Source organism: Anabrus simplex, chromosome 11 (genome assembly GCF_040414725.1).
Source record: "Anabrus simplex isolate iqAnaSimp1 chromosome 11, ASM4041472v1, whole genome shotgun sequence".
Lineage (NCBI taxonomy): Eukaryota > Metazoa > Arthropoda > Insecta > Orthoptera > Tettigoniidae > Anabrus > Anabrus simplex.
Window position 1 is genome coordinate 113,494,354 of NC_090275.1, and position 144,179 is coordinate 113,638,532.

A 144,179-nucleotide genomic window follows, 5' to 3' on the forward strand; every position below is an offset into this window, starting at 1 on the left:
TGTGTTTTCCATCTAAACAACAGAGAAGCTTCCCGAACTCTGAAGGTCACTTGGCAAGGCATAGCATTACAACACAATCCTACCCCGAAGTACCTCGGAGTCACTCTGGATCGTGCCTTAACCTACAGAAAACATTGTTTGAACATCAAGCAGAAAGTGGCTACTAGAAACAATATTGTGCGGAAGCTAACTGGAACATCTTGGGGAGCACAACCAGACACAGTGAGGACATCTGCCCTATCGCTCTGCTATTCCGCAGCTGAAAACGCATGCCCGGTGTGGTACAAATCTTGCCATACCAAAGCAGTTGATGTAGCACTCACCGAAACCTGCCGCATTATTACTGGATATTTGAGACCTACACCTTGCAGGCATAGCACCTCCCGATATTCGCCGTGAAGTGGCAGCCAAGAAAGAAAAGAGAAAGGTGTTGACATCGGAAGCCCACCCTTTGTTTGGATATGAGCCACCACGCCAGTGGCTTAAGTCTAGGAAAGGCTTCTTGAGAGTAACCGAAACACTTGCAGGAACAGCGCAGCAAGCAAGAATTCAAGAATGGTGCGTCAGGAGTCAACATACGAGGATCAGTCCATGGATGACCCCAAAAGAGGAACTCCCTCCTGGCCATGTCACAGATTGGGTGAATTGGAGAGCACTGAAAAGACTGCGCTCTGGTGTTACGCGGTTCAGGGTAAACCAGAAGAAATGGGGTTTCCAAGTGGACAGTACCTTGTACCACAGTCCATTTTCTGCAATGCAGTTCATACCCATTCAGCTGCACAACAGAAGACCTGGTTAAAGCGAAGCCAAATGCACTTGATGTTGCAAGGTTTTGGGCTCACATAGTGTAATGTGGCTCTTCGCCATTGGAGTATTTATATTATGTTTTATGTTTTTCCTTATCTTTAATTTTAAACTTATGTATGCTTCTGACACGATATAAATAATGGCATCCAGTTACTGATCATTTTCTCATTTGTAGCAATCTGTATTCAGACAGTCCCTATCATGCTGACTCTCATGTAACTAAACGAAAGGTCTTGTCTGTTATTGCATCAATATTTGATCCACTTGGGTTGGTCAGCCCTTTGGTAATTTCTTACAAGGTTTTTATGCAGAAACTTTGGCTGAACTGGGATGACAGACTACCATCTCAACTAGTCAGAGAGTGGGAGTAAGATAATTTTATATTGAGCGGTTAGTCACATGTAAGGGACCCCCTGTTGATATACAAATTCATGGTTTTTCTGATGCTTCAGAAAAAGCTTATGGAGCTTGTCTTTATGTACGGTCTGTCGACAAAGGGGGACAGACCTGTGTCAGACTATTATGTTCTAAATTCAGAGTAGCAGCAGTGAAGAAACTGACACTACCAAGACTTGAACTGTATGGAGCGCTACTACTTGCCCGACTACTCCACAAGACCCTTCCAGCTTCGTCTCTGACAGTCAGCAAGCTGTACCTGTGGACGGACTCCACCTTTGTCTTAGCCTGGATTGCATCTCCTGTTACTCGCTGGAAAACGTTTGTGGCCAACCGAGTCTCTTCAATTCAAGAATACACTCACAAGGCAGAATGGAGACATGTTCCTACCAGTTGTAATCCAGCAGATATAATATCCAGAGGTGTTGCTCCAGGACAACTACGAGGTATGAACCTGTGGTGGCACGGACCATCCTGGTTAACTGAGCCCACTGAATCATGGCCAGACAAAATCTCGGCCCATGCAGAAGAGGAACTACCTGAGCCACGAAGCACACTTCCTGTAGTTATGTTGATAGGTACAAACTGGGATGAACTTATGCGGTCGAAAACGATGTTTACTAATGCAAGGGGTGCATTCGACCGGCAACGCTGAGTAACATGCTGCGAGTGTGACTCTGTTTCTTATCTCTTCATATTCTGACGTAACCTGCCCGCTGGTAGCAGTTTCACTGTTGAAATCAGTTGGTAGACGCCTCACACATCACTTATGCATGCGGGACACTTATAAGTAGAAAGTACGGCGTCCGTGAGCCACTTGGTATATTTGACAAGACATGATCAATTATTTTCCGTACTTACTTCTTCACATAAATGTGATGGTGGATAACGGCGACGGAGTCGGCAATGATGCCCTCCATAATCAGCATTGGATCTTAATGTTAAATGCCCAATATTGTGAGATCTTGAACCACGGATTGTTTCATAGGTATTATTTGAGGATTACTTTTTATTTTTATTTTTTGCTAGTTGCTTTACGTAACACCGACACAGATAGGTCTTATGGCGACGATGGGATAGGAAAGGGCTAAGAGTAGGAAGGAAGCGGCCGTGGCCTTAATTAAGCTACAGCCCCAGCATTCGCTTGGTGTGAAAATGGAAAAGCATCTTCAGGACTGTCGACAGTGGGTACGAACCGGATTACATGTTAGGCCTTCCTCTAAACTACCTTGTTACCCGGCGTGAATGATTTATAGCCTAGACTGTCTTGCCTTATTCCCCGAATTTACATACCGATTTTCATTGAATTCTTACGATGCGTGTACATAGGTACATACTGCATTGCAGTCCACATGATTCACATAGTACGTACAAAACATGGTGAGACCAAACGGTTCTGCACCTACTTCCGCCTACCATGCGCAGTCTTCGAAACACAGTTTCCTGCGCACGTGTCACGTAGTTAGTTAAGAAATGGTGGAGAAATTTACCACAGCCGTTCGGTCTCACCATGTTTTGTAGGCACTATGTGAATCATGTGGACTGCAATGCAGTATGTGCGAATGTATGTACACGCATCGTGAGAAAATGGCTGAACAGAATTTAATGAAAATCGGTATGTAAATTCGGGGAATAAGGCAAGACAGTCTAGGCCAGGGCCATCCAAACAGCGCTCCCAGAGCGCTAGCGCTCTGGCCGCGTTCCAAGCCAGTGCTCCGAGCGCTTTGGGGAAGGTAGTGGTGGGAGAAGCTTGGCTGGTTGAGAGAGCGGTCTGCCCGCCGCGCCGAAGAGAGCAGTCGATCCATCACTCGTAGGCTAGTCTACAGTGACTCTATACATATAGTGTCGCTGTATTCTAGTCCAATGTGCTTTGTTGACACCGTGTAACTAAATAACTAAATCAGTTTCGCAGTTGTCATGACTGAACATCATACAAAAAAGGAGTGGTGACGCAGCACTTTAAAGCAGGATGAAAAATTTCATTTTTCTGTACAGCTTATAAGGGCATGCCAAATTTTTAGTGTGCCACCGAGATTTAATGTGTTAAAAAAGCACAATTTGGAACGGCACTACAGTGCCAACCACGGGGATGATTATGGTGATTTGACAGACGCCAGTCGCCAATCGAAGTTGGAAGAATTGAAAGAAAATTTCAAGCAGCATTGTTTTGTAAATATTATTGTTTTAATTTTTAAATTCTTGTTTATAAACGGGAAAGAAGAAATGATTGAATTATCTGAAGAATACTAAAATTGTGACTTGCCGTAGTTTTGTCTGACAGATGATTGAGGAGAGTGAGGTTGGTGGACCCATTTTACGAACAAGCTACAAATGTTCGCCGCGAATTGCCAAAGCTGGGAAGCCCTTCGCGGAAGGGAATGTAATCAAGGAGTGCCTAATAGATGCGGCGGCATGTACACTGACTGACAGAGCAAATGCAACACCAAGAAGGAGTGGTTCGAAAGGGATGAAAGTTGGGGAAAAAACAGAGACGGCACGGACGAATAATTGATGTTTATTTCAAACCGATATGCAGGTTACACAATGCGCACGGCATCGACTCAGTAGGATGTAGGACCACCGCGAGCGGCGATGCACGCAGAAACACGTCGAGGTACAGAGTCAATAAGAGTGCGGATGGTGTCCTGAGGGATGGTTCTCCATTCTCTGTCAACCATTTGCCACAGTTGGTCGTCCGTACGAGGCTGGGGCAGAGTTTGCAAACGGCGTCCAATGAGATCCCACACGTGTTCGATTGGTGAGAGATCCGGAGAGTACGCTGGCCACGGAAGCATCTGTACACCTCGTAGAGCCTGTTGGGAGATGCGAGCAGTGTGTGGGTGGGCATTATCCTGCTGAAACAGAGCATTGGGCAGCCCCTGAAGGTACGGGAGTGCCACCGGCCGCAGCACATGCTGCACGTAGCGGTGGGCATTTAACGTGCCTTGAATACGCACTAGAGGTGACGTGGAATCATACGCAATAGCGCCCCAAACCATGATGCCGCGTTGTCTAGCGGTAGGGCGCTCCACAGTTACTGCCGGATTTGACCTTTCTCCACGCCGACGCCACACTCGTCTGCGGTGACAATCACTGACAGAACAGAAGCGTGACTCATCGGAGAACACGACGTTCCGCCATTCCCTCATCCAAGTCGCTCTAGCCCGGCACCATGCCAGGCGTGCACGTCTATGCTGTGGAGTCAATGGTAGTCTTCTGAGCGGACGCCGGGAGTGCAGGCCTCCTTCAACCAATCGACGGGAAATTGTTCTGGTCGATATTGGAACAGCCAGGGGGTCTTGCACATGCTGAAGAATGGCGGTTGACGTAGCGTGCGGGGCTGCCACCGCTTGGCGGCGGATGCGCCGATCCTCGCGTGCTGACGTCACTCGGGCTGCGCCTGGACCCCTCGCACGTGCCACATGTCCCTGCGCCAGCCATCATCGCCACAGGCGCTGCACCGTGGACACATCCCTATGGGTATCGGCTGCGATTTGACGAAGCGACCAACCTGCCCTTCTCAGCCCGATCACCATACCCCTCGTAAAGTCGTCTGTCTGCTGAAAATGCCTCCGTTGACGGCGGCCTGGCATTCTTAGCTATACACGTGTCCTGTGGCACACGACAACACGTTCTACAATGACTGTCGGCTGAGAAATCACGGTACGAAGTGGGCCATTCGCCAACGCCGTGTCCCATTTATCGTTCGCTACGTGCGCAGCACAGCGGCGCATTTCACATCATGAGCATACCTCAGTGACGTCAGTCTACCCTGCAATTGGCATAAAGTCTTGGTGTTGCATTTGCTCTGTCAGTCAGTGTATTTGTCCTATGGAGCTAGTTGAGAAACTTGATAAAATCTCTCGTCTCCTCAAACTGTGGCTCGCAGAATAGACGATATGGCCGTTGATATGGAACAGCAATTAATGGCGAAGGCAGCAAATTTTGTATCCTTTTCCATCGCCCTCGACGAATCAACCGACATTGCGGACAAAGCTCAGCTCGTTATTTTCATTCGAGGGGTAGATGACGATCTTCGGGTCACCGAGGATTTCCTAGACTTGGTATCTCTCGAGGACACCACTACCGGTTTCGATATTTTCCAAGCAGTTGAGGGTGTTTTTGAGTCAATGGAATTAAAATGGGATAGGTTGACGAGTGTAACGACGGATGGAGCTCCTGCTTTACGTGGTCTACGCACGGGGTTCCTCGGCTATGTAAAATTAAACATGGCTGAGAGCGGTAGTACCCTAATGGTGGCGATCCAGTGCTTTATACACCAGGAGGCAATCTGTGCAAAAGTCGCCAAGCTTAAAGACATAATGGGAACAGTTGTGCGATTGGTAAATTTTCTTCGCTCCCATGAACTCACGCACCGTCAGTTCAAAGAGCACCGGGCGAGTTGTCCGTGCGGTTAGGGGCGCGCAGCTGTGAGCTCGCAATCGCGAGACAATGGGTTCGTACCCCACTGTCGGCAGCCCTGAAGATGGTTTTTGTGGTTTCCCCATTTTCACACCAGGCAAATGCTGGGGTTGTACCTTAATTAAGGCCACGACCGCTTCCTTCCCATTCCCGGGCCTTTCTTGTCCCATGTCGCCATAAGACCTACCTGTGTCGGCGCGACGTAAAGCAAGTAGCAAGAGAAAAAAAATCAGAGTTCTTGGATGACATCGAACCGGAGTATCCGGATATCCCGCACCATGCAGAAGTAAGATGGCTGAGCAACGCGAAGTGCCTCATCGAGTTTTTTGCTTGCGGAATGCAATAGATACCTGTTATGACATGAAAGGGTGGCTCGAAGTTCTTTTGCGCGATCTTAAGTGGGTGGCGGACTTGGCCCCTTGAAGTGACTTTACTGCCCATCTGAATACTTTGAACATTTCGCTTCAGGGCGAAAAGCACATTGTCTCCGATTCGGTGGAAAAAATTTAAGCGTTCGAAAGAAAATTGATTTTGTGGGAAAACCAGTTGCGTGCAAGGAACACAGGACATTTTTCATTGCTTGAAACAGTGAAATACGGTGTCGACTTGGATGAGTATTTGCAGGTAATTCGCCAACTACAAGAAGAGTTTAAAAAGAGATTTTCAGAATACAGAACTCCAAGCGGTGTTAGATGTATTTCTTCGACCATTTTCTCTTATTGCAGACAGTGCTCCACAGCTATTTCAATTAGAGTTGCTTAATCTGCAGTGCAACGTTCGTCTTAAAGACAGCTTTGTAATGTCACGAAGTTTAGAAGAATTTTGCAGCGGCTTTCCGCAAGAAGAATAGCCCCTTTTGTATAAACATGCATGTAAAGTTCTGTCAATGTTCGGCTCAACGTGCATTTGTGAGTGTTTCTTTTCGGTTCTTAAGTTTACCAAAAGTAAACATCGTGCAACGATAAGCGGTAGAAACTTGCGCAATTGTTTAAGAATAGCTGTGTCCAGAAATATTGTAGGCCTACTCAATTTGGAGATGATTGTTTGCTCCAAAAGTAAAAGCTCGTAAAAACGACTGACCAAAAGTCACGTTGTTGAATTTTCCTTTCAGATATGTTCAAATTTCAGTTTTGAATAAATCACATTACTGTATTCTTTACTTAGCACTTGATTTCGTTTCCTGCATATTCCATACATCGGAGTACCTTTCGATTTGTAGATGCTGTATATTTTTACGGCAAAACAGCCCTATCAATATAATGTCAACAACCCCACAAAAGCCGTCGGACGCACGGCTGTACGTACGCATCTGTTCAGCGCGGTCCGAACATCGTATGTCTCAGGTCTCCTCGCTGCCACACTGTAGTGGTGGTAGGGGAAGGAGCGCTAGCCTGACTGCCCAGTGCTCCGCGAGCGCGGGCGCGCTCTCGGAGCGCAATGGCTGGATGGCCCTGGTCTAGGCTATAAATCATTTTATTCACGCCGGGTAACAAGGTAGTTTAGGGGAAGCCCTAAAATGTCATCAACCGAGCAAGTGGCCGTGCGGTTAGGGTCGCGCAGCTGTGAGCTTGCATTCGGGAGATAGTGGGTTGAACCTCACGGTCGGCAGCCCTGATGATGGTTTTCCGTGGTTTCCCATTTTCACACTAGGCAAATGCTGGGGCTGTACCTTAATGAAGGCCACGGCCGCTACCTTCCCAATCTCCCACTCTTCCGTCGCCGAAAACCTTCGATGTGTTAGTGCGACGTTAAACAAACAGAAAAAAATGGAATCCTCAAACATCTATGAAACAATCTGTGACCCAAGTTCTCGCAACATAGGGTATTTAAGACAAAGATCTAATGCTGATTATGGAGAGCATCATCGCCGACTCCGTCGCCGTCATCCATCATCACATTTATGTGAAGAGATAAATACGGAAAATAATTTATCATGTCTTGTCAAATATAAATACAAACGCATTCACAACAGATTGTCAATGTTGATTGATTTTAGTATCTTGTGTCAAGTAGATGAAAATCTATCAGTACCTTTGTAAATACATATTTTCTCCCTCTCCCCCACTCTGATCCTATTAATGAATTTACCATGCAAGTTGGTCGTGCGGTTAGGATCGCCTTGCTATGAGCTTGCATTCGGGAGATTGTGGGTTCGAACCCCACTGTCGGCAAGCCTGAAGATGGTTTTCCGTGGTTTCCCATTTTCACACCAGGAAAATGCTGGGGGTGGGGCTGTACCTTAATTAAGGCCACGGTCGCTTCCTTCCCATTCCTAGCCCTTTGCTATTCCATCGTTGCCATAAGACCTATCCGTGTCGGTGCGACGTAAAAAAATATAAAAATAATCATGAATTTAGACTTTTTTGCTTAGTCCGTATGAACGCCCAATATAGCTAACTTAGAAATATTGTTCAGTCTTGTAAACTGGCGAAGGTGGTTGTTTTTATTGCGATTGTCTTAAGGTGAATAACCGCGTTGCCATCAGCACAAGGGAAATTGTGAAGATGACGTTCAAAATAAGAAAAATCGCGAATGCTTGAAGAAAAAGGAACCTCTTTATACTGGATGCCCCAATACTACAGAATCTAACGAAAAACATGTTCTTTCTGAAAACCGACGAGACCCTGCGTGGCAATATGCGCTCACATCCTCTACGCAGTTTCGTAAGCTTCGCGCTGTCCTGCTCTGCTCTTCCCTGCTCTGCGGCCAACTGCTTCTCAATGTGCGCCCGGCCTAAACGTCTTAAGAGGCATGTCGGTGACAACCTCTACGACACGGGGGCTTTCATCTTAACATTTGATCTTGAGAAACTGCCCGAACGTATTAAGGTATCCATGTACACACTCACTGTTCGGCAATATTTTCCTTCTCCTATGAGGTGCTACAACTGCCAGCGTTTTGGCCACACCTCACCACGCTGCCAGGGATCAGCAATATGCGGGGCGCGTGCCGGTGCGGAGTGCACACCACCATCAGTGTGTGTTAACTGCACTGCAGAGCACGCCCCTCGATACAAGAAAGATCCAGGAGATTCAGACTCTGGGTAAACTTTCTTATCCAGAGGCCCGGAAGAAGTACAATTCAATGCCTCCTCCGGAATTCTCCGTCTCCTTTGCAGAGAAGGCTGCTAGTGTACGCATATTTCCCGTAAGTTTTGTACCCTCTGTCCCGCCATCAACTCCGCAAACACCAAGTACCCAGCAAGTAAACGTCAAACCACAGGTTCAACAGTCAGCGAGCACGTCATTGCCGAAGACGTCCGGGAAAATTTATTCCCAGACACACTCAGCTGGGAAGTCCTCCCTCACAAGGGCAGGGGAAAAGACTTCCCCAACATAGGCTGGAAAATCACCTGCCAGCAATCCTTCAACTAGCCCAAAAAGGAGGAGAAAGGGAAGTCTAAATGCTCCCCTACACGTTTGGAGAAGAAACCTTCTCCAACGAGACCGGGGATCCCAGGATCCCCAAAAAAGCCTATCAAGTCATCTGCCAGCCCTCCTCCAAAGTGTTCGAAAACGGTGGGCAAGAGAGAGGGAACACGATGTTCTCCCAGGAAAAATGTCCACCGCTCGCGATCAAAGAGATCACCGTCTGCGAAGTGCACGGACACCGCGTCTCCCTCTTCTAAGGAGACGATGGAGACTGAACCACTCATTATCGTGGACGATGACGATAATACCGACAAGAGTGGCGGAAAGTGGCAGGTGGCTGACCGAAGGAAGGGCAAGAAATTGTCCTAATTTCGCAACACTACCAATCCACCTAGCTGAGTTACGTCAATTGATATCCGTCTACGCGGCCTCCATAGTCTGTCTACAGGAATCTCGTTTGAGACCTGGACACGACAGGACTATGAGAGGATATCGTATTTATTCTAAAGACAGAGTAGCTGTGGATGGCTCGGCTACTGGGGGCGTTTGTAGCCTAGTTGGCTCCGACATCTTCAGCGAGGAAATAACGCTCCGTACTCAGCTAGATGCAATTGCAGTTAGCACTCCGTTGCCAGTAATGACAACGGTGTGCAACGTGTATATTCCACCGGACTACGATCTATAAACCCATGCACTACAAGATTTAATCGCTCAGTTACCTCCTCCTTTCCTCATGCTGGGAGACGTGAACGTTCGTAACACACTCTGGGGTTCTCCGTCTTCGTGTGCTAGGGGGAGGATGCTCGAGCGATTGATAAACCTGTTCGTTTGCGTGCTTAATACAGGGGAACCGACACATTTCAGCAGCGCACATGGCACATTCTCACACCTGGATGTCACTTTGTGCAGCCGTGCGCTAGTTTCCCTGATACGGTGGCGAGTACACGACGACCTCTGTGATAGTGACCCCTTCCCGATAATTCTACCTCTCATGAATCAAAGACAGCCCGAAATACCCAAGCGCTGGTTACTTCAGCGGGCAAATTGGCCAGAATTTTCGAAACGCGCAGTGATGGCCGATGATGTGCTGGAGTGTGTTGACGGCCACGTTTTTTCCATTAATACTGGAATTTTGGCTGCTGCAGAGGAAACAATTCCATCTTCGTCCGGTATTCGTCGCCGGAAACAGGTCCCATGCTGGACGGACAAAATTGCAGCAGCCATACATGATCGCCGACGGGCTTTTAAGCATTATCGGCGGAATCCTACGATCGCCAATCATGTCACATTTAAAAGTCTGCGCGCGAAGGCCCGTTTTTCTGATTCGAGAAAGTAAGAAAGATACGTGGGAAAAGTATGTGTCTTCCATGACGGCACATACTCCGTCATCACAAGTGTAGACAAAACTCCGCCGTATTGTCGGAGTACATCAGTACCCGGAATCTCCAATAATGGAGACATTGTTACGATTCTTTCAGTCATTGCCGACCACACCGCGGCACATTTTGCAGATACGTCCAGTTCTGGGAGATACGATCCTGCATTTCTACCAATTAAGCGCGAAGCAGAGGCAAACCATCTCTCTTTCGCCTCTAGTGCTTCGCATCCCTACAACGTGCCTTTCACGGAATGGGAGTTGCGGAGTGCACTCGCGCAATGCAAAGATACGGCTCCTGGACCGGATAAAATCCATAATCAAATGCTTAAGCATTTGAGTGACAGATGTCACAAGGATATCCTCACCCTATCCAATAGAATGCGGAGTGAGGGAGTGTTTCCATGTCAGTGGCATGAGGGAATTGTGATACAAATTTCCAAGCCAGGTAAAGATCCAAAACTCCTGGATAGTTATGGGCCAATATGCCTTAAAAATGACCTTTGTAAGCTATTTGAAAGGTTGGTTAAACGGCGTCTTGTGTGGGCCATGGAAAAGGAAGGTCTCTTGTCTATCTACCAGTGTGGGTTTCGGTCTCGTCGGTCTGCCAATGAACATCTGGTCGGACTGGAGAGCGCCATTCAGGAGGCCTTTATCCGGAAGGAGCACCTAGTCGCCGTGTTTTTTGACCTGGGGAAAGCTTACGATACTACCTGGCAATATGGAATTCATTCCACTCTACACCAGTGGGGATTTCGGGTAAATTTGCCAACGTTTATTGAGAACTTCATGTCCGTCCGGCTCTTTCGAGTCCGAGTAGGGAATACTTTTCCTCAATATTACGTACAGGAAAAAAGAGTACCTCAGGGATCGGTAATGAGTGTCCGGCTGTTCGCAATCGCCATCAACGGCATAGTTGCTGGGCCCGCAGTCGTTCCATCGCTGTGTGTAGACGACTTAGCTCTACGTTACAGCTCCGGAAGGGTGGCGTTTTCTGAGAGACAGCTACAGCAAGCCATCAACCGAGTCGACGGATTGGCCCTGCAACATGGTTTTCGATTTTCAGCGGCCAAAAACTCAGTTGTACACTTCTGTCGACGTCGGTTTCTACATCCTGAACCAGAGCTGAACTTGACAAACAGTGTCTTACCAGTGGTAGACACCTGCAGATTCCTGGGTCTCCATTTTGATAAGAGACTAACGTAGCAGCACCACATCTGTCAGTTGAAGGTTGCCTGCAGGAAGAGACTTAACATGCTGTGGCGGCATCAGGAAGAATGAACCCGCCCCACATACAGAACGCACCCTTGTGCACGATGCAACATTGCATCAGGGTATAGCTTGCAAAACTAGCGTCATTCGGCTGCGTGGAGTGAGCATGAGCATCACGCCTGTTTGTGTCTTGTTGGTGTAATCAGTGTAACCTATGTCACATGCAAAGGTGTACTAAAACTGTGTGTGGTGTAAATAAATCTTATTATCCATGAGGGCTGGTTTATTTATGAACGATGTGGAGCTGCCTACAACCAAGACTCCATAAATGGTGACCCCGACGTGATGGAGAACACGCTCATACCATAACCTATCTTGGACCACGTGCTTCACCACAGATCACGGTATGTTACCACACTTTATTTCAAAGAGGCATTATACTGTTTACTTCATTGGAACTACTACGTCTTCCGAGTATGAAACCAATTCGACAAACCACAAAAACAGTCGCCACAATCCTAACGGTCGTCGGTGATACTCATCGCTTCAGTCCGCACGCGGCAACTTTACGCCACTTCTCTTTGTTACGCCGCATCTGCTACTCTTCAAGAACGCAACATATCATCTAAAAACTTGTATGTATATAACCTACGTTTTACTTGTTCCGGAATATTGCAAATTGTTCATAACATAAATTCGTTGTGAAGTTGTATGAACATCACAAAGAAATGTATAGGCCTACGATGGACAGTACCTAGTTTTCTAACCATAGTTACAATCTTGGTGTTAAATTGATGTACGTAATCCAGCAATCTTCTGTGCAATTTTCTTGTTCTCTTTTGGCGAGTTGAGGCCTAAGATACAGACTACTCCACAATATAGGCCTACCTTATTTGCTGTTCAAACAAGTAAAATTACTTAAAAATAACCTACTTCTCATGCATTACAACTGCTTGAATTGTTGTACTATATATATATAAATCGTAATCGTTCCTTTTAGTGGTTTCTAAGTTGTTACATTACAGGTATAACATACAGTTGCATTATATGGACATTCCTCAAGACTTAAAATGGACATTGGAACCCATGGTTTAGGCTTAATATTTTCATATATAACCAAAATCAGTGTGTAACATCTGCAAGATTATTTTGTTGACTTATAGTTTATATGTTTGTGAATCTCTTATCATATGCTAGGCCTACCTGCATAACATTTAGTTTCCAACTAACCTATAAGATTGTTTCAAACTATTTGTAAATTTGTGCTTGTGTTGCTCATCCTCACATCTTCATTACACTTACACAACTACACATCGTACCTCTGACTACTTCTTTGTCATCTTGCCCGGTATTTTCAGAATTCTTTTTCTCTTTACCCCTGTGTTGTGTACCCATCTTGATTATGGCGGAGGATCGATTAAAAGCTTTAGAGGAACAAAATAACAACTTGCAGAACCAACTCCAACAACTTATTGCTTTGACGAAGCCTTTGCAAGAGCAGAACGAAGCATTACTAGCCCGGCTCCAGGAGCATGAGTCTACTGGTACCGATGCTACATCTAGCAATGTTGGCCAAGTTGCCAAAATCTCTGCAAAGCTACCACCGTTTTGGTATGACAGACCAACTGTTTGGTTCGCCCAGGTTGAGACTCAATTTAGGCTCGCAGGCATCACGGCCGACCACACTAAATTTGATAATGTAATTTCACAGCTTGACACCAAGGTCATAGCCGAGGTAGAAGACATTGTCTTTAACCCCCCTACCACAGGACGTTACGAAAAACTAAAATCTGAACTAGTCCGTCGTCTTTCCGTATCCGAAGAGCAACGAGTTCGCCAACTTCTTGGTGACGAAGAACTCGGTGATAGGAAACCATCACAATTTTTACGTCACTTAAAGTCATTAGCCGGTAGCTCACTTCATGACGAAAGTATATTAAAAGAACTTTTCATGCGTCGACTACCCCAGCACTTGTAGGCTATATTAGCGGCCCAGTTAATGCCTCTAGCTGATATAGCAGAGCTTGCAGACAAGATCTTGGAACTTTCACCTACTGTCACACCACCATATAGCCACTTGGCCGTACATGCTACAGCTGCGCCAAACACTTTAGCTGCCCAGATGGAGAATTGACACGTAAAGTTGATGCCCTGGCCCGTAACCAGCCCCGAGGCAGGAGTCACAGTAAAAGGAGATCTAAAAGCCGTGACCGTTCCCTTACACCACAGAGCCGGCTTTGTTGGTACCACAAAAAGTTCCAAGATAAAGCTGTAAAATGTACTAATCCCTGTTCCTGGCAGGCGGAAAACGGAACGAACAGCCAGTGAAGACGGCAACTGTCTGTTCTACATCGGGCCGCCGTCTATTTATTTTTGATCAGAATACCAAAGCAAAATTTCTGATCGACACCGGATCTGACCTTTGCTGTTTCCCGCGTAAGCTTCTGGAAAGCACTTGCAAAGCTTCTGGGTATGAGCTGAGCGCTGCAAACGGTAGTACAATCAGGACATATGGTAGCCTTTCCATGAACCTCAACCTTGGTTTACGTCGTGACTTTCGCTGGCAATTTGTCATTGCTGATGTTAGCACAGCCATCATTGGTTCCGATTTTCTGGCTTACTATAACTTACTCCCTGACTGCCGTAACAGATGCCTCCTCGACGGCACCACCGGCCTACACGTTAAGGCATCTGTAGCCTCTATCGCACAGGCCAGCGTAAAGACTGCTGCAGTATCCACCGACTCACCTTTCAGCATGTTGCTCGCTGAGTTTCAGTCCATTACTCGCCCACCTGGGATCCAGCGTGATATTAAACACAATACTGTACATCACATCAGGACAACCGAAGGCCCACCAGTCTCTTGTCGACCTCGTCGTCTAGGACCCCAAAAATTGCAGATAGTGAAGAAAGAATTCGAGTACATGGTAAGGTGTGGTACAGCGAGGCCTTCTAATAGTCCCTGGTCCTCACCCTTGCACCTTGCACCTAAGCGGGACAACTCATGGCGTCCATGTGGCGATTACCGGGCATTGAATGCAAGAACAATACCCGACCGCTACCCGGTACGACAAATAGGAGATTTTTGCCATAACATTGCTGGGTCAACCATTTTCAGTACATTTGACCTTATCAAGGCCTACCACCAGATTCCAATTCACCCCCCGTGACATTTGCAAAACAGCCATAACAACCTCTTTTGGGCTGTTTGAATTTCCCTATATGTCGTTTGGGTTACGAAATGCTGGACAAACCTTCCAGCGTTTTATGGATGAGGTCACTAGAGATTTAAACTTCTGTTTCCCGTATATCGACGATATCCTGGTGTTCTCACGGGATGCTGAAGAGCATACGCACCATCTCCGCATACTTTTCCAGAGATTAGCTGATTACGGTGTAGTCATAAATCCATCCAAGTGCGTATTAGGTGCAAGTGAGGTAACCTTCTTGGGCTATCGGCTCTCAAAGGACGGTACAAAACCTCCACCAGAGAGAATCCAGTCTCTCTTGGAATACCCTCTACCGAAGACTGTCCAGGGCCGCCGCCGGTTCTTGGGCATGGTGAACTTCTACAGACGTTTCCTACCACATGCGGCTGAATTGCAGGCGCCGTTGGTGAACGTCCTAGCCAATTCTAAGCTTAAGGGTTCTAAACCTGTCCCCTGGACTCCAGAATTGCAACGTGCTTTCTACGAATGCAAAGAAAGCCTAGCGCAAACCACTCAACTCGCTCATCCATTGCCAGATGCGCCTCTAGGTCTCTTTACCGATGCATCAAATACTCAAGTTGGAGCGTGTTTGCAACAGAAAGTTGGACACAATTGGCAGCCCCTAGCATTTTTCAGTAAGAAGCTTTCAGCGCGTCAAACAACGTGGCCGGCCTATTACAGGGAACTGTTAGCTGTGTACGAGGCTGTCCAGCATTTCCGCTATATACTGGAAGCACAACACTGCACCATATATACGGACCACAAGCCTCTGCTTTATGCATTTTCTCAACGCAGAGAAAAACTACCCCCAGCCCAACTAAATCAGCTGTCCTTCATATCCCAGTTCACAACTGATATTCAGCATACAAAGGGAGCAGATATCGTTGTCGCCGATACAATGTCTCGTGTTGAAGCCATCTCACTAGAAGATGACTACGCTGCGCTGGCTCGATCCCAAGCGGACGATGATGAACTCAAAGCCTTATTGCATGGTGGTACTTCGCTGACATTAGAAAAAGTAACCCTTCCGGGCACCACGACTACCATTGTATGCGATACATCAACAGGAAAACCTCGTCCGTTCCTGACACTTCCTTTTCGACGCAAGTTCTTTGACAAGCTCCATAACTTAAGCCACCCAGGTATTCGAGCCACCTCTCGTCTAGTCTCAGATAGATTTGTTTGGCCATCTATTCAGAAAGACACTCGTGCCTGGACTCGTGCTTGTTTGTCGTGTCAACGCAATAAAGTGACGAGGCATAATATATCTCCTTTGGGGAATTTCGGAGCACCCACAGGCCGTTCCAGCCACATTCACTTGGATATTGTTGGTCCACTGCCTGTCTGCGAAGGCTATAATTATATCCTCACTGCTGTTGACAGATTTACTCGCTGGCCAGAGACATGGCCCATGCGCAGCATCACTGCCGAAGAAACAGCCGATACGCTAATAAGTGGTTGGATCTCCCGATTTGGTCTCCCCACTTGTATAACTACTGACCAAGCAAGACAATTGGAGTCTACACTGTTTCGCAGACTTATGACACAATTTGGTAGAACGAAAATCCGTACAACCAGTTACCACCCATCCGCTAACCGTATGGTGGAGCGTCTTCATAGACAGCTAAAAGCTTCTCTGATGTGTCATAGTGCAACGTGGATAAAAGCCTTACCCCTAGTGTTACTTGGCATGCGTGCGGTTCTAAAGGAAGATCTGAAAGCTTCCCCTGCCGAACTAGTTTTTGGGGAGCCTCTACGCCTCCCTGGAGAAATGGTTACTTCTTCGCCCAGTTCTCCTACTCCACTTGACCCTTCTGATTTTGTAAATCATCTAAGGAAGGTAATGGCCGAACTAAGACCTGTTCCTGCCTCCCGCCATAGTCAAGAGAAAATATTCGTCTTCAAAGACTTGGCAACTGCCCATGTTTTCCTGAAAGTTGATCATGTGAAGCCTCCCTTGCAACCCCAATACTCTGGTCCTTACCCTGTAGTCAGCCGTAATGAGAAGACTTTGACGCTAATGATTGGAAACAAGGAAGTAGTAGTGAGTACAAACCGTGTGAAACCTGCATACATAGAAACAAACCTTGCTGCTCCTACCCGCACCAACACACCTGACACATCTGCTACCCCCATTTCATCCAGTGAACCTAGCACTTCTTTTACACCTGACTTACCTGATGCATCATCACCACCCAGAAAGTACACAACACGATCAGGACGCAGAGTTCGCTTTGCCCGTCCATTCGATTTGTGAACTTTCCTCCTCCGTGGGGGGGGGGGGGGGTGATGTGGCGGTATCAGGAAGAATGAACTCGCCCCACATACAGAACGCACCCTTGTGCACGATGCAACATTGCATCAGGGTATAGCTTGCTAAACTAGCGTCATTCGGCTGCGTGGAGTGAGCATGAGCATCACGCCTGTTTGTGTCTTGTTGGTGTAATCAGTGTAACCTATCTCACATGCAAAGGTGTACTAAAACTGTGTGTGGTGTAAATAAATCTTATTATCCATGAGGGCTGGTTTATTTATGAACGATGTGGAGCTGCCTACAACCAAGACTCCATAATGCTTACGTTTCTCAGCGGCACTTCGTGGGGGGCTGACCGTGCGGTGCTGCTACGATTTTACACGGCGACGGTCCTCTCCCTAATTTACTATGGAAGTGCGGCTTATGGCTCAGCGTCAAAATCTATCCTGAGCCTTTTAGACAGTTTTCACCATAGTGGAGTAAGGCTGGCAACGGGAGCTTTCCATACTAGCCCCATTTCCAGCCTACTCGCTGAAGCGGGAGGTCCACCTTTACGGATAAGGAGGCAGCAATTACTCCTCACGTACGCTACCAAAGTTCGTGAAATGCCGCTACATCCAGTCTATCAATGCATATTTAGTACCGAATACCACCAGAGGTACCAAAACCGGCCGAATGCCACACGGCCGGTTGGGTTTCGAATTGATGGCCTGTGTCGTGATTTGAATACCGATATCGGTGGTTGTCTTGAACTAACTATTAGCAAGGTACCTCCGTAATTGGTTCCGCGACCGGATATACGTCTAGATGTACTCCGTGGACCCAAGTTGAACACGGATTGCTCCGTTTATCGGAGGTATTTCCAGGACTTCGTCCACCAATATCTGGCCGCGAGACATATCTTCAGGGATGGTTCTAAAATAGGAGCTAATGTTAGTTGCTCTTTCGTTACCGATGATATGACCACGAAGATCTCGCTTCCTAGTGTATGTAGCGTGTATACTGCAGAGCTTTATGCCATCTTAGAGGCTCTGCAGTTTGCACTGGGTGACGAAATGAGGCACTTTCTTATATGTATCGATTCGTTAAGCTCTCTGCAGTCTATTGGAATCTGTTTCTCGCAACACCCACTGGTGTAGCAGATACATGACCTTCTAGCCAGGTTAGGGGATGCTGGCACCAGAATCACTTTCGCGTGGCTTCCAAGCCACGTTGGGATTGCGGGAAACGAACTTGCGGATGAAGCTGCAAAGGAAGCTGTACTTTTACCTCCAAGACCAGTCAATGTACCTGCTAAGGATATTTGTTCTCAGCTACGTCGAACCGTCTTGGCGTCCTGGGAATCGGAGTGGCTAGATATCCGAACTCCCAACAAGCTTAGAGCAATTAAGAAGACAACTACTGTGTGGCGGTCCTCTTTCCGACCTTCACGGAGAGAGGCCACAGTATTGTGCAGGCTGAGGATAGGTCATTTACGGTCCACGCACTCTTATCTCCTAAAGACGGAAGACCCCCCGGTGTGTTCTTGTGGCGCCGATTTCACCGTGGCCCACATCCTCACAGAGTGCGCCGATCTCTCTGGCCTAAGACGGAGCCTCGGCCTGCAGGAAACACTCGAACGCATACTAGCGGATGACGCGACTACTGCTGATCTCGTCATCCGCTTTATGTGCGACAGTGTATTAGTCAAGGGTATATAAATTACAAGGGAACACACTCAGGGAACACACGTTCCCTTTTGATTCGTTAATAATTTTTCGGCCTGATACAATATTTCTTTTAGTTTTATTTGGTACTGCGTTTCAAAATTCCTCTGTTGAATAAATAATTTAGTTTTTATTTTAAAATGTATTTTCCACTAATTTGTTCAGAGAGGATGGTTACCTCGTTTTACTTCCTCTTAAAACAAAAATCACCACCACCACAACCTTCCTGACGTCAACCACATCCGAGGAGTTAATGCGAGGAAATGAATGACGTGATATGTGACAGTAGGAAGGAAGAGGATGAAGCTCGGTGCCGGCACATAGCCTACTCCTGTCGAGAAACACAAAGAGGTCTGCGAAAGACTTTACGTTGCCGACGGACGAACCACCATTAACAGCGCCATGTGCTCTCACTCCATATGAGCACTGCGGAGAGGTTTGAATTTAGTCCAGGCTTTTGGCACGCATTCTAGTGTTTAGACATTGTATACCTCCAGCCCCCTTACCCTGCAGCATAGCATTGTGATGATAATAAGTGTTCAATCAACTGAACTCGAACCGGCTACACAAGTCTGGATGTACGTAGTTCGAACTCATTCCGATAGATGTAGCTGTGTGGCCATGTCATCATGGCGATGAGACTACTTCGCTGACAGAAACGAATTTTTCCTTAACAAAGCACAAAAGTCGTCATCGTGAGAGTCTCGTTGTACTTTTCTTGTAAAGAAGACAAATCAGTCTACAACTGGTAGCAACTTCGGCCATTGAAACATTCTCGCATATCACTGTGAATGGTAGACAGAGAGGAATTATACATTACTAAAAAAGCAAAGCATACTGTGTACAGACTTTAAGTGACGCTAGTATGATCAACTTTTCTTTCTTTTTCTTTCATAATCCGTTACCTTCCAGGGTTGGTTTTTCCCTTGTACGCAGCAAGGAATTCCATCTCTACTGCCTCAAGGGCAGTATCCTGGAGCTTCAGATTTTGTTTCGGAGGATACAACTGTGGAGGGGGACCAGTATCTCACACAGATGGCCTCATCTGCTATGCTGAACAGTGGCCTTATCGGGAGATGGGATTATTGGAAAGGATAGATGAAGAAGAGGGAAGGAAGCGGGCGTGGACTTAAGTTAGGTACCATCCCGTCATTTGCCTGGAGGAGAAGTGTGAAACCACGGACAACCACTTCGGAGATGGCTGAGGAGGGAGTCGAACCCCCCTATACTCAATTGACCTTCCGAGACTGAGTGGCCAACTTTCCAGCAGTCGTACCACTTTTCAAATTTCGTCGCAGAGCCGGGAATCGAACCCAGGCCTCCAGCAGTGGCAGCTAATCACACTAACGACTACGCCACAGACGGGGACTGTGTTATAGACAAGTGCCGAATTTAACCCCTTGATTGGTCCTGACTCCCAAAACTCTTTCTGAAATTCAAAAACACATTCCTAAGTTCGCATAGCCGCTTCTACGTGTCGAGTAATTTTAATGGCTTCTGCCATCATTTGGCGTATTCTATGAACTGTTTATTGTTTGAGTTTTGCTCGTCTTCTCGTTGATGAAAGTAGGGGCCAATCAAATATCCTGTTTTATAACAGTGGCTGTTGAGAAATTGTCGAGGCTTGGACTGGAAATTCACTCAAATATATCTCTGAAAATGAAATGGCGAAACATAGTAAGTAAGGATTCTGCCTGCCAAAGACACAGAATAGCTCGCAGTTGCCATGTGATGAGTCTGTTACTGCACCTCATGTATTGTCACAGAATCGTTGTGGTAGGTTAGAGAATCTGAAAAGGGAGATGGATAGGCTAAAGATAGATGTAGTTGGTATAAGTGAAGTGCGTTGGCAGGAAGAACAGGATTTTTGGTCAGGCGACTACCGAATTATCAACACGAAATCAAACAGCGGAAATGCAGGGGTTGGTTTAATAATGAATAAGAAAATAGGGCAGCGGGTAAGCTACTACGACCAGCATAGTGAAAGAATTATTGTCGTCAAGATAGACACCAAACCAATGCCCACCACAATAGTGTAGGTCTATATGCCTACTAGTTCAGCGGATGAGAAGAAATTGAAAGAATATATGAGGAGATAGAAGATTTAATACAATATGTAAAAGGTGATGAGAATCTAATTGTGATGGGAGACTGGAATGCAGTGGTAGGCCAAGGAAGAGAAGATAGTACAGTAGGAGAATTTGGATTGGGACAAAGGAACGAAAGAGGAAGTCGGCTGGTTGAATTCTGCACTGATCATAATTTAGTCCTTGCCAATACTTAGTTCAAACACCACAAACGACGGCTGTATACGTGGACGAGACCTGGAGACACTGGAAGGTATCAAATAGACTTCATTATGATTAGGCAGAGATTCAGAAACCAGTTGTTGGATTGCAAAACTTTCCCAGGAGCAGACGTGGACTCTGACCACAACTTGTTGGTCATGAAATGCCATCTGAAGTTGAAGAAATTGAAGAAAGGAAAGAATATAAAAAGATGGGATCTAGACAAGTTGAAAGAAAAGAGTGTGAGGGATTGTTTCAAGGAACATGTTGCACAAGGACTAAATGAAAAGGCTGAAGGAAACACTATAGAGGAAGAGTGGAGAGTCATGAAAAATAAAGTCAGTAAGGCTGCTGAGGAAATGTTAGGAAGGAAGAAAAGATCAACTAAAAATCAGTGGATAACTCATTGATAACTGATTGATGAACGACGAAAATACAAGAATGCTAGAAATGAAGAGGGCAGAAAGAATACAGGCGATTAAAGAATGAAGTGGATAGAAAGTGCAAGGTAGCTAAGGAAGAATGGCTGAAGGAGAAGTGCAAGGATGTCGAAGGCTGTATGGTCCTGGGAAAGGTAGATGCTGCATACAGGAAAATCAAGGAAACCTTTGGAGAAAGGAAATCTAGGTGCATGAATATTAAGAGCTCAGATGGAAAGCCACTTCTAGGGAAAGAAGACAAAGCAGAAAGATGGCAGGAGCATATCCAACAGTTGTATCAAGGTAAAGGTGTAGATCATTTGGTTCTGGAACATGAAGAGGCTGTTGATGCTGATGAAATGGGAGACCCAATTTTGAGGTCAGAGTTTGACAGAGCTGTGAGTGACCTAAATAGGAACAAGGCACCTGGAATTTATGATATTCCCTCTGAATTACTGACTGCCTTAGGAGAAACCAGCATGGCAAGGTTATTTCATTTAGTGTGCAAGATGTATTATGAGACAGGAGAAGTCCCAACCGATTTTCGGCAGAATGTTGTTATACCTATTCCCAAGAAAGCCGGTGCTGACAGGTGTGAAAACTACCGCACCATTAGTTTAGTATCTCATGCCTGCAAAATTTTAACACGTATTATTTACAGAAGGATGGAAAAACAAGTTGAAGCTGAGTTGGGAGAAGATCAGTTTGGCTTCAGAAGAAATGTAGGAACACGTGAAGCAATCCTGACTTTACGTCTGATATTAGAGGATCGAATCAAGAAGGACAAGCCCACGTACATTCGTAGATCTAGAAAAGGCATTCGATAATGTTGATTGGACCAAGCTATTTATGATTCTGAAGATGATAGGGATCAGATACCGAGAACGAAGAATTATCTACAATCTGTATAAAAATCAGTCTGCAGTGATAAGAATCGAGGGCTTTGAAAAAGAAGCAGCAATCCAGAAAGGAGTGAGGCAAGGCTGCAGTTTGTCCCCTCTCCTTTTCAATGTTTACATAGAACAGGCAGTAAAGGAAATCAAAGAGAAATTTGGAAAGGGAATCACAGTCCAAGGAGAGGAAATCAAAACCTTGAGATTTGCCGATGATATTGTTATTTTATCTGAGACTGCAGAAGATCTCGAGAAGTTGCTGAATGGTATGGATGAAGTCTTGGGTAAGGAGTACAAGATGAAAATAAATAAGTCCAAAACAAAAGTAATGGAGTGCAGTCGAACGAAGGCAGGTGATGTAGGAAATATTAGATTAGGAAATGAAGTCTTAAAGTAAGTAGATGAGTATTGTTACTTGGGTAGTAAAATAACTAACGATGGCAGAAGTAAGGAGGACATAAAATGCGACTAGCACAAGCAAGGAAGAGCTTTCTTAAGAAAATAAATTTGCTCACTTCAAACATTGATATCGGAATTAGAAAAATGTTTTTGAAGACTTTTGTGTGGAGCGTGGCATTGTATGGAAGTGAAACATGAACGATAACTAGCTCAGAAAGAAAGAGAATAGAAGCTTTTGAAATGTGGTGTTACAGAAGAATGCTGAAGGTGAGATGGATAGATCGAATCACGAATGAAGAGATACTGAATCGAATTGGTGAGAGGAGATCGATTTGGCTAAATTTGATGAGAAGAAGAGATAGAATGATAGGACACATCTTAAGACACCCAGGACTTGTTCAGTATGTTTTTGAAGGAAGTGTAGGTGATAAGAACGGTAGGGGTAGACCAAGGTATGAATATGACAAGCAGATTAGTGCAGATGTAGGATGCAATAGTTACGTAGAAATGAAAAGGTTAGCACAGGATAGGGTGGCATGGAGAGCTGCATCAAACCAGTCTATGGACTGATGACTCAAACAACAACAACATTGAAAAAATGCAAATGAAGTGGCCGTAGCCTTCAGAAAGGGACCATCCCAGCATTTTTCTGCAGATGGAATAGCAAACAACGGCAAGTATTTCGAGGATGGTCGGTGAGGTATTGAACCCCACAGAGATAATATCTGGGAAAGTTATTGTGAAATTATCGCAATAATACTTTTAATTTAAATATTTATTAATAAATAAATTTGATTAGAAAAATTAATTCATTGAGAGTAATTCAATCAAATTACATTCTGTGTCGGTTGGTTACGTTGTAGCACAAATACCATTTGCATTAGAAGACCACAATATTCGTCGTGTTGAGATTCGAATTTTTAAACTTTACAAATTCCATCTGGGAGTTTGTGAAGGACGTTTTTAATTACTCTGAACATCTTATATAAACTTTAATGGCACAGTAAGAAATCCTGCATAGTGTGAAATTAACTAATAATAATAAATGCTAACAATGGGTGATTCTCCTGTTAAATTACACCTCCATGTCTTCAGATGCAGCAAACGCTGTGCGACGTTTAACCAGACGAGTTCTACCTTTTCAACATGCTGCGGCTGATTTTGGTGTTTCTAGCGGCCGTGCCAGTCTTCACAGGTAAGTTCTGATACTAATAACCCAGGGTTGGGCCTAACCCCTTGTACAACAATCACGCGATGGAGGAACATTTAAATCATGATACCTGCGCTCCTAAACTCAATTTCAGCATGAGTCCCAACCCCATACAAACAGAACAATACTCAATCATAGAATTTTTCACCCTAACTGAGAGAGAAACAATACAGGAGTTACGATTTAAGAAGCAACACTTCGTTCATTACAAGACTTTGCAAGAAAAAATACTGAAGTTAGCATCTTTAAAATCTTTCTTTCTTTCTTTCTTTCTTTCTTTCTTCATCCGTTCGCCTACCAGTATTGGTTTTTCCCTCGGACTCACCGAGGGATCCCACCTCTGCCGCTTCAAAGGCAGTGTCCTGGAGCTTCACATTTTGTGAAGGTGGATGGCACTGGGGAGGAGGTCGAGTACCACGCCCCAGGCGGCCTCACCTGCTACGCTGAACAGGGGCCTTATGGCGGGATGGGAAGGTTGGCAGGGATAGATTATGAATACGTAAGGGAGCGGCCGTGGCCTTAAGTTAGGTACCAACCGGCATTTACCTGGAGGAGAATTGGGAAACCATGCAAAACCACTTGAAGGAAGCCTGAGGAGAGAATCGAACCCATCTTTACCCAGTTGACATCTCAAGGCTGAATTGACTCTTTGCTAGCCCTCGCACCAATTTTAAAATTTCGTGGCAGAACCGGAAAACGAACTCGGGCCTCCGGCGGTGGCAGCTATCTTTTAAATGATAACTAAAAATAGTACTTTAAGAAGTTGGATAATTAGTGCTGCTATTCACATTCTAAGGTAGATTCTATGAAAGTCATCCAATCTCTCCGAACAAGAATATGAAGTTAATATTTTAGTCGAAATGTGCCGCAAATAAGCGATAAGAAACAGTTGTGCAGGCGAAGGAAATTTGATGCAATGAAGTTAGAACACACGGGACAAATCATGGCTCTTACTTCAGATGGAAGCAGGTTCGAAAGTTTTCAGTCTCTCATTGCTGTCACCTGCTCACGGAATACGAATAAGAAAGGGTTGAACAGAAATAGCAAGTCTTCTCTTGAGACTTAGCCACAACGTGCTAATTAGGAAATTCAGTGACCATAAGGACCCCGTACGACTTAATGAAACGGGAGCAGTGTGAGAATACACGACATATTAGACCTCAAAGAGACCTCATCTAGTTATTGGACTAGAGCACCTTCAGCTGAGAATAAGTAAACATACAGAATCCTTCCTCTCCATTCTGACAAAATGACAGCGATGAGCAACGTCATTTTATTACATGAACTAGCAAGATACCCGTGCTTCGCTACGGTATTATACTGAAATTTATAATTGAATGCTTATTGTTTTATATATAATCAGCCGAAATTCTCGATCTGACAGGTTTTCTGAGAGAATCCGCCAAATTTCGCTATCTGACTCGTTTTCTAATAGATTACGGCAAGTTTCCTCCCATTTTTCAATCTTTCTTTCCAGGAATCGATTTCGTACTTCCCGAGCTAGGTCCAGGTATTCCACCCGGTCAGTTGGGTCCCTAAATCTTTGCGATCTTTTCCTATAAGCATTTTTAGTATGGATCAAATCTTTGAGGAGATCCGGCGTGGTTTCGTCTTGGGTGCCTTGGCGGTACTGAACCCGCGGCCGGACTGCATTCTTAGTCATTACCCGTCCAGGACCCGTTTCCAGCGCGGTCCGCATATTTGGCGAACATTATTATTATTATTATTATTATTATTATTATTATTATTATTATTATAGATGTTCTGGACCCCGTAGCAAGATGCAAGACCGCTACTTGGTGGTAAAATACATCTGCTGCCACTGTCATTGTTGACATTGTGACCAGCACCATTGTCGCGCGTAGGCAAGTGTACGGGATTTCTCGCGATACGAATGACATACTTCCGTGTATTATTGACCTTATTATAGAGGTGAACAATTGGACGGTCCATCTCATTCCTATCGTTTATTTCAAAGGTGTTTAAATTTTTATTTATATGCCAGGAGAATCTACTGTAATCTAAGAACGTTCTCCGAAGAAAAAGATGGCTCTTGAAAACGAACCCAGGAAATATTAAAAATGATCGGTTTATGATCAGAATAATTACATCGAAAATCTACAGCCTGTTTCCAGTCATTCGACAGGGTCAGGAATGGAATGAATAAAGCCCCCAACTAGCGGCGACAATTGGAATTGTGCCGGCTGCCGAAGCCTGTCGCACTCCTCTGGGGCAATGGATAATGAATGAAAAATGAAATTAAATGATATTGCACAGTGTGCTGGAATGAATGATGACAGGAAAAACCGAAGTATCCGGAGAAAATCTGCCTCGCCTCCGTTTTGTCCAGCACGAATGTCACGTGGAGTAACCGGGATTTGAACCACGGAACCGAGCTGTGAGAGGCCGGCGCGCTGCCACCTGAGCAACAGGATCCTTATAAGTACATTATGAACAGTAAATTCAACTGGACTCACCTCCTTTTACACCCCACCGCCGTCAAGTTTATTTACCCCCCCCCCCCCCACAAAAAATAAATGAAGGCATGTTTCTTTATGTTTAAAGGAGATTCCAAACACCAATGTTCACGTCTATTACCTTCAGCTTTGGGATATAAGTATCCCCATAAAAATAATGCACTTTATTTCACTCCTTTTTACACCCCCCAAGTGAATTTTCCGGAAAAAAACGTTGTTTCTTTAATAGTAAAGGATCCTCTAAATACCAGTTATCACGACTCTAACTTCTTCAGTTTTTTGATTGCTGTGTCCTCATGAAAGGAATTCAACTCCATTTTACTCCCGCCCCCCAAGATGATTTCTCCCGCAAAACGCGTTTTTCTTTGTTTTTAAAGGAGATACAAATACCAATTTTCACGTCTGTAACAACTTTAGTTTTTATTGGGTGAAAGTATTCTCATACAATTAAGTCAAATAATTTTTCATTTCTTTCACCCCCCCCCCTCTTCATTGGCTTTTCCGAAAATACGTGTTCCCTTACTTTTAAAGCAGATTCCAAATAATAAATTTCACGTCTGTAACATCTTCATTCTTCAGATATCAGCAGCCTAATTAAAATGATTCAACACCATTTTCACACACTTTTACCCCCCCTCTTCCACCCAAGTGGTATTTCGGAAAACTAAAAATACACGTTTTTTGATTTTTAATAGAGATAAAAAATACAATTTTTCACTTCTGTAACATGTTAAGTTTTTTGAGATATACTGTACAAATCCTCATTTTAAAATTTCACCCCCTTTTTAGTTCCCCTTAAGTGGAGTTTTCAAAAACAAATCACCTATGTTTCTTTACATTTACAGGAGATTCCAAATACCACTTTTTACGTCTGTAACATTTTACGTTTCTCAGGTATTCTGTAGATATAATCTTTCAAAAAATTCACCCCAACTTGTCACTCCTGATTAACCGCCATTAATTGGATTTTCCAAAAACAAAAAAAAAAAAAAAAAAAAAAACACGTGTTCCTTAATTTTTAAATAAGATCCCATATACAAATTTTCAGTTCTGTAATATCTTCAGTTTCTGAGATATATGTATCCTCATTAAAGGCATTCAACCCATTATTCACCCTTTTACACCCCTCCTATTGGGATTTACAGAACACAAAAAAAAAAGGGTTCATTTATTTTTAAAGGAGATTCTAAATATCAATTTGTACATGTGCAGACTTTTAAAGTTTTGAGATATAGATACACTCATTTTAAAAATTCACCCCCCTCCCATTAATTGGATTTTCCGAAAACAAAAAAATACGTGTTTATTTTTAAAAGAGATCAAATTTTCAGGTCTGTAATATCTTCAGTTTCTGAGATATGATACCGGTATCCTGATTAAAAGCATTCAACCAATTTTTCACCCTTTTTCACCCCTCCTATTGGGATTTTATGAAAACAAAAAATACGTATTACCTTATATTAAAAGAAGATTCTAAATGCCAATTTTTACATCTGTTAACTTTTAAAGTTTTGAGATATAGATACACTCATTTTCAAATTTCTTACCCCCCCCCCCTTTTCCACCCCCTTAGCAATGGAATATCCAAAAATCCTCTCTTAGCGAGCACCTACATGTTAATATGGATGTATCCCAAAAATGTCCAGTAGTTTTTGCTCGGCGATGATGAATCAGTCAGGACTATATAGATGATGGCCTCGTAGTTCTTAAATTAGTAAGTGTCTTGTTCAGATGCTATCTCATGCGGTGAATTACCACGATGTCTCATAGCCCCTGTGTACAGAGGTGGTAGAGTGCCGGCAGTGGGATTTCTAAAGGGCGGACACTCGTACGATGTCCACGTCTAGAAGGTCTCTGGTGATACATTTGGTGTTTCTTCCTTTCTTAATCCGTTTATCTTCCAGGGTTGGTTTTTCCCTCGGACTCAGCGAGGGATCCCACCTCTATCACCTCAAGGGCAGTGTCCTTGAGAGTGAGACTTTTAGTTCGGTGGATACAACTGGTGAGGAGAGTCAGTACCTCGCCCAGTCGGCCTCACCTGCTGTAATGAACAGGAGCCTTGTGTGAGGGAGGGATAGACAAGGAACAGGGAAGGAAGTGGCGGAGGCCTTAAGTTAGGTACCATCCCGTCATTTGCCTGGAGAAGAAGTCGAAAACCACTGCTGAGGGGACCCCGTTCCAGCTCTCGTACCACTTTTCAAATTTCATGGCAGTGCCGAGAATAGAACCCGTGCCTCCGGGTTAGCAGGTAATCACACTAACCACTCACCACGGAAGCGGGAACATCTAGTGTTTACCGGACAAAATGGATTAAAACTCAGCCCTAGACGCCCAAGAGAGATTCCCTTTACTCCGCCATCTAGTACAAACGTCGACATTGACGAGCAAGCAGACACATGGCGTCAAGTTAATGTGAGGACATACGGTTATTTTCTTCTTCTTCTTCTTCTCCTCCTTCTTGCGTTCCGGCCTTCTAAGGACCACGTTACAATTTCAATTGTTCTTCCTTAGTTGTTCTTTCCTTTTCTTCCAGTATTCTTTCATTGTTTCACTGTGTTTCTTTTTCCTGTCTTCAGTCCACTTTGCGCCTGTTTTCTTTTCCTTCCTCCCTTGGAATCCTTCCATTTGTAAGACTTCATCCGGTTATTTTATTATTATTATTATTATTATTATTATTATTATTATTATTATTATTATTATTATTATTATTGATGCGGCCACCTGTGGGTCACGTTTACACAATTCTTCTGCCACGCAGACCGATACGCTTCTCTTTACACTATCGCCAAAGATTCTTGAGTCTTTGACTTCTGCTTACTCGCTCTTCCACCGAGATGTTCCGTGGCTTCGCATGTTGCTCTTCAGACGCATCCCTCATTCCCGAAAACTTCTTCATAAATGATGTCCTTTCTTTTATATCCTCCTCCTTGATACCTATTTCTGCCAAGTCATTGTGCACCTGTGTAAGCCATCCGGGTTGTTTTTCCACTTTTCCTGCGGAGGAAGTATCCTGTTGGCCAATATCTCAGGGTTCATTCGTTTGATATGCCCATGAAACGTCAATCTCCTTTTCCTCATCACAGTCGTGATTCTTTCTACTGTCTTGTAGAGCTCCAAATTCGATCTTAACCGGAATGTGTTTGGGTCACTCGTCGACTTTCTTTGGCCTAAGATTTTTCGTAGGAATCTTCTTTCTCTTTATTCAATGACAGGGTCAGCCATCCTCGTCAAGGTTTCTGCTCCATAAAGGCACTCCGTTCTAACCACTGTGCAGTAATATTTTAACTTGGCCTGATGTGAGAGTGATTGGACTTATAGGTGTCATGACATAGTCTGAATGTCAACTCCATTCTTCTCACCCTCTCCTATAATCCCTCCTTTTCATCTCCATTGGGGGGTGAGTATTTCTCCCAGACATTTAAATTTTTCACACGCTAGATATCCGCATACAGTGTAACAAGTCTGTCCGTGTCGCCTTTTCTTACAGAATCCATGAATGCTGCTTTCTTCGAAGGAGATTCTTATCCCTATTTTGACTGCTACATTTTGTAGTTCTTCAACTTGTTTCTTGGCTATTTGACGGTTGCCTGTAATAATAACGACGTCGTCTGCGAAGGCAAGGCAGTCCAATATCATCGCATTTTTTCCACAACCTATCTTTACCCCATTCTTCATTCCATTTTCAGTCATTCTCAACCTCCATTCCCTAACAACATTTTCTAAAATGCAAATTAAAGAGTAGTGGAGAAGGACTGTCTCCTTGCCTCAAACCCGTTTTTATCTCGAACGGATTATTATTATTATTATTATTATTATTATTACCATGTTTTTGTGGATTACAGTGGTGAAAGAAGGTGCGGGCATGAATGGGTCTATCTACTACAATCAAAAGATTAATTAAAAGCTTTAAGTGGATCATTATCTGGGTTACTGTAGTCACGTCCTAGTTCGTGAACCATGGGCAACGGCTGAGTGGCCTAGTAAGTGGTCCTGAGAGTCGGAATACCAGTTGCTATGGAATGGGAGTGGGCATCTCGGACATATTCTGAGTCGTGACCATCCTTGTGCTCAGGCGGCTAGACTATACAATCCACCGGTGGTCCATAACCCGTTAGAGGAGAGGTCCTCACTTGTACTATGTGTAAGTAGGGTAGCATCTTGCTTCATGAATTTACCGAGCTCAGAACATTTTAAGCAAGCCTCGGACCTATGGGAGTAACGGAGTCCCACTCCCATTTGACAGGCGAGGGACTCCTAGGAAACGACTTGGCAAACGAAATGGAATTCGATGGGGAGATATCGATATTAAGAAGAATATTATGGAAGAAAGTAGAACTGGCTGAGTCAGCAAAGAGGATGAATCTGGATGTGCTAGGAGTAAGTGATATGAGGGTAAGGGGAGATAATGAGGAAGAGATAGGAGATCATAAAGTGTACTTGACGTGTGTTAGAAAGGCTGTGGAAATAAGGAGAAATTGCAGGAACTTACTAGAAAATTGAATCTAGCAAAGAAGGCAGCTAAGGATAACATGATGGCAAGCATAATTGGCAGTCATACAAATTTTAGTGAAAAATGGAAGGGTATGTATAGGTATTTTAAGGCAGTAGTAGGTTCCAAGTAGGACATTCCAGGAATAATTAATGAACAAGGGGAGTGTGTATGTGAGGATCTTCAAAAGGCAGAAGTATTCATTCAGCAGTATGTAAAGATTGTTGGTTATGAGGATAATGTCCAGATAGAGGAGGAGACTAAGGCCAAAGAAGTATTAACATTTACATATGATAACAATGACATTTACAATAAGATATAAACGTTGAAAACTAGAAAAGCGGGTGAAATTGATCAGATTTCTGGTGATATACTAAAGACAATGGGTTGGGATATAGTACCATATCTGAAGTACTTATTTGATTATTGTTTGGTCAGAGGAGCTATACCAGATGAATGGAGAGTTGCTATAGTAAGCCCTGTGTATAAAGGAAAGGGTGATAGACATAAAGCTGAAAATTACAGGCCAGTAAGTTTGACGTGCATTGTATGTAAGCTTTGGGAAATATTAGACATGCTTGTGAAATTAAAACTGGTTCGATAGAAGGCAGTTCGGCTTCAGGAAAGGTTATTCCACTGAAGCTCAACTTGTAGGATTCAAGCAAGATATAGCAGATATTTTGGATTCTAGAGGTCAAATGGACTGTATCGCGATTGACCTGTCTAAAGCATTTCATAGGGTGGATCAAGGGAGACTACTGGCAAAATTGGGTGTGATTGGAGTAGACAAAAGAGTGACTGAATGGGTTGCTATATTTCTAGAAAATAGATCTCAGAGAATTAGAGTAGGTGAAGCTTTATCTGGCCCTGTAATAATTAAGAGGGGAATTCCTCAAGGCAGTATTATCGGACCTTTATGTTTCCTTATATATATAAATGATATGAGTAAAGGAGTGGAATCGGAGGTAAGGCTTTTTGCGGATGACGTTATTCTCTATAGAGTGATAAATAAGTTACAAAATTGTGAGCAACTGCAGTGTGACCTCGAAAATGTTGTGAGATGAACAGCAGGCAATGGTATGTTGATAAACGGGGTTAAAAGTCAGGTTGTGAGCTTCACAAATATGAAAAGTCCTCTCAGTTTTAATTACTGCTTTGATGGGGTGAAAGTTCCTTTTGGGGATCATTGTTAGTATCTAGGTGTTAATATAAGGAAAGATCTTCATTGGGGTAATCACATAAATATGATTGTAAATAAAGGGTACAGATCTCTGCACATGGTTATGAGGGTGTTTAGGGGTTGTAGTAAGGATGTAAAGGAGAGGGCATATAAGTCTCTGGTAAGACCCCAACTAGAGTATGGCTCCAGTGTATGGGACCCTCACCAGGATTACCTGATTCAAGAACTGGAAAAAATCCAAAGAAAAGCAGCTCGATTTGTTCAGGGTGATTTCCGACAAAAGAGTAGGGTTACAAAATGTTGCAAAGTTTGGGTTGGGTGGAATTCAGAGAAAGAAGAAGAGCTGCTCGACTAAGTGGTATGTTCCGAGCTGTCAGCGGAGAGATGGCGTGGAATGACATTTGTAGACGAATAAGTTCGAGTGGCGTTTATAAAAGTAGGGAAGATCACAATATGAAGATCAAGTTGGAATTCAAGAGGACAAATTGGGGCAAATATTCATTTATAGGAAAGGGAGTTAGGGGTTGGAATAACTTACCAAGGGAGACGTTCAATAAATTTCCAATTTCTTTGAAATCATTTAGGAAAAGGCTAGGAAAACAACAGATAGGGAATCTGCCACCTGGGCGACTGCCCTAAATGCAGATCAGTATTTATTGATTGATTGATTGATTGACTGATTGATTGATTGATTGATTGATTGATTGATTGATTGATTGAGTTATTGAGTGATTGAGTGTTTCATTGATTGATTGATTGATTGATTGATTGATTGATTGATTGATTGATTGATTGATTGATTGATTGATTGATTGATTGATTGATTGATTGATTGATTGATTGATTGATTGATTGATTGATTGATTGATTGATTGATTGATTGATTGATTGATTGATTGATTGATTGATTGATTGATTGATTGATTGATTGAAAGGGAAGGGCAGAATATGGGCTAGGGCTATTTATCAGGAATACCATTGCACGCAATACTGTATACTTTCTGTTAGTCACGTAAATGAGCGAATGATGTGGGTAGATTTGGCGGTTGGAGGAATTAGGACGAGAATTGTCTCAGTGTATTCACCATGTGAGGGTGCAGATGAGGATGAAGTTGACAAGTTTTATGAAGCATTGAGTGACATCGTGGTCAGGGTCAACAGCAAGGATAGAACAGTGGTAATGGGCGATTTCAATGCAAGAGTAGGAAATAGAACTGAAGGATATGAAAGGGTGATTGTTAATGTGGGGAAGATATGGAAGCTAACACGAGTGGGAAGCGTTTGCTGGACTTCTGTGCTAGTATGGGTTTAGCAGTTACGAATACATTCTTCAAGCATAAGTCTATTCACCGCTACACATGGGAGGCTAGGGGTACCAGATCCATAATAGACTATATCTTAACAGAATTCGAATTCAGGAAATCTGTCAGGAACTTACGAGTTTTCCGGGGATTTTTCGATGATACAGGCCACTATCTGATCTGTAGTGAACTAAGTATCTCTAGGCCTAGGGTAAAGAAAGTGAAATCTGTCTGCAAACGAATAAGGGGAGAAAATCTTCAGAACGAGGAAATTAGACAGAAGTACATGGATATGATTAGTGAGAAGATTCGAACAGTGGACAGTAAGCAGGTTCAGGATATAGAAAGAGAATGGGTGGCATACTGGGATGCTGTAGTAGGAACTACCTTTCTGGACAGTAGTAAAGAATCTTAGGAAGGGAGGGAAAAAGGAAATGAACAGTGTTTTGAATAATTCAGGTGAACTCATAATAGATCACAGGGAATTACTGGAGAGGTGGAGGGAATATTTTGAATACCTTCTCAGCGTAAAATCTCATGGGGAGGAGGAAAATGATGAAAAAGTTGATGGCGAAATTGCGCTTGAGGAAGTGGAAAGGATGGTAAATAAACTCCATTGTCATAAAGCAGCAGGAATAGATGAAATTAGACCTGAAATGGGGAAGTATAGTGGAAAGGCAGGGATGAAATGACTTCATAGATTAGTAAGATTAGCATGGAAGGTACCTTCAGATTGGACAAAAGCAGTAATTGAACCTATCTATAAGCAAGGGAACAGGAGGGATAGCAACAGCTATCGAGGTATCTTATTCATTAGAATACCAGGCAAAGTATTCACTGGCATCTTGGAAGGGAGGGTGCGATCAGTATTTGAGAAGAAGTTGGATGAAAACTAGTGTGGTTTCAGACCACAGAGGGGCTCTCAGGATCAGATTTTCAGTATGCGCCAGGTAATTGAAAAAAGCTACGAGAGGAATAGACAGTTGTGTTTATGTTTTCTAGATCTAGAGAAAGCATATGACAGGGTACCGAGGGAAAAGATGTTCGCCATACTGGGGGACTATGGAATTAAATGTAGATTATTAACTTCAAACAAAGGCTTTTATGTTGACAATTGGGCTTCAGTGAGAATTGGTGGTAGAATGAGTTCTCGGTTCAGAGTAGGCCTACTTACAGGGGTTAGATAAGGCTGTAATCTTTCACCTTTGCTGTTCGTAGTTTACATGGATCATCTGCTGAAAGTTATAAAATGGCAGGGAGGGATTCAGTTAGGTGGAAATGTAGTAAGCAGTCTGGCCTATGCTGACGACTTGGTCTTAATGGCAGATTGTGCCCAAAGCCTGCAGTCTAATATCTTGGAACTTGAAACTAGGTGCAATGAGTATGGTATGAAAGTTAGCCTTTCAGAGACTAAATTGATGTCAGTAGGTAAGAAATTCAATAGAATTGAATGTCAGATTGGTGATACAAAGCTAGAACAGGTCGATAATTTCAAGTATTTAGGTTGTGTGTTCTCCCAGGATGGTAAAGTAGCAAGTGAGATTAAATCAAGGTGTAGTAAAGCTAATGCATTGAGCTCGCAGTTGCGATCAACAGTATTCTGTAAGAAGGAAGTCAGCTCCCAGACGAAACTATCATTACATCGGTCTGTTTTCAGACCAATTTGCTTTATGGGAGCGAAAGCTGGGTGGACTCAGGATATCTTATTCACGAGTTAGAAGTAACAGACATGAAAGTAGCAAGAATGATTGCTGGTACAAACAGGTGGAAACAATGGCCAGGAGGGTACTCGGAATGAGGAGATAAGGGCTAATGTAGGAATGAACTCGATGGATGAAGCTGTGCGCATAAACCGGCTTCGGTAGTGTAGTCATGTGAGGCGAATGGAGGAGGATAGGTTTAGGAGAATAATGGACTCTATTATGGAGGGTAAGAGAAGTACAGGGAGACTAATACGTCGATGGTTAGACTCGGTTTCTAACGATTTAAAGATAAGAGGTACAGAACTAAATGGGGCCACAGCACTAGTTGCAAATAGAGGACGGTGGCGACGTTTAGTAAATTCACAGAGGCTTGCAGACTGGACGCTGAAAGGCATAACAGTCTCTAATGGTAATGTACGTATGTATGTATGTATGTACGTTTAAAATTGAAGTAATATTTCTTTTTGCTATTTTTTTCCTTTTTTCTTCATAAAATGTGTTAATCGTTTATGCAGTTCTTGATGAAACTGCTGTGCTGGTGATGAAGAAATATTCACGTCAGTAATGCCCTCACAGCATGGTAGCTAACTTCCTGATCACTCATATTATAAGCATATCGAGAAGAATTAATTTCCAAAATTAAATTTTCACTATGGAGTTTTTCTTCATATCAACAACTTCACTGAAGAACACAGCTGCAATATCTCATTGGTGAGTAACTATGAAAGAGGCATTTTCTCAGCGAAGGTTGAATCAGCAGGGGAAAAGCAACCCTAAGATTCCTAGGTAAACAGTGGGTTCACTTTTTCACCAATACAGCACCAACAGCAAGCAAGGCATCTCCAGCCAGAAGAGATAAGGTCTGGCATGACTTTTAGTGTCATTACGAACAGGTGAAGCTGTATATAACAGTTTGTTGCTGCCGGATATATCATCACTTTCATCCTCCACCTCTTCTCTATCCTCTTCACCTTCAGAGTCCAACATAAATAGAGAAGGCTGGGATGCTTTACCTTCGTCTTCCTAGTCTGAGTCATTAACAGGAGGCTGATACAGATAAGCTTTCTCCCCAACATTCTCCATTTCAATTTCTCTTGCCCATTAAATTTGTCCTTAATTACAACTGGGCTAGTTACAACTCAAGTTGCTTTCATTGGTTTGTTTCGTCCCAACACCTCTCCTGAAGCCAGAATACAGCCAACACTTAGCTTTGAGTCTGATTTAGTTACTGCACCGTGAGCAACCGCACACAAGTCAATACAACAATTATCTTCAACCACTACATTATCCCATAAATAACAGTTGGATACAGTCACATTCTTGACAATTTTACACCCCTTTCCCATAACTGATCGGGTGATGCAAGTATTCTCACCAACAGTTGTACCGTCCTCCATCACAACATCTTCCTCGAGTACACAGCCCTGGAAAGAGTAGTTGCCTTTTGCCGGTACACGTTGTGACGCAGATACATATATGGTTCACTGAATGTAGATAGCGATGAATCTAGGACTAAATGGTATGCCCATCGATGTATAACATCTTGACTGATTGCTTGGTACATGTGCCAATTGGTGAAACAAGCAGCATATTCTGCAGCCTCTAGACCAGGGATGGCGAACCTTTTCCAACTAGTGTGCCATTTCAAGCCTGGGTTATTATTCTCAATTATCTACTGTGCCACCTGCTATTTTCCTTTAAGGAATGGCTACATTATATAGATTATGTTTCATAATATGGTATTAATGAAATTATTTTATTTATTCATTTATTATATACAAGTAATACAATTGATTGCATGTTCTGTGGTCGTATTTGGAAAATACTGCAAAAATACATATTTGTAAGTTTTAAGAATACCTAACATTATTTGTAAAAAAAAATATGTGTACAGTAATAAGCGCCCATTGTAACACGCTTCCACATCTATATATTAAAAAAAATATGAAAACTAAAGTCAGCCAGTCCGGCCATTCTATCCGGTCGATTTCCTTTATTCTTTTTTAACTGGAAGGTATTCATGCACAGATTTGTCATCAGGTACTATAAATCACTTAACGTCCGCCTTCCTCCAATTATTTGATTTTTCATTTTTTGTATCTTTGAAGCGATCATATCTTTGGTTATAATTCAGGTACGGAGTTCGTTTTGACCTAAGAACACTTCGTAGATCAAGCTCTTTCATTTCAGCTCTTAACTATTCAAATTGGTTGATTCTGAGGAAAGTAATGAGTGCACATTCAATTTGACGTCTCATTTCTTCAACATCTTTTTCTCATTGAAGCAATCATATCTTTCATTCTAATTGAGGTACGCAGTTCGTTTTGGTCTAAAACCACTCATTGGATCAAGCGCTTTCTTTTGAGGTGATAACTACTTAAATTGGTAGATCCTGAGAAAACTTATGAGTACATTTGTCTCCATGACTAAGATCTTTGAAGGACTTTTTAACAGTTCGGCGCGTAGTGTTGTTCCAAGGAACGTTAAATTCAATTTCTTATGTGATGTATTTTCAAGTGTTTTGTTGATATAATATTACCTTCTATTACCACAGCAGATCATGTGCTTTATTTCATTAACTCGAAACTTTGCAAAATACATCCGTGAGGATAGTAACGAACAACACCATACTTTGTACATTGCGGGCGAAGCCAGCGGAAAACTGCTAGTTAAGTATTATTAAATGCAAAAATACATTTTTGTAAGTACACCATACTCGATTTTTACCAGTGCTTCACCAAGTTGTAAGAATTTTTCACCCATGTACTGCTTTCTTGAAATTCAAGCTTCTACATTTCTAAATGGTCAATATCTAACCAGTAAAAAAAAAATGGCTTTAATATTACCAATGGACTTCAAGTGAAATATCGTTCTCATATTTAGTGTCAAATTTGTTGCTGAATTTTAGTAGGCATGTCGTATATATTAGGTTCATAACTTGTTGTCTTCAATAACACATACGATGCACTTAGGTTTGAACCAAGACGGTTTCTAACTATTGACTTCACAAAGTTCATTGTAGAAAATAGCTGCTCGCAGGCGTATGACGGCCCAAACAAAGTAAGTAGCGCTGTAGCAAGTTTCTTCATGGCCGACAACTTTTGTGGCAAGCTGTTCCACTTTTCAAGTATTAAGTTCTCTGGCTTCTGGAGAGAGTATTCGCCATCCACACAACACTCGATTTTTACCAGTGCTTCACCAAGTTGTAAGATTCTTTTCACCCATGTACTGCTTTCTTGAAATTCAAGCTTCTGCATTTCTAAATGGTCAATATCTAACCAGTAAAGAAATGGCTTTAATATCACTCATTTGAACAATATGAGGTTTTGAAATAAAGTGCAATGTTTTCTCCAAATCTCGAAATTGGGAAAAGTCTCTTAAAACTATTTGTTTTGAATTTTATAAGACGACCACACACTTCTTACAAATACTTTTGGTGTCTTCAAAAGTTAATTGATCTGCAAAATTTGACATTAATTCGAGTTGCACTTTAAGTGAAGGAAAGTACTTAAATGTATTTGCTTCAACATCCCTGACGAATACTTCAAGTTTCTTTGAAATTATTTCATGATGTGAAACAATCTACCTGCAGTATGTCACTTTCCTTGCAGTTCCTTATTTACATCACTGTATATTACCGTAAAATCACGGAAAAATATTAAATCGCATAGCCAAATAGGGTCCGTGAGTTTTGGAAATTCTTCCTGTTTTTCTGTCATGAAGCAAATTTCGTCCAAGAGCTCAACAAGCTTCTGGAGTACTTGCCCGCGACTCAGCCAGCGAATATTTAGTACATTATAAGTCCGCCATATTGAGATTCCACGTCCTGTAACATCTTCGAGAGCTGGCGATTATTTAGAGCACGTACAGATATGAAGTCACCAAAAACGAGTACCAGGTTAATTCCCGGGGGCAAAGGCGGCGGGGCGTAGAGCTAACCACTCTACCCAATCCCGTGCCGAGGTTAACAATGGTGGACGCCTTTACCTACCACTCCTTCAAGGGCCTCCATGGCCTTACGGAGGTGACTTTGCTTTTACAGATATGAAGTTCACAATTTTAGTTACCACCGAGAGTACACTTTCAAATGACTTCATACATTCTTTCGCACAAAGGGTTTCCTGGCGTAATAAACAGTGGGACTGTAAAATAGGATATTTAACTTCTAATTTAAGAAATTTCACAAACCCATTATGAATACCCACCATACTTGGGGCAGCATCAATTGTCACGGACACAATTTTCTCAAAGTCAAACCCCATTTTTAATACAAGTTCCTGCTTCACTTCGTTCATTATATCTTTCCGTGTTGTAGTTCACAAGCTCAGCAATTTAAGCAATTCCTCCCTCATCACATTTCCATAAGGAAATCGTACAAAAACAGCTAACCTTGCTTGTAAGGTCACATCCGTGTTTTCATCAAGACATATTGAATACATGTGGGAGTTATCCAAATCAGCTTTCAATTGCTTCGAAACATCTTCACTCATTCCTGTTATTCTATCCTTGACAGTATTTCTGTTAGCTGGCATTTCTTCTGTTAATTATTAGTTGTTTGTTAGAAAAGTTTTCAAATAATGTGTCGGACGACAATAAGAAAGCCTCCTTCAAGAACTCACCATCAAAAAGCGGCTTCCCATGCTGTACTATGCAGTGAGACAGGTGGAAACTAGTCGCACTGATATTATTCCTTGGCCTGAAAGATGATAAAAAAGAACTAGTTTGTTTTTTATATTGTTCGACTTTTTGTGAAACGAACTCTCTTCTTTCTTCATTTGGCATGGAACAAACATTTGAATGATTCATCTCTAAATGGCGCTTTAATTAAATGTCCGGGATACAACTGTTTCCGAACACAGGCAACACAAAGCTTTATTGTTCCTTTCTATCACTCCAAATTCCCTTGTCCACTGCTTTTGAAAAATCCGGCCACTACCTTTGATATGTTTCTGATATTTCGGAACCGAAAATATATCACAGGTCCGTATACAAAACTACCAAAGAATTATATTCAATAAACAGTTACCCACTAGGGATAACTACAGTACACACTACTGGCAAACTTCACTGACTGACTGACGTGGGTGAGTGAAGGGCTCGCCAGCCACTCTAACACTTCCGGACCTATCAGTGTTGCAGTTTTGCTATATTGCACGTCGGAATGGAACTAGAATTTGGATTTTCGATATTTATTTCTTACACGTGAACACTACGACTATACGTTGCACGAGATATATATATAGTCTACAATACAAGATGTTTATAAAAACATTCATATGTTCGCGTGGCGTGCCACCAAAATGGTGTTCGCGTGTCACCTAGTGACACGCGTGGCATAGGTTCGCCATCCCTGCTCTAGACGATACCAGTATATGGTACCAGCTAGAACTTCCCTCGTTGAGGAGAAGACCTCGTATAAAGTCGTCACATGTTTCGAAGTCAAAATTGTACGAAAACAAGGGTGGAACTGCAGGAGAGCAGATGGAATGTGAGTATATTGTAGGTTGTAACGAATATTTACTTTTGAATTGTCTATGAATGTCTCCAATGGAAGGGCTACTTTCATATTTCCAGCACACAATTTGTGATGAAACAGCACTATGTCTGTCAATGAATCTACAGGTAAAATTGTCTCATCATCAGGAGAGCGAGGCTTATGGCCCACTCCAGCTTCTTTGTAAATGAGGGTCATTACAGCTCCTTTGTCCGCCTTAGCAAACTTCCTGTGATGCTCCAATACGGGAATGAGTTGTACATTATCCACAACCTTGTGGTCGATATGCTCTCACTCCATTTGCTAGTCTTGATATGCTCCTTGATAAGATTTGCATGAGAACAGCAGAATAATTTGACTTCTTGAACTCCTGACAGACCGAGGAACTCCAGAGTGTAGTCAACAAGAGGTGTGTTCACTAGTGGCAAGGGAGGCGTTGGCTAGCTAAAAGACATGAGTTTAAATTATCAGATATAACAACAGACTGAATAACGGTAGCGGTTCAGTAGATTTTGCTTTGTTCGTTCTCTTTGACATCTTACGTTTAAGAGTAACACTAAGGTTTAGTGACAAGATGTATTTCTGCAGGGAGGGTGAAAGGGAGAGTTGTCCTTAAAAGTACGACATTAACAGAACATATAAGGGTATCATAATCTCAAACCCACGGAATGTTATACTCTGGTTACACTAATGCCAAACAAGTGAGCAACCGATAATTTCGCAGTGTGATGTTGCTAACATACACTTTGGAAAAAAGAGGAGAAAAGAAATATAACCTTGATAATTAAAGCTTTTAATTAATCTTTTGATTGTAGTAGATAGACACATTCATGCCCGCACCCTCTTTTACCTCTGTGATCTCCGTAACAGGTGGTAGCAGACCGTGGTTCCGGTCCACGGACCTCTGGGTTATGGGCCCAGTACGCTTCCTCTTCCTTTCACCTCTTTTTTTTTTTCAACTGGGAAATATTAACAAACAAGTCGCATAGCGATGGACCAAGATTTCAGGTACAGAATTAGTTGGCGAGTTCGATTACAAGTTTGAAGAAATCAGAAAAATTCACAAGTCAACAATCTGAGCTTAAAGCCACACATTCAAGAGTTAAGGATACAGGTTTCCCACGTTCTTTTAGAGTTCTAATAGCACTTCTACAAAATATAAAGCAGGTCTATGCTCTAATAATATCTAGGAGACAGTGCTCCTAACTTAACACCTTCACAACCGGAACATCTTTGCTCACTGAAAATTTACATTTTCCGGGCCTCTAGAGGCACAACCTACATTTAATAGTTCTAACGGATTTCACTGTCTTCAACACTTAACAGCTTAACCAATTAACAGAAATAACAGGAGTATCGAAAAACACAGGTTAAAGTTACTGGCCCAAAAGTAAAAATGATGCGGAGGCAGACATGTGCTCTCCTAGAAAAGTGCACACAAGATTAAAACCCTGTTTGGGCTTCTGGCCCGAAGTTTACATAGGCTAATTCTATTCTTTTGAGGTGACTAGATGGAGAAAATTTAAGTTAGAAGGCTATAGATAGGAAACGGTTACAAGCACATAGTCACATCGAATACAAGTTGATAGGGAAGTCGGGAGGGTGTCGCATTCTCTATTCCCGAATTTCGCCTAAGTTATTAGGCTAGTTTGAGATTTGCATTTGAAGAAGAAGTTTACATTATTGAAGATGGGACATTAAAGTTACATTCTTAAAGACATGAAACCTTCCCCTCAGGTTAGCTTTTAGACGCTATCACCCCGTTGTTAAATGGCTGCCATTACATTATTGCGCTGGACTGCTCGATGAAGGGCGAAACGCTCCCGCCTCCACAACTGACACAACCTCAGTACACTGGGCGATCGTGAAAACAAGGAAGCTCGAAAAATTGCCAGCTTTTATACCCGAGAGGAAGGTTCGAGAGAGATCTGGACTAATGCCCTACACACCCTCAATTTTTATTGATTAATTAAATATGTAGAAGAAAACACTGATTCATTGAAACTGAAACACAGGAATTTTTTGATTGGCCAGCATCACAAGTTGGCGGGAAGAGATAGAAATATTGACAACTTTAACATGCCAAAACAAAAGACAGTCGACTCAGTGTAGTAAACCTAGAAACACAAAATTACTTTATCACTTTAATAGCGACATCTGTTGACCAAAGTCCAAACTTCTTGTTCTAGTTTCTATTTTTAAGTGTAAGATGTCATTTCACATGGCGCTTGATTTTTTTTTGCTAGGGGCTTTACGTCGCTCCGACACAGATAGGTCTTATGGCGACGATGGGACAGGAAAGGGCTAGGCGTGGGAAGGAAGCAGCCGTGGCCTTAATTAAGGTACAGCCCCAGCATTTGCCTGGTGTGAAAATGGGAAACCACGGAAAACCATTTTCAGGGCTGCCGACAGTGGGGTTCGAACCTACTATCTCCCGAATACTGGATACTGGCCGCACTTAAGCGACTGCAGCTATCGAGCTCGGTGCGCTTGATTTAAATGAACGGGGCGGGTGTACCCTCGCGGTGCGAATTCTAAATGGACATAGACGTTCAGAAAAGTCATAATGCCATATGGCGTCACGGGAATGGAAAGGGTTAAAAGTTTGTCGTATGACCACTCATATGTTAATGTGTTCTAAGACAAAATGCGGGTTTAAGCAAATCACATGTAAATGAGATTATTCAGTGTATTCAGAAATATTGTTATAGGCGTTAACAGAAAAAATATTAGTTAAAATGAAACTCTACCCCGCCACTAGGCACGTGACTGGGTGAAGTGAATGTTTACAGACGCCTTGGTGAGAGAATGAGGGTCGATAGTCTGTAATGTTACTGAACGATTTTTACTGTCTTCCGTGACGCTGGTATGCGGGAATTTCTTCCACGAGACGAGGCTGGTGTATTTGAGCACGGGGATGGAACGCACCAACTTAAGCTGCACTGTTCTGAGTAAGGTATAAATGAGCAACTACAGTCCCTGAAGCAAGTCCGATCCTTCTAAAAGGAAGGGCCACTACCTCGGGTCCTCACTTTCAATGCATATGGCTCAAAGCGCGAAACGACCGAGCTCGATAGCTGCAGTCGCTTAAGTGCGGCCAGTATCCAGTAATCGGGAGATAGTGGGTTCGAGCCCCGCTGTCGGCAGCCCTGAAGATGGTTTTCCGTGGTTTCCCATTTTCACACCAGGCAAATGCCGGGGCTGTACCTTAATTAAGGCCACGGCCGCTTCCTTCCACTTCCTAGGCCTTTCCTCTCCCATCGTCGCCATGAGACCTATCTGTGTCGGTGCGACGTAAAGCAAAATAGCAAAGCGCGAAACGAAAGGTTAAAATAATATTTCCCATTGTTTTATTTTTACAGTAAAAATATCTACCAACTGAATACCCTAACATTTTAAGAGAAAAACATCTTCTCGTGACTTCAACTCTCACTTCGTTCCCGAGACAGTTCGGTCATCACCACCTGCTCATTGGCAGTTAAGTTACTCTAGAAAAAGAGTAACTGAACACTGAACACTGTAAACCGGTGTCGTCAGTAGTATAAGTGGATGGTTCGAGCGCCTCCGCCTCCCCAGGCTCCCAGGGGCCTCCTCCTTCGCCATCGCACTAGGGGGCCTGCCAGGGGCCTCCTCCACCGCTTACAGGGCCCTCTTCCAGTGCTGCCAACTTAACCTTACTAGCGCGAGAATTGAATTGGTAAAGAAAGCCACGTGCCTTTTTTGACAGCCACGTGCTTTTTGACAGACAACAACGCATCGCTAACCTCACTGCTGCCATCTTGACGGGCCTAAACCTCAGTGCTGCCCACTTAACCTCACTAGTGCGAGATTTGAATCGGTAAATAAATCCACGTGCTTTTCTGACAGCCACGTGCTTTTTGACAGACAACAACGCATCGCTAACGTCAGTGCTGTTACCTTGACGGGCTTACACCTCAGTGCTACCAACTTTACCTTACTAGCGCGAGATCTGAATCGGTAAACAAAGCCATGTGCTTTTTTGACAGCTGTCATCCGCCATCTTTAATCAACAGAGCACCGTGCTGCCCTGTTTATGGCACGTAGTAGCGGGCAATTTGAATAGTTCCGTTAGCTGTTATCCGCCATGTGGTGGCGGATAATTTGAAAAAAATGCTTTTTGACGCCAGCCATCTTTAATCGACAGAGCACCGTGCTGCACCCTTTAGCCCTTTAGCTACATACCTTTCAAATGTGGTGGCAGGCAATTCCCCGTGACAGCAGCCATCTCTAATCAAGAGAGCATCGTGCTGCCCTATTTACCTACATACCTTAGATATGTGGTGGCGGCAATTTGAAAAATTCCACGTGCTCTTGTTAGGAAACAAAGCCACATGCTTTTTTGCCAGCTGTCATCCGCCATCTTTAATCAAGAGAGCACCGTGCTGCACTCTTTAGCTATATACATTTGAAATGTGGTGGCGGCAATTTGAAAAATTCCACGTGCTCTTGTTTGGAAACAAAGCCGCGTGCTTGTTTGACAGCTACCATCCACCATCTTTAATCAAGAGAGCACCGTGCTGCACTGTTTAGCTACTTACCTTTGAAATGTGGTGGCGGCAATTTGAAAAATTCCACTCGCTCTTGTTTGGAAACAAACCCACGTGCTTTTTTGACAGCTGTCATCCGCCAACTTTAATCAACAGAGCTCCGTGCTGCCCTCTTTAGCTACATACCTTTAACATGTGGTGGCGGACAATTTGAAAAGTTCCTTTTGACAGCAGCCATCTTTAATCAACAGAGCACCGTGCTGCTATCTTTATCGTAGCAGTGGGCAATTTCTACGTCACAGCTCTCATCCGCCATCTTGCATCGCAAACCTCAGTGCTGCACTCTTTAGCTACTACCTTTGAAATATGGTGGCGGATAATTTAAAAAATTCTACAGCAGCCATCTCTTGACGCTATCTGCAGAAGATAGTGGCTATACATGACTCCTTAGGCTGCTTACGCAAGATGGCTGCTATACATAGGTACTTATGAGACTCCCTTGACGTGCTTGCGCAAGATGGCTGCTATACTTCGCTCCTTATGAGACTCCCTAGGGATGCTTGCTCAAGATGGCGACTGCTCTAATGAGATGACTTAAGGGTCCTTGCACAAGATGGCCTGAGACGCCGTAAGGATGCTTGCGCAAGATGGCGGATACAAGGTTGCGGCTGTACACGACTCCTTATGAGACGCCTTAAGGGTGCTTGCGCAAGATGGCTACTGCTCTTATCAAGAAAGCTAGCTTAGAGGCTAACGGGCCGTGCTAGTTCGATTCATTAAATTTGGAGCTTAAATGCATAATGTTAAATATCTCAAAAACGGTGCATCGAGATCAAAACGGACAAAATTTTTCTGCCCAACGACCAGGTTCGCAGTATGAGGAACATGATAGCATAAGAGAAACATAGTTTAATGAGGAGATCAACGGTTCGGTTCCTATTTAGGCCCTTTGGCATTTGCTCTGTTTTAGCTTGTATTGAAGCAAGTTTTTGTAACATGATCAGGTCTAGCTATGGTAGAGAGTATATCGTGCCGTGCTGGTTCGATTCATTAAATTTGGGGCTTAAATGCAAAATGTTAAATATCTCGAAAACGGTACGTCGTAGAGCAAAACGGACGAAATTTTTCCGCCTAATACGTAGGCTCGCAGTATCAGGAGCATTTTAGCATCAGGAAAACATAGTCTAATGATGAGATCAACAGTTCGGTTCCTACTGAGACCCTTTGACATTGACGGCTATCTAATTCTACAACATGGCATCTATACATAGCTCCTTATGAGACAGCTTAAGGGTGCTTGCACAAGATGACTGCTGCTTTTACGAGACGCCCTAGTTGAGCTTGCGCAAGGTAGCAGCTACAAGACGGTGACTATACATAGCTCTTTTTGAGACAGCCTAGGGGTGCTATGTATAGCCGCCATCGTGTATCCGTCATCTTGCGCAAGCATTCGTAGGGCGTCTGAAGCCACCTTGTGCGGGCACCCTTAAGCTGTCTCATAAGAGCAGCCGCCATCTTGTAGAATTAGATAGCCGTTGACGCCAAAGGGCCTAAGTAGGAACCGAACCGTTGATCTCATCATTAAACTATGTTTATCTTTTGCTATCATGTTCCTGATACTGCAAACCTGGGTATTGGGCAGAAAAATTTTGTCCGTTTTGCTCTACGACGTACCGTTTTTGAAGATATTTAACATTTTGTATTTAAGCCCCAAATTTAATGAATCGAACCAGCATAGCACGTTATACTCTCTACCATAGCTAGACCTGATCATGTTAAAAAACTTGCTTCAATACAAGCTAAAACAGAGCAAATGCCAAAGGGCCTAAGTAGGAACCGAACCGTTGATAATACTATGTTTCTCTTATGCTATCATGTTCTTCATACTGCGAACCTGGGTATTGGGTAGAAAAATTTTGTCCGTTTTTCTCTACGATGCACCGTTTTCGAGATATTTAACATTTTGCATTTAAGACCCAAATTCAATGAATCGAACCAGCACGGCACGTTATACTCTCTACCATAGCTAGACCTGATCATGTTACAAAAACTTGCTTCAATACAAGCTAAAACAGTGCAAATGCCAAAGGGCCTAAGTAGGAACTGAACCGTTGATCTCATCATTAGATTATGTTTTTCTTATGCTATCATGTTCCTTATACTGCGAACATCGTTATGAGGCGGAAAAATTTGTCCGTTTTCCTCTACGATGCAGTTTCCGAGATATTTAACATTTTGCATTTAAGCCCCAGATTTAATGAATCGAACTAGCACGGCACGTTAGCCTCGAAGCTAGCTTTCTTGATAAGAGTAGCAGCCATCTTGCGCGAGCACCTTTAAGGCATCTCATAAGGAGTCGTGTATAGCCGCCATCTTGTGTCTGCCATCTTGTGCAAGCATCCTTAGGGTGTCTCAAACCATCTTGTGCAAGGACCCGTAAGCCGTGTCATAAGAGCAGTCGCCATCTTGAGCAAGCATCCCCAGGGAGTCTCACAAGAACCTATGTATAGCAGCCATCATGCGTAAGCACCCTTAAGGAGTCATGTATATCCACCATCTTCTGCAACTGGCGTCGAGACATGCCTGCTGTAGAATTTTTTTAATTATCCGCCACCATGTTTCAAAGGTAGTAGCTAAAGAGTGCAGCACTTAGTTTTGCGATGCAAGATGGTGGATGAGAGCTGTGACAAAGAAATTGCCCACTACTACGATAAAGATAGCAGCACGGTCCTCTGTTCATTAAAGATGGCTGCTGTCAAAGGAAATTTTTCATATTGTCCGCCACCACATGTTAAAGGTATGTAGCTAAAGAGTGCAGCACGGTGCTCTCTTGATTAAAGATGGCGGATGACAGCTGTCATAAAAGCACGTGGGTTTGTTTCCAAACAAGGGCGAGTGGAATTTTTCAAATTGCCGCCACCACATTTCAAAGGTAAGTAGCTAAAGAGTGCAACACTTTGCTCCCTTGATTGAAGATGGTGGATGACAGCTGTCAAGAAAGCACGTGAGTTTGTAAAGCACTTCGAATTTCCCACCACCACATTTCAAATGTAAGTAGCTAAAGAGTGCAGCACGGTGCTCTCTTGATTAAAGATGGCGGATGGTAGCTTTCAATAAAGCACGTGGCCTTGTTTCCAAACAAGAGCACGTGGAATTTTTCAAATTGCCGCCACTACATTTCAAAGGTATGTAGATGAAGAGTGCAGCACGGTGCTCTCTTGATTAAGAATGGCGGATAGTAGCTGTCAAAAAAGCGCGTAGCTTTGTTTCCAAACTAGAGCACGTGGAATTTTTCAAATTGCCGCCACCACATTTCAAAGGTATGTAGCTAAAGAGTGCAGCACGGTGCTCTCTTGATTAAAAATGGCGGATGACAGCTGTCAAAAAAGCACGTGGCTTTATTTCGAAACAGGAGTACGTGGAATTTTTCAAATTGCCGCCACCACATTTCAAATGTATGTAGCTAAAGAGGGTAGCACGGTGCTCTGTCCATTAAAGATGGCTGCTGTCAAAAAGCATTTTTCAAATTATCCGCCACCACATTTCAACTAAAGAGTGCAGCACGGTGCTCTCTTGATTAAAGATGACGGATAAGAGCTAACGGAACTTTTCAAATTGCCATTACTACGTGTCATTGAGAGGGCAGCACTATGCTCTGTAGATTATTATTATTTTTTAGCTAGTTGCTTTACGTCGTACCGACACAGATAGGTCTTATGGCGACGATGGGAGAGGGAAGGGCTAGGAATGGAAGGGAAGCGGCCGTAGCCTTAATTAAGGTACAGCCCCAGCATTTGCCTGGTGTGAAGATGGGAAACCACAGAAAACCATTTTCATGGCTGCCGACTGTGGGGTTCGAATCTACTCTCTCCCGAATACTGGATACCGGCCACACTTAAGCGACTGGAGCTATCGAGCTCGGTCCTCTGTAGATTAAAGATGCCGGATGACAGCTGTCAAAAAAGCACGTGGCTTTGTTTACCGATTCAAATCTCGCGCTAGTAAGGATAAGTTAAGTTGGCAGCACTGAGGTTTAGGCCCGTCAAGATAGCAGCACTGACGTTAGCGATGCGTTGTTGTCTGTCGGAAAGCATGTGGCTGTCAAAAAAGCACGTGGATTTGTTTACCATTTCAAATCTCGCACTAGTAATTTTAAGTTGGCAGCACTGGAAGGGGCCCCTGGAAGCGGTGGAGGAGGCCCCTGGGAGGAACCCCAGTGCGGTGGCGGAGGAGGAGGTCCCTGTGAGCCCGCGGAGGCGTAGGCGGAGGCGGAGGCGCTCGAACCATCCACTCATACTACTGTAGTCATTAAAACACTGCCTGTGTGCCACGCTTTTGCTGACCAACAGACCAAACACCGTCAATGTAGGAAGAGGACAAGGTCGTAAAGGAGACCTGGCATAAGTAAGACGAAGTAATGAGAGACTCAGCTAAAGGACTCAGTTACTACAGGCTGAAGAAATGAAGTGCCGTGAGTTTCCTCCAGATTCAGATTATTACTATTATTAACAAATACATTGCAAATGGGAAATATCCCGGTGGCAATGGTCACTTACATTAGTGTAAGAATAAAGTAAAGTTGACATAATTACCTAACAACAAACAAACAAACAAACAAACAAGTTACAGAAGTACAACAAGCAAATATATGGAAAGAAAATATCACAAGAATTACTACTAGTTTAACATTCTAAATCCATCAGCATCATATACAAATTCACACAAAACTGAAGTATTTCCATTGCTTAACACTACGGTTTACAGCAATATAAGTTGAGCTTGACATTACAGTGTTAATAAAGTAATTTTAAAAACATCGTTTTCCTACAAGAACAACAACAGTACAAGAAGCAAATCTTTTGATTTGAAACCCTTAGGCGGCCTGCGCGTCGTGATGAGGATGAAATTATGATGACACATACACCCAGCTCTAGTGTCAGCGGAATCAACCAATTATGGTTAAAATTCACGACCCTGCCGGGAATCGAACGCGGGACCTCTGTGACCAAAGTCAACACGCTAACCATTTTGTCATGGAGCCGGATAGACATTCAGCTAAAGGACTGATGTTCACAAAGACCTGCACATGAGGATTCTCATTTCAGCAAATTTGAATGATTTCTACGGCCCCACTCACAGATGAAGTTTTGAAGAAACCCAGTGTGACTGTGTGCCCCGTAGGGAGCACAAAACTGGAACAGACGGATCATTTCAAGTACTTAGGACCAATCATCAATCACCACTGATCTGTGACCCGTGTGGCAGAGTCCCTACCAGTTGTTTATCTAGACTTTAAAAAGTTGGAAATTCATAAAACATATCCCTTGGTAAATTATTGCATTCACTAAGTCCTCTTCCTATAAATTAATATTTTCTCACATTTTTCCTCTCGAAATCCAGATTACTCTCTCCTATGTTTTAAAACACGACTCATGCTTATTTGTCTACTAACGTCATTCCGCGCATCTCTGCTATGACAACTCGGAACATACCACTAAGTCGAGCAGCTCGCCTCCTTACTTCCAAGTCTTCCCAAAACAAAGTTTGTAATATTTCTGTCTGAAATCACTCAAAACAATTCGTGTTGCTTTCCTTTGGATCGTTTCCAGTCCTCACGTCAAGTATTCCTGGTGAGAATTCCATACACTATACGCGATCTCTCTACTACAACCACTTAGCCACATGATGCATATACAGTATCTGCAACTTTTATTTTGAATCTCGTATATATGATAACTTTCCCCATCACCCCGCTTACCGTCACGTCATCTCACAATTCTGTAAGTTATTACTAGGGAGCGGATTTTTATGTAATTACATATTTTTTATGCGTAAGTTTTAACGCAAGTTACGAAGTTCATTATTCCTATTCTGCATCCCCAAATGTACAAACTGGAATCTTATTTCACATAAAAACACATATTTTCACATTTTTAAAATGTAAATACATATTTTAAGAAAATCTATAATAAGCACATAAATCGGCAATATTTGTTGATCAATAAAATTGAAAATGCTTCTGTGTTATAAAATAATGCTCGTATTTTCATTTTAAGATTACAATATTGTTTTTAACAGTGTATTTAACATCATGTATCTGAATGTTTCGGCTATTTATGGACTTCCCTCCATAAGTTCTAAAACTTGCTAGTCACTGGCTACGTCGTTACATTTAGACAGCGATTTGATTTGCTGCACAAGATGTTTTCTTGCATGATGTCATTCCAACTCTTTATGAGTCAGCCCTCTCGGGTTTTGTTTATAGAATATCAGCGAAAGGCAATCACGGAGAGATAAGGTGACGTAATTCCGTTACGACATGGGAGACTCGGAAGAATATTGCCCCACCATTAGGTAGTGGAATTTCATCACTCCTAAGAGTAAGGTTAGCTGTTCAGGTCCATATATAATTCCTGTGGTCGTGTAATTTTGCATAGATTTATAAGAAATATTTCCTTCACTGTCCGCTGCTATTCTTTTTATTGAAACAGTGACTCAGCGTAAATGCGTGTGTCGAAACCTGCAAAATAATGCCAAAAGAGAAGTCGAGTACAAGATCGCGTCTTCAACGACAGAGACTGTTAAAGGTCAAATATCAAAATTTGTTCAGGAAAAACAGAGGATTTCAAACAATGTGCCAAATTTCTAATGTATTAGAGGGTGCTCATGTTGGCGAAATTGATGGCGTTATTGTTGGTGACATTCCTCTCTTTAAATATGCTCGTCTGACTTCCTGTGATGTGGAGCGATCGTTTTTGCAGTATAAGGCGTTCTTTAGAGATAATCGGCATGCATTTTTGATGGACAATTTGGAGATGACCTTTGTTGTTCACTGCAATTCTGAGACTACTTCTAGCAACTAATATTCCAGCGTGTGATGGGTGAGTACGAACTGGTACTATTTTTTCAAAGAAGATAGGTTGCTTTTACCGTATTTAAACAAAACATTACCTTTAAAAAATAACCATTCATAATATCTACTCTGGCACATCAAAAATTAATATACCATACAGCACGTTTCCACACACAGAGACCATTTTGCCTTAAGGAGCACGTTTGGTAGCTCCATATTCTAATACAAAACATTATACTTATTTACTTCGTGAGCGCGAGTAGTTATGTGATATTTAAAGGAAAATAATTTCAATTTTTATCACATATTTTAAAGTTTTTCAGCACATTAAAAATATTTTTCACATTTTTAGCAAATAAAAATCCGCTCCCTAGTTATTACACAGCATTATCTCTGATCCCAATTCTTTATTCATATCATTTATTTGAATGTCCACCTTCGTGCTCGGTGGCCCGGGTTCGATTCAGTGTATTGCCGCACCACCCGAGGACGAGGACACGAGTTAACTTGACTTCAAGACCAATAACGGCCCAATGAAAATGCCCTCATCTCCTGATCATTACAGGTTCAGGTAATGCTTCAGCGACTCTAATTCTCTGAGTTCTATTTTCAGTTACACCAGTTAGTAATTTCGCGAGTATATCTAATAAAATCAGAAAGAAAACTTTCCCATAGCTTACATTCATTACATGTACATTTCAGTTCTTCGTTGGCAGTAGTCACCACCTACATCTGGACTTTACCCTTATACCGAACAATCCTTCCGTTCTGCTCAATGAATAATTCTGACTTCTGTAATTCCTCATATTATTCATTAACGTTTCCTGAAATGTCATTTTGTATCCTGTTTCTGCCTCAAAGTATCCTTTCATATCCTTCCGTTTCCTACTAAAATTCATATATCTGCATATGCTTGCTTTCATATTATTATTATCTGACTTCTGCGTTAAAATCAAATTACTACTACGTTGCTTTTAATTTCTCCTTCTGTCAGAAGCATTACCAACTCTATTCCTTTTTAACCTGCCCCTCATTCTTGGTCTCAACAGTATGATGGCTTCAAGGATTCAGAAAATAACATCGAACCAGGGCCTCCGGGGGTGGCAGCTAATTACACTAACCACTACATCACAGAGGCGGTTGTTCATTAAATTAATGCACTTAATTCAGCAAAATAAAGTACATTTTACGTTTCACTATTCAGCAATCAACTTGGAGAATTCAACGTTGACACAATGAAATATACAAAGCTGGAATCACTCACAATGAACTAAAAAATCACACATTTCAAATTTCAGTTAATCACTATTATTATTATTATTATTATTATTATTATTATTATTATTATTATTAATATTATATGGTTGTGGAAATGTAGCTAATTTTATTGAGTTACAATTGCCAAAAATGGGTGTTATTCTTCCATAATTGTACATTACCATTTTTTTTACAATTGGCTTTAGTCGCATTGACACAGATAGGTCTTATGGCGACGATGGGATAGGAAAGGCCTAGGAGTGGGAAGGAAGCGGCCGTGGCCGTAAATAAGGTACAGCACCAGAATTTTCCTCTGTGAAAATGGGAAACCACGGAAAACCATCTTCAGGGCTGCCGACAGTGGGGTTCGAACCCACCATCTCCCTGATGCAAGCTCACAGCTGTGCGGCCCTAACCGCACGGCCAACTCCCCCGGTAATTCTACATTATCAAAAGGTCAGATTACTATTGGGTTGTCACTGACAAATCCTAGGCCACTCTTTAAGAAATACCACAAGATTCTGTCTTTGCATAATTCCATGAAGAATTAATTGATACTTGGCTTCTGTGACCAGAAGATGCACATGATAATCATCCCAAAATATTTAATCCACATCGAACATAACCTCATTAAGAAGATATTATCAAGCCCAATGCATCATCTTCTTCTTTGAGTAATAACAATGTGAAATGCCTGGGTTTTCAACTATCACCGGCGCTTCACATAAGAAATATTCACGAAGTCTTAGTAAATAACTGGGATACCGTTGCGCGAAATCTAAATTATGTGATTCCAACATCGCCTGCGATATTGCACTCACAAAAGACCTCTACTATCACAGCAGGAAGTCAACGTTTAATGTCACACATGATTCAACACATATGTCCCTATAGATGCATTTCAATTAATTTATATTATTATTAGATCATGTTTCCTTTTAAATACACTGCGAATAATTGGACGTATGGCATATCAGACCACAGGGTTTCATAAATCTCGAAGATTAAATTCTAAGTCTTAACCTTGAATAAATGATATTCCAACAAATGAATCAATCACACTAAATTTTTACACGATTATACGATTTTATACGATTTGGACATATAATATAATAATAATAATAATAATAATTATTATTATTACCAGTCTCCACTTATTAGCAATCTAGGATTTCATTTGAAGATTTAATTATTCGTATCTTTATGACTTCCCATTTCTACTTTAGAAAATTGTTGAGGGGAATAACATGCAATATGAAATATAATTTGAAAACAATATTTAGAAGAAATAAACGCTCGATGAAGCTCAATATCACAAAATGTTGCGATAATTCTCAGCCATGTAGTTATGTTATATAACGTTATGAAGGTCGAAGTAATGCTCAAATCTACTAAATATTTAACAAATCTAAAATCAATCATGTGGTATACGCTAATTCTCTAGGTAGATGACTGGTAAGGTGTAATTCATCACATCCTGGCTGATGTCGACGCCGGCTCTGTGTTTAGGCGGCAATCAATCAATCAATCAATCAATCAATCAATCAATCAATCAATCAATCAATCAATCAATCAATCAATCAATCAATCAATCAATCAATCAATCAATCAATCAATCAATCAATCAATCAATCAATCAATCAATCAATCAATCAATCAATCAATCAATCAATCAATCAATCAATCAATCAATCAATCAATCAATCAATCAATCAATCAATCAATCAATCATTCAATCAATCAATCAATCAATCAATCCTGATCTGCATTTAGGGCAGTCGCCTAGGTGGCAGATTCCCTATCTGTTGTTCATCTAGCAGAATATGAAAATATGATGAAGTCATATTCATGGTTGAAAAGAGTTTCATCCCATGAAACTTCCTTAAGACTCCCCGAAGTAAAGGAGTGTGGTCGAATTCTAAGACTAGTCTTTGATTTTATGCCCAAAAATCTGGGCATATGCATAGGGTGCTGTTGGGATTCCAGATAATTGCAAGGGGATTAGTGAATGGTGTGACGCGTTATGCCGTCGATTTCCATTTATTTCATTAATATGCTAGCTTCCTCCAGATATTTTTCAGACACTGGGTACGGTCGCTTTTTATATGGAGAATTGTCCTTAACGTTCAGATGATACTTGAGGTACTTAGTAACCCCTGGTTTATCTTAAATAAGTCTGGGTAACTCTTGAAGATTTCTTGTGAAGTATTCTCGACCTACGTCATAATCTTCGATGATGAGCAGTTCTTGGCCCTCGACAGGTCCCACTTCATCGGGTCTACCCCCTTCATATTAAGTACCTTTGATAGGTGGAGCAATGCTCATCTTGCCTTCGGTTTCCTCTACTGGGATATGATATTCCTGGCACCTCACATTTTCAAAATTAAACTACTGCAACTCTATAGTGTTTACGCCAAATACCTTTTCATATTGGCAGGATAATCAGTATCCATACTTTACAAGAAAATCAGATCCCAATATGACGCTGAATGTCATCTGAGTTAATACAAAAATATGTTTCGAAATTGGATACCTACAAGTTCAAACTGAACAAATGCCTGCAATTTGCATTTGATATTTTTATCTGGTACAATTCCTTCACCTGAGCTACAGGTATTGCAAGTACATCAACTTTCCCCGTTATGTTCTCTATCAATTTGTCTGAAATTAGAGCAGCATTGGCTCCAGAATCTATCAAAGAAGTGACATTGATATTGGTTATATTAATGCCGATGACCGGAAGACAACGCTGTATTTTCGGTTGTGCTGGTATGGAGATTTCATACAATAATTCTGTATCATCTAGATACCAGTAGTTAATGGCTGTAGTACAACGTAGCCCTCCTCCACTTGGGTTTTTGGGCAATCTCCTTATCGTGTCATTGTATTTTTCTTCACCCAATAATTCGGGACTTGATTCAGGCGTATCGTTTCTCCTCCTGATGTTTTCCTGGTATTCCAGAGAAGTAGCGTCTGGATAACCCTTCATCCTTATTTCGATTCTGAACGTATTCGAGTGTCTCTCTGTATCTGATTTCAAGTTCCGCCCTCTTGGAGTCTTTATCATTGTTTGGTATATTTGTAGGATTCCTCCAAGTTTCCTCACGTTGGTATAGTGTCCTTCCTTCACACGGTCGTCTCCTATACCTCGCATAACGATATGGCGTGTCCCCTCGAAATACCAACACTTCTTGTGGTTCGGTCTAATTTGGGTATGGGCAGTATCAAGCTTCCCCAGAACATCAAGCAGCATTTCCAGATTTTGCACGTTGGCCGCTACCAAGATTTCCTGTATATTTTCTGGAAATTGCAATGTCGCCACCTGTATTAATTCTTGGTCCGGTAAGGGAGGGCAAAAGAATTGCATCTTCTTTAATTGCGAATACAGAAAATCAGAATAACGTGAAGAATTTACAGTTGTTTTATATTTCAGAGATTATATTGGAATTTAAATAAATGTTGAGTTTCGGCATTCCAAAACCTTTTGATTATTGCATCCTTAAATTTACTGTAAGTACATATATTAAATTTAAACGCGTTATACCACGTTAACGTCCTTCCCTTTATTAATGTGGACGCTATACTTAACTGACGATTGGGACTTACCTGGAAATATTCTTCTACATAGGTAGAAAAATTCCTTTGCCATATATTCCTCATCCCCGGAAAATTTCGCTGGTTTATCTTCCGATATCCTCATCGATGAAGAAATTTTAGGTGTTTCCCCACTAACTTCTTGAAAATTAGATGATAAGGTGCCCTTTTCTATCTGAGATTCTTTGTTGTTAAGTGTTGCAATTTTTCTTTGCAGTTTACGTTTTATGGTCTTGATTTTCCCTAGTATTGAATTTTCGAGTTCCTTCACTTCTTTTTTGTGGTCCTGTTTCACCTGTGTTACTTCGCGACCTATACGTGTTATTTAGTATGGGCGCTATCTAATTGAGGCTTTAAATGTTATCAGCTTCTTCTTGCTGAGATTTCAACAGTTTAAATTCGTTATTTTACCTATTGAAATTGATTTTGAAGGAATCATGGATATTGTCTCGAATGAAAGATATCTTAGCTTGCGCTAGCGACAACATTCCACGAGCCTCCTTGAAGATTGCCTTTATGCATTATACTTCTTTAATAGCCTGTTGGGAAGTAGGAAAGGCAGATTTCAAGTCCTGTACCTCTTGGGTTTCAATATTCTCCCTCATGGCTTATAAGTCACGTGTAAGTCGTTCATTGATTTCCGTGAATTTAGAATCCATTTTTGTGCTGGACTCGGTAAATAGTTTTCGATTTCGGTACCATCGTGAGCAAGTCTACCTTCTAGATTGACATTAACTTCTGAATACTTATTGTCAATCCTCTTCCGGATTTGTGTAACAGTTTCAATCAATTGAATGCTAGCAGCATTGGTTGCAGCGTTAGTTTCTGATATTCGGCGTCCTAAATTAGTATTGGATTCGGCGATCCTTTCATTCAAACTATACTTTAAGTCTTTTATATCGGCTAATATGCTTTCCATTTTTGTTGGTATAACATCTTAATGACAGAAGATACTAACAGCACGGTAGTTTCCGTAAGGGGGGGGTATTATACGTGGTTAGTGGGACTCGGTGTCTGAGACGAGTGATTTGGGATTTTTACGGAAAAGTAAAAATTACGTTTTTGAAGGATTAACAGCTATATGCCAGGAATTTAGGTAGGATTCAAGGGTATTCAGGTTTTATTGTAAGTGTTTTGTGAGGGAAGTGACTGAGGGGGCTAGGATGGCACGGTCGTCAGCGTATTGATACAATTGGAGGGGGGTTCAGAATGGGGGATGTCATAAGTAAACACGATATGTAGCAATGGAGACATTGGGGAACTCTGTGAGTCCGGAGGTCATTTGGAATGTATAGTAGGGAGTAAAGCAAAAAAGTAAAGCGAAGTCACCTCAGTACAGGCAATGAAGACCCTTGGAGGAGTGGAAGGTAAAGGCTTCCACCATTGTTAACCTCGGCACGTGAGAGGGTAGAGTGTTTAGCTCTACGCCTGGCCACCTTTGCCTCCAGGAATTAATCTGGTACTCATTTTTGGTGTAAGCTGAATGAACCTCAGGGCCATATGCACCTCCGTAAGAGGAAAAGTCGCTTCTTAAAGAGTAGGAAGTGCAGTGAATAATTATTTGTGAAGTTCTGTTTCCGAGATACTAATTAGCAAGAGGACAGTGATGGCTAAGGAGAAGTGACGTGGCTTAAATGAAAGGCCGGAATGCCAGACAAGCAATGAAGGCCCTTGGAGGAGTGGAAGGTAAAGGCTTCCACCATTGTTAACCTCGGCACGTGAGGGGGTAGAGTGTTTAGCTCTACGCCCGGGCACCTTTGCCTCCAGGAATTAATCTGGTACTCATTTTTGGTGTAGGCTGAGTGAACCTCAGGGCCATATGCACCTCCGTAAGTGGAAAAATCGCATCTTAAATATTAGGGAGTACAGTGAATAATTATTTGTGAAGTTCTGTTTCCGAGATAGTTACTAATTAGCCAGATGACAGTGATGGCTAAGGAGAAGTGACGTGGCTTAAATAAAAGGCCGGAATGCTAGACAAAATCAAATGCCCCGTCGGCATTCTGGCACAGTAGGGCGGCTGTTCGTCTAGGGCGGAGATAAATTAAAGGGAGGCTGAGATGTGGAAGAGTTCGTCTGGAGTGGCCTGATGATGGTGGAAATTGATATGAGAGAGAGGAAGGAATCCTACAGAATTGAGGCAGGACGACAATCTCGTACACAAAATTACTGCTAGGATTTTGGAAACGAAACCTATGAGGCTGACTGGTCTATTGGTTCGCAGGCCTCAGGGTACTTTGTTCGGCTTCAGGAATAGTGGAATATTGGCCTTGGTCCAGTGTTCAGGGTAAGCTCCGGTATACAGGGTGGTAGTATGTATGGTGAGTAGGTATAAAAGGACAGAGCAGGGCCAGGGACTAATGCGAAAGATGGCCGCCGCGCGCAATCTACCTCTAGGACTATTGCGCAAGATGGCCGGTACGAGCAATCCACCTCTAGCCACGCGCTACGTCCTCGGGCATCTTCAGATGATAGGATGTCGTAATCTTATGCAATACTGCCGAAAGAGGCTACTAAAAGGGTGGCGCCTGACTTGAGAGAGCATGGATTAGCGAACTCGGGGTCTTTAGCTGAGTCTAGGCGTGATGTATGCTAAACTGTTGTCTATCTAACCTTCCTCGGCCAACTCTTGTAGGAGGACACTTCAGCCCTAGGGCAGCAGTGTAAATGTCACTTCTAAGGATTTGAAAGTGGAATTGAAATAAACTCAAAACTAAAGAGCTTATGTGCAATTCAAATATCCTTACTTTGATGAAATGTGCGCACGATGAAGGTATACTTCCTGCAAAAACTGGAGAGAACTGGGAGTTCTCAGCTACAGGTAAGCTTGTTAGTGCCGACGTCACTACAGCTCTCGCTACAATCGTGATGTTACTCTATTTAGATCTGAATTCCTTTATGAGGTAGGGTGGAGGGGTAGAATTTTATCAATGGTATACTGCTAGTCGTAAGGGTGACTAAAAGCGAGGGCTAACACAGGGAAGAGCTGTGCTAGGACTCTGGAGGAAGGATAGTCGCTCAGAGCTAAAAGCATAATGAGAATGATAAGATGTACAGTAGGGCAATGGAGATTAGCATAAGAGAGCACACCTAACCGCATGGAGGAGTTTAACCTCAGTTTTATGGCCGGATGCCCTTCCCGACGCCAATTGCACAAGGTGGCGGCTATACACAACTCCTTATGAGACAGCTTAAGGGCGCTTTTCAAGATGGCGGCTATCTAATTGCACAAGATGGCTGCGATACATAGGCTCTTATGAGACGCCCTATGGACGGTTGCGCAAGATGACGGCTATCTAATTGCACACGATGGTTGCTATACGTAAGCTCTTATAAGACGTCCATGGGTGATTGCACAAGATAGAGCCTGTAAATGGGCTATTATGAGACGCCCTAGAGACGGTTGCGCAAGATGGCGGCTATCTAATTGCACAATTTGGCTGCTATTCATACGCTCTTATGAGATGGCTATGGGTGATTGCACAAGTTGGCGTCTATACATAGGCTCTTATGAAACGGCCATAGATGGTTGCACAAGATGGCGACTATACATGGGCTCTAATGAAAAAGATGATGGCCATGAACGCTTGCGTTAGATGGCGGCTATACACAGGCTTATTTTGAGAAGGGTAGCTTAGAGGCTACTACACATGATGGCGGCTGCTCTTATAAAACGGCTTAAGGGTGCTTGCGCAAGATTGCGGCTACACGTAGGCTCTTATGTGACGGCTTAAGCCTGCTTGCGCAAGATGGCGGCTATACATAGGCCCTTATGAAACGGCCTTAGGTGATTGAACAAGATGGCGACTATACATGGGCTCGTATGCAGAAAGATGATGGCCATGGACGCTTGCGCTAGATGGCGGCTATCAGAGGCATATATGGAGAAGGCTGGCTTAGGAGCTACGGTGCAAGATGGCGGCTGTACACAGGCTCTTATGAGGCTAGCTCCTAGTCAGAGGTTACTGTGGAAGATGGCGGCTGCTGTTAGGAGACGGCTTAAGGGCGCTTGCGCAAGATGGCGGCTATACACAGACTCTTATGGATAAAGCTAGCCCGGAGGGGTATCTGCAAAAGATGGCAGCTATACATATGCTATTACGGCCTCTTCCTCCTCCGAAGGGATACAGCCGCCCTCCTCCTCCTCATCCGTATAGCAAAAGGGAAAACGGGTACCTCTTCGTAGCATCAGGAAAAATGGGCAAAAAGAACACCTTCGCTTAGCAAAAGGGCAAAAGGGCTTCTCTCCCTAGCAAAAGGTCAAAAAGGGATTCTCCTCCTAGAAAAAAGGCAAAAGGATACCTCTTCCTATTACAAATGCAAATAGGTAAAAAAACACTTCCTCCTCATCTGTAGGGCAAAAAGGCAAAATGGCACCCCCTCCTAGCAAAAAGGCAAAATGGCACCCCCTCCTAGCAAAAGGGCAAAAGCGCTAAAGGGCACCCCCTCCTAGCAAAAAGGCAAAATGGCACCCCCTCCTAGCAAAAAGGCAAAATGGCACCCCCTCCTAGCAAAAGGGCAAATGGGAAAAAGAACACCTCCTAATAGTCTGTAGGGCAAAAGGGAAAAAGTGACCCTCCTCCTAGCAAAATGTCAAAAGCGCTAAAGGGCACCTCCTCTTCTCAAAAAGGGCAATGGGCAAATAGAACAGTTCCTCCTTATCTAAAGAGCAAAAGTGCTCCTTGTCCTAGCAAGGGTGCAAAAGGGCAAAATGGCTCATCCTTACCAGTAGGGCAAAAGAGCAAATGGGCTCCTCCTCCTGGCAAAAGGACTCCTCCTTACGGTTATTGAGGTTAGCTCATTCCCTCGTCTTACAGACAGTTGCTTTCCCAAATTGAGCGTTACATTACAAACAAATATACTTACGTTATGTAGCGTTATCCTCATCGCATAAGTTTTTCGATTGAGGAGAAAGCAGTAGGAGAAGGTGGCGGTAAGGAGAAGGTAATACTTTTTTCAGCATGCAAAAATGTTGTAGGATAAGTAAATGCTGTATCCGACGAGACAATATAGGTTCAAGCCAGTTAAAGAATGCAATTGTAAAAGTATAGACTAGACATTCTGTATGTCTTTATCCGACAAGACGAAACATGTTGACTATTAAAAAATACTTTTATCCCTACTATGCTTCGTAAAGACAACTTACAATTAGCACACACTAGAACTGATTGTAGAACAAGACGAAACATGTTGGCTATCAGTGTTCAGAACAGAAAAACTTATAACGCAAAACATGATAAGATTAATCTCCTTGTTGATACAATCGCACCCTTGTGCAATATAATTGCAAATGTTGTATATCTCCATCCGACATACTTCTTCTTAATCACAGCGGATATAATTACTTTAGTGCTTTTCAGGGGATACGTTTGTCCAAAGGAGATAAATGTTGCGGGATTTGAACACATGCAACAGAAACAATCTGTATACATTTCGAAGACTAATTCAGTTACAATATGAAATGCATAGATGCAAACCCTGTTCTCTTATCGCAAACATGGAAAGTAAAATTAAACAGAACACTAGTGCTATAAGGAATACACTGCTTACATTTAAGCCTCCAGCAGTCGAACAACTTATCGCATAAACATGTAACATGATATATCGGTTAGGAAACTTCTTGTTTCAATCTGTTGGCATGGGTTAAAGCATGTTGCTCGTGCGGAAAGTGAAATTAAACAGAACGCCTTGTGCTATAAGAAACAAATTGGTTACATTTAAGCCCCTAGCAGTCGAATAAATTATCGGATAAACATGTAAATTGAAATTTGGGTTCGAAATCATATTATTTCAATCTGTTGGCATGGGTTACAAGCATGTAGCTTGTGCAGGAGAGGGCTACTATGCAAGATGATTGCAAAATGCTGAACCGAAAAATAATCATGCTACTCACATGATAGGGAATGTGACGCAGGTGTCACGTCTTATCCGAAGGGCAAAAGGCTGAAAAGAATCCTCCTCCTCCTCCTCCTTCTCCTCCACCTCCACTTTCTCCCCCTAGGGATAAAGGGCTAATGGGTTAAAGGAAAATAGGGCTCCTCCTCCTCCTCCTCCACCTCACCGCGCCCTCCTTCTCCTAGAAGGAGTTAGCTGAAATTAGTACATTTTTAACAGCAGCAACATTCTTATCGACTGTTATCTGCAAGAACGCTTCTACTTTGTTAGGTGTAGCAAATTAATCTCTATCGGTAACTGGTTTTGTGTTCGGAACTGAAGAAATTTATGCGACACATAACAGGGAATGGAACCCAGCGGTCACGTCTTATCAGAATTACCTAATAAAGAATAAAACCCCCGACCTATTAGTGATGCACTGAGTTGCGTTTTTCTAACAGAAATCAGTATCTGCTTGATAGATTTTTAGTGTTTGGAACACTCAACTCTCCAAGATGGCAGCAGTGAGGTAAGCGATGTTCTGGTGTTGGACTTTAAATGTGCATATGAGGTTCAGCGCCTTGAAGATGACAGCAGTGAGGTTAGCGATACTCTATTGTCCTTAAAAGTGCGATAGGGTCCGTCAAGATGACAGCCGTCAAAAAGCACGTGGGTTTGTTTACAATCAAGAGCACGTGGTCGCGACGTTCACGTGGCATGCTACGTCAGCACCCGAAGTTCAAAATTCTTGCCCACGTGGTTAGAACTTGTCAAAAATCACGTAGATTTCAAATTTCACGCATACGTCATTAAGTTATTGCACATAGGCCATGCTAAGGTAGCAGCACACACACGAGCGATTGTTGTAAGTAGTATAATTGGATGGTTCATCCGCCTCCTCCGGCGGGAAATTTGAATTTTGGCGAGAAATTAGAATTTTGGCAGGAGTTTTGAATTTGAATATTGGCGGGAAATTTGAATTTTGGCGCGAGATTTGAATTTGTTAACAAAGCCACGTGCTTTTTGACAGCTGTCATCGACAACAACGTATCGCTAACCTCACTGCTACCACCTTAACGGGCCTAAACCTTAGTGGTACCAACTTAACCTCACAAGCGCGAGATTTGAATTTGTAAACAAATCCACGTGCTTTTTGACAGCCACGTGTTTTTTGACGGACAACAACGTATCGTAAACCTCAGTGCTACCATCTTAAGGAGCCTAAACCTTAGTGTACCAACTTAACCTCACTAGAGCGAGATTTGAATCGCTAAACAAATCCACGTGCTTTTTTCACAGGGTAAACAAATCAACGTGCTTTTTGACAGCCACGTGCTTTTTGACAGACAACAACGTATCGCTAACTTCAGTGCTGTCATCTTGACGGGCCTAAACCTTAGTGCTGCCAACGTAACCTTACTGGCGCGAGATTTGAATCGGTAAACAAAGCCACGTGCAGCTGTCATCCGCCATCTTTAATCTACAGAGTACCGTGCTGCCCTCTTTAGCTAGATACTTTGAAATGTGGTGGCGGCAATTTGAAAAAATCTACATTCTCTTGTTTGGAAACAAACCCATGCGTATTTCTGACAGCTATCATCCGCCATCTTTAATCCAGAGAGCACCGTGCTGCCCTCTTTAGCTACTTACCTTTGAAATGAGGTGGCGGCAAATTCCACGTGCTCTTGTTTGGAAACAAACCCATGTGCTTTTCTGACAGCCTTCATCCGCCATCCTTAATCAACAGAGCACCGTGCTGCACTCTTTAGTTGAAATGTGGTGGCGGCAAATTCTACGTGCCCTTGTTTGGAAGCAAACCCATGTGCTTTTCTGACAGCTGTCATCCGCTATCTTTAATCCAGAGAGGACAGTGCTGCACTCTTTAGCTAGATACCTTTAATTGTGGTGGCGGCAAATTCCACGTGCTCTTGTTTGGAAACAAGTCAACGTACTTTTTTGACAGCTGTCATCCGCCGTCTTTTATCAACAGAGCACCGTGCTGCACTTTGTACTTGAAATGTGGTGGCGGCAAATTCCAAGTTCTCTTGTTTGGAAACAAATTCTACGTGCTTTTCAGCTGTCATTCACCATCTTTAATCCAGAGAGCACCGTGCTGCCCTCTTTAGTTGAAATGTGGTTGCGGCAAATTCCACGTGTTCTTGTTTGGAAACAAACTATGCTCTTTTTGACAGGCAGCCATCTTTAATCAAGAGAGCATTGTGCTGCCCTCTTTAGCTACTTGCCTTTGAGGCGGTTAATTTGAAAAATTCTATTTGGCAAGCTGCCATCTTTAATGAACAGAGCATCGTGCTGCAATCTTGCTGGTATTTTTTACGTCACATCTGTCATTCACCATCTTGCATTGCTAACCTTAATGCTGCCCTCTTTAGCTACTTACCTTTGAGGCGGACTATTTGAAAAATCTATTAGACAATCTGTCATCCGCCATCTTGCATCGCAAACCTCAGTGCTGCACTCTTTAGTTGAAATGTGGTAGCGTATAATTTGAAAAATTATTTTTGTCAAGCAGCCATCTTTAAACTACAGAACACCGTGCTGCTATCTTGCGGGTAATTCCACCCGCTGTCATCCCACCATCTTTAATCAACAGAACACCGTGCTGCTATCTTTGTCGTAGTAGTGAGCAATTTAAAATTTAGATGCTTTTCTAACAGCTGTCATCCGCCATCTTGCATCGCAAACCTCAGTGCTGCACTATTTAGTTGAAATGTGGTGGCGGATGATTTGAAAAATTCTTTTTGACAATGAGGCATCTTTAATCAACAGAGCACCGTGCTGCCACTTTAGCTACCGCTATCTAACATCGCTTACACCGGTGTTGCACTCTTTAGTTGAAATGTGGTGGCGGCAAATTCGAACAAGTTTAATCAGATATCGGGGGAGCTAGAGTAAGCACGTGCTGCGGTGATGACGTCATCATGCATGTTTAGACTTGTTCGTTTTCTCAAGAGTAAGTAGGTGAAAGGAATGCAATACGTATGCATCATAAAAGCAAGAGTGTGCATGTGCTGCAGCGATGACGTTATAGTAGGTGTGCATGTTTAAACCCGTTCGTTGACTAAAAGCTTTAGTCTTCGAGAAACAATGAAACATGACGAAAACATTAATAGTTGATGTGCAAGGCTTTAAAGTAAACGGCAACAAATTTGTGTTTAAAGAGGTGGCTATGTTTGATTGCAGTGTGTTGTGGGCACCAAAACCTATTAGTTCAGTATTTAGCCCACCGTTCCCTTACTGTTTGCAAACAGATGAAGATAAAAAGCAGACTCAGTGGATTGAAAACTATTTAAGTTTGAAGTGGGAAGAAAAAGAAATACCTTATCGTTTTCTACGTTTAATGATGAATGCACATTTGTCAAGAGCAGATCTTGTTCTTTTAAAGGGTTGTGAAAAGAAAGAATGGTTGCGTGATTTACTACCATCATCGTGCGAAATTATCGACTTGCATGAACTGGGGTGCCCATCATTTAAAACTCTTCCGAAAGAGCATAGTAGAGAAACAAGTAAACAATCTTTACAACATGTATGCATGCTCTTTGATTGGTTGTGTTGCAGTGCATGCCGGGAAGTGAACAACATATGTAAACTGCAGTGTCGAAATAACCTTAGTGTAAAAGAAACATTTGTAGAGTAAAGACATCACGTCATTTCTACCAGATACTAAGTGTGACGCAGTTGAAAAGGCGATCGTAAAGTTTTATGCATGCAGAAAGAAACTAAACACTTTTACTGAAGAAGAGTTAAATGCAATACCAAAGGCATGTTTGGTTATGTAGCTGCGAATGCTGTAAAGAAGATTTGGGGTAAGGTGCCTCGTGAGTGGACTAATGATCCTGTTTTGTAAGAGCTTCAAACTTGTAGTTTACATCATGAACACGTGAGTACAGGTAGAAGACCTTCTGTGAGACAGTGGCGTACATGTCAAGTAATTAAACTGTATCACGGACCGAAAACTAACGAGTTGTCTTCACTTATAAACACTTATCATGGCTGCGGAGAGAGTAAACAAGTAAAAGGTGAAGAAACGTGCTGGGAAAAGATGAGGAAGCATGTTGGACATGGACTCATCAATAAAGTGATTGATCTTTTCCTCGAGCTTCACCTCCCCTGAGGCCCTAGAAAACGTTCGCCTGACACGTGGTTACATGCCGCCTGCACAGAGTATGTCGTGTAGCTGTTAAAATCTGCTTCGTAAAGTTATGCTGTGTGTGTTATTACTTAGTGCTTCAGCTGCTCAGAAGAAGATAGCAGCACTTGTCGTTGTTAGTGCAATAAAACGAAAACTGAGTGAAAAAGACCGTAAAATAAACAAAGGATAAATATATATTCTAAAATAAATATGAACTGTCAAAACATATTACAGGTGTTGTCTAATCCTACAGAATATCCTAGTGACTTAGAAGGAAGGAGTTCTAGAGGATTAAATGAAAACACACGTAAGATTTAAAGTACATCCTCTTTATTAATCCATTAATTAAAGCTGTTATTAAAACCAAGCCATTTAACATACAGTTTATTCCCACGACGTGGAATAACACGTTCAACTAAATAGTGATAAGGATATTTTTTCTGCAGTTCTTCGATGTAGAATCTTCCTTCAATAGGCTGTCCTCTGAGATCGCGAATTAATACGTAACTGGATTAGTAAGCTTAACATTTCTGATTTGAGAAATTTCAGTGCTCCAGTTAGGTGTGTATCCTTTTGCAAAGATAGACTTGTGTTTGCTGATGCGAACAAAATCACCTTCTTTAAAGCGATGGCGACGTGGATCAGCTGTTTTAATTACAACGTGAATAGCATTTATACGAGGTGTATTCTTTGTAACAAGACGTGGCTTTGTTCCGATAGTGAGATGAGGTGAATCTTTGTTGGTAGATAAAAGTCTAGGTAGCAGATCAGTCCAACGATATGAACCTTGTGCTGTAAATTCTCGCCACATCATTGTTTTGAGTGTACGATTAAATCGTTCTACAACTCTTGCCTTGAGATTGCTGAACGCAGAGTAGTGTTGAATGCCAAGTAACTTGATGTAAGAAGAAAAATCCTTGTTGTAAAACTCTTTACCTTGATCAGTTTGAAGAAGCCTTGGGCAACGTTTCGATTCTTCAACAATGTGTTTAAATGCTTCTTTAACTTGAGCTGCTGTTTTAGAACGCACGGGTTGTGCAAAAGCAAACTTGGAGTATACATCGATAACCGTAAGTAGATACTTATACCCCTTATTACTAGAGGCATATGGAATCATTTCTACTAAGTCTGCTTGCCAGAGATCATCTTTTCCTCGTGCAATAACGCGCCTGCGACAGTAGGTGCGACGTGCTGGTTTTTGTAACTCATGTGCGATGTTTACCTTTACAGTTGAGATCTCCTCTTGACGAGTCATTACAAAATAATACCGGCATGACGTATTTCTCTTTCTATTTCTGGAATTTCCGATCCGTGACCTGTGTGACCAGCCTCTTGCGATGCTCTTAAAAGTTGTAATCGTTCAACGAGTAAGTTTGGGTCATTCCAGTATCTTACATCCACATACGGCAACAAAGGCTTGTAGATAACATCAAGACTACGTGCAGTCGGAAACAGCTTAGAGATAAACTCACGATACTTGTAATTCTTATTTGCATTTACAGCTTCTGACCTCTTGTAATTACGTCGTGTTTCGTCAGTAGCAAAAGTATTGCTTTATATTTTTTAAGATCATCTTGTAAAATTATATCTTTGTCAGGTATTTGTGAGAAAAGAAGTTCTAAGAGTCCTTTTTGTAAGTTTATAGGTAACACCTTTTACAATGAGTTTGTTGTTATTAATCTTAACATTTGAATTTCCTATCCAGAAACAGTCATCTTCGTAGCGAATACCGTAGATAGTGTCATTTCGTCCTGAGAAAAGTTTATCTATATAAGGTGCAAAGAGAGATCCATAGGTATCTTGAATAAATTGATTGCGATACTCTGGTGTTATCATAACCTCAGACAAAGGTGGTAGATTTTGCGTCGATTTAGTGGGTGTTTCAGCAATAACATCTGTAGTTAAAAACTCAACACGCTTAGATGGTGATGTATCATTAAGTTCTTCTTCTTCCTTATCTTCCCCTTCCTCTTCTTGATCTACATTCTGCTTCTTCTCTTCCTTATCTTGTTCATGCTTTTCTTCTTCTTCTCTTGATTATATGATGTTTGCATAGAAGCAAAACCTGAAGTAGACTGCGGTAATGAAGTAGAATTAAACATTTCTTTGAGTGGTGCACTTAGTTGTGTTTTTAAAAAGAAATCCGTGTCTGCTTGAATTCGTTTATGCTTTTTAAATATCCGTCGAATATTGTTTTGAGGTTGGATGGTATGTTTTGTTAACATGATGATGCTTTTTAATCAAGTAGTTACTGTAATTCTGTGTTAATGCATATAAAATGATCGAAACCCATGCGATATCGTCCATGCTGAACATCACTTTCTTTATTAATAACTAAAAAGCTGTAACGGTGTAATGACCAACATTTAGCACACATACTTTTAAAGTCATCGAATGTCATATCAGTGTTAACATGGTCGTTATACACATGTCGCATGTTGCGCTCATCTTGCCGAAAAAGCACAATAACATTTGCGTTGTCGCTTATCAATTGCTTAGTCACACGAGAATATGTTTGACACAAATAGATGTAATCAACATATTTATGCCGTCCCATTCTAAAGAATGCACGAATAACGTTTTGCTGTTCTGTGTCGACATCATCAAAGATCATAAGAGAATTAGGAAGCACATCGTCTGGTGATGGTACTTGCTCATGCGAATTAAATTTAAAATATCTTATTCCATCTTTAACTAGATCGTGCATTACAGTTTGTAGAATAGTATATAGCGGTTGATAGAGTGATTTTGCGAAAACGTAAATATTCTCGAAGCGTACACCATTTACAGAAGTAATAAGTGTGAGTAAAAATTTGTTTTCCCGCATCCCGACGGGCCTGATATAATACATCGAACAGTAAAGGGAAACAACGTTCCATGACGTTTTCTTGCAGTTGTACTAGAACTAGGTAAGAGATGTGGTACAATGTCGGTAACAGGTAGTGTGTCCTGCTGCTTTATAATCTTCACGATAACTGAATCATAAAGTACGTAATAGTAATATATATTAAACGAAACAAGAGGTAACGGTTAGTTTATGATTTGCTCTTGACTAGTAAAGTCGTGTACAGCATGGCAAAACAACGACATCCAAAGGACATCAAGAAGAAGAAAGTAAAAACTGTAGGATGGAAATATGTTATAAAGGCTGCGCGAAAAGCTATTCGAGGGAATACAAACCTCGTGTAGCTATTACTAAGGCATTACGCGCAGCGAGAATTTCTCCAAAGTGCTGAGCAATATTTAGTAAACGTGCACGAATTATTCCTGTACCAAAACGAGGAGGATTTCTTCCTGTGCTGTTTGCTGGCCTAGCAGCTTTAGGGTCATTGCTAGGTGATGCTAGTACTGTAGCGAGAACTGTCAAGGCTGTAGAAGAAGCGAAACAATTGAAAGAGTGTGAACGTCATAACAAGACGATGGAGGCAATTGCATTACGAGGCAAAGTTGTGAACATGAAGCTAGCCCCATACAAGAAAGTTTCTGCTTTCTACATTTCTCCAAAAAACGTCTAGTGAATGCACTGCCACATCAAGCTCTAACGCATGATGAAGTTTTACGTTTGCTAAATAACTAGGAATTCATTATTTTCGAGGAGTGTATATGCGCGGTCAACTACCAGCGCGCCCACGTGAACGTGAATGTGCCGTAATTAACTTGGACAACAGTCGCGAATCTGGAACTCAATACGTTGCTTATGTATAACGTAAATCTACAGTATGGTATTTTGATAGCTACGGAGACTTACCTCCTTCTTTTGAGCTCATACGTTATTTCGGAAGCAGTGCAGACATTGTTTACAATAAAAACCGTGTGCAAAAATTTAATACACGCATGTGCGGACGATTATGTCTTATGTTCTTATATCAAACCCAGACAGTAGAGAAAGAGCATTAGTGTCTACGCGATGACGAACAGTGAAAGAACGTTTGGTGTTCGTGGAGAAGGACCTGAAACAACCGTATATTTTAATCCGCCGATCGAACTTGGCTATCGGCCACATAGTCTTGGACTGGTATAGTTTGAAAGCTAGAATAAAATCTATAATGTGCGTGATGGTGTAAACAAGTTCTATTACGATAATTATGCGCTAACACTACCCTCAGGTAGTTATTCAGTAGAAAATATTCATGACTATATTGAAAGTACGTTAATTGATCAGTTTGGAGAAGATCGTTTTAGTAATCATAATTACAAGTTCTCAATCACTATCAGCAACATCATCATCATCTAAGATTGACTTCAAATCACAACCTGATTCGATTGGACCATCGCTTGGATTTTCATCGAGGGAGCTCCTACCCAACGTACGTTACGAGTGTGATCAACCTATAAAACTCTTCGATGATTATAATGTGAACATTACTTGTAATATTATTACAGACTTGAATAGTAATCTGCAACCTTCACACGTCCTGCACGACTTGATTGTTACAGAGGAACGTGGTTGTACTATTTGTGAGAAACCAGCAGTAGTTCTTTATCATCCTGTGTCTGTAAAACACATTAGAAACATTACTCTTAGACTTGTAAATAAACATAATCAGCTTATTCATTTAGATCGGCACGCGTACGTAGCTTACAAACTACATCTCAAACCAATATCAAAAACATCTATAAAACACGGTGTACATTCAGAAGACACACTACATGTGTGCAGAGACTCATCGAGTTAACAGATACCCATAAGCAGATACTCCAAGATTTAGGATATACACTAATACAACAGAATGGAAGAAATGTTATACATTACGAATACAATAGAAACTCGTGAAGGTGTAGTACGAAGAGAGCTTCATTCCTATCAACCTTTTACGTTTGGATTAAATAACAATGATGAAATTCACTTTATTATTAATCAGCAAGATGTATACACCTTACCACATGAATGTTACCTCTATATTGAAGGACGACTAGAAAAGTCGGATGGAAGTGGACCAAGCACATCACAACTAAACAACCATGCTCTAGCTTTTCTCTTTTCTGAAGCGCGATATGGAGTAAATAATGTTGAAATAGATCGAACGAAAAATGTTGGAATTACAAGCGCAATGAAACTCTACCCTTCTTTCTGTGATGAAGAAAGTAATCTTTTGCGGATGGCAGGGTGGTGTCCAAAAGCTACTAACGACTGGATTATTAATGAGGATGGAACTTTTACGGGTATGTTATCACTGAAACATATTTTTGGCTTCGCAGAAGACTTTACACGTATTATAATCAACGCAAAACAAGAGCATATTCTAATCCGTGATCGAAGTGCTTACAATTCTCTTAAAGAAGTAGAAACACCTGTAGAATCGAAAATAACACTTCATCGTATGCTGTGGAGGATTCCACATGTAACCTTATCTGATCGTGAAAACTTCGATTGCTCAAGATTGTAGAAAATCATACACCATTACCTATACGGTTTCGAAGTTAGGAACTGCATGAATATCCTGTGTTACCACCTACAAACAAGCATAGCTGGGCTGTTAAAACATCACGTTTTACTGAGAAGCCCTTGTATATTTTTTTGGATTTCGAACTAATCTTAAATTCAATCACGAAGAAGATAGCTCACTGTTTGATCACTGTAAATTAAGACACGTTAGACTATATCTCAACGGAATTACGTATCCCTACGAAAACATAGACATTAACTCTGAGAAAAGTAATTTTGGGATAACTATGACATGTTTTGTAAATTTCAATCCTCGTATTATCAGAAAGAAGATCGTCCGCTATTTTCACCTCAAGAATTTAAAGCACCGATTGTATTTATGGACTGCTCTTATCATGAAGAATCTATAAAAGAACCTCCAGTTGATATTCGTTTAGAATTTGAAACATCTGAAAACATTCCTGCTAACACAGCAGCCCATGGTCTTATTATTCATATGAGTGATGTTACTTACCATCCGCTAACGAATATTGTTACGAGACTATAAATAAGAATAGCTCTTTATCATTTACATGAGTGTGTGCTTCGACGTCGTACGCTATGGAACAAAATTGTAAATGTGCATGCTGTTTGCATGCTCATAAGCAACATCTTATTTATCTTACACGAGTGAGTGAGGCTATTAAGATGTTCTATAAACACAGAACCTCGATGCCAAAACATGTTATTCCATACTTACCGCCAGAATTTATATCTATGCACGCTGCCTCTTACGTACATAAGTTTTAGGACATCCTTCCTCCGCACAGTAAGATGTCAATCGAACTTGTGAACGACATTACAAGCATCGAGGAGAAAATTTTGATGATGATTGGGATGGACCAAATCCGAGGATTGAACACTGTACACAGTGCATGAATGAACTTTCTCTAGTACCTCATGATGATGATGATGATGATTCAGAAAAGGAATAACAACAAGGTAAGAAGTGTATGATCTTATCTGTAAAGCATAACATACTTAGTATAATATATTTCTAAATGTTTTGTTTAATTTGAATGTTGCAGGAGGCATTTCAGAAGCATACGTTGTTAAGAAGCATACCAACCTTGTCAGCAGCAAAACGAACCATGTTGTAGTAGATTGTAAATAAATATTTAATCGCATTCAAAAATGTTGTACTTATTGTCTTCCTTACACCGATTTACTTTTAAGAAAACGAACGAGTCTAAACATGCACGATGTCGTCATTACTGCACCACGTGCTTACTCTAGCTTTCCCGTTGCATGTTTAAACTTGTTCGAATTTGCCGCCACCACATTCCTTTACACCGACTTACTCTTAAGAAAAAGAACAAGTCTAAACATGCATGATGAGGTCATCACTGCAGAACGTGCTTACTCTAGCTCCCCCCGATGTATGATTAAACTTGTTCGAATTTACCGACACCCCGTTTCAACTAAAGAGTGCAGCACTGAGGTAAGCGATGTATGATAGCGGTAGCTAAAGATGGGAGCACGGTGCTCTGTTGATTAAAGATGTTGCTTGTCAAAAAAGAATTTTTCAAATTATCCGCCTCCACAATTCAACTAAAGAGTGCAGCACTGAAGTTTGCAATGCAAGATGGCGGATGGCAGCTGTTAGAAAAGCATCTAGATTTTAAATTACTCGCTACTACGGTAAAGATAGCAGCACGGTGTTCTGTTGATTAAAGATGGTGGATGACAGCGGGTGGAATTACCCGCAAATTAACAGCACGGTGTTCTGTAGTTTAAAGATAGCTGCTTGTCAAAAAGAATTTTTCAAGTTATCCGCTACCACATTTCAACTAAAGAGTGCACCACTGAGGTTTGCGATGCAATATGGCGGATGACAGCTTGTCAAATAGATTTCTTTCAAATAGTCCGCCTCAAAGGTAAGTAGCTAAAGAGGGCAGCACTAAGGTTAGCAATGCAAGAGGGTTGATGACAGCTGTGACGTAAAACATTACCAGCAAGATAGCAGCACGATGCTCTGTTGATTAAAGATGGCTGCTTGTCAAAAAAGCGCATGGGTTTGTTTCCAAACAAGAACACGTGGAATTGGCCGCTACCACATGTAAACTAAAGAGTGCAGCACGGTGCTCTATTGATTAAGGGTGGTGGATGAAGACTGTCAAAAAAGCACATGGGTCTGTTTCCAAACAACAGCACGTGGAATTTTCCACCACCACATTTCAAAGGTAAGTAGGTAAAGAGGGCAGCACGGTGCTCTCTGGATTAAAGATCTCGGATGATAGCTGTCAGAAATGCGCATGGGTTTGTTTCCAAACAAGAGAATGTAGAATTTTTCAAATTGCCACCACCACATTCCAAAGGTATCTAGCTAAAGAGGGCAGCACGGTGCTCTGTAGATTAAAGATGGCGGATGACAGCTGCACGTGGCTTTGTTTACCGATTCAAATTTCGCGCTAATAAGGTTAAGTTGGCAGCACTAAGGTTTAGGCCAGTTAAGAGGGTAGCACTGAGGTTTGCGATACGTTGTTGTCTGTCAAAAAGCACGTGAATTTGTTTACAAATTCAAATCTACTGCTTGTGAGGTTAAGTTGGTACCACTAAGGTTTAGGCCCGTTAAGATGGCAGCAGTGAGGTTAGCGATGCGTTGTCGTCGATGACAGCTGTCAAAAACCACGTGGCTTTGTTTACATATTCAAATCTCCCGCCAAAATTCAAATTTCCCGCGGGAGGAGGCGGCAAGACCATCCAATTATACTTCTGTTGTACACTCTAGCGGAATAAGTTTAGTACGATAGTCGAAGCATGTATAATCGATAGGTAATTAGTACACTCTTTTAAACATTGCTATTCTTACTGCAGCTATGTTCACAAGGTTTTAAAACATGGTATTCTTAGTGCTATACTTAACGACATAGAGCACTGCATTTAAAATCTACGTGAATTTTGACAAGTTCTAACCACATGGACATGGATTTTGAACTTCGGGTGCTGACGTAGCGTACCACGTGGCCGTCACACCCACGTTCTCTTGCTTGTAAACAAAGCCACTTGCTTTTTTGATAGCTGTCATCTTGACGGGCACTAACCTCACTTTTAAGGACAATAGAGCATTGCTAACCTCACTGCTGTCATCATAACGGCGCTAGACCTCATATGCACGTCGTGGCGCTGAATTTAAAATCCAACACCAGAACATCGCTTACCTCACTCCTGCCATCTTGGAGAGTTCAGTGTTCCAAGCACTAAAAAGCTTTCAAGCAGATACTGATTTCTGTTAGAAAGACGCAACTCAGTGCATCACTAATAGGTCGGGTTTTTATTCTTCATTAGGTAATTTTGATAAGACGTGACCCCTGGGTTCCATTCACTGTTATGTGTGACATGCATTTCTTCGGTTCCGAACACAAAACCGTTTACCAATAGAGATTAATTTGGTTCACCTAACATGTATAAGCGTTCTTGCGGATAACACTCGATAAGGGTTTTGCTGCTGTAAAAAGTGTACCAACTTCAGCTAACTCCTTCTAGGTGGAGGGTATGGTGAGGTGGAGGAGGAGGAGGAGGAGGAGGAGACCTCTTGTCCTTTAGCCCATTAGCCCTTTATCCCTAGCGAGAGGAGGAGGATGGAGAGTCCATTTATCCCATAGCCCTCCTGATAAGACGTGACACCTGGGTCCGATTCCCTATCATGTGTGTAGCATGATTATTTTGCGGTTCACCATTCGCAGTCATCATGCTTAGTAGCCCCCTCCTGCACAAGCTACATGCTTGTAACCCATGCCAACAGATTGAAATAATATGTTTCCGAACACAAATTTCACGTTACATGTTTGTCCGATAATTTGTTCGACTGCTAGGGGCTTAAATGTGAACAATTTGTTCCTTATAGCAGTAGGCGTTCTGTTTAATTTCACTTTCCGCATGAGCTACATGAGTTTCCGAACCGATATTTCATGACACATGTTTATCAGACAATTTGTTCGACTGCTAGAGGATATAATGTAAGCAGTGTATTTCCTATAGCACTAGCGTTCTGTTTAATTTTACTACCCAAGTTTGCGATAAGAGAATAGGGTTTGAATCTATGTGATTAAGAAGGAGTATGTCCGATGGAGATATACAACATTTGAAATTTTACCGAGCTCGATAGCTGCAGTCGCTTAAGTGCGGCCAGTATCCAGTATTCGGGAGATAGTAGGTTCGAACCAGACTGTCAGCAGCCCTGAAAATGGTTTTGCGAGGTTTCCCATTTTCAGACCAGGCAAATGCTTGAGCTGTACCTTAATTAAGGCCACGGCCGATTCCGTCCAACTCGTAGCCCTTTCCTATCCCATCGTCGCCGTTAGACCTATCTGTGTCTGTGCGACGTAAAACAACTGGCAAAAATGGACATTTGCAATTCTATTGCATAAGAATGCGATTGTATCAACGAAGGGATTAATCTCAGCATGTTTTGCGTTATAAGTTTTTCTGTTCTGAACACTGATAACCAACATGTTTCGTCTTGTTCTACAATCAATTGCAGTGTGTGCTAATTGTAACTTGTCTTTACGAAGCACAGTAGGGATAAAAGTATTTTTTTAACAGTCAACATGTTTTGCCTTGTCGGATAAAGACATACAGCATGTCTAGTCTATACTTTTACAATTGCATTCTGTAACTAGATTGAACCTGTATTGTTTTGTCGGATACAGCATTTGCTTATCCTACAACATTTTTGCATGCTGAAGAAAGTATTACCTTCTCCTTACCGCCACCTCTTCCTACTGCTTTCTCCTCAATCGAAAAACTTATGCGATGAGGATAACGCTACATAACGTAAGTATATTTGTTTGTAATGTAACGTTCAATTCAGGAAAGCAACTGTCTGTAAGACGAGGGATGGAGGTAACGTCAGTAATCTTAACGAGGAGTCCTTTTGCCAGGAGGAGGAGCCCTTTTGCTCTTTAGATAAGGAAGAAATGTACTTTTTGCCCATTTGCCTTTTTTAGGAGAGCCCTTTTGGCCTTTTTCTAGGATGAGGTGCCGTTTTTTCCTTTTGCTCTACGGACGAGGAGGTGTTCTTTTTCCCAGTTTCCCTTTTTCCCTTTTACTAGGGAGAGGTGCCATTTTGCCCTTTTGCCCTACAGATGAGGAGGAAGTGTTCTTTTTGCCCGTTTGCATTTTTTGCTAGGAAGAGGTACCCTTTTCTATTTTGCCAGGAGGATTAGCCTTTTCTGGTCCTTTTGCCAGGAAGAGAAGCCCTTTTGCCCTTTGGCTAAGAGGAAGTATTCCTTTTAACCATTTTCCCTTTTTCTAGCAAGAGGTACACTTTATCCCTTTTGCTACACGGATGAGGAGGAGGGCGCCTGTATCCCTTCGGAGGAGGGAGAGGCCATAAGAGCCTATGTATAGCTGCCATCTTGTGCTGTAGCCCCATGGGCTAGCTTTATCCATAAGTGCCTGTGTATAGCCACCACCTAGCGCAAGCGTCCATAGCCATCATCTTTCTCCATAAGAGCCAATGTATAGTCGCTATCTTGTGCAATCACCTATGGCCGCTTCATAAGAGCCTATAAGAGCCTAGGTATAGCCACCCTCCTGCGCAAGCTCCCTTAAGCCGTCTCATAAGAACGGCGGCCAATTTGTGCCGTAGCCTCTAAGCTAGCTTTCTCCGTATAAGCCTGTGTATAGCCGCCACTTTGCGCAAGCGTCCCTAGGGCGTATCACAAGTGCCCATGTACAGCCGCTATATTGTGTAATTGCCATTACCGTCTCAAAAGATCCTATGTATAGCGGCCATCTTGCAAAAGCGTCCCTAGTGCGTCTTACAAGAGCCTATGTATAGCCGCTATCTTGCACAAGCTTCCTTATGGAGTCTCATAAGTGCCTATGTATAGCAACCATCTTGCGCAAGCACCCCTAGGACGTCTCATAAGAAGATATGTATACTCCCCATCTTGTGCAGTTAGATAGCCGCCATCTCGCTCAATCGTCCATAGGGCGTCTCATAAGAGTCTATGTATAGGAGCCATATTGTGCAATTAGATAACCGCCATCCAGCGCAAGCGCCATTAAGCCATCCCATAAGGAGCTCTGTATAGCCCCATGTTGTAGAATGAGATGGCCGCCATCTCGTGCAAGCGTCCCTAGGGTGTCTCATAAGAGCCTATGTATCGCAGCCATCCTGTGCAATTAGATAGCCGTCACCTTGCGTAAGCGTCTTTAGGGATTCTCATAAGAGCCCATGTAAAGCCGCTATCTTGCGCAATCACCCATGGCTGTCTCATAGGAGGCTATATATAGCCGCTAACTTGTGCAAGCGTCCCTAGGGTGTCTTATAAGAGCGTATGTAAAGCAGCCATCTTGTGCAATTAGATAGCCGCCATCTTGCGCAAGCACACATAGGACGTCTCAGAGGAAGCTATGTGTAGTCGAAATCTTGGGCAATTATATAGCCGCCATCTTGCGCAAGCGTCAACAGGGCCTCTTATAAGAGCCTATGTATAGCCGCCATCTTGTACAATTAGATAGCCGCCATCTTGCGCAAGCGCAAATAGAGCGTCTCATAAGAGCCTATGTATCGCAGCCATCTTGTGCAATTAGATAGCCGCCATCTTGAAAAGCGCCCTTAAGCTGTCTCATAAGGAGCTGTGTATAGCCTCCATCCTGTAGAATTAGATACCCGCCATTTTGCGCAACCGTCCATACGGCGTCTCATAAGAGCCTATGTATCGCAGCCATCTTGTGCAATTAGATAGCCGCCATCTTGTGCAAGCGTTAATAGGGCGCCTTGTATAGCAGCCACCTTGTGCAATTGGATAGCCGCCATCTTGCGCAAACGCCCTTAAGCTGTCTCATAAGGAGCTGTGTATAGCCCCCATCTTGTAGAATTAGACACCCGTCATCTTGCGCAAGCGTCAATAGGGCGTCTCATAGGAGCCTATGTATCGCAGCCATCTTGTGCAGATCGATAGCCGCCATCTTGAAAAGCGCCCTTAAGCCGTCTCATAAGGAGCTGTGTATAGCCGCCACCTTGTGCAATTGGCGTCGTGAAGGGCATCCGGCCGTAAAACTGAGGTTAAACTCCTCCATGCGGTTAGGTGTGCTCTCTTATGCTAATCTCCATTGCCCTACTGTACATCTTATCATTCTGATTATGCTTTTAGCTCTGAGCCACTATCCTTCCTCCAGAGTCCTAGCACAGCTCTTCCCTGTGTTAGCCCTCGCTTTTAGTCACCCTTACGACTAGCAGTATACCACTGATAAAATTCTTCCCTTCCACTCTACCTCATAAAGGAATTCAGATCTAAATAGAGTAACATCACGATTGTAGCGAGAGCTGTAGTGACGTCGGCACTAACAAGCTTACCTGTAGCTGAGGACTCCCAGTTCTCTCCAGTTTTTGCAGGAAGTATACCTTCATCGTGCGCACATTTCATCAAAGTAAGGATATTTGAATTGCACATAAGCTCCTTAGTTTTGAGTTTATTTCAATTCCACTTTCAAATCCTTAGAATTGACATTTACACTGCTGCCCTAGGGCTTAAGTGTCCTCCTACAAGAGTTGGCCGAGGAAGGTTAGATAGACAACAGCTTAGCATACATCACGCCTAGACTAAGCTAAAGACCCCGAGTTCGCTAACCCATTCTCTCTCAAGTCAGGCGCCCCTTTTAGTAGCCTCTTTCGACAGTATTCCATCAGATTACGACATCCTATCATCTAAAGTTGTCCGAGGATGTGGCGCGTGACTAGACGTGGATTGCGCTTGGCGGCCATCTTGCGCATTAGCCCCTGGCCCAGCTCTGTCCTTTTATATCTATTTTGCTGAGGAGTTCTATAAGGACTGGGGGAGCATCCTGCGTATGTTCATATGTGGTGGAGTCGGAGCTCGGACAACTATTTTGTCTATATTTTAGGAATTGATACATTTCCTGGGGTGTGGTGAGGGAATTAACGTGATGGGATTAATCCAATTGAGGAATGTGGAGAAAGGAGGTTTGGTGTTCAGAGAGAATCGGGTGTGTATACTTATTAATAGCAGGTTCATCCGGATGCAAGCACTTAGGAACAAGTGATGTAGAAAATACCTTTTTATAATAATCAGGAAACGCATCGGCTTTGTCTTTATCGGTTAGAGGGGTGCTAGTAAGGGGGGAGGGGGTAATATTAGACATGTTTGAAGGCGCTTGTTGGTTTTCGTGAGCCTTCGAGAAGTGGTCCAGAAACATCTGGGGTGGTGATAATCGTCAAGTTCATTGGATTTATCTAAGCTAGATTTACGTTTCATTGATTTTTTGATATATGATCGTGCAAGACGTAACGTGCGTCGGTGTTGTTGTAACGTGTTACGATCACTAGTTCGGACATATGCGTGAATGTGATGCTTTAGGCGGTATTGGTGGTTTGGAAGTAGAGCAGATCATCGGGTGTTTGTCGCTAATTATTCCAGTTTGTCTGTGAGAAGCGTCTAGTTGGTGAGTGCATTCATGGTAGTTGACCGTATTTTGTGGGGATTTCTTGGAGAGTTACAAGCGCAGCGGCGTGATCACTACATACATGAATTGATTTCTGGATAGTGCGAGAAGCAAGGGGCTGCCTGGCCGAGGTGGTAAAGGCGTGCTCGTTTCGCCGGGAAGGACGTGGGCTCGAATCCTCGTCAGGAAGTCCTAAAATTTAAGAAACGAGATTCCACTTCCTGAGGTGTACATGGCCCTGAGGGTCACTCAGCCTACACTAAAAATGAGTACCAGGTTAATTCCTGGGGGCAAAGGCGGCCGGGCCTAGAGCTAACCACTCTACCCCATTAAGTGCCGAGGTTACGGATAGTGGAAGCCTTTACCTTCCACAACCCCAAGGGCCTTCGTGGCCTGTTGTGCTTTGCTTTGCTTTGGGAGAAGAAGCAAGGGATAGGATGAGAATATCGGGGATTGTATTTGATAGGGTTAAGATGTGGTAGGAGAAGGGGACGCATACATAAGTTATCACATTCAGTATATTTGTTTGTGTATCTGATTTGAGCATTAACGCCTTTCTGACTCCAATAGCGACGCTGCCCCGTCCTTGACTGGATCGGTCAGCACGAAAAAGCATTAAGGAAATGAAAGTGGAGTTTTGTTTTGGAGTCAGAGAAGTTTCGTTTAGGACAAAGATATCCGGAGCATAGCAGGAAAGGAAGGTTTCAAATAGCGGCTTGTTTGAATTTAGTGACCGAATGTTGACATTATAGACTTTCACCATATCAACGTAAAAACGGGACCTCACTCAGGTGAAATAATGCAAAATGCGTCTTATTTCCTGAGAACTCGTTGTCCACAAGAGTATGAAGTATCATTGTAGCCGCTAACTGGGATGTGTGGGCGGCGGAAGGGAAGGACTTTCTGCAACACCATCGTCATAAATCCGATGATATTTTCAGAGCTCAGAGTGGGAAGGGAGGAAGATATGGCAGGGGTAGGGAGGTCCTGGGTGGTTACAGGAATGACATTCTCAGGCTTGGTGGGTTCAGTAGTTGGTCGGTCTTTGCATTTGTAACTACATGCGGGCTTGGGAGATTGCAACTTTTACCCTTGGGTGTTGCATTTTTGTGACACTGATTGGATAATGCTCCTGACTCGAGCAGATGGTACTTACGCAGGTTGTATGTTGTATGTTCCGCGAGCTACATTGGGCAAACCGGAAGAAGCTTTTCAATTAGATTTAAAGAACACGTCAACGCCGGCAAGCACAATAATAATTCCGCCCTGAGCACTCATATAACAGAGTCCAATCATTTCTTCACCTCCATAGAGCAGGACTTAGAAATTCTTCATTTTTATAACAAGGGCAATTTACTCAACGTTTTAGAAAACATCTTTATTAATATAGACCAAAAATGCAATCCTACTTACAATTTCAATTAAATTTCAGAAACTGTGAACATAATTTTTGAGGCATTATTCAGCAGTTCCTATTTCGTCAAGCCTCGTAACAAGCCTCCATGCAGTCGCTCCCCGCCTATTGGTTCCAGCCTTTCCCCACTCTCCCCTCATACCAGCTTCCATCACACGCGGCCTCCACAGTTTGCCTCCAGTCAGCCATAAACATCTACACACGCTGAGCTAGCCTTTCTTGGGTACGCGGAAACGTAACTAATCAGATGTGCCGCATTTTATTTTCATTCATTCTTTTGTATTACAAGATGCTTCAAAAACTTGCCTACTTTTAACGTTTTAGGGCACTCCACTGCACATTCCATTTATGAAATCACGACTAGATATTCCGCCTACTATTTTATCACCATCATCTCGCCATCAAGATGAACTCAATACCATTTTACTGGAACTCTCACTCAAGTTTAACATACGTAAAATCTCTTCATTCTACAGGAACTAAACTTTGTGCTTCATATCACCAAGTTTCTACCGAGGCATCGGCAAACTATATGTCAACACAGCATCATCACGTTAAGAGGACTCTATTACCAATTTTTATTGAACCATCTCATGTTTTCAAAATTTTAATCTTCACGTTTAAGAGTACCGGTATTCAAGTGTTCTAGTATATTCTTCAACATTTCAACTGACGCAGTTTTTGTCCTTGTCCCTTGTGCTTAATCTTTAAACTTTTCGGCTGATGATGTCTACAAGATAGATGAAGTATGTTCCGTTATTTTTTAAATGTAATTTAAATAATTAAATAAAAATTGGTATTGTTTCGGGGTAAAAATGACTTCTAACGAAAAATGTCTCCAATGATAATTTAAATGATGTTCAGAGTAAAAAATTGTTGGGATTGAAAACAACTGTCAATTAAAAAAGTAATATCACCTCAACCGATCGTCTTAGAAAACTGGTTTTAGCTCAAAATTTATCAAAATTTATTCTCTAACCAGTGATATATATCAACTGACCCCTAAAATTTTCTTTTCAACTTTTCAGAATACAGAAAATCCTCGAACATTAAAATAGTCTAGGATGATACTTTGAGCATATGGTCAGAGGAGAAGAAGGTGATCCACAACGAAAGGATGAAGTTCTGGGAGAGGAATAAAGGACTAACAAGCAAGTCAGTTGATTCCAATAGTCCAAAAGAGGCCAAAATCGACTAAAGAAGAAATCCCTTTTAGAGTTAAAACTAAAGGACCAAAAGGTACTAAACGGCTAACCGGCAAAAATTGCTAAAGGCCAAAGGGTACTAAGGACTAAAGAGCACTAAAGGCCTAAAGTCTCTAAATGTTAAAGGGCTGAAGGCACAAGGCCTACAGGACACTAAAGAGTTTAAGGCAAAGGGATTAAGGGAACGAAAGGGCGAAAGGACGAAAGCAAAAGGGCTAACGGGCCCTAAAGAGCTAAAGGTCACTAAAGGACTAATGGGCACTAAAGTAATAAATGTCAATAAAGAGCACCAAATAGCTAAAGGGCAATAAAGCTGAAAAGGTCTAAATGGCAATGAATGGCTGAAGGGCATTAAATGGTTAAAGAGCTAAAGGTTTCTAAAAGACTAAGTAGCACTAAACTACACAGAAGTGCTAAAGGATGCTGAAGTCAGGAGCACTCACTTTCTGATTTTAACTTGGGATCTTAGATATGTGATTTCGTGAGGCTTATAGTAGCCGACAGTATATTTTATCACTCAGAAATGAAAAATTTGTGTTCAGAAATAAAACTGGTTCACGCTACTTGCCTAATGAAAAAGAGTTGTACCGACACCATTTCCGAGATATTTAAAATAGAGCATAATCTATTAAGAAATAATACCTGTAACACGATGCAAAATAAGAATTGTACTTAAATAACTACTGCATTGCTCTTATGGGACTATGGAGGTGGCTTAAGGGCTAATGCGTGTAAATAGCTATATCAGGGGCTCACAACTTGTAACGTAGGACATATTTGTCATTCAGACTAAAGCTGGGGAGCTTACGCAGATGTATTGCATTTACATTACTGCCTGTCACTCCTCCTTACGCGGACTTGAGATCGGCCCTAAAGCTAGTGGCGAAGTTAACGTCCCGAAGAGAGGAGAGTTGGGAAGGTTTCGTAACCGTATAGCTACTTGGTCCATCATATGCTACAAAAGGAGGACTTCGGTGAGGACGAGGAGAATGTACTGTGCTGTACGGTCGAAAGATAGCTTACAGGTAAGGTCTTCACTTTGAAGAGCTATTACCCAATAATACCTGCACGACGGAATTCTGAACTATTCCTAAAATGTCTGCTTTATACTCTTTATAACTAGCATCTCGATAGGCCCTTAGTAATTGCAAATGTTTTAAGAGTAGGTTGGGCTCTTTACAGTATCTTACGCCTACAAACGGAAACAGAGACGTGCTGTTTGAATCTACTTGCAGAGGGTTGGTGTGTAGGAACTTCTTCTGATCGTTCCCAGATATATGCTTATTTTTCTTTGATAGCGAATAAACTTTGAGATCTTCTTCTACCTCACACTGCTCCTCTTTTTCTTGAGAAGTTTGCGCGGCGACAGAGCGTGTAGAAAATGAAGTAGAATTTTAAAACTCGGATCGTGAACATTGCGATCTCCTTTTTCTGCATAACCTTGAACATCATCATCATCATCATCATCATCATCATCATCATCAACAACATCATTTTGCCTCTCTTTATCTTGAGATGTGTGCATAGTAACAAAACTTGTAACAGGGCTAGACAATGAGGGAGAATTAAATACGTCTCATAGAGGTGAGGTTGGTTGTCCGTTTGTAGTTCCTCTTAAAAAATAATCACCACCACCACTCTCGTAGACGTGTACTTTTTAAAAATAAATCATAATCTGCTTGAATACGTTTGAGCTCCTTAAATTTCATTCACGATGAATCTACAGTGCACGCGTCTTCACGACGTCGAGCTTTGTAAGCGATCTTGAACTGCCTTCTCCAGTGTTTGCATTGAAAAACTGTCCTCCTCGATATCTCATGATGTCGCGTGTGATAGCCCCGGAGAACCACACTCTTTGCAAATACAGCAGGAAATGGGTTGTTCCACGATATGCTTTACCTTCTGCTAACAGATTCTTCTAAAGGAAGATAGAAACAAGCTATATCTACTAGACACCCACCACTCTCTAATTGTTATTGTAATACAAAGCTGTGTAGACTAGAACGGTAGCCTAAAATAGCTTTAGAGCAAGAGGTTTTAGCACGATGTGAACTGCTTGACGGTTAACAGTAAACTATCAGAAATCATATAACTTGTTTATCAGCGTGTCCAGCCTGTTGGCCTGGAGACCTGCGTTTGACCTGCAGAAAGACCCTTGTTGCAGGTTATTCGGCTTCTTGCTCATGAGCAATCTGCACGTCTGTGAGAGCGAAGCTTGACCTAGAATTAAATTTAATGTTCAACATGGTACAAAATCCCAGTCAACGAGCCTGAGGAAGTAAGTAGTGCAGGTTGAAATCTTTGCTCCGAACTCCCATATGCAAATATCTATGTAGTAATACAACATCAGGCTTGAGACGTTGACTCTCCGCTAAGTTCATTGTCGCATCCTCCCACCTCCGCCTGAACTTCTACCACCGCCAGCTCGAATTATCACTGCGCTGCAGTAATAACATAGTCTTCAGGCTCCTTTAAGTCGCTTCTTACATCAGCATTCCGGCACCCTCCCACCTACCGCGAATTGTTTTTTTGCTAGTTGTTTTACGTCGCACCGACACCGATAGGTCTTACGGCGACGATGGGACAGGAAAGGGTTAGGAGTGGGAAGGAAGCGGCCGTGGCCTTAATTAAGGTACAGCCCCAGCATTTGCCTGGTGTGAAAATGGGAAAACACGGAAAACCACTTTCAGGGCTGCCGACAGTGGGGTTCGAACCTGCTTAAGACCGTTCAAGGTTATCAATAATTTCATTCACGCAGAGTGATATGGTAGTTCAGGGGAGGGCCTAAAATTTAATTGCCAAATAGTTATGTTATTAGTGGTCCTATCGATATATACTACATCTTCTTCTTCTTAATGTGCCATCTACTAGCGGAGGTTGGCGATGAACATGGCGATCCTTAATTAGGATGCAGCGACACGGAACAAAGACATCGTGTCCAACCCATACCAGTCTACAAGGTTCTTCATTATAGTGTTCGTCGTCTACCAGGACTCCTACGTCTTTCTATTCTTCCTTGTATAACAAGCTGATGGATTCCGTACTTATCATTCCGCATTATATGGTCGAAGTATTCCAGCTTCCACCTTTTAAGTTAATGGTCAGCATGACTTCAGTCTTCTTTCCAAGTCGATCCAACACCTCGGAATTCCGGATTCTGTCTGTCCACGAAATGCGGAGCATCCGTCTGTACACCCACATTTCGAATGCTTCCAGTCTTTTACAGAGGGCTTGAGCAAGTGTCCAGCCTTCCCTTCCATAAAGTAACGTGGGAAAGATGTAGGCATGGACCAGACGGAGCCTTAGGTTTAGTTGTAAGTAGCGATTGTTGAGATGTTTCTTCATCTGCATGAAGATGCTTCTTGCATGTTCAATGCGGACCCGTATTTCTTGGCTACAGTCCCATTTCTGGTTGAGGTAACATCCTAGATACTGGTATTGGTGAACCCTAGTGATGGGTTCATTGTCGAGAGTGCACGTGGACGTCTTGCCGTTTACTGACGACCATGAACTGGGTTTTCTTAATGTTTATCTTCAGTCCTCTGTTGCTGCAAGCAACATTCACTTTGTCTAATAATACTTGAAGGTCTTCTACGTTGTCTGCTAGCAATACCGTTTCGTCAGCATAACGGAGGTTGTTTAGACGTTCCTCGTTGATAATGATGCCTAAGGTAGACGGTTCTTCCAGAGCTTCTGCAAGGATAGCCTCCGAACGCAGCCTTGTCCAACGCCACGGCGGATGTCTATTTCTTCTGACAGGTTTTCCTCAACCTTGACAGCTGCTTTCTGACCCCTGCACAAGTTGGCAATAAACGGAATATCTCGTTCGTCAAGTCCGTTGTTCTGAAGAATTTCCATCAACTTCCCGTCCTGGACTTTGTCAAATGCCTTTTCTTAGTCTCTGAAGCATGCATAGACATCCTTGTTCATTTCCAAGCAACGCTGGACAAGTATTTGAATACAGAAAATTGCATCTCTAGTCCAAAGACCATTCCTGAATCCGAACTGTGTTTCAGTTATCACTTCTTCACATTTAGCACGGATTCTGCAATGAATTATCCTTAAGAACATCTTTAGGATATGGCCCATCAGACTGATGGTTCTATGCTCTTCGAATCGTCTGGCATTTGCGTTTTTGGGAGAGTGATAAAATTAGAACTAAGAAAGTCTTCTGGGATTATCCCAGTTGAGTAGATTTTGTTAAATAGCTCTGTCAGAATACTGATACCATTGTCATCCAGAAGTGTGAGGAGTTCTGCATGCACTTCATCAGGTCCAGGGGCCTTTCCATTCTTCGTTTGGTAGATGAAACGCCTCACCTCGTCCTTCAAAATGGACGGACCTGTGTTCGCCCCGTTCATACCAAGTTCCATTGGGCTATCATCGTTGAACAGTTCTTCTATGTATGTCTTCCAGACACTGAGTTTGCCAGTTACGTCAGTCATAATGCGGTTGTTCTGATTCAGCAGAACACGATGCCCTCTATTACGAAATAACCCAAGGCACTCCTTTAGTTTTTGTGTAGATTAAAAGTGTCATTCTTTTCCTGCAGGAATTGTAATTCTTGACATCTGTCATCCACTGTTATTTCGCAGCCACAATCTTCCTCTGAATTTTTGTGCACTTGGTTGTATTTATTTATCTCTCAGTTTTTTCCATTTCTGCCACTCATCCATGAGTTCCAGTATCTCATCGGTCATCTGCGGTTGTTTCTTGATCTTTTTATCACATGTTAAATGTTGTTTCTCCGTGCCTGTTAGAATCTGTTTCATTTCTATCCACAAGACTTCTATACCTGTATCGACGTTCTTCATTTTATCGAAACCTGTAGATATGTCATGCTGAATCCTTTTACGAATCTCTTCATTCCTGATCTTGCTGATGTCTATCCTAGCAGGTCTCATGGTCTTACGAACTGTCTTAAAGGGCAGTTGGATGCATACCACCACATGGTTATGGTCTGATCCGATGTCTGCTCCAGGATAGGTTTTAACCGATTTGGAACTGTTGCGCAAGCGCTGGTTCACCAGAATGAGATCAATCTGGTTTCATACGATATATTCAGCGGTATCTTGAGGTGACCTCCAGGTGTAGAGTCGCCTGGCTGGTGGTTTGAACCAAGTATTAAGCACGACGAGATGTTCTTACTAGCTGAACTGCACTAGACGACTGTCCCTCTCGTTTTTAAAACCCGGACCAAATGGTCCGACCGTGCTACTGACTATGCCTTTTCCGATCTTCGCATTGAAGCCTCCGAGAATGATGTTCATCTCATGTTTTCTTGTAATGTCTAACACACTTTTGATCTGACTGTAGAATTCCTCCAGCTCAACATCATCCTTGTCAGCTGTGTGTGCGTGCACTTGTATGATGTTGACGTTGACTGGACTGGCCTGGAATTGCAGTAGTGATATTCTGTCTGAGTATGGTACAAAGTTTCGCGCGGCACGGTTTACAGGTTGCGACACGATAAAAGCCACCCCTTGACGGTGATTGGTGTCGTCATTTCCAGTTTAGTATTCAGTGTGATTCCCTATAGTATCCTGTCCTGAACCTGGCCAACGCATCTCGCTGATTCCTAGGATGTCTAAGTCCATCCTCTCCATTTCGTGGATGGTATTACCAATCTTCCCTATTTCAAACATTATTCTTGCAATCCATGTCGCAATCTTGATAGCTGACCCGGAGATTCTAAGCACTCTCTGACCATCTAAGGTCTGCCGGAGACTGAGGGCCGTGTTTCCCATGTTTTCAACCATGTTGATTGTACTAGGAATAATTCATAATGCGATGGTATTCCGTTGGCTTCCGCATCGCCGTATCACATCCGTACCGCTGCTCCAGCTCCGCATGTGACTATCTGACCTTGAGCCCATTTGGCGCGTGAAGTCCTCTCCTGTCTCAAGTCAGTTCTGTTGAAGCTGAAGCCCTCCTACAAGATGGGTTCCAGTGGCATTTCCTCCAATAAGGGCCATCACCCTCCCTCACGGCAATTCACCCTCCCAAAGCAGTTGACGCCCGCAGGGGAGCCAGGTTAATTAACCGCCGCCTGACATGTAGTCGCTGGCTGCATGGTCTACTCCGTTACCATGGCAGGAGAACCTGGCCAGACAGAAATATACGTCTTATACATTTGTACCGTACCGGGTTTAATAACAGAGGTATTCGTGAATTTGTATTTTTGTTGCTAAGTCCGTATCTGGGCCGAGTCACGAGAACATGGGTAAACGGAATTTAATGAAAATCGGTATGTAAATTCGGAGAATAAGAAACTACAGTTTATGTTATAAATAATTTCACAAGACGCCCTAATATCACAGAGTTCAAAGAAAACTAAATGTGAAAGCCTACAATATAGAAAGCTCATAAACATGATCAACAATAACATTACATTGACCATTGTTTGTTGTAATGTGCTTTATGTCTTCTGTTGTCACTCGTCTCCGATAGATGGAATTACTGCGGCGTACCAAGTGTAACAGTCTTCATGAATATTGGCGGGAAGTCCGTGGGGAGATAATTACTTTCTTCCTTAGCATGCCATACCTCAGGTTCATAAATTTTCTGATACTTCAGTACGTAACGCACTGGTTCATCATAGCGTTGGAACTATTCAATTCCTACTCTGAGGCACTGATTGGAATGCGCAATGTGCACATTTAAAGGAATAATGACAGTGGTGTGTTAACAACTGTATGCGGCTTGGTCATTCCAGCACTGGAAATTTTTTCTGTTAGTTCGGCAACGTAGTACTGTTTGTTAAAATTGAGAAAATGTGTTGTTTTCCACTTGACCGAGTATTTTATATGACAACATTGCTTGTAATCGCTACATTTCTACTGACGTCATTGTAATGACGTATGTCCGTTGGGAAAACCACAAAGACAGTCTTCCTGGCAATTCCGTAGCGAAGCGCGGGTACATCAACAGGTCAGGTTGTAATATTGGGGGGGTCAGCACATCACTTTCCGAAAAGTCTTGTGCAGGAAGATTTACAAGACTTAACACTGCATAATGTACTTTAATATGATTTATGCTGGGGAAATCATCGTCAAGATTTTGAAGTTTTCACAGCCCATATTCGCACTCAGAATAGCACTGTTCGTCTTTAAATTAATCCAGTAGGTGTGTTAGCGCTGTACAGCAGCTGTAGTACTTATTGTAACGAAGCAAGTTCAACTTACAGTTTTATTTTATCGAAACATGTCACTGTTTTACCCGCCAAACACAGTTCAAGGAAAGTGACAAGTTAGTGGGAGCTCCTTGGATCAAATTTTTACTACAGGCAGGAGATGTGGTGGTTGAATTATAGCACCCCACTTGTGGAAAGTGACGCGGGAGATTTAAATTCTCCCTTTCCAAAATGCATACATTCAAAATGTTCTAAATTCTTCAGTTTGCTTGTTCAATACCAATTTAGCAGGGCTGGTGATTCTGTTACCTTACCCCATAAAGCAAGGACAATATGAAGACTTGTCTTCTGTTCCAGTTCCACAATACGATGAATACGATGCTACGGACACAGACTGGGAGACGGATGGCCGTATCATTGGAGGGGTTCCAGCAACTATCGGGGAGTTCCCGTTCATTGTAAGTACATCTCCATTTTAATGATTTTGCAAATTTCTCTGTACCTTCTGTTACTGTTCCTCCTCTCCTACGTTCCACGCAATGAATACATAGAGTTTCTTTGGTTTGTTGCTGCGAAATAATACTCTACATCGCTTCTTATCAGCATCGCGTGTTCAAGCCCAGGGAATGAGGTCTCACACCGAGAGTCCAGCAGATATGGCGATAGATCTGCCGTCTAGTGGATATGCCACAGAGAAGTGGACAGTAGCCTAATGGTTGTTCAACACTGAGCCATAGATCTGCCGTCTAGCGGAAATGTCAGAGAGAAGTGCACAGCAGCCTAGTGGTTGTTCAACACTCGGCCATAGATCTGCCGTCTAGTGGATATGGCAGGGAGTATTGCACAGTAGCTTAGTGGTTGTTCAGCACTGCCGTCTAATGGATATGTCAGAGAGAAGTGTACAGTAGCCTAGTGGTTGTTCAACACTCGGCCATACCGTAGATCTGCCGTCTAATGGATATGTTAGAGAGAGGTGCACGGTAGCCTAGTGGTTGTTCAACACTCGGCCATAGATCTGCCGTCTAGTGGATATGGCAGAGAGTATTGCACAGTAGCCTAATGGTTGTTCAGCGCTCATCCATAGATCTGCCGTGTAGTGGACATGCCACAGAGAAGTGTACAGTAGCCTAGTGGTTGCCCAACACTAGGCCATATATCTGCCTTGTAGTGGACATGCCACAGAGAAGTGTACAATAGCCTAGTGGTTGCTCAACACCCAACAAGTCGACATGTCTCCGACATGTTCTGCTGCACTCTTCTAGGGCCTCACATTCCCCCTGATAACGTTTGCTGTAGTTTCAGATCCAGTTAGAGCGAAGATGTTCAGACATATTACAGCTGACCTGCTCACTGATGAGAGCGAGTCATCATATCAGCAAAATGTGGCTGGAGCCTCCGGCTCTCACCACGACTCCACCGATTACTGAAATTGATTTCAAATAATCTTTTCGCCATTCACCTTTTCTACAGTAGATAGTGTGAAGTGCGGCGAACAGCAGGGCTACAAGTAGCGATGTCTTTGTCTCTTTTTTTTTTGCTAGTTGCTTTACGTCGCGCCGACACAGATAGGTCTTATGGCGACGATGGGACAGGGAAGGAAGGGCTGGGAGTGAGAAGGAAGCGGCTGTGGCCTTAATTAAGGTACAGCCTGGTGTGAAATAGGGAAACCACGGAAAACCATTTTCAGGGCTGCCGACAGTGGGGTTCGAACCTACTATCTCCCGAATACTGGATACTGGCCGCACTTAAGCGACTGCAGATATCGAGCTCGGTAAGTAGCGATGCCAGGGTAAAAGGTATGTGCCCTCGGATGTTGATGACATGTGGTCAATGCATGGCACCCCGATTATAATATATCCTTTCCATTTGGCATTATTTACATGTTTTAGTTATTTTAAGCTTGAAGAGCATTTTCTTGGATTTTGGGGAATTGTTCGGTCATATCTTCGTCCGATTCATTGGCTGAAAGGTCAGCTTTGAGGCCTTCGATATAGATGGCCCCGGGTTCGATTCTCGGCAGGATCGGGGATTTTAATCGCATTTAATTGATTTCTCTGGCCCGGAGGCGGTGTTTATATTTGTCCCAACACATTCCTCTTCATATTCCGACAACATTAAATTATATATCGATGTAATTTAAATTCAGACAACACACTACTCTACCAAGCACCACAGAAATACGCAATATTGATTACATTCCTCCATATAGTGTAGGCGTCAGGAAGGGCATTCGGCCGTAAAGCAGGGCCAATTCCACATAAGCGACACAGTTCGCGCCCGTGATCCCACATGTGTGGGAAAAACGGTAGGAAAAAAATAAAAATGGAGAAGAATTTCGGTCTTATTTTCGAGAATTTTTGTCTGTTTAAGTCATTTGGTCTGTTTCGTCATGGTACCGAATTATTTTATGAAATGACGTCTGAAAGCCTTAACAAGTGGTTATACAGATATCGAAATAAAAAATTTCAATATAATATTATTTTATCTAACACAGTAAGTGTCAGTGGAAATGTTTTACGGCGCGGAAATTTACAGCAGATACCTGCACAGGCGCCGGCCTGAACTGTATGCAGTGGCGGCGATGAGCTTTTTCCCATTTTCTGGGAAAAAGCATACGCGGGGCTGGTATGTCTGGAATGGTGTTGCCAAGACATCTCTTGACACCTACAGCTGTGAAGGTTAGTGATCAGTATTCCCTAGGTTTCACACAGTTCAGAGCGCCGTACTTGCAAGGATTCAAGTACCAATTTGAAAATGCCTAAAATTAAGCCATACATGTCATTTCATTAAAAACGTATAGCAGCCGGCTTTGGTGATTTTATTTATTTATTTGTGTCAGAAGCAATACATCATGTACAAATTATTAGTTAAGAATGAGAACATTAGTTGAATAGCTAGTAAAAATACACTAGAAGCACATTTGAAGTAACAATTATATCATATCGGACCAGAATTTGGCGAGATCTCGACCATTTAGTGTGGTATTCACTAAATCTTGCATAGTACAAACGAGAGGGCAGGTGTTTAATGAAGGAGGTGCACCGTGATTAGTTCTTCTCCGCAGGCACAGAGGGTCGACTGACCCCACACCGTAGCCTGTTCAGGCTCTTCTATGTAGAACACGACTCTTCATAACCGGCTGGAAGAGTTCCATTGGATCCAGCCATCCGTTGAGATAAAGGTTTCTGGATCCCCAAGAAGTTAGACTTAAAGATTTACGTGTCTCCGAAAGGAACTCAGTAGAATGAAGACAACTTCTGGAGTTCAATCGTTGTTGATAATCATGTATGGATGTGTTTAGGAAACGTCTACTTTAGAATTTTCATGTTTGGCAGCTACTTCACGTCTAATATCTTTAGGAGAAATGCCAGCCAAGCAATATACATTATCACAAGGTAGATCTCGTGCAACAAATTATAAGATGGCAAGTTTTATTTACATCAGTATCTACCTGTTTGGCATGACATCATCTATACTAAACACGCGTATTCTGCTGAAGAGTAGCTCAGTGCTAAAGAATTGTTTGAGCTTGCAATCTCTGGTTGATACCACATAACTTGCGAAAAATGGAATTTCGCGTAGATACTTTGTGTTTCATGTCAACACAATGTTGTTCATCCAGAGCTACGCCTAGATATTTAGGTGTTGAACAAATGATCCAAGAGAGCACTCTCAGTAGTCTTTTTGCCTGCCGTGTGGCCGCCGGAGAAGTCTGGTGCAGTTCTTTAGATTTGACTCCCGTAGGCGACCTGCGCGTCTTGATGAGGATGAAATTATGGTGAAGACGGTACATACACCCGTACCAGGGGAATTAACCAATTATAGTTAAAATTCCCGATCCTGATGTGAATTGAACCCGGGACCCCAAGACCAAAGGCCAGCATGCTAACCATTTGGCCATGTAAAGTGAAAAGAGCAAACTTGCGTCTTGAGGTGTTAGGCTTTAGATGGTTTTCTCTGTAGTATGGACTCAGTTAATCTAAGACTTCCATTAGTCTCCGTTCAACACTCTCAAACTGATCACCCTGCGTGATAATAGCTCGACCATCCTTTTGGCAATGAAATAAAAATAACCTTGGAGTAGGCCATTCCTGAGGTTCTTCCAACGACTATGTCGCCCTTGTGAATTCACAAATAAACTTCAATTTTCAAGAAGACATCAAGGAAATTCAGTCGGCTTGTTGTTCTTTGTCATCTTATACAGTTTACTCAACAGAATTTGGTGAATAACTGTGTCATAGGCCCCAGTTATTTTCCGGTTTTCAAAAGCATCTTAAATATATTGGGTCAAAAGGAGAATTTGTGATGCAGAGTTCTTTCCTCTTCTAAAACCAGCGTGTTCTGGGGTCAAAAGTGTTTCAATTATTTTGTAAGCCTTACCAGAATCATTCGTTCTAAGATCTTGAATAAAGGACAGAGCAAGGAAATTGGTCTCTATTTTTTAGGATCATGTGGTTCTTTTCCTGGTGTGAGGAATGCTATAACTCTAGATTTCTTCAAGGTTTCGGGTATTCTGCATGTCCGAATGCAATTGTTAAATAGTACCCGTTCCCTGGTAACAGATCCAAAATTCTTGATTTGTTGAATACAGATTTCATCTACACTAGGTGCCTTTCCATTTTTACTGATATTTATAGCATCAATCAGTTCTGCCATGGTAAAGGGATTAGAATGCATAATGGTTTCTTGTATCTATTGTATGAATTTTTTCTCAGTATATACTTTTGCTTTAGAACTGCAGTTTACAGACTTGCCATTTTGGACGAGTTGTTGAGCAATTTGGTTTGCAAATACGTTACAAAGAGATGAAGCTTTGTTAGGATTATTACTTAGACGCCTGTGTAGCCTGTAGGCTTTCTTGCTACTCATGTCCATGCCTCTTCCATCAGTTGTAACCACTGTTCTCGTTTAGTCTCTGAAATAGCAGAGATAATTTGTAGCGACGACAGTTACAACTAAAATAGCAAGTATTCCATATTGAAGGATGTTCCCCCAGCTCTTCAACCAGCTTAATTCTACTAATACGTTCATGTGTGGTTGTAATACTCGACAAGTTTTATTTTTTTAAGGTTCACATATTCTAGTTGATTTTGACAAGACCGCTCGACAAGTCTATGCCAAGTTGTGTAAACATAGAACTATATTTTACTCAGATCCAAGAATACTGAAGTGCCAAGTGTTTCGTATTGGTGTATAAACTTTCAATCAATTAATTTCAACTGCGTTAATGCATTAGTTTCCAACATACAGAAGCAGGCCCAGCAGTTCTAATCTGTGTTCCACGAACACGTGACAATTTTTGAAACAAAAAACCAGAACTTTAAATATCAAGTAGTTTATCTTTAACATTCAATGTATACTTATTTCACTAGTTTATTCAGGGGAAGCAGGACAGTCGAACCCATAAACGTTCTAGTAACGCCAATATTTCATGTGGTATTAGTATTTTCATTTGAACGAGTGTGTTATCAAACAATACAAGTGTTCCCAGTAATAATAATAATAATAATAATTTCGTGTGGCTATTTCTAGCCGAGTACAGCCCTTGTAAAGCAGACCCTCCGATGAGGGTGGACGGCATCTGCCATGTGTAGGGAACTGCGTGTTATTGTGGTGGAGGATAGTGTTGTGTGTGGTGTGTGAGTTGTAGGGATGTTGGGGACAGCACAAACACCCAGCCCCCGGGCCATTGGAATTAACCAATGAAGGATAAAATCCCCGACCCGGCCGGGAATCGAACCCGGGACCCTCTGAACCGAAGGCCAGTATGCTGACCGTTCAGCCAACGAGTCGGACAAGTGTTCCCAGTGTTCCGTGTACATGAACGCGCGACAGTTTAGACTAGATCTACGTCTTTATACATTTTGCTTCATGGTGTGTATTTCATCCAATCATTTTCAGACAGAAACAGGACTGTCAAATCCAAGAATGCTCTTAGAGAGCCCAGTTTTCCACATCATTATAAGTATCCTTATTGTGTTTTGTAATTATTTTCAATCCAGTACATGTAATTCCAGTGTTCCGTGTTCTATGAACACAAGACTGTTAGAGCCAGAACTGGTAACTTTCTAAGCTCCAAGTTCTCCTTGCCAAGTGTATGTTGCATTTCAAGGTAATATCTATCAACTCAATGATGTATTTCCATGAAACCACCTATAGTTGCATCGATTTTTCGTTATGATGATTGTTATCAGATTCCCCTTAATTTTCACCAAGAACTGATGATGACTCCATGGGAGTCGAAACCGGTCTTCTTATAATTTAATAAATTGTTGCAATGTGTTGAATGATGGAACATCCCTCAAATTCTACATTATTGGTTAAACGTCAACACGGAAATGAAGATCGTAACTTACGACTGACGATACGATACGCTTGCTATAGTTTCAGCACTGAAAGGATCCATTTCATACAAATTGAAGTAGGTTGTCAGTACTTCGTAGATAATTAGTTCTGCATCCACTTGGAATGGCTTCTTTAGAACACAACCTAATGACATCAATAAACTGGTGATATGCCTGTGGTATGGGACTTATTATACCATACTCATCTTTAAATCTGATGAGGAAGTGAAATAATCCCAGTTTGCCTTTTTGGGATTATACAGTATCATCTCTTATAGTAATTACTCTGTGGTCTGATGGCTGATAATATATGGCACATTATGGGACGATGTTGCGTGTTAGGAATAGGAAGGTAGACATATTTAATACACTGATGGGCAATCCGCTCACTCTCAAAAATAAGGTCTGGATTATATCCACGTTTCAACCTTCCACTGTTGAAGGATGAAGGAAGATTGTTTCCATGAATGAGTGAGAGTTGGTGTGATTCTGCTCAATGCATAACAGCTTGTCCATTCTCATCATAATATGGATAACCCCATATAATTCTGTGGCTGTTAAAATCATCCATGAAGATGGACACTTGCTGCAAATTCAGATTATCAGGTTGTCTGAATGAAAAGCTTACTTTTGGGGTTTATAAATGGAAAAAATTATAGAGTTACTCAATTCTATCGCAAAAATGTCTACGTCACTTTCGTCTTTGATGGAGGTTGCAATAATCCTGATATCTGGTTTTGTGAAGATGGCACTTCCATATTGTCCATGAGGACGTTCGACTGCAAATCTCATTCCAGGGATTTTGGGACGTCATTGACTAACATCCCTAGGAGTTTCTGTATACATAAAACATCACAATTATATTTTAGGCATATTTCAAGTGAAAGATCTCCTTTACAAGAAGACATTCCTTCAATGTTAAGAGAAATGTTTGTTCAATTAAACTTGCTAGTTCAAGAACGTCCCAGTGGATGGAGTTGGGACAGTTTTGAAGTATCTGAACAGTTTCTCGTCAGATGTCTCTAGTGTTACATTGTTTACATATGTGACAAAATGGAGTCCGCTGGTGGTGCTGAAATGAATGGAAATAAATATTCTTCTAAAATTCGAGGCAAAAAAGAAGAAACGAAAGTAACTGGGATAACAATATAAAAAAGAATGCACGGGCATCAGGCCAAGCATATGTAGATACTGTGGGGAAACATATTTCTGCGGAGGATACGTCGTCTCTGTGACTATTGTGCTGCAGGTGTATCGCCCCGTGATGGTCGGGGTACTCACAAAACACACCTTAGTCAGAAGGCAGAAGAAATCATCCAGAAGATTGTACGACATATTAGACGATTTATTATACTGTTTCTCACTACAAAAGACACCACAGTAAACGCAGGTTTTTGTCAAGTGACCTGAATGTTCTAAATATGTATACCCTTTTCACCAAAGAACATTATCCAGATGCCTTTCTTTATCTGAAATCTGAGGGTGATGTACATAAACTTAACTGTTAGGTTACTTATGCATTTTATCTTGATTACTTTCGTACTCACTTTAATCACGGTTTTTGAACACCAACGTAGAAGTTTGCAGCACACGTGCCCTTCTAAAATACAAAATTGACCATGAGGAAATATTTAACGTAAGGGAGCAGGTGGCTACAGATTTAAGAGTCCATAAAAGTAGGGCAAGTACATTTTACGCAGAACTTGAGAAAGCTGAGCAAGAATCACAGCCCATGCCAATGTAGAATTTTGACTTGCAACAGAATATTCCTTTTCTCAATTTGGAAGTAGGTGAAGTATTCTATTCTCGGCTGTTGTGGTTACATAATTTTTTCATATACAGTTGTAAAACAAAAAAAAACTGTGCTGTACATGGGGCCTGAAACAGAGGCACGCCTGGGTCTTAATGAAGTATTGTGATGCTTGTTTCACTATTTCCAAAATATACTTGAAGAAAGATGTAAAAATACTTAAGCTTTTTTTAGACGGTTTCAGGGGTCAAAACCAGAATTACACAATGATCAGATTCTTGTTCACGCTGCTATTCACAGGTAAATTCACAAATATCGCATTCAAGCTACCAATAAGTGGTCACAGCTTCCTTCCATGTGACTGGAAAGTTGCCGTTATTGAAAAATGAAACAAAAGGTAGAAAGGATCGAGATGTATGAAGGTTGGGTGTAACTTGTTGAAACAAGGTTTCAGGTTGTCTGCATGAAAGGGGACAGAGTACTAAATTTCACAGATCTCTTATAAACATTTTTTAAAACATGTGTAACAAAAAATAATGCAAAACTGTAAAACACTCTCATTTCAACGGTTGCACAAGTATGAAATAAGTGTCAGTAAAGTCATGTCTTCCATTGTACCAACATACATGTTTCCTTTGCTCGAAACACCTTTCTCAGTCTGTTAAAAGTCATGATGAGCTAATACCTATTGAGTCAGAAAAGATAAGTGACCTAAAGAAACTGTGTGCTTACTTAGCACCAGATACAGTTACCTTTATTCATAACTTAAAAGAACATACAGACACACCTTCTAATAGTGATTGGAACTGACATAACTTCAATTATTGTATACAATAATTTGAAACACCTATGAACAAGTTGGTTTCATTTTACATTTTCATTATTTTACCCTATATATTTCAAGAATGACCCAACTCCACTCAATATTTATAATATTTTCAGCAAAATAAGTGAGCAATACAATCTTCCATAATAGATATGTTGAGAAGTCTCTACTTCAACATTTGATAACATATTTTATGTTATTCCTGTAACTTTGTTCAAATACTTAAGATTTTTCTCTCTCCTGAAGAAAGTGTTGTCTTGGAGTTGGGACGTTCTTGAACACACAAGTTCAATTGGGCTCTGATAAGAGCCTTTCCCTACAAGAATGAATCATTTCAGATAGTCTGACGTTCAGTTCAGTAACAGACATTCAGTTCCGACTACCTGAAGACTGCTGTGATTTGTGCAAGCAAGGAAATACACTGACTGACAGAGCAAATGCAACACCAAGGAGGAGTGGTTCGAATGGGATGAAAGTTGGGAAAAAAACAGAGACGGCACGGAAGAATAATTGACGTTTATTTCAAACCGATATGCAGGTTACACAGTGCGCACGGCATCGACTCAGTAGCATGTAGGACCACCGCGAGCGGCGATGCACGCAGAAACACGTCGGGGTACAGAGTCAATAAGAGTGCGGATGGTGTCCTGAGGGATGGTTCTCCATTCTCTGTCAACCATTTGCCACAGTTGGTCGTCCGTACGAGGCTGGGGCAGAGTTTGTAAACGGCGTCCAATGAGATCCCACACGTGTTCGATTGGTGAGAGATCCGGAGAGTACGCTGGCCACAGAAGCATCTGTACACCTCGTAGAGCCTGTTGGGAGATGCGAGCAGTGTGTGGGCGGGCATTATCCTGCTGAAACAGAACATTGGGCAGCCCCTGAAGGTACGGGAGTGCCACCGGCCGCAGCACATGCTGCACGTAGCGGTGGGCATTTAACGTGCCTTGAATACGCACTAGAGGTGACGTGGAATCATACGCAATAGCGCCCCAAACCATGATGCCGCGTTGTCTAGTGGTAGGGCGCTCCACAGTTACTGCCGGATTTGACCTTTCTCCACGCCGACGCCACACTCGTCTGCGGTGACTATCACTGACAGAACAGAAGCGTGACTCATCGGAGAACACGACGTTCCGCCATTCCCTCATCCAAGTCGCTCTAGCCCGGCACCATGCCAGGCGTGCACGTCTATGCTGTGGAGTCAATGGTAGTCTTCTGAGCGGACGCCGGGAGTGCAGGCCTCCTTCAACCAAGCGACGGGAAATTGTTCTGGTCGATATTGGAACAGCCAGGGTGTCTTACACATGCTGAAGAATGGCGGTTGACGTGGCGTGCGGGGCTGCCACCGCTTGGCGGCGGATGCTCCGATCCTCGCGTGCTGACGTCACTCGGGCTGCGCCTGGACCCCTCGCACGTGCCACATGTCCCTGCGCCAACCATCTTCGCCACAGGCGCTGCACGGTGGACACATCCCTATGGGTATCGGCTGCGATTTAACGAAGCGACCAACCTGCCCTTCTCAGCCCGATCACCATACCCCTCGTAAAGTCGTCTGTCTGCTGGAAATGCCTCCGTTGACGGCGTCCTGGCATTCTTAGCTATACACGTGTCCTGTGGCACACGACAACACGTTCTACAATGACTGTCGGCTGAGAAATCACGGTACGAAGTGGGCCATTCGCCAACGCCGTGTCCCATTTATCGTTCGCTACGTGCGCTGCACAGCGGCGCATTTCACATCATGAGCATACCTCAGTGACGTCAGTCTACCCTGCAATTGGCATAAAGTTCTGACCACTCCTTCTTGGTGTTGCATTTGCTCTGTCAGTCAGTGTACATGGGCACAATTCACTTCCTAGGAAGCCACGTTTAAGCGCCAAAATTTAGAGACTAATAGAGGAAAGGAAACTGCTACAAGGAAACAATTATGAAACTGATGAATATTTACAAACACACGCATCATTAACTCGGAAGTTTCAAAAGCAGTGCAGACTTGATAAGGCAAACCAGATTCATGACATCTGTGAAGAGACTGGACTGCATAAGCAACACAGTCAACCTTGTGATATCTTAATGAGGGTAAAGAAAATTACCCGCGAATTCAAGCCATATTCATCGGTTGTGGAAGATGAAGATGGTACCCTCGATGGAGAGAAACAACTGTTCATTGAAGGATGGAAAAGATACTGTGAAAATCTATATGCAGATGTGGCTACCAGAAATTTTCGTGACAAGGGAATCAATCTAACTCAGAACAAGAACCTCCAATACTGAGGAGAGAAGTAGAAGATACATATAAACGCCGGAAGGATCATAAAAGAATCGGGAAGTGATGGCATCTCTGAGGAAATGATCAAGGAAATGAAGTACGTTTAGTACACTTCATCTGCAACTGGATACGTGCCAGTGGTGTATGGCTAGAAGACTGGCTCACTTCCATCTCCATTTGACGTCACAGGAAGCAGGAAGGGGTCAACAAAAAACTGCGGGAATTGTCGAACCATCTCACTAATATCACATGCAAGTAAAATAGTATTATTGCATATCGTAAATTAACGTTTGAAGCCTTACAATAGATATCAGCTCCCATCAGAACAGGTTGGCTTTGTCAAAGAAGACGAACTAGAGAACAAATACTAAATATCCGTCAGTTGGTTCAAAAGGCACATGAATTCAACATTCCTTTGTTTCTGTGCTTCATTGACTACGTAAAGGCCTTTGATTGTGTTTTGTGTCATTTCACTTATAAAAGGCTTATACGGTAACAGCTTGGCCAAAGTCAGAGTTGATGGTGATCTATCCTCAAGTATAACAGTCTCCAAAGGTGTGAGACAAGGATGCATCTTGTCACCTCAATTGTTTGACTTCTATGGTGAATATATCATGAGGCATGCCCTCGACAGTTGGGAAGGAGGATTTTCGATTGGTGGGAAGAGAATTTATAATCTCCGTTTTTCGGACGACACCACACTTGTAGCCAGCAGTGTACAGGAGCTTGTCGAGTTAATGGAAAGTCAAAATCTTGGCATGGAAAATAATTGGAGCAAGACAAATCTAATTATTGTCAGCTCCCACAGCACCAGAACAATCTCGAAAATGTCTGTCAGTTTCCTTATCTTGGTTCAATAATTGAGGATACAAGTAGCTGCGAAAGGGAAATCAAACGTCACATCAGTGGCAAAATGAAAGAAGATTTGGCAAGATAGAGCAATATCTATGAATATGAAGAAAAGATTAGTCCATTCGTTTGTGTTTTCGATCTTCCTGTATGGATGCAAAACTTGGACCATAAAAGCTAAAGACAGGAACCGAATCAACGCCTTTGAAATGTGGTGTTGTAGAAGGATGTTGCAAATAACGTGGACAGCCAGGCGAACTAATAATTCTGTCATTCGGGAAATTGGAATACAGGAAAGTCTATGCCAAGTTGTGTACCAGAGAATCCTGTTATTTTTTGGTCACATCCTATGAGAAGAGTGGAAAACAACCTGGAAAAATTAATTGTCCAAAGAAGAGTTTCTGGCACAAGTTCAAGAGGGTGGTGTGATCAAGTAAGAGAGATCATGGACTTACCGTGCAGAGTTACTGTCCGGAAAACGCAATTTCGTACGGATGGCATCAGCTTATAAAAGAAACCACAAAATTTTTGGGTCACGATACTCAATCATAAGTGGAACCACTGGAGAGAGAGATCCAGGGGCACCATGGAGTGGAATCAGCTTCACCCCCGACTTTGGTAGGCTGCGGGAAACCAAAGTATCGGCTGAAAGACGGTTTACTGTGAGGCGGCATATTTGTCGCGAGAAGCTTGTGCGTGCTCTTGAGATTTCATCGAAGAAAGCTGCAGTTCAGTGCTTGCTACCTACATCCTCCAAGTCCTCACAGTTCAGTAAGCAGTTGTGCGATGTGTTACGGTCAGCAAATATTCCACTATTTAAACTATAGTACGCGAACTTTTTCTTGAGCCCTAGTTCCCATTCAGCACTATGGATTTCAGGGCTCAAGAAAAAGTTCGCGTACTGTATCTAATCCAAAATTGAGTGCACTTTTGAAAAAAAAAACCCCACACAAACCAAGAAATACTTGACGTAAGAATTATTTACAGCAGTGCTACGAAGAAACATTAAATAAAACAAGGTGTGGTACTCGTGGGTTTCTATCGATGAGACAACTGATGCTGTGGGGCGCTACGTAGCGAACATTGGAACAGTGTGATGTGACGCTAAATCGGTAGGTTGTGGGTCAGGTTCCTACTGGTGTCTGGTTGGCCATTTTTGTTCTGTACTTAACATTTATTCAACACGTACCATATGTACATAACACGACCTAATAGGTTGAAAGTCGCTTTCGATTACAATGTGGTCGTGAAAATTCAATATTCATTGACTTGGCCCTCAACGGGCAACTTAAACGCACTCTACAGTGTGATGGTAGTGGTACCAGACCTGTAGCTTAGATCCTTTCCAACAGAACAAAGATGGCCTAGGCCACCATGGCTCAATTGGTAGAGCAACCGACGCGAAATCGGGAGGTTGTGGATTCGGATCCCACTGGTGTCTGGTTGGCCATTTTTGTTCTGTACTTAACATCTATTCAGCACGTACTAAATGTACGTAACACGACCTAATAGGTTGAAAGTCGCTTTCGATTAAATCATTGTATTCACTGCAGAAGTTTTAGGAACGCCAATTACTTGAAAATATGCACATTTCTTCTTTTGTCTGATAGCATTAAGCATGAAAATGTGCTTTGATTATTTACCTCTAAAATGATACCGGACATGTGCCTACATAGGGTTTGTGAGGAGGTGGGAGGAAATTATCCCAACGTAGATACTATTGTGGCGAACAGTAAAAAGATTATTTCGAGTTCTTTTAATACTATTTAATTTTCAATCAATGTTCACTGTATTGTGTATTCTTTGTCTTCGAAAAGCCTCCAAGGAGCAGTACTTATTCACTCATTACGTTGTTTACATAATATTTACAGCAGGGGGTGACACTTCATAGGGAGCGTCCGAAGCAGTTCCGAGATGGGCCCATCAATCTCTACCAACTAGTGAAAACTAAAATTCTCTTTTAGAGGGTTAATTTAGAAGGCAGTGGTTCGCATTACACATTCAGTTGCGCGATACAGCAAATTCAAAACACAACACCGTTATCTTTGCGCGCGAAGGAAACTTGGTCGCACGTAAGTAATAGTGCTTGTTAGACGAAAATTTGTTGAGATTCTTCCGCATTGAAAGAGATTTTTGATCTAGTTTTTTGAGAGTATGGAGTGAAATTATAATTATACGCGTTCTTAGTGTGAATAAATAATATTAGGATCATGAACGTACTTCACATTGAACTACCTAGCTGTTGCGAGTAAACGTGTGTGTGATTGCACTTCTTGCCTGCTGTTTGGAATAAATAAATTCAAAATATAAACTGTGTGCATTATGCTGTGTTTTACTTCTTCCTTTCCTTCTCCTGTTTTCCATTCCCATACATAAAAGTCGTGGGAAGGGTTCAACGAACGAGCGAAAAAATGAGGTTGTGTTAGATCGTGATTTAGGCAATTACCGGTATGGGCGTTTTGGGGTTTTATACGAATTGCATTAACATTGTCAATAATCAATGTTGCATTTATTATTTAAGTTAATAGATATAAATTCACATTTAAATGCGAACGGTGAAACAATGATACAAGCTATCGTTATACCAGTATTGCCAACATACAAATACGGCAATTGCAATTTACTTTTCAAGTAAAAGACACGAGATAAACTTTAGATACAACTTTCCTACCGAAATAGAATCATTATCTCTATCACAAGTAATATTTTAACAAAGTAACAACTGTCATTATCAAGTTTATTACGAGGTATTATCGTGGTATTTATTTCCTTATGTTGGCGGAGATACAGGGGCCACTATAGTTTCCATGACCTGTTTTCTCAGTGAACCTTATTATACAGGAATGACGGATCTGTTTCTCTTATATGGTCCTTGATTTACAGGACTCAGTTTCTTACATACATAACTCCTCATAACAATAATAATAAAGGACATTAATTACGTAAGTATCTCTTACATATATTACAGTATTATTATTATATCTATACTTAAAATAATTTAAACTCGTAACTATCTCTTTTACACATTAAAGTCGTTTATATTATCATGACAATTATTATTATTATTATTATTATTATTATTATTATTATTATTATTATTATTATTATTATTTATATTATACATAACACACTCACACAAAACTCAGCGGAGTAGAATCATAACATCATTAACACCACGTAAGGTGAAACCTTGTGTGTGGTAATTTAGAATGTTAATTATAAAGGAAAAATGTATTTAACAATAATACCTGAAGTCTGAGTATGTGAATGAGTGTACGGTGGTTATGATGAACAGCACATGGTGGAGCATTGAATAGAAATCCATTGTGATGACGTAATATTTCCATTTAGTTATTTCTTCAATAGCAATTTTATTATCAGTGACAAAGGATTTAAGAAAGAATGTAAGATGCTTCAGACTCATTTTCTGGCTTAATGAAATAGTTCGTAAAGAATAAATAAGAATATTAAACAATTTTGGAATGACGTTTTGTTTGCATAGCGTACTGCTGTGGTCCATCTTACTGCGTCTTGAGTATTCATGGTTTATATTCTCAATTAAACTCTTCTTTCCCTTAATATACTTGTATACCTCAATGCCATACAGCTGCTTCACATTAAATATATTTGCGTCAGCATATAATTATCTACTTGAGTATAATATTTCTTTTAGGTACATTATCCTTAATATAAGGCTTTGAACAACTTGTGTTTTATTGATTACGTTTTTAATAGCTCCTCCCCCATGCCGATATTCCGTAGCAAAGAATGGACTGAACCAGAGCGTTATGAACCTCTCTCAACAATTTCATACTGGCTATGTGTTTTAAAGTGAGAAATATATAAACAGTACATCCGAGTTTCTTTCTTAAATCGATAATCTGATTTTTCCATGTTGTGCTCACGTCAATTAATAAACCCTAATACCTAACATTACTTACTTCACACGTTTTTACCAGTTACAATTAAATTTACAATTGATATATTGTGGAGTCAATTTATTAAAATGAAATTCAAAGAGTTTGTCTTGTTAATTTTTAAATAAGTATTTACTATTTAACCATAATTCAACTTTAAGCAGTGCTTGAGTTGCTCACTGTCTGATGAGATTCCAGCTGTTACCTTCAACATAAATCACTATATCATCTGCATATGTTACAAAGTGCGTATGTTCGTCGTTTGCTACAGTTTTCTCTAGATCATTAACCATAATAATAATAATAATAATAATAATAATAATAATAATAATAATAATAATAATAATAATAATAATAATAATAATAATAATAATAATAATAATAATAATAATAATAATAAGGGACCTAACACTGTTCCTTGTGTGGAAAACATTATTTTCTTCATCGATGCACTGAAATATAGATTAATTTTAACATACTGTACTCTGTCAAGTAAGTCTCAATCGAAATCAATACTTTACTCCCAATGCCATACCTTTTCTATTTCTGGAGGAGCAAGTGGTGCGACACACTATAGAACGCCTTTTCAAGGTCGAGAAATATCCGTGCTGAGAGGAGAGAAGAATTAAAATTTTCATATATTGACTTGCTCCGAGATTCATCGTGAATCCGAACTGGCTGGGCGAATGCATGTGATGATTTTTTCTAAAAATTCTTTAAATACTTCTCGAATATTTTAATATTATTGTAGTTATTGAAACGGCTCTGTAATTTCTAATGTCATGAATACATCCAGACTTATGAAGGGGTTTTACTATTGTTGTTTTAAACTGTTTTGGAAAGTAACCTAAGGTGAATGAATCATTGATTATTAGTATTAGCGTGTGATGCGTACAAGACAGTAATAATAAAATGATATGTGTAATAAATACAATTTACAGTATTAGGATCAAAAGGAAAATAATTTTAAATATGGACTGGTAGATATTTAATTCATTCAATTGCTTGTATATTCGTTGCATGAAGATCTTCCAAGGATACATATTTAGAGGGGACTCCAGTACGATATGCTTGATGGTTTGATCTAAATATCCACAGTCAAAACCAGGCGAGTCTATCCAGCCACACCGATGTAAGCGTGCACCGATTTGGGCTGTGCCACATCGAATTCTTTTCAGTCGTGACCAGATAGACCGAGGGTGATGAAATCCAGTTAGTTTTATGGTGGGGTCATGGATTTCAATCAGACCACGAGGTAGATTTAGACCACTCACCCTCCCATATACTTTGGGGGTCAAACCGAGTTGAAGTAAGTTCTATAGCCGTCTTGTAGGCTGGTTTTCGTGATTTCAACCTGGATGTAGTGATTTGGTTGGCATCTTGGTGGATTGGGAGAACCTCATTCTTCATTATTCCACTCCAGAGACGGACAAGAGCTTACTGTTTCGTGATGTGAGGGGAACAATATTACTCAGTACAAGGAGCCAATGAGATGGGGTACAGTGAAGTGTGCCAGAGATTACCCTCATTGTCTGGCGGAGTTGGAAATCAGTCGGTTGGCAATGCAAGCTGTTCAGTCATATTCCTGCACAGTATTCAGCCGGAGAGGATACGAAAATCAAATCGGTAGTCCTGAGAGTGTTGCATTCAGCGCCCCATGATGTTCAGGCTAATCTAATGCAACCTTTAGTGGCATCGTAGTCCTAATTCTTATCAAGTTCCACGTTGGACCGATAAAAATATAGGTATAACCATCGCGCTGTACTTCCTCTCAATTTGCCTCATGTTGTAGTACTAATTTAATATGTTGTTGCCCGCGCTATATTTCCTCTTAAATGCTACTAATTAACTATACGAAATCGGGGACGGATATACAGATCAAGCGCGGTGGTTGCATGTCAATGTTTAGTCAGTATCTCAGGGTAAAGACATCTATATATATTCAATAATACTATCTACCTTCGCAAGTTCCGTTGAAGAGGGTGTATTTGTTTAAAAAGTTACACATTTTCTCCGAAATCCTATCGTAAAATCAATATGAGCCTCTAATTATACCATGACTCCGAAATACCAGTCTATGTATTATCTTATAACTAATCTTCCTATTTCTACCTTGGAAAATAAACGCTTAAATAATCTTAAAACTAATTTATTAGCATGCCAATACTATAAATAATAAAATATTATCAATCTCTGGTAATAGAGGAAAATAAACTCAAATATAACACATTATCATTCTTGACAAATCAAATTCTTGAATTAATACAATTAAAATTGGGTAAGTTTCATTAATTCGTTTGGGCATTAATTATTATTTTGTTACATGACCACATTTCATGATTTTATTTCATCATGGGGACAAATAAGGTTAATTCTTTATTAAAGGAGGGAGTGGTCTTTCTTTCCTTTAGGTCTATTTGGAGTCTTCTTTGAGATTGGTTTGGAAATGCGTATTGACTTGTCTATGGCATGAGATAAGTAACTCCTTTCCAACTATGGCTTCAAACTGCCATCTTAAGTAATTAAAAGAAATTAATCCTAACCATATTAATATCAATTCCAACATCCTTATTAATTTTAAAAATATGTGCCAAAATAAAATCAAATATCTTCATTTACGAGTGCCATATCCATGTTCATCAATCGTCATAACCTGCCAAAATCGTAGAGATCAATTAAATATTATGTGCATTTTCAATTAAAATGCCTACTAATTTTACCATTTTCAGGTTAAAGCGTGCTCCAATACTGTGTATTCACTATGTGAGACAAATATATTACTAGGCGACTATATCTCTTTCCTATATGCACTTCAAACACATGTAAATTACGATCAACCTGTCTCCATATTTCATTTAAGTTCGACCAATCGACCATCTAACCTCACTGCTATACTTAATATTCACGTATCTAGGCCTTAATTCCATTGCTTGCCTAATTTTCAATCACAACATAACCGTAGCTAAGCATAAATTAGCGCCTATTTCATTCAATCATTTTTTACACAATAACTATTCAACATTTCAAAACACCAACAACATATTATTATTCACGCTTCTAATTACTGCGATTCCTCCGCATACAATCAATATCTTTACTCAACTTCTTCATAATGACTACTACGTCGCAGTAAAACACTTCTTTTACCGCAATATCTATTCATAACACCGCAAGCTGCTACTATTTATTCCAATTCTTCGTAAATATGAACGATATTGGCCTAGTTAGTCGATCTGGTCATTGGGTAGCCTAGGTTTATTATTATACACTTCACTTTCTTATCTTAGCCTCGCCTAGTTTGATATACGACGTTCTCTTAAGCATATAGGTACAAAAACATCATTATCCTCTTCCCGATACTGCTCACATTAACTTCAGATCAACTTATGAGCACGGCAGTATATTACTACACATAAATAATACGTATCTGTGGTTATTTTCTCCGGCATGTGCCTTAGAATTCACATATTGGCACAAACAGGTAATATTTTTGGCACTTCAGCATTTCTACAATTATACTACACTAAATGAAGTAATTTTATAGTTAAATTTCTTGAAAATGTTACTTATCTCAAGCCATTTTATGTCCGATGTTGGTTTCTTCTTCCTCCTCACGGCATCTCGGAACGTTTAGCTTTGTGCTGGATTACGTCATGCTGGATCTCTCTAAGTCGCCGGGCTTGAGCTTCCAGCTGGTCAGCCTTCCTCCATCGCTTTACGCTAGCTCCATTTCGTGTCCAATTTCCATGTAACGAAAAGACATTGTCAATTTCACAGAATACATCTTAATTTTCCGTATACAAAGCTCTTCCAAGGACATTGACTAATTGTATTTATGCTTCTTATTCTCTATAGATAATGCTCAGAGTTGATTATATCTTTATAAATTGGTTCTTTCTTGGTGAAATATATTGCCTAAATAATGTTCTTTGAATCTTATAGATGGGTTATTCGTATTATTTGAGGAAATATGGCCGCTTATTAAGTTAGTAAAGGCCTTATTTACGACTGCCGTATTCCGACACCTCTTCTCAGCACAGTACTTGAAATGTATTATACGTGCTTCCCTGCCGTTTTTACGTAGTTTTCAGTAGTTTGTTATTGGATTTTTCCCTCGTACGGATTCTAGTATGGTTGTATTGATTATAATAGCTGTTCTTCTGGTTAGGTAATCACAATTTACAGTTCGTTTCTGGTGTAATCTTTTCGCCAAAGTAGATAATAATATAACGTTTTTCAATTTTTTTTACGTACAATGTTTCATTTCTCATAGAGTTTCCTTTCCTTCTCACCAGGCAATGCCTCCTGATTGCAATCAACTTGTCATAAAAGGTTATTCCGTGCATTCTCAACGCTTGAAGCTGATCTGCTCCATTTTCCTTCCGATCTATCTTCATGTCAACTGACGTCAATTGTAACGTAATGGTACACTACTGAGTAGGTCATTACGGCTTTTTAGTTTTGCAGCCTATTTTTCAATATGATAGCTGAAAGTCAGTGCTCTGACCAATATCACTCCTAAATACTTAGAAGGACAGCTGTTGTAATTCAAATATTGGTTCCCGAACATCACTCTAGGTTGGCATTTTGCCTGCAAGTAGCTAAGTTGAAATGTAGTTACCTCAGATTTGGAAGGACTTCGTCAAAGTCGCCAATTTCTGAAATAGACGTTCAGCTTCTGAAGATCTTCATTCGAAATATTCTCTGCTTCTTCAGAGGAGATACTATGGACTGTAAGATTTATATCGTCTTCACTTACGGGTCACCGTTCCTGGCAGATCATGAATATACATGTTAAATGGTATAGGGGATAAAACTGATCCCTGTGGTAGACCATTATTGAGTATATGGAACCTGCTTCTGGCATTTTCACTGTGAATTTGGAATAATCTGTTACACAACATATTGTTGATGATAGTGACATTTTTTAAACAAGGACTTTTCTTTATGAGTTTGAGAAGAAGTAATTACCTCCAGACGGTGTCATACGCCGGTTAGGGGTCCAGAAAGGCATAGCCACTCTTAATTTTCATCTCAAAGCCAGTTTCTAGGGACGTATTTAATGCAAGGAACTGATCGACGTGAACCACATGCTCAATTGCATGAGTAATTCTATTCAGTAATAGCCTTACAAGTAATTTACAGGTGACGCTAAGTGAGGTGATTGGCCTGTAATTTTGAGGCATCTGGGGGTCTTTTCCTGTCTTAAGTACTGATTCTGGTCTTCTTGAAAGCTAATGATCAACGTCCTGATTGTAAAATGAAACTGAAAATTTTGCAAGCCACCATTTCGTAGCTGGGCCAAATTTATTCAGAATCTCAGGATATACACCATCAAATCCCGCTGCGTTTACAGTCTCAAGGGCATCCAGTGCATGTTGTATCTCTTCTGAAGAGAATGATCGTGAATAAAATGGTGTGATTGGATTTCCCGTTTTAACTTTTTGAACTCCGATCGTACCTCTTTTCTAAGCCACTTGTCTCTGTCTGTCCTGGATGTAGAAATAAGGTGGTTAGCTGTGGATTGTACGTTGATAGAGGAAAGCTTTCTCGTAGGTACAGATGTTTAATCCAGTTTTCGTTTTAGGGACCATACTTTCCTACTTGAATGGGTAAAGTTCAAGTTATTAACAGTCTTGTGCCATTTCCCTCTTCTAGCATTGTCCAAGAATTTCATCAATTCAATAGCTTCTTCGTGGTTACCGTTCTTAAAAAATTCACAACTTAACCGGCCGCATGGAGCACATATAACATGTGAGAAGAAGGAGGCAGTTCCACAGAAGTGACAAAATACGAGATAAGTTTATTGTTTAAATGTACTGTATTTATATCATTAGGTAGGAATATGATCTTTCAACAAAATTCTCAGTCACATTTATTCAAAGTGCCAAATTCTAACCATCAATAGCAGATCTTTGTCATAAAAACCACGAATATTATTGATTTTGATTGATATGTATACTGACATGTGAAGTGATATGGTTTTGCTGATGCTATTAGTGAGTACATTACATATCGATACATGATACCAATCTACTTGGGAAGGCTATTCAGTCATGATTTAGAAATATTTGGGAAGAATGCATGTTATATAAGGCTTAGATGAGCTCTAGGAGGCAATTATATTGACAAACATGACCACGCCTATAAGAAGTAAAGAAAGAGATAGATCCTACCTGAATTATATGAATATTGCAGAAGTAATATCGTCGAGTGAGATTATTATCGTAACAAATGAGATGTTATTAGAAGGAACAATGAAAAGAGAAGAATGATGGCTAAGACAAGATATATTTGAATTGTGTTTTAGTGGAAATATTGAGATTTAAGTGTTTACATTTTGAGAGGTTATATTTAAGAAGATATTACGAAATTGTATGATATATATAGATAGAGGCTCGTTTTGGATAACTATTATAGGGTTAGGCTCACGTTGAGAAGAGTGTAATAGCAAGAGATCAGCTGACTTTATGTCAATTTGAAACATACATTAACATATTATGATTAGTTGTTAGCCTACGCATGCATAATTGTGAAGATGTAAGGATATATCATAAGAGTAATCGACTTCTTTCCCAAACGATCTGTAGATTGAGATATTGAGCTAATTCAAATGAATGGCACGGCTGAATATGAAATGAAGTTAGACTATGATTGATGGTGGAATAATAATATGACTCTTTGGTACATATCTTACATTCGTTTACTATACTAGTTGATGAGTAATGAAATGTAGATTTAGCTTGTTTATATTTGCAAATATCACTGATGAATTTTAATATATAGTAGAAATATAAGATTATTTCTATTTCTAATAACAATTTGGCCATATGAATGCAATTTATCAAAAATCTCGAATCTCACAATTAAAACAGTCATAAGAAGAAACCCAAACACTATATGTGAAATAATATAATTGGACATGATAGGGCTCCAATTAATGAAAATTCCCGTATAATAAAGATGAAGATCTTGTGTAGGGACGTCAGGATGGTCAAATATTAATGAAGTTAGATGAAAACTAACCAAACTACTTGAATTAAATTTTCATCTCATTCATAACGTTAAACTTCAATTTTCCTGACAGAGGAGTCGAATTGTGATTTAGATGTTAAATGTCATGAAGTTCAGTATTGTATGGAAAAGTTTATAACATGAAGAAAATCCCATTTCACTTATGAGTCACTGCCAGGGAAAAGTAATATAAATAAGAAAGATGGTATCAGAGTCGATCACCAGAAATTATCGTTTTTGTTTTTGTATAGAAGCCATCTTCCGGCACCTCGGCGTCTCGTGTTGTTCTCACACCAGCTCGAAGGCCCTAAGAGGTCGCTCTAAGATGAGAGGCAGGGGATACCGTAGATGTTGGTCCCCTCTCTTTTTCTAAATGTAGAGCCCGAGGATCGCTCCCTAACATGCGGCTCGTCATCAGCGTTTGCCACTGTCGTTCTTCAGGGAAGAAGAACTCGGAAGGCGACCTATCAGCTAAATATTCAATCTATAAACTTAAGAGTTTTGCAGTTTAGTTCACACGAGAAAAGTTCCCTGCTCACTCTGAAGGCCTGTGCTGAAAGAAGTTAGTGCATAAACTTTTGTTACAACTGTACTGCAGACGTACACACTTTTGCTTTGCTTTGCTGCCTAGTAACAAGTCACAGTCCACCGGATGTAACAACGCATAACAGTTGGTGTGCCCGTGTCAAAGTGTCGATGTTATAAAAATCGTATGTGCATTTAACCAATTTACTCAATCCCCATGCCTTGATTCAAACTCATCGTGGTCTGCCGTCTAGTAGTAAAAGAAAAAAGGTAAGTTTATTTCTTCGAATATTATTATTATTATTATTATTATTATTATTATTATTATTATTATTATTATTATTATTATTATTTTCGATTTTCTAAGATTTCTTTTTCTTTGATCTTAGAAAATAATCTTCTGCTGCGAACATTATTCTAGTGAGCATTCTTCAGTTTGCAGTCTTCAGCATAAGGTAAGCCAAGATGTTGGTTAGTGCTTGCTTTTTTCAAAAGCAAGTTGCATGTACAGCTACCTGAAATGAAATGTCGTATGGCTTTTAGTGCCGGGATATCCAAGGACGGGTTCGGCTCGCCAGGTGCAGGTTTTTCTATTTGACACCCGTAGGTGACCTGCGCGTCGTGATGAGAATGAAATGGTGATGAAGACAGTACATACACCCAGCCCCCGTGCCATTGGAATTAACCAATTAAGGTTAAAATCCCCGACCCGGCTGGGAATCGAACCCGGGACCCTCTGAACCGAAGGCCAGTACGCTGACCGTTCAGCCAACGAGTCGGACTACAGCTACCTTATTTCAAGCTACAGACATTAACTTTTTCGGTTTTCTCTGTACATCAATAATTATTGTCGTTATTCATCCGAGTTGCATTTGCGGTCTTTAATCGTCATTCATCTGTGCCGCAGTCGTCAACGTGCACATCTTAAGGTATGTTTTAATCTTTTTTATCGATCTCGTATGTTAACATAGTTTTTTTAAATAAAAAAATGTTTTCCGCTTTTTCTAGAAAAAGCATGGAGAAGATTAACCAGATAGGTTATATTTCAACTCCAACCACCTAGCCGCTGACGAGTCTACCGCTAAATCAGCAATTTAAAGTGATTTTGCTACGAAAATTAAAAACAAAATTTTGGGAAAGAATTTTATACGTATGTGAGGAATTTCGTATTTCTCTACCCAATAGATGAAGTGTGCTAACTGATTTAGAAATAGAAGAACTAAATCAACGTTCTATGTGCATTATGTACCATGGAATAGAGAACAAATCATGTGTCATTAGTTTTGTTGATGCGTAATTTTAACCGTGAATTGAGAAACTATATATTTATGTTTTTTATCGCTATTGTGTTAGATCGAAATTCTTTCTTTTACTCTCTTGCTACATTGTTTTTACAGAAATTTCACAGAAAGCAGATGTTATGCTAGGATGCTTTTTAAATATGACGTGCAAGGTTATCTCGCCTCACACTGCAAACAGGGGGACATATAGTATTATTCGCTGCACTATCAAAGTATTATGCTGCCAGAATTTTGTCCTCAAGTGTTGTTTTTTTCAATATTCGCTATCAAACATTCTGTTTTGTTTTTCTTATCGGTCGGTAGTAGATAAAGTCTGGGATTCTGGCGCCACCACCGCCGCCGATCCTCCGCAGAGGGCTGCACCGCCACCTCCTGGGGGGCCTCCCCGGGGGCCTCTTCCTCCACCTCCTCCGGGGGCCCCTCTAGGGGCCTCTTCCTCCTCCTCCGGGGGCCCTCCTCAGAGGCCTCTTCCTCCTCCCGCAGGAAATTTGAATTTTAGCGCGAGATTTGAATTTGTAAGCAAAGCCACGTGCTTTGTTGACAGCTGTCATCGACAACAACGCATCGCTAGCCAGACTGCTGCCATCCCGATGGGCCTAAACCTCAGTGTTGACAACTTAATCTCACTAGCGCGAGATTTGAATTGGCAAACAAAGCCACGAGCTTTTTTCACAGCCACGTGCTTTCTGACAGCTATCATCGACAACAACGCATCGCTACATCAGTGCTGCCATCTTGACGGGCCTAAACCTCAGTGCTACCAACTAAACCTTACTAGGGCGAGATTTGAATCAGTAAACAAAGCCACGTGCTTTTTTAACAGAGACCATCCGCCATCTTGCATCGCTAACCTCAGTGCTGCTATCTTAACGACACACAAAACCTCAACAAAAACGCATCGCTAACCTCAGACCTGCCCTCTTTGTAGTACTAAACCTTGTCGTGGTGGTGATGGTGGCGGTGGTGGTGAATTTAAAATCCACGTGATTTTTTGACAGCTGTCATCCGCCATCCTGCACCGCAAACCTCAGTGCTGCACTCCTTAGATACTTACCTTTGAAATGTGGTGGCGGAAAATTTGAAAAATTCTATTTGACATGCTGCCATCCTTAATCAACAGAGCGCACTGATCGTAGTAGTGGGCAATTTCTACGTAACAGCTGTCATACGCCATCTTGCATCGCTAACTTTAGTGCTGCCCTCTTTAGCTACTTACCTTTGAAAATGCGGCGGTGGGCAATTTCTACGTGACAGCTGTTATCCGCCATCTTGCATCGCGAATCTCAGTGCTGCACTCTTTAGCTACTTTGCAATGTGGTGGCGGACAATTTGAAAAATTCTATTTGACAGGCTGCCATCTTTAATCAACAGAGCATCGTGCTGCTATCTTTAGCTACATACCTTGGAAATGTGGTGGCGGACAATTCCACGTGACAGCTGTCATCCGCCATCTTGCATCGCTAACCGTAGTGCTGCCCTCTTTACGGCACTGTTGGTAATTTAAAATCCACGTGCTTTTCTGACAGCTGTCATCCTCCATCTTGCATCGCAAACCTCAGTGCTGCCATCTTTAGCTACTACATTTGAAACGTGGCAGCTGATAATTTGAAAAAATCTTTTTGACAGCAGCCATCTTTAATCAACATAGCACCGTGCTGTCATCTTTAGCTACCGCTATCTTACATCGCTTACCTCGGTGCTGCTATCTTTATCTACTTACCTTTGAAATGTGGTGGCGGCAATTTCCACGTGATTTTTTGACAAGCTGTCATCTTTAATTAACAGAGCAAACAAACCACGTGCTTTTCTGACAGCTGTCATCCGCCATCTTACATCGCTTATCTCGGTGCTGCTATCTTTAGTAACATCGCTTACATGAATAATAAGACAATGGGCTGCTGTGTTAGCAGGAATGTTTCCAGATGTTTCAAATTCCAAAAGAATATCAACTGGAGATTCTCTTATAGATTCTTAATGATAAGAGCAGTCTATAACTACAATCGGAGCTTTATTTTTAAATTCTTGAGGTGTAAATAGCGGACGATCTTCATTCTGATAAAACGACGATTGAAATTTAAAAAAACATGTCATATAGCATCACAAATTTATTTTTCTCAAAGTTAATGTCTATGTTTTCCTAGGGATTCGTAATTCCGTTAAGATATAGTCTAACGTGTATTAAATTAGAGTGACCAACAGTGAGCTATCTTTCTCGAGATTCAATTTACGATTAGTTTGAAATCCAAAAATAATATACAAGGGCTTCTCAGTAAAACGCGATGTTTCAACAGCCCAGCTATGCTTCTTTGTAGGTGGTAACACAGGATATTCATGCAGTTCCCAACTTCGAAAACGTATGGGTAATGGTGTTTTTCTACAATCTTGAGCAATCGAAGTTTTCACGATCAGATAAGGTTACATTTGGAATCTTCCACAGTATACGATGAAGTGTAATTTTCGATTCTACTGCTGTTTCTGCTGCTTTAAGAGAATTGTAATAAATTCGATCACGGATTAGAATAAGCCCTTATTTTGCGTTGATTATAATACGTGTAAAGTCTTCTGCGAAGCCAAAAATGTTTCAGAGATAACATACCCGTAAACATTCCATCCTCATTAATCATCAGTTGTTAGTAGCTTTCAGACACCTTCCTGCAATCCGCAAGAGATTACTTTCTTCATCACAGAAAGAAGGGTAGATTTTCATTGCACTTGTAATACCAACATTCTTCGTTCGATCTATTTCAACATTATTTACTTCATATCGCGCTTCAGAAAAGAGAAAAGCTAGAGCATGGTTGCTTAGTTGTGATGTGCTTGGTCCACTTCCGTCCGACGTTTCTAGTCGTCCTTCAATACAGAGGTAGCTTTCGTGTGGCAAGGTGTATACATTTTGCTGATTAATAATAAAGTGAATTTCATCATTGTTATTTCATCCAAACGTAAAAGTTGATAGGAATGAAGCTCTCTTCGTACTACACCTTCACAAGTTTCTATTGTATTCGTAATGTCCAGCATTTCTTCCATTCTGTTGTATTAGTGTATATCCTAAATCTTGGAGTATCTGCTTATGGGTATCTGTTAACTTGATGAGTCTCTGCACACATGTAGTGTGTCTTCGGAATGTACACCGTGTTTTATAGATGGTTTTCATACTGGTTTCAGATGAAGTTTGTAAGCCACGTACGCTTGCCGATCTAAATGAATAAGCTGATTATGTTTATTTACAAGTCTAAGAGTAATGTTTATAATGTGTTTTACAGACACAGGCTGCTAAAGAACTACTGCTGGTTTCTCACAAATAGTATATCCACGTTCCTCTGTAAGAATAAAGTCGTGCAGGACGTGCGAATGTTGTAGATTACTATTCAAGTCTGTAATAATATTACAAGTAATGTTCACATGATAATCATCGAAGAGTGTTATAGGTTGATTAGACTCGTAACGTACGTTCGGTAGGAGATCCCTTATGAAAATCCAGGCATTGGTCCAATCGAATCAGGTTGTGATTTGAAGTCAATATTAAATGATGATTCAATAACACATTTATGTGTAATGTTGCTTATAGTGATTGAGAACTTGTAATTATGTTTACTAAAACTATCTTCTACAAACTGTTCAATTAACATACTTTCAATATAGTCATGCATATCGTCTGCTGAATAACTACGTGAGGGTAGCGTTAGTACATACTCATCGCAATAGAATTTGTTTACACAATCACGCACATTATAGATGTTATTGCAGCTTTCAAACGATACTGGTCCAAGACTATACGACTGATAGCCAAGTTCGATTGGCGGATTAAAATGGACGGTTGTTTCAGGTCCTTCTAAACGTACAGCAAACGTCCTTTCACTGTTAGTCATCTCGTAGACACTAATGCTCTTCCTCTACTGTCTGTGTTTGTTATAAGAACATAAGACATAATCGTCCGCACATGCGTGTATTAAAGTTTTTCACACGGTTTTTATTGTAAACACTGTCTGCACTGATTCCGAAATAACGTATGAGCTCAAAGGGTGGAGGTAAGTCCCCATAGCTATCAAAATACCATACTTCAGATTTACGTTTTACATAAGCAAAGTAATGAGTTTCAGGTCCACGACTGTTGTGCAAGTTAATTACGCAATTTCACGTTCTCGTGGGCGCGCTGGTAGTTGATCGCGTATATACCCACCTCGAAAATAATTAATTCCTAGTTGTTTAGCAAACGTAAAACTTCATCATGCGTTAGAGCTCGATGTCGCAGTGCATTCAGTAGACGTTTTTGGAGAAATATAGATACCAAGCTTCATGTGCACACTTTTGCCTCGTAATGCAATTGCCTGCATCGTCTTGGTATGACGTTCACTCTCTTTGAACTGTTGTTTTGCTTGTTCTACAGCTTTAACAGTTCTCGCTACAGCACTAGCACCACCTAGCAATGACCCTAAAGCTGCTAAGCCAGCAAACAGCGCAGGAAGAAATCCTCCTCGTTTTGGTACAGGAATCATTCGTGCACGTTTACTAAATATTGCTCTGCACTTTCGAGAAATTCTCGCTCTTTCTGTGCGTAATGCCTTAGTAAAAGCTACACGAGGATTGTGTTCCCCTCGAATAGCTTTTTGTGCGGCCTTTGTAACATCTTTCCATCCAAAAGTTCTTGCTTTCTTCTTCATCACGTCGTTTGGATATCGTTGTTTCACCATGCTGTATACGAATTTACTGGTCAAGAGCAAATCATAAACTAACTTTTACCTCTGGTTTCGTTTAATATATACACATGTATTACTATTACCTACTTTATGATTCAGTTATCATGAAGATTATAAAGCAGCAAGACACACTACCTGTTACCGATATTGTACTACTTCTCTCATCTAGTTCTAGTACGACTACAAGAAAAGGTCATGGAACGTTGTTTCCTTTTACTGTTCGATGTATTATATTAGGCCCATCAGGATGCGCGAAAACAAATCTTTTCCTTACACTTATTACTTCTGTAAATGTTATACGCTTCGAGAATATTTACGTTTTACAAAGTCACTCTATCAGCCGCTATATACTATTCTACAAACTGTAATGCACGATCTAGTTAAAGATGGAATAAGATATTTTAAATTTAATTCGTATGAGCAAGTACCATCACCAGATGATGTGCTTCCTAATTCTCTTATGATTTTTGATGAAGTCGCCACAGAACAGCAAAACGTTATTCGTGCATTCTTTAGTATGGGTCGGCATAAATATGTTGATTGCATCTATTTGTGTCAATCCTATTTTCGTGTGCCTAAGCAATTGATACGCGACAACGCAAATGTTATTGTGCTTTTTCGGCAAGATGAGCGCAACATGCGACATGTGTATAACGATCATGTTAACGCTGATATGACATTCGATGACTTTAAACGTATGTGTGCTAAATGTTGGTCATTACACCGTTACAGCTTTTTAGTTATTGATAAAGAAAGTGATGTACAGCATGGACGATATCGCATGGGTTTCGATCATTTTATATGCATTAACACAGAATTAGAGTAACTACTTGATTAAAAACCATCATCATGTTAACATCTAGCAAGGAGATCACAAAACATATCATCCAAGCTCGAAACAATATTCGACGGAAAATTAAAGAGCTTAAACGTATTCAAGCAGGCACGGATTTATTTTTAAAAGCACAACTAAATACACCACACAAGGAATTTTTTAATTCTATTTCATTACCGCAGTCTACTTCAAGTTTTGCTTCTATGCAAACATCATATCCTAAAGAGAAACATGAAGAAGAAAAGCATGAACAATATGAGGAAGAGAAGAAGCAAGATGTAGATCAAGAGGAGGAAGGGGAGGATGAGGAAGAAGAACTTAATGATACATCACCATCTAAGCGTGTTTAGTTTTTAATTACAGGTGTTATAGCTGAAACACCTACCACATCGAAGCAAGATCTACCATCTTTGTGTGAGGTTATGATTACTCCAGAGTATCGCAATCAGTTTAGAACTTTTATTCAAGATACCTATGGATTTCTGTTTGCACCGTATATAGAAAAACTATTTACAGGACAAACTGAGACTACCTACGGTATTCGCTAGGAAGATGACTGTTTCTGGATGGGAAATTCAAATATTAAGATTAATAACAACAAACTTATTGCAAGAGGTGTTACCTATGAACCTAGGAAAGGACACTTAGAACTTCTTTTCTCACGAATAACTGGCAAGGATATACTTTTACAAGATGACCTTATGAAATATAAAGCAATACTTTTTCTACTGACGCAACACGACGTCATTACAAGAGAACAGATGCTGTAAATGCAAATAAGAGTTACAAGTATCGTGAGTTTATTGCTAAGCTGTTTCCGACTGCACGTGCGGTTGATTTTATCTACAAGCTTTTGTTGCCGTATGTAGACGTAAGATACTGGAATGACCCAAACTTACTCATTGAACGATTACAATTTTTAAGAGCATCGCAAGAAGCTGGACACACAGGACACAAATCAGAAATTCTACAAATTGAAGAGAATTAAGTTATGCCGGTATTATTTTGTAATGGCTAGTCAAGAGAAGATCTCACCTGTAAAGGTAAACATCGCACATGAGTTACATGAACCAGCACGTCGCACCTTGAGAACTTGAGGTCCTCAGCAGTTTCTTCACGTCTGCTTTCTTTACTTCTTTAATAGGAATGTTTGTTGGAAAGCTAGGAAGGTTAACATCAGGAAAATTAATACCAGGCTTGAGGACTTTCTTCGCTGCTCCTTTGTTATTGTTATAGTGTGGCTCGCCTCTGACATGAACGGAGCCATTTGGCAATGGACTGCGCCTTATTATAAACCGCTTTGATGTTGTGAACCCGAAGTGCCACTGTTGAGGTTTCTTCATGTAAGCCGGTAAGATGTTTTTCCAGTTATGAATTGTACAGTCATCCACTAACTTGAAAACAGTCCCATGATTATTAAAAATTTTCAGATAGTCATCAGGTTGGATTATTGTGTCCATCTTTTGGTGTTCACGTTCTATTCTTCCGTAAACTCGATTCGGTGGGATGAATGAGTGACCCGGTATGGGGAATGTGAACTCTATCTCTTTGATGTTGCTTAGGGCACAGACACTCAACCAGTACATAAGCATACAGATTATGGAAGAATTTTTATTCTGGCCCCCTCACCCATCTGCGAACAGCCTAATTTTACTGTAGCCTTCCATGGTTTTATTTTGTATACGGTGGAATACTGCTGAAGAAATCTGTGCTGAACCTTTGGCACAGTCTGCCTCAGGCCATGCATAGATAAAAGCATTGTCTTTGGACTGTTTATCGCTTGAAGTGCCTTCACAGATTGTGAAGTTGTATAAATACAACTGGCGGCTATAAGCCGCCCGGTCAGGTATTTTCGGTAATACCTCGTTTTTCTGGCAGTCAAAGGAGAACGTAATTTCTCCTGCCTCTTTATTCCTCAAAAGGGAAAGAAATGCTTCACTCTTCCGCTTCTGCACAGCTAACTCTGTTTCACAGGAAGTGTCACATCCTTTAATTCTGAGTCGGTACTGGATGCATTTGGAGCTGGTGAACCAAAACTTAGGTTGTAATTTTTTACGAAGGTACTGTGAAAATAATAGTGCTTCACTTTTAAATTATCGGTGACATTCCTATTATTCTGTTGGTGAAGGTTGGCAAGTACTGGCGTGTTACTTGGGCTGCCCTACATTACTGTGATTCTACAGGGACAAGGCTCTCAATAAATTCCTTTACAGCAACCCTTCTGGACTGATAGCGGTGAGAAACATAGTCACCACCTCTTTTTTCTTTGGGGAGTAATCCAGGATGAAAATGTCTTTTGCAAATTCGTTGTATTCTCTTCTCATTTATACCTAGGATATTACAGAAAAAACTTCTTGCTTACCTGTATTAGCTGTGTTTTCTTGTCCATGATACTGGGCACAAAAGAGCGATTCCAGCTTTCAGTCGTTTGTTTCCTTTCACCTGCGAATCAGCATCTTCGTAGAGACTCACTATGAATATATTTAAGAACAAAATTGTCTTGATAAACTTCTCCCCTCTCAGCATAGAATGACTGACAAAATTTACGAACATCCTGTATAGATAACTCTTTACACTTTGTAGTCTCTTCTGAGCATAGAGTTTTCGTTTCTTAACATTTTTCCTCCACTCCTTCTCATTTCTAGTATGTTTTCTCCCTTTTCTCAAGGGAGCAGGAACTACTGCACTGTTTTTCACACTATCTTCATTTGACTGTTTCTCTGCCATTATTTTGCGTGGAAACGAATGTAACAGTAAACACCTAAGAAAAAGAATGTCCAAACATATCAAATATGCCAAACAATATGCGTAATAGCACAATAACTTTAAAGAAACGCACACGAGGTACAAGGACTTGAATGTATTATTACACCATAACCTGTAGTTCAATTTTTTTCCTAAATCTCATTGACATGCAACAATGTTACCACTACACAATTATCACCATATTTGCAAAGAAATTGCATAAAATGCTCGTTTTGCATTGCCTTTATATCTAGTTTTATTGGAGGATAAGAGACAGCTTTGAAACAATAATGGCAGTCCTTGTTATGCAGTATAGAGGAGAAGAGACATTTTGTAAACATAAGTGTGATACACTCCAGTCAGCCATATTGCTGTGGAGAAGAGACTCTTTGGAAACATAGCTCATATTTAACCGTGTTTTGTGTTTATAAAAAAGACATTCTGCCTAATAAAACTCGTCACCATTCCACGGAGAAAGAGATGGGCATTATCTCTGTAAAAGTAAGTCAATTTCCTCAAAATGTGGAGAAAGGACGTTTTGGAAATATGCTCCTCATGTAACCGGTATTTAACGAACTTACACACCCGCGAATGGATTTTCATGGATCTCCGTTGACACCAGCCGTGGCATACCCGTAATATTATTCGAACCTTTTAGTCAGAATCATCCATGAACGGTCATATATTTTCGCTGCCCAATGGAAGGTAACATGTGGGATTCGGGGAAGGTTACGATGTGTCCAATGCTACCTTAAGGGACGACACTGCTTAAGGCAGTAATATTATGTTTCCGTAGAGGACAACTCCAGTGTTAAAAGACCTTAATCACCTGCTACCGTGCTGCTCTGACGGGAAGTTTATCGCCAGTTCTTGCTTCGGAGCAGCAGAGAGCGCAGTTAGACACTCGGGCTAGAAAGTTGGGTCAGGCATATCGAACGAGAACCAGGATACTCTATGATAATGGCAATATGTAAAGGTGAATGCCAAGAAATTAACACTGAAAGCAGCTACAAGTTTCCAAAATAAAAAAACGTCAATTTACGTGGCAAAACAAGTTTCTTACTTTTATTAACATAGTAGAACCACTTAAAACAATGCCTTTAACAAGAAATCCAACTTTCCTTAAAGGGAAATAACAGGACTAACAACTACGAAGCAATTGTACAATCTAGGACCAAACGGGGGAATGTAATTTAACACACTTACAATATCTGATGAAACTCTAACAAACAGCGCATTATTCCAAAGTAAAGCTAAGCACAGCTTAATTTTTTCACAACAAAACCTTGCTAGATGTTAGCGGGTGCGCTTATCCTCCCATCACTGTGTCTGTTATGAACTTGGTCGGCGGGTAAGGCAGCGTGGCAATTCGGGAGAAACTGACTAAAAAAGAAACATTAATAAGTGTACTGGGCTCAGGCTTAGAATTTATCTTGGTAAAGTAATTGAGGAAACTTTGTTATTTCTAATTATGTATGGAATTCAGGGCATCTCACATTCAGACATGCTCAGAACAGTGAAGAGCTGAAAATTGTTCGTTCTGAAATGTAACTCAGAACGCATACTGGACTGTATCAAAACTTATCTCTAAACTCGTAGATATTCTTGCAGTGTGTGATATTGCTTTGGATTTTAGTTTCAAGTTTTGTAAAGGTCAGCACTATTGCACCTGTCCAGGGTTCCAGTGCATAACAATTTATCTTGACTGGCTTACGAAGTGGATATAAGGATTTATTTGACGAGACCCTTTTACAGTCCCTGGAGTCGAAGTCCATCACCCCTACTTGAGTCTTTCCACGGCTTGCTCAAGAGCTTGGGTACGTGGTATGTCCGGAAAGGGGCTTAAACTATTTAATTCTAAGGGAATTCGATGGGGAGCTATCAATATTAATGGGGCTTATGGAAGAAAGAAGGTAGAACTGGCTGAGTCAGCAAAGAGGATGCATCTGGATGTGCTAGGAGTAAGTGATATTCGGGTAAGGGGAGATAACCAGGAAGAGATAGGAGATTATAAAGTGTACTTGACGGGTGTTAGAAAGGGAAGGGCAGAGTCTGGGGTAGGGCTCTTTATCAGGAATACCATTGCACGCAACATAGTTGCTGTTAGGCACGTAAATGAGCGAATGATGTGGGTAGATTTGTCAGTGGGAGGAATTAGGACAAGAATTGTGTCCGTGTATTCACTATGTGAGGGTGCAGATGAGGATGAAGTTGACAAGTTTTATGAAGCATTGAGTGACATCGTGGTCAGGGTCAACAGCAAGGATAGAATAGTGCTAATGGGCGATTTCAATGCGAGAGTTGGGAATAGAACTGAAGGATACGAAAGGGTGATTGGTAAATATGGGGAAGATATGGAAGCTAATGGGAATGGGAAGCGCTTGCTGGACTTCTGTGCTAGTATGGGTTAAGCTGTTACGAATACATTCCTCAAGCATAAGGCTATTCACCGCTACACATGGGAGGCTAGGGGTACCAGATCCATAATAGACTATATCTTAACAGACTTTGAATTCAGGAAATCTGTTAGGAATGTACGAGTTTTTCGCGGATTTTTCGATGATACAGACCACTATCTGATCTGTAGTGAACTAATTATCTCTACGCCTAGGGTAGAGAAAGTGAAATCTGTTTGCAAACGAATAAGGGTAGAAAGTCTCCAGGACGAGGAAATTAGACAGAAGTACATGGATATGATTAGTGAGAAGTTTCGAACAGTAGACATTAAGCAGATTCAGGATATAGAAAGTGAATGGGTGGCATACAGGCATGCTGTAATAGAAACAGCAAGGGAATGCCTAGGAACAACTGTGTGTAAAGATGGGAAAAGGCGAACATCTTGGTGGAATGATGAAGTGAGAGCAGCCTGTAAACGTAAAAAGAAGGCTTATCAGAAATGGCTCCAAACAAAGGCCAAGGCAGACAGGGATTGGTACGTAGATGAAAGAAACAGAGCGAAACAAATAGCTGTTGAATCCAAAAAGAAGTCATGGGAAGATTTTGGTAATAACCTGGAAAGGCTAGGTCAAGCAGGAAGGAAAACTTTCTGGACAGTAATAAAGAATCTTAGGAAGGGAGGGAAAAATGAAATGTACAGTGTTTTGAGTAATTCAGGTGAACTCATAATAGATCCCAGGGAATCACTGGAGAGGTGGAGGGAATATTTTGAACATCTTCTCAATGTAAAAGGAAATCATCATGGTGGTGTTGCAAACAGGCAAGCTCATGGGGAGGAGGAAAAGGATGTTGGTGAAATTATGCTTGAGGAAGTGGAAAGGATAGTAAATGAATTCCATTGTCATAAGGCAGCAGGAATAGATGAAATTAGACCTGAAATGGTGAAGTACAGTGGGAAGGCAGGTTTGAAATGGCTTCATAGAGTAGTAAAATTAGCGTGGAGTGTTGGTAAGGTACCTTCAGATTGGACAAAAGCAGTAATTGCACCTATCTATAAGCAAGGGAACAGGAAGGATTGCAACAACTATCGAGGTATCTCATTGATTAGTATACCAGGCAAAGTATTCACTGGCATCCTGGAAGGGAGGGTGCGATCAGTCGTTGAGAGGAAGTTGGATGAAAACCAGTGTGGTTTCAGACCACAGAGAGGCTGTCAGGATCAGATTTTCAGTATGCGCCAGGTAATTGAAAAATGCTACGAGAAGAATAGGCAGTTGTGTTTATGTTTCGTAGATCTAGAGAAAGCATATGACAGGATACCGAGGGAAAAGATGTTCGCCATACTGGGGGACTATGGAATTAAAGGTAGATTATTAAAATCAATCAAAGGCATTTATGTTGACAATTGGGCTTCAGTGAGAATTGATGGTAGAATGAGTTCTTGGTTCAGGGTACTTACAGGAGTTAGACAAGGCTGTAATCTTTCACCTTTGCTGTTCGTAGTTTACATGGATCATCTGCTGAAAGGTATAGAATGGCAGGGAGGGATTCAGTTCGGTGGAAATGTAGTAAGCAGTTTGGCCTATGCTGACGACTTGGTCTTAATGGCAGACTGTGCCGAAAGCCTGCAGTCTAATATCTTGGAACTTGAAAATAGGTGCAATGAGTATGGTATAAAAATTAGCCTCTCGAAGACTAAATTGATGTCAGTAGGTAAGAAATTCAACAGAATCGAATGTCAGATTGGTGATACAAAGGTAGAACAGGTCGATAATTTCAAGTATTTAGGTTGTGTGTTCTCCCAGGATGGTAATATAGTAAGTGAGATTGAATCAAGGTGTCGTAAAGCTAATGCAGTGAGCTCGCAGTTGCGATCAGCAGTATTCTGTGAGAAGGAAGTCAGCTCCCAGACGAAACTATCTTTACATCGGTCCGTTTTCAGACCAACTTTGCTTTACGGGAGCGAAAGCTGGTTGGACTCAGGATATCTTATTCATAAGTTAGAAGTAACAGACATGAAAGTAGCGAGTAGGATTGCTGGTACAAACAGGTGGGAACAGTGGCAGGAGAGTACTCGGATTGAGGAGATAAAGGCTAATTTATAAATGAACTCGATGGATGAAGCTGTACGCATGAACTGGCTTCGGTGGTGGGGTTAAGTGAGGCGAATTGAGGAGGATAGGTTACCTAGGAGAATAATGGACTCTGTTATGGAGGGTAAGAGAAGTAGAGGGAGACCAAGACGACGATGGTTAGACTCGCTTTCTAACGATTTAAACATAAGAGTTATAGAACTAAATGAGGCCACAACACTAGTTGCAAATCGAGGATTGTGGCGACGTTTAGTAAATTCTCAGAGGGTTGCAGACTGAACGCTGAAAGGCATAACAGTCTATACTGATGATGTATGTATGTATATGTAGGGGGAAAGAGTCTCGGACATCAAAGGAATACGAATACACTATTAACGAGAGGAAAAAAATCATTTATTTTTGCACAAACACCTTTAATTAACTAAGGAAACACGCTACACACTGATATGCCAGGATATTTACATATTCATTAACATTAATTCATAAATTAGGATTTAGCTTTGAATGTTCTTTTCTGTCTCTTATCAGATTAGCATTTACTGCTTCATAGCCTTCATATAATTGAAATACATCGAAAGGGTGTCCCGATCCAGAACTACTTAGCACACGGAAGATCTAGTCATATATTATATTAAAAACACCTTATACACATCTCCCACAGAGGCATATCTTCTTCACGACATGAATTTTATTTCATTCTTTTTATTCAGATCGTGTTAATTGAGAGTTACTGCAAATTTTTGCTGAGCGCATTTTAAACACATGATAGTTGTCACATGGTGTACATTTATGAATTCAGCACACTCATCGTGTGGAGTACTAACTCCCGCATGACACCTTTCTCATTGGGATTACCTATGCAGTAATATAACACGTGACATTTCCTTTCAACGGTGTTCCTAAAAGAGACAATACATATAGCAACTCAATTACCAGTATATTACATTATATGACGGAGAATAAACATTCACTTGGAGAAATTATATAATATTCTGCACTGTATTTCCATGGACAGAGCAGTATCTGGCAAGACCCATCTCATTTGCCACAGATGGGCAACAGTCTCTGCCGGGACCTGGGGTCTGGAACCCCCTCATAAAACTGTCAAGCGAGTTGGCCACGAGCACTCGCTCGTTCTCTTTTTTTTTTCTGGCAGAGCGAAGCTCCAGCCTTTACCTGCCGTTTTCATATCATCGCAAAGACATTCTTTCTCTTCAGTATACTAACGCCCTCAGCGTAGCATCAGATATTAGCCTACCTTTGGCTTCAATTATTTTGCTCACGAGGCGGCATTATACATCGCCATACATATATATTCAACCGGGTAATTTGCATATTTAATCACCACTGTATATTCAAATTTACCAGCCTACTAATCAAATACTGTCTTCTCAATCCTCATATCCCGAGAACATGCATATTTAAAGAGAAGACTCTAACCTTCAGGATAAAAAACTTCACAGTTAATCGCGATCTATGTAATTCAATTACACCCCATAGTTGACTTCTTGTCGTGTTGAAGCATGCAGCCTTAAATCTATACAGGGGGAATTTCTACCATTGATGTGACGTGCGATTAAGAAATGAATAGTCGAACTCTTATGGTGACTCATACCATTTAATTGTAACTTTATGACTGGATCATATTACGAAAATTTATCCCTTTGCATTGCATCACGTCACTTGTAAATCATACTAGGGTCTTATAATTACCATGCACTATTCCCCATAATGAATGAAATCAGTGGTTCAAACCACGAAGAACATCTTACAGAAAAAATCTTACAAACTACAATCCCTCCGAAACCTTTGCTTTAATCAAATAATATTCAAAGTATTTACGTGCGAATTATTTAATCATCTCAATATGACTAGCTACCAAGGTAAAAAGGTGAAAATATGTACTCAACACTTAGGTGTCTGCAATCAGCTTTCCTCAGGGGGCACAACAAGGGTTTCTAAGCTGTCATCAGGGCGTCTTCACTTGTGATGGCCTCCAAAGTCGTCCTATGTCGGTTCACCTGCATGTTGGTTGGATCCTCGTCTTGCGCCAGGAGCTCCAGAGTATCCCTGATGCGTTGGAGTGACTGTACAGTGGACCGCTCACCAGCGCTCTTCAAACCTGGAGTTCTCGGAGGTCAAATATGCAAATGAGGAAGAACTAATTTGTTATAAATGCACTAATTGTGTCATGCATTATAACTTTGTTAGGATTAAGGGTACTCATAAACCCAAGTATCCTAGCCCTATATCGTTAATTTGTCCTGCAGCTCGAGATCGATACCTTCACTTGCATACACTAGTTCTTCGCAAGTAGTTTAGTCTCGAAGCACCACACACTCGCTGGTCACAATACGATATGAATGTTAGGTATTAATATATATATATATATATATATATTTACTGGTCATTAATCGACCCACTCCATTTCAATAATCATTGATACGATATTCAACTCACTGCGTTTGAGAGAATACGGAGGGTGCCGCCCGATCCACTAAAATGATAGCCGATAAACCGCTCACTGTTAGCGTTGGTTTAGATCTTACTGTAACATTGTTACTGAACTATCTTGTATTTAATCACTTCCTTCACTAAACCTCGTTTATACGATCGTTTGTATATCTCGCATAATGTGACACAGTCCACTATATTCACTCAGATCAGTTTCGTAACTGTGCACGTAATAATTTACTTCAACCGATCACCTCTTTTTACCATCCCGCGCCTCTCTGACACATAATCAAAGTAAAAATTTATTACATCCAGATCATAGCAAACTGCATTAAGGAAGTAACGAATATTTAGCACGCAGCGCACTCTCACTCACTGTGTGTTGTCATTCATCACTACATAACACTGTTCGATAAGGAATTTTCACAATGTACAACACCGAATATTAAAACTGACTGTTCGTTAACGAATAGGTCTGCTGATTAGACCGGATGCAGTGGATATACTGGATATACTCCCTTCTTGCCACTTGCCTTTATAATGGAGAGCCTTATTTTCTGGAGGGGGAGTTAGTCCACGCTCCCTTGTCAAACATCGGTCCGCTGGCAGGTATATTTAAATGTTGAAATTTATATCAAATTAAAGCCTATACATTCCACTTTCCACTAATCAATTTCCGTTTCGAGTCCTTCGCGGGTTCGCCTGTAATTATCAAAGCGTCACTTCCAATTCTCAGTAGGTGGAGCCTGACTCCGGGGATTTTTTTAGTTTTCCTGGTCCTGTCAGAGTCGGGCATTTGGTTTTACTCTCTTCCGGCCATCAACTATCTGCGTACTTCCTATTATTCTTATTATGTAGAATGGTTCTCTGCATGATAAATCCGCATAAAACCTCCTCATTCACCGAAGTCGTAACTCGAAATTATCCATCAAGTATTTCCGAGTTATTAATGTCAATACCCTCGAAACATTTGACAACTACGCATTGGTGCCACCAGATATTTAGGGGAATACATGGGGTGATATCGTCTCGTATGTTGAGATGACTTCTTTGAGGCTGTTTCGTGACCTCACTTCTCAGTCATGTGACATCTTGCTTGCTCCAGCTCTCTCGCTCAGAGACAGAACGAACTCCACTTACGGGCGCCTGTACTTCCTGTTTTCCCAATTACGCGCAACGAGAGAAGGAGCGCACGACTCTACGGGGAGCGGCTCGAGTCCCAGAATCGTCAAGAATATCCTCGTTTGGCGGCTATTTAACGTAGAACCGCACGGAAAACGGCATATTCTCTATACACAATGTCTCTATATACATATGACGGTGTCATGAACGGTCACATCATATCCCCTCGTTTCATAATATTGTGCCTCTCTCCCACCTCCCCTTCCCCCCGCGCCTTTTGATTCTTGAACTTATTTACATACGCTTTCTTTTTGGGTTTGCTTATGATAAAGTAGAAATGCGTGCCTGTCGTTAAAGTTACATTAGATGATGTATGTGTGTTAAATGATATTCTCCTTTGTTCGGAGTTAATTTCTGCGCACGATAGTCCTTCCTAATCTCCTGACATCAATTCGCTCGACTTTTATGTGTGGAGACACATGAAAAACATGGTGTACGCTTCTCCGGTTGACGACCTGAATAACCTGGAAGAGATTCTCAACAGGACATGGTTCTATCACAGCAAATACACCTTCCCCATTCGACGTTTTTTACAAATTGTTTACTGTGTGATAACGTGGAAGGTAATTTTCATATTTTTTTCAGGTTGCCTTAATGCACAAGTCCCGCGGTTTTCTAGGTGGAGGAGCCATCATAACAAAGGACTGGGTGTTAACGGCTGCGCACTGCATCCCAACAAAGGGTAAGTACGAGACCGGGTTTCGAACGTCTCGTTGTACACTGCCTGACGTAAATCTTTAAGCCCCCAGATGGGGAGGAAAAATAAAATGATACTTCTCGTGTTGAGAGCGTATCTGATGTTATTTCAGTGATTAAAATATCCAGACACAATTTACAAAGAAGTTGGAGCCATCTTGTTACTATGACTGGACTAGATGCATGAACTGATTCGGTTCGGAAGGGTGTCATAAAGCCGTTGTATCCTCTCCTGAGGCAAGCTGGCACGCAACTCTTGTAACTCGTCCTTGATATCCTGGATCCAAGGACGGGGCTGACGTCCTGTCTGGTCCCAAACATGTTCTATCGGGGACAGACCTAGGGAGTTTGCCAGCCACCGGAGTCCTCAACATCAAGCAGACAGTGCCGTGTGCGGACGACCCTTAGAGGCATACATTATGGATCATCACGCCACTATGCCTCACCGCAGTTTGCCGCCGTATTATTATTATTATTATTATTATTATTATTATTATTTAGCGCATGGCATACAAATACATTATTACAAATGAACAACAATAACCAATGAACAAACCTACAAACAAATATCTAGTTCTTGTATGTACTCAATACATTTTGGGGTTGCCATCAAGAAGTCTTCATATGGCCCTCCATATGCTCTGATGCTGCATTCCTCCCTGATGTGTTTAATAGTTTGTCGCGGTGCACCACAGTCGCATAGCGGCGAGGAGAGCATTCGCCATTTAAAAAGTGAATCCCCACATCTTCCGTGTCCCGTCCTGAGTCGGTTGAGCATTGACCATACCTTGCGGGGTTGATCAAATCCTGGAACTATCTTATCGATGCATGGCATTTTCAGGCATGTAGCTGGATCATTTTGCATACGTTCTTCCCTCCAGGAATCGGTAATGTTGGACCCGATATGATTGATCTCGGCTGCAAGAGGTGGATGTCTCGAACGAAGTCGTTTGATTTTGAGGTCTGAGATATCAGAGTGTACTGGTAGTCCAGGGTTTGCTAGGATCTTGTTGTATTCTCTGATCAAAGCTACTTTACTTCGCAGGTTAGGGGTGGTATGTAACTTAGGACAGGCAGCCAGATGGTGGGAGTAGACCTGATTGTTCCTGTAGTAATGCGCATAGTACTATTTAGTTGGACATCAACTTTGTTATTATGGGCGCTGTTCAACCATACTGGTGCGCAGTACACCGCCGCAGAATATACCAAGCTCAACGCAGAGTTGTGGCGGATGATCCCCACGTGGTTCTACAAAGCTTTTGTATGATGTTGTTTCTTGTTCTCAGTTTCGCAGCAGTTTTTGTGAGATGTGATTTAAACGACAGGGTCATGTCTAGCGTGACTCCCAGATATGTTGGTTCTCTATTGTGGTAAGTTGTGTACCATCAAAGTAGACTTCCAGAGTGCTATTGGATTGTCTGTTGTTGAGATGGAAGCAAGTCACCTCTGTTTTTGATACATTAGGTCGAAGCCTCCATTTACGAAAATACTCTGCAAGCACAGACAAATCAGATGTTAGGAGTTTCTTCCATGGGTTCGAAGTGAGTGTGCCTAGTTGTAATGGCCCAAACATCAGCATATCCAAAATTTTTGCTGACAGTTTCTGGCATATCAGCAATGTAAAGGCTAAAGAGCAGTGGAGCTAGAACAGAACCTTGGGGGAGACCATTTTGGAGAAATTTCTGGCTACTGGTTTTGTTTCCCATAATAACTTGAAATCCTCTGTTTCCAATCATGTTATCAATAAGCTTCGTAATTTGTTGGCATGGAATGATCTTCATCAGCTTGTAGAGTAGGCCTTACCTCCAGATGGTATTATAGGCTGCTGATAAATCAAAGAAAGCCACAGATGTTTTCACCTTCTTCTGAAAGCCTGCTTCAATATGTGACGTGAGTGCCAAAACTTGATATGCGCAACTTCGGTTGGGACGAAAGCCAGCTTGTTCTACAGAGATCGCCGAAAGTATTGTTTGGCCAATCCTATTAATCAGTACTCGCTCCAAGAGTTTATATATAAAACACTAAGTAATGCAATTGGACGGTAGCTTTGCACAAGATCTGCACGCTTTCCTGGTTTAAAGAGAGCAATTATCTTGGCACGTTTAAGCTCTTGAGGTATATTTCCTGTTTTTTAGCATTGAGGTGAAGAATTTTGCTAGCCATGTCCTCATATATTTTCCAGATTTGATGAGAAACTCGGGGAGTATGCCATCAAAGCCAGGAGCTTTACCGGATTTTATATCCTTTATTGCAGCTGCAACCTCTTCGGGGGTGATGTCGTGTGAATATTCTGTCGTAGAGCCAGCTCTAGCTTTTAGTTTTTTAGTTCCTGTTTAATATTGGTTGTAGTCGCACGATGATTTATTCCTTTAGAAGTTTTAACAATGTGTGAAGCAATGTTGTTGGGTGTTACGAGATTATCTTCTCGAACGATACGACTAGCTCCTCCTAATTTTCGTAGCAGAGACCATGCTTTTCGGCTAGATACTTTGAAATCGATTTTCGGAGTAGTGTCTAACCACTTCTGTCGGCGTGCAGCATCCAGGTTGTGTATCAGATCATCTGCAATTTCTCTGTCACCACTAATTTGAAAATCATTATAGAGTTCTTCGCATTTCTCGTCCCAGCCTGGAATATATTCTTTACGATATTCTCTGGGTATGTGCTTTTTTGCTGTACAGATAACGGCTCCAACAAACCTGTTGTAGTTATCAGCAGATGGTGGGATCCAGCCTACACATTTATCAAGGTTTTCGGAGAAGGCGTTCCAATCAGCTTTTTGTAGATTCTATCTGGGTCGTGGAATTGAGGTTATCAATGGGATATTTGTACCAATTTCTACTATGACTGGACGGTGTTGGCTATGAGGGAAATCTGCTAGAATGTTGTGGGTAGTGCTGACAAGGTAATGTTTATCATCAGCTGTGACAAAACATAAGTCTGGGTCGTATTCCTGTTTCCAACGTCCTGACCGGAAGGAACTACGATCTTTAGCATCAAAAATAAGATGGATATTATTTTCATCTGCCCAGTTTACTAAAGTCTCACCATTCGCATCAGATAATCTATATCGCCATTGCGTGTGGTGACTGTTAAAGTCCCCTACAAAGACTGCAGGATGTTGGTACGTCTGAAGAACGTGGGTTGGCCAAGGGGAGCTTGGTGGTTTGTAGTTATTACATATGATTAGTTCTCCAATTTTGATTGTCACTGAGTGAATATTGTCATTCGTGGAAGTTGATAGCAGATGGGCATTTTCTATATCATTCCGGATGTAAGTGGTTACTCCATAGGCATGATGATATGTTGCGCCAATTATGTCATATCCTGGTATTTTCCCTCTAGAACAAAGTTGATCTTCATTATCTGCATGAGTTTCCTGTAAGGCAAACCACATCGATATTATGCTTCACCAACAGCTTTTGTAAGATTTGACATTTGGTTCTACTAATGCCTCAATATTTAGTTGACATATTTTAATATTTGGTTCAAGTTTTCTAGAATTTTGGCCCTGCAAAGGGCTTTTGATATAGTGTTGGGTCATCTTCTTATTCAGTTTGGTACGTATTTGTCGTGTAGCCAGGAGATCTGGCAAGATTGTCTGGCAGCCAGTTGTGTTGGTTTCTTAACACCCCCCGGGGAACACGTGTAGGGCACTTTAAGTTAAAACCTACGGACGTGAAGCAACGTCGACCCCGCCCTAGTGCAGAATCGCGATTCATCGCTAAACACAATACGACGCCATTCATCACCAGCCCATTCTTTCCGATCACTGCGCGACTCCAAACGCAGCCATGTGAGTAGTATATGGGCGTATTCAGGACAATCTGGAATTCCATTGAATGCCGATTCACAGACACATAATTTTTTCCTATCTGTCCTGAATGCCCCCAACGAAAAAAATTGTTTAAATGCCTAAAATGATGTTTAAATACCTATAATTTTTCCTATCTGTCCTGAATACCCCCAACGAAAAAAATTGTATAAATACCTAAAATGGTGAAAAAACTGTTTAAATACCTATAATTTGTCCTAAGTGTGCCCCTCGAAAAATATAAAATAACAATAATTTAAGATTATTATTGTTGTTATTATTATTATTATATTATTATTATTATTAATATTATTATTATTATTTTTCCGATTTATCTTGAAAAAAATAAATAAAATATCACCAATTGAAAGACAAATAAAAAATGGTTTAAATGCCCTATAATCTGTTCTTAATACACCCGGCAAATAAAAATATAAAATACCTACAATTTAAGATGCTTATTATTATTATTTTCTAATTGTCCTAGATGGGGGTTACGAAAATAAAAAAGTGGTTAAATACATACAATTCATGACCTTTATAATAATAATAATATGATTTAATTTTTATTTCATATTTTTATGATATAAAGTACCAGGCCTAAACAGCTTATCAAGTATGTGACAATGATAATAAGCAATGATAACCGAACTTATGATTTTTTACGGCACAAAGTACTGTCGTGAAAAAATGACCTTGTACCAGCGAACGAAGTCCGTGATCTAACAGTACTCTCCACTCACTGACAGCGAATATTTATCGCAAGCAAGTTATATCTTAGTAGCGTGAGGCAATCAACTTGAAACGACCTTCACGCCTTCAGCGGGAGACTGAGCCACACCCTCCCCATCTATCACAACATAAATCAGCGATCCAAGCAATAACTTAGTGAAATATTCATGGGGAACAATATTTGAGGCCCGGATCGTGTCGACCGGGCAAGGCACATACATAACCCTGAGCTGAAAACCCCCCTTGTAATCAGGTAACAAGGGCAAGACTACATCTATTAGAAATAAAAGAAGAAATGGTTTAAACCAGGGGATTTATTAAATAAATATGAGAGAAAAATTAAAGCAAGAAAAGAAAATCACACAAAATAAATAGGGAAATTCATCGTATTACTGATGGACGTACCTTGTTCTTTCTCACGTAGTTGAAACATGGCGTGAAAACTCACTAATACTCTTCAAAAAAAAAATGATACGTAATTTAAAATGCTCACTGCTCCTCGACACATCGCTATTACAATACCAGCAGCTTCCTTCCATCATAAACTATTCAACCAGGTCGCCCGTTTTACCGAGATTCAAATATCCAAGGCACTGCATCATGTATTCATTAGGCAACTAACAATGCGAAAAGTTCGCATAACAATAAGCCGTGCCGGAGAACAAAAGGCAGATAAGAATAACGACAGATGAGACCGAGCACAGCCTCCATGGACCAATCAAAGCCAAGACAAGACCCAAAGAATACAATAGGTACGCCCATGCGCAAATATGAAACCAACATGGCGGGTACTCAAGCTGAGCATCAGCCATGAATAATAAATAAATATAACTCTGCGCTGAAAACCAAACAAGGCGCAGAATTTCAAAGACAAATACAACAGGTCAATCGGCATACCAACCTTTCCTCTCCCACGCATTCGAACTCACATGCATACCACATTCACTCACACACAATGAGGGTATCGGGAAAATAAAACACGAACGGCCGTTCAGATTTCGTGGTCAAATACAAACCATAAATTGTGACTCCACGGTCATTACCAGTGGGTCTCACGTACTCAAATGGCTGCGTGCGGCGTGCAATTACACATAAGGTCAGAATTGGACATTACTATATTCACATCACTGGCATGTTGCGCCTTGTACAACCTGCATTGGTATCTCCTGCGGTCCAGACAAGGGGCACATCACGAGGATCACGCAGTATTAAAGCACGCAGTGCACCAAATCATAACCACAGAGACCCTTTTTCAATTATAACAACAAGACCACAAATACATTCATCCAAGCACATCGTATGAGGGAGCGGAAAGATGTACGCCATCGACCGTAACATACGGGAATAAAACGTCACCAAATTTAAATACAACCCAAATATCACGTACCTGTGATTATCAATGGTAAAATCGAATAGCAGTTAGCGTGAAAGGTCCAGGCTTGAACACATTGAATGAATATTTGAGGCATAAAAATGCCACACCGAACATAGCGGCAGCCATTGTTAGTATCTGCCCCACATAGAACAGCAAAAAAACTCCACAGAGTAAAAATTATCGCTCAGCAAAACGAACGACCTCACAGATAAAAACATAGCGTGTGCTGCTCCCTACTGGACGTCATTAGACTGACACACAAAACTGAAGGAAGCTATTTACATAATTAAATGTCAAATCGTGGAACATGCGATAAGCATGGTTCAAATATCCAGCGGCACCGCCTTTTAAAATGCTCCGAAACTCGTTGATCAGACGAGTGGACGCATTTTAAAAGAGGTCCATAACTTAAAACTACGAGCGCGCGCCCACTTAACCTAGGTACTTATGAACTACTTATATCTACAATTATTTACGAACACATGAAATTTACAAGAACAGTCATCACATTATACATTTTAAATGAGAAAGCCTGCCTCATGGGAGGTCTGTATTAGCTTGTCACGTGCAACGCTGATTTACATCAGTCCATTATTACACTGTTTCATTCGCGCACTCAGGTTGAAATCTAGGCATTCAAGAGTCAAGGCGGTTGGGTATAATATTTCCATGCACTCGTGGATCTGGATGTGAATTCAGTTCAACTCCAGCAATTCGAACCACTTCCCTTTTTTTTCTATTTCCTTTCTTTCCTTTCTTTCATTTCCGTTCTCATTCATGAAACACGATTTTTACCTGAAAGAAAAGGCATGTTAGAAAACTGGGAATTCATTAAGGACAGGGTTAATATACACCACTACAGATACGTAAGATATGGAAATATACGAGGTTTACTGGCTTCTTTGATGGTAAGCCTTTACCATCGAGACGTGAGCTTTGTTCACCCTCTTACTTACTACGTCTTCCAGTTCTACTGTCACAGGTCCCAGGAATCTGGTTACCTTTTTAGGCTGAGACCATTTATAACATAATTTGGCCGTGACTTGATTTGCCGTTGAGCTCAATGGAAAAACTTTCACTACGACCAAGTCTCCAACTTCAAGCTTTACTCTCTTTCTGTTCCGATTGTACCTCTCAGCCACACGGTCTCGAGCCCTGGTTAACTGTGTCACTGCTTCCTTCCATTTGGCCTCTACGTCCATCGTCCTGGACGGTTTGGACAGATACCCGATATTCCACTTCAACTGCAGTGGGTCGACAAGATCCCTGCCTAGAAATAGAGCAGCCGGGGCTTGCCGGTGCGACTCATGTACACTGCTGTTGAATGCTAAAACAAAGAAATCAAGATTACAGTCCCAGCTGCGCTGGTCAGCGTTGTGAAATGCCGTCAAGCAAGCTTTGAGATTTCGATGGAACCTTTCAACGTGCGAGGGTTTGGGATAGTGAGGGCTTAAAAACACATGCTTTATTCCCCACCCAAAGCATAAGTGTCGGAGCTTACGACAGTTAAAGGTGGACGCATTGTCGGTCACTATCGTCTTAGGGGGTCCGTAAATTCCAAAAATGTGCCGGGATAAGAAATGCACAACGTTGTTCGAATTTATCTTGCGCACGGGAAATAGCCAAACAAATTTTGAAAATGCATCAACGACGGACAAGATCCCAACGTTGCCACTCTTGGACTTGGTGAGGGGGCCAAAATAGTCAATGAATAACCTTTCTCCGGGGCATGTTGCTATGTCGGCAGAATGGGGTCCAACGAGAGAAGACTGCGCGGGTTTAGCCCTCTGGCAAACATCGCAACTTCTTACATACTCCAAAACATCTCTTTTCAAGTTAGGCCAGAAGTAGTCGCGAGAGATTCGATTTAAAGTTTTATATTGACCTAAATGAGCGCCCAGATAGGAGTCGTGATAAAACTGAAGTAGCATGGGCCTCAATTTCAAGGGTACGTAAATTCTGTCACTACCATTTTTCCGACATCGACGGGACAACAATCCTCTCTTAACACTATACGACTCGTCTTCAAGAGAGCCATCCGCGATTCGTTTCAACAACTCGCGACACTCGGAGTCGTCCTTCTGGTGTTCGGAGATATCCGTGAAGGACCATGGGAAATTTTGCAAAATACTAATGGTGTTATCTTCTTCGGTTGGGACACGGTCTTCCTCAGGTTCGACCGCACTCTCCTTCACTCCCTCGAACATGCGCGACAAGCAGTCGGCTACAACATTGTCCTTTCCACGGACATGTACGACAGTAAATTTGTACGCAGATAATCGGAGAATCCATCTGGCGGTTCGACCAAGTCTTTTCACATTAGCACTCATCCACGAGAGAGCTTGATTGTCCGTGTGGATGTAAAAATGGCGGTGCTCAAGATACGAGCGAAACTTTTCGACACCCAAAACTACTGCTAGGCATTCTTTTTCGTAAATGGAATAACTCAGTTCAGCTCCATGTAGTAGTTTACTGAAGTACGCGACGGGGACTAGCTTACCCTGCTCATCGGCTTGATTGAGCACCGCGGACACAGCGAGCTCGCTGGAGTCGCATTGCAAGGTGAAATCGCGGGAAAAATCCGGACTATGCAATACAGGGGCTTCACAGAGTGCCTGTTTCAATTGTTCGAAGGCCTGGGTTTGATCATGGCTCCAGACAAAGCGACAACCTTTTCTTTTCAGCAGGTTTAAAGGGGCCGAAATCTGAGAGAAATTTTTGATGAACCGGCTGTAAAATCCTACCATACCAAGAAATCTTCGCACACCGCGAACGTTTTTGGGCGGGGGAAAATCTTTGATGCACTTAACCCGATCAGGGTTTACAGCGATTCCAGAGTCAGATACAACGTGGCCTAGAAAATTTAGCCGTTTGGTACAAAGAGAGACCTTCTTTGGGTTGATCGTGAAGCCGTGCTTGCGCAACCGACTGAGAACTTCGCGAAGATGGGCCAGGTGCTCGTCAAAGCTGGGCGAAAAGATTAGAAGATCGTCCAAAAAATTAAATACACAGGAAAATTTGAGGTCACCGAAAATTGAGTCCATCACGCGGCTAAGCGCTTGTCCTCCCACAGAAATGCCCATCGGGACTTTATTGAATTCGAACAATCCAAACGGAGTGGCGAAGGCAGTACAGGGGCGACTTTTAAGGTCCAAGGGGATCTGATAATATGCGGAATTGAAGTCAAATACAGTGAAGTACTTGGCGCCATGAAAATGCTGGAAGGCACTTTCGATGGTGGGTAACGGGAAGCTGTCGAAGACAATGTTCTTGTTGACCTTTCTGTAGTCTATCACGAATCTCAGTTTGCCGTCCTTTTTAGGGATTAGGAAGGCGGGACTACTAAAAGGAGACTTGGAGTGACAGATGACCTTCTTATCTAGCAGGTCGTTGACATATTCCCTCATAGCGGACAACTTCGGGGGCGTACAACTGAACGGAGGGGACCTCACAGGAGTGTCATCTTTGAGTTCGATGCAGTATGAAAAATTCTTAGCACACCCAAGCTTATCGGTCAAGACGTCGGAAAACTCCTCTAACAGGCAGTTCAACATGAGATTTTGGTTTTCGCTGAGCTCACATGAGGCATTGATAAGAGGAGGTTCCGTCAGAGCGGACACAGTGGGACGCTGAAATGGTGTCTCAAAGGGGTAACTGACATCAGATTTAAAGCGAAAGGCAAAGGATCGATTAATGAAATCGAGGGACAAGCCGGTAGCCAACATAAAATCGGTGCCTAGTATGATCGGCGCGGACAGGTTGGGCACAACATGAAACGTCCAATCCCACGACAAACCATGTATCTTGATATGGCACTTGGTTCTACCAACGGGACACACTTCACGACCATCGACAGACACGTACTTTCTCGGGTTCTCACTTTCAGGAAGATACTCTAATTTCATAGAAAGCACTAGGGATTTGTCTACAAGAGAAATACACGAGCCGGTATCCAACAAGCCATACAATACACGAGACCCAATATAAACTTTGGCCCATGGGGTAGATGACGGAAGGCCCCAGATCCTTTTATTGAGACCGACCTTAGGCGCCAACGGCGGGCCATCACGCCGGCGCGCCTCTAGTTTCCCTGCTGAGGGTTACAACGAGGACATACGCGCGCTGTGACACCAACAAGACCACACTGAGAACACTTTGCAGGAGGCCTGGACCAACAGTTCTTTGAGACGTGGCCTAATTTACCACAATTCCAACATGACTTGACTCTACCACCCTTTACAGGAGCTGTGTTGGATGGTTGGGTTGCATTGACATAAAGCGGGGGCGGAGTTTGAGGGCTGGGCCTGCGTTCGGGGCTACGGACGAGACGAGACGGAGGAGGGGAGGTACCAAAACTAACAGATTTGATGGGCGTACGACAAGCGACGTCAGGAAAAGAGCACTCGGATGGGATGGGAGGCGGACGGTATTGTTTGTTTTGGCTAACTACCCCCTCGAATTCGCGACCCAGGTTGATGATGTCGTCGACGCTCTGAACTAGAGACCGTTTAATGTGTAGCTTGTAGTCGGGGGCAAGATTTCTATAGAATTGGTCGAAAATCTCGTCTTCGGGCACCTTAACATTCATGCGGTTAAATAGCGTCAAAATCCCAGTGGCATAGTCGTCGATGCTTTCACCTACTCCTTGCGTTCTACGGAAGATTTCCTGCTTCAGACAGTAGTCCATATCAGATACCCCGAATCGCTCCTTTATGCGGCTGGCGAATTCACTCCACGTTATGATACTCCCTTTAATAAGCCTATACCATTTTAGAGCAGGCCCTTCCAGCATTCCCGGGATGACGGGCACAAACAAATCGAGAGGTAACGAGCTACACTCAGCTATGTCCTCAACTCGCTCCAAAAATTCAATTACACTGGAGGTTTTCCCTTCACCAGAGAAATTTAACCTCCATTTTCTCACAATTTCAAACACGGGGTTCACTTCAGCATGCCGGTCGGAACTGGGCCTAGGAGATGGGGAAGTTAATCGCTTACGATTTTCGTCAGGAATACGATTACGAAAGGTAATGACATTGTTATCGTCAGGGCATGAATTACAACGGTTGCTTCCCGCGGACGAAACATGGACTTCATTCGTCCCTTGCTCCATTTCGCTTTCCGGGTTAGGCATGTCGCTAGTAATACTATCGTTACGATTATTTATTTCTACAGCCTTCTGATTATCCATATCGCAACCCAAGTTTCAAAGGTTTGAACACGAGACACATACACAATATAACAACAATGGATTTGAATTCAACAATGGACATAAATTATAGATCACACTTAAAATTAGGGCCAGAGACTAACTGAATCATGAGATTAAATTAAAGCGACCAGAACTGACTTCGAATGGGTTTCCAGCTCTACCTCGTCCGATTTCCTTTCAGAGGAGGTATCCCAGTCGAGCACGCTACTGCTACCATTTACTGAGCCACACCCTCCCCATCTATCACAACATAAATCAGCGATCCAAGCAATAACTTAGTGAAATATTCATGGGGAACAATATTTGAGGCCCGGATCGTGTCGACCGGGCAAGGCACATACATAACCCTGAGCTGAAAACCCCCCTTGTAATCAGGTAACAAGGGCAAGACTACATCTATTAGAAATAAAAGAAGAAATGGTTTAAACCAGGGGATTTATTAAATAAATATGAGAGAAAAATTAAAGCAAGAAAAGAAAATCACACAAAATAAATAGGGAAATTCATCGTATTACTGATGGACGTACCTTGTTCTTTCTCACGTAGTTGAAACATGGCGTGAAAACTCACTAATACTCTTCAAAAAAAAAATGATACGTAATTTAAAATGCTCACTGCTCCTCGACACATCGCTATTACAATACCAGCAGCTTCCTTCCATCATAAACTATTCAACCAGGTCGCCCGTTTTACCGAGATTCAAATATCCAAGGCACT

At 41.5% G+C, this 144,179-nt stretch overlaps 1 pseudogene; it reads right to left on the reverse strand.

The window, feature by feature from the left end:
- Positions 1 to 36,250: 36,250 nt before the first annotated feature.
- LOC136883171 (translation initiation factor eIF2B subunit epsilon-like) lies at positions 36,251 to 79,629 on the reverse strand (annotated as a pseudogene).
- Positions 79,630 to 144,179: the final 64,550 nt, after the last annotated feature.